Raw genomic sequence first — 142918 nt, forward strand, 5'->3', positions numbered from 1 at the left:
AAAAAAAAAAAAAACGATATCTCACACCACGTATATGTACACCAAGAAGAAACAAACTTATTCTCGGAAATGATTTAATTACAAAACCAACGATAGAGACTTGACGTTATAACCGTTGAAAAGTGACTAATCTGATCTCGCCACGAGATTTCGACATTAAAACGATTCAAAGTTCCTCGCGCTAACAATGCGTTGCGCGCTGTACTTTCTAATTACTAAATTAATTCGACGAAGAGACTACGGTCGAGCGATTTCTCTCGGTAACCGCGACGTAGAAAAAGAATTACTCTTGCGAATTAGCGAAATTGGAAATTGGACACGAAACCGAAAGACATTGAATTTCCCCCGGAGAGCCACGTAACGTTCGTGCAAACCGCTAGGCGGAAAGCAAATTGTTCGCGCATTTTTCGATGTATAATTACTGACAGATTGCGCACAAAGAAACTTACGATGATCATGCTCAGCGTATTATACTATCTTACCCGTATCATCTGTCATGAGAGTTTATTGTACGGACTATAAATTTGAGATCGGTATCTACTTGACCCGACGACCCGAGAGTAGCGGTTCGTTTAGTCGGATTTAAAGGAAATCACGTCATCGCCGGTCGCGATATGTACGTACATATATATATATATATATATATATATATATGTGTGTGTATACACGCACACATATACGTATGCACATGTATACGCGACCGCGTTCATTAAATTCTAATTCATAACACGATGCAAACAGAAGAGAATGCGGCGCTCCCGGCAGTCGCGATCACCGCGCGGGGAGAGACATCGATCTCCCGCTATTTATATCCTTACCTTTATTGTCAGGTTAATTATGCAGAACGTTTCCGTGCTCGCTCAATCGATTTCGAATAGACGACGTTATGACATATCGAGAGCCATCATCTTATTCTTTTTACAATTAAAATAACAAGCACAGAGAAAAGTTTTTGTTTTTCATGTTAAAAGAGACGTATGTATTTGTGAATGCATGCACCGCGAGAATGTGTGCAGGATTCATTAAAGCGGATTTCGCGCAACGTAGAATCCGAACTACGCTACTGCGTGACCGGCAGGATAATTTCAGGAGTTATCGAACTGTCGATGAACCTGCGTGTGTAGCGGTAAAGCAATATTTTTCGTGCTGATAGAACACGGAGGAATTAACTTACGTAAGAGAGATTGAGTTTTATATAAATTGTCTTATTATAATATCGCTCGCAACCTAATAAATGCGCAACATCATCTTAAATATGTTTATTAATCGCGCGCCGAGAGACCGGGACTCTACTTCTCTTCCGGTTCTCTTCGCGACCTTCGTCGGCGGGGTCATCGATAATCGATATAAGCCACTAACTAGAGACGTGTTCGACAAACACAGGCGTGCGCGCTGAAAAGTCCCGTCCTCGTATAAGCAGAAACACGCGCCGCAACGTGACAGATTGATCGAACGCAATTTAGGAAGGCACGTACTTTATAAGAACCGCGATTAAAATCACACGGCAGCCGATATTTCCGACGTATAATCGATACATAAGTGACAACATAATTTATGCATGTCGAACTCTCTCATCAATAAAGTTCCCGGCTGTCGCTGCCGAAAAATTCAATTTAATCGATAGACACCGAGATTATGTTCGAGAGTTCGAGATTGCATCTAAAAAAAATCAACTCTGAAAAAAAATTCGTTCTAAAATATTTCAAAGATAAAATATCGTATTTTGATAAAAACTGGTTTTCGATTTTCTTTCTGTCAAAAAAAAATTACATCGGCTTAAAACCAACAAAGATGAAGTAATTTTTATTAATTAAATGTACGTAAATAAATACATTTACGTTCCATCTAATGTAAAAATAGTATATACCGCTACACACCGAACGTTCGCCGACACAGTTCGACAACGCCTGAAATTACTCGTACAACTTACAAACGAACGCGATTATTCAAAACGCACGTAATTCGGAGAAGGCGGGAAGATGAAAGAAACGCAAGGCCAGTCCTGGGTCATTGCCGTCGTCCGAGAGCCTCGTCCTCGCTTGCGGTCCCCGTGCACTATCTATACCTATACGCGCGTATATATCTATCGCGGCTATACTTAGAGTACCGCGCCGGCCTATCGCTATCTACCGGGTGTGCTATCGAGACTCGCGGTATCGGAACCGACCATCTTTTTGCGGAACGCGATTTCCTGCTCCCGTCAGGGTCGTGTTAATGACTGGTGCGATTAAGCCGCCGGTTTGCAATAAATGTTTTTAAAAAAATGTTACTTCCACACGGTCGTTCGACCTTAATAGGTCGTTCTATTCATTGATTCCCGTCAGGAGGATCTCAATTAAACAGGACTGAGGAAAGAACGATTACGCGGCGAACAAGAAACCCATCCGTAGTTGAGGATCTCGCGAAGAATGTTCTCGCGAAAAAGAAAATCTCAATGGTTCGTCGTCAATTATACTCGAATCTCGGTAATGCCGACAGAAAATATCGCGAGATAACGTAAGAGAAAAACGGAAGCGACAAGAAAATCTTGCGGCAATGTCGTCGTTAATGCGGAATTAATGCGTCACTCGACCGATAAACAAAAACGAATTTCTCTTTCGCACACGTGAGAGATAACGAACCTTTAAAGTTCTCTGTATACACAAAGGTTCCGGGTGACCGCGAGAAAAGACAGATGAAGAAACAGAGAAACAGAGAGAGAGAGAGAGAAAGATAGAAAGAAAGAGAAAGAGCGTACGCGCGAGGATAATGTTACTGCATAAGGCTCGGCGACTGCGCCGAGTGACGCGTAGGTGTTAGGCGTTCCTCGTACCCGGTTCTCTGAGTGCACCGCGCGAGTATATTCGTACGTGAAATAGCGCCTTATACTAGCTCGTCGCGGTGGGTGCAACATACACCGCGTGGACCCGGGCTTGGTCCTTGGTCGCGTAGGAGTATCGTTCTCGGTAGGGTGCATTCTCCTATATATATCTTTTCTTTCTTAATTTTTCTCCTCTCCCACTATGTGGCGGCCCTTCACGCGGATATAAATGGTGACCTCGTATTTTAAGAGAACATTCATACTTTCACCTTATTTAACATTGGCCACAATGCAGATATGCACCAAACAATTACAATAAAACAGAGAAAAGTCTCTACTGTGCGATAACTCAATAAAAACACTTAATTAAAAAATACATTAAAAAAGTATAAGAAATAAATTTTAGAATCACGTGAGATTTGAAACATTTGTATTTTTATATGTGAAGTATTTTTCTTTTTTTTTCATCAAGAAAACAATTTTATATTTCTGACGAAGACGCGACGACACATTACGATAGTCCGTCGCGTGATCTTTCCGTATCCGCGGAATTTTGATGTCGACGCCAAGATGCCGGGAATAACGCGCGGTCTATACTTTGCGCCAATTTGCGGACAACCGCGTACCGAAGAAGGAGGGAAACAGGCATCCGGGGATAGCCCAGAAATAAAGGGCGGAAACTGATTTCGCGAGTACTCGAGCGCGCGGCGTAATTTAATCGCGCGTACGCGCGCCTAACCCGCGGGGCTATATAGGGGGTTTAGCCATGCTCGTCGATCAGAACTTCTTTTACAGATAGCCCCTGATGATACGTCCCGGGGGCTACACCTGCTCGTGACACGCCACTTTGGCGTAACCTGCCCTGCGCGAGCGAGCGAAGCGCGCGTCTATGTGTTATATAATGTGAGATATCGCACGACGGACATATGTATGTACGTCGGTTATATATCGGTGGTCATGGTGGTTATGCTGGTTACAAGGGTTACGTCTGGGCATCTCCAAGAGTGCTGGGTTGTAATACGGGTACAGTCTGGCTAAACATTCGCAACCCGTCGTTGATACCGCTAACTTCTAGACGTAATATCGACATTGTCAATCGGAAAGTTGATTACAAAAATATAAAAACAAAATGTATTTTTAAAATATTTACGTAACGTTTTGTACATTAATCAACTATCAAGTTAAGCGACATTGCAATAAATTGCTATCTCAAACTTCGTAAAAAAAAATCGAATAAATTTTCACAAATCCTCAATAATGATCACGAATAACGCGAAAGGCAAGAAAAAAAAAAACGTTCGGGATAAAAGACTCCGCACGGATACAAATGAATGGTGATTTATTATATCGTGATGCCGTTCTCTCGCGCTCTTTCTCTCTTTCGATCGAAGATGCGGTGAGATACCGTAGTATCTACATCGCGCGGCGCATAGAGGTGTACAGTTAAAATTCACTTGTCCGCTTCGTGAGCTTTTACGTATCGAATTACGCGTGATTACGGCGTACGCGCACTAAAACGACGAACGATCAATTTAGTTCTCTCGCACACACGCGGCGGAATCGGTACGACGACGCCTCGAACGCGCGACGACGCTAATATTTCTCGTAATAACCGTTCAGCGCGGAGAACCATTAGACCGCGCGAAAAATGCGTTTTCCATTATTGCAGGAACACGCTCCGCGGCGAATCTCGCCGACACGAGCACGGCGCGCGGAATCGTGCACGACCGTGACACGCGGGTTACGGCGAGTGCGTACGGCCGCGACGTTAAGACTCTCGTTGCGCGTCGACCTCGCTCGAACGAGAGTCAACTGAATCTCTTATACCCATCGCCTATACAACGACAATAAATAGAAATGCATAAATATGTAAACACACGTGCAAAAACAAATTGACAATATTTATAGAGTGAACTATGGAGGAGAATAAAAGGAAGAGAATCTCTCTAGGTCCGTATCTATAAATAGCACAAACTCACACACACAAATGGAAAAAAATTCAACAAACAAAAAGAAAATTCAAACCGGTTGTTGTGAATAGAGGCGCAAAAAATAATATCTCGCTTGTGGGATTTTATTTCGAGCCATTTTCAGCCGGTACATATATATGTGCATAAAATGGAAATGATGGAAAAAAAATTATTACAGCAATAAAAGAAAATGGGGTTCGCGTGTATATTGCTCGGTCAAAAAAAACAAGTCGATCAATGAAAAGAAAAATAATAATCTTAAAAGAGAACACATAAACAAAAAAAGAACAGATTTGCAGTATGTAACACTAGGAGATTACATGGAAAATAATTTAAATTTATGTATTTATCACATATTTCTATATTATTGCACGGAGTTATGATATCAAAAAGGAAAACTCTCTTGAAGGCTTTTTACAAGTTTTATACACGAGACCGCAGAGGAGAACTGCGCGCGGTCCTATTCGGCTTTTACTCGGAGAAATCGCTCGAAGAGCGTCGACGTCTAGCACCATGTCGGTATATACGCGCGCGCGCGCGTCGAAGCAAAATCACGAGGAGGAGACACGCACGTTGCGTATGCCGCATCTAATGAGGGTCTTAAATGCGAATCTAATATCAAATCTTTCCCCATCGTCGCCGCGAACGCCACCGCTGTCTTTTCCGACTTTTCCGTGCGGCTTCTCGCAAATTACGTGAGTCGAGACGAAATAAATTTGCGATTCACCGACAGTGAATCCGTTTACGATAAGCATTAGCACGTCCGACGAGTTAGGTACGGAGATACGTATTAAAATACTCATTCTGGCATGTAACGATTCCAATTTTACGAGTATTTTGCAACAGATTGTATCGTTATTGATACCCACAAGACGTAAACGAAGGATGCGAGAGAGAGAAAGAGATAGAGAAAGAGAGAGAGAAAGAAAGAGAAAGAGTGTGCGCAATTGTACGTGTGCGAATCAGAAAGAGAAGAATACGACAGCAAGATGAGACGTTAAAAACGATTAAGTGAAATACAAACACGGATATATGGAAAGATGATAGTAAGATGATCTCACACGAGACGAGAGAGACCGAGTCACAATAAAACCACAAAAAAGATTACACACCTGCCTGCGTGTATACATATATCGGACAGACAGACATCGCGTTCGAGAATCGTTTCCTTACGACAAGTCGTAACTTTTCAAGTATTTTTTTTTTTTTTAATACCGGCTCACGCGCTTTAATCGTTTTCGGTGTTGTGCCAAGGAATTCGCATAAAAAAAATACATACAATATATATTGCATACTTACAAAAAGATGCAGAAATCATGGAAAATAAAGCGGTCACGCCGGACAAGCGTTTCTCGCGCGTCCTTTTTGATGTTATTTCCACTCTTTCGAGACGAGAAAAATTATCAACACAAATAATTCGAGTATCCGCGCCGCGTACACTTGCGTCATTTTCAATGGGTTACAAAAAATACGTACACCACGTGTAACAATCCTCAAACGTAAGCAAACATAATTGCGAGTTCAACGACCGTAAACAAGATTCTCAACCGATGGGCACTTCCTATAGGAATTCGCGGTGTCTATTCGCCGCGAGTCTATTTCTGCTCGCGCGACCTTGTGAAAAACGAGAGCGCGGCGGGACGACTGATATTGACTCGTTATCGTTACGCTAGCTGCAGTGCTCGCCCCTCCGATAACTGCTTCGTAATTACGGTGCACGAGGACCGTGCGTCTCGAGCGAACGAAAAGTGACTATTACGTGTGTGTATGTGTGTGTGTAATATATACACACACATAAATATATCGCAAACACGCGTAATTTCAAACTAGTTTAAACTATACAACACACAGACAGAGGCGGTGCGATTTCAAGGACGCGCCGCGCCGGTGAAAGAACGCGCGCGACCGGCGGAAAACGCCAGCCGACGCTTTCGATCGCCGATCTGTCTCGAGAAAGAAATGAAAGCGGAGACGTAATGATCTTTTAGCGCGTAAAGATCCTTTGCATTTTCAAGAACGGCGGCGCAGCCGATCGATCGGGATCCTAACAGCGCGAAATATCGCGTGCTACCGGCGATTCATCTACACGCGAACGATGTATACGCGTTTTCACTGTGATTACAGTTTATAATTGACTCTAAGTGCACGGTGCGAGCGATCGCAGGCGGCTACTGGTCTATATGAGGGAAACGAAAAAAAAAAAAAATTCATTTCTGCAACGCGCCAATTACTTCCTAGCGGGATGTAAAGACAGAGATGCACTTTGCGAAATGCGATATCTGTATTACTCGATATCATCTCGATAAAAAAAAATAAAAATAAAAAACTGGCGTACACTGGCGCAAAATATGTATACGCAGCGCATATAAAAATCTCGCGAAATATACAGCGTAAGTAACGTATCTTGGAATAATTCCGCGAACTTCCACAAACAAAGGAAATAAACAAAGGAGATAAACAAAGGAAACATCGAGGAAAAGGAAAATTCTGTGTGTTGTTAAGAATTCAACGCCGCAATTTTTGTAAACCGAAGTGCGGACGCCGAAATTCGTAGTAGCGGATGATTCACAAAGCTGCCTTCGGCGTGTTCTCTCACAAAGAAGTCGAAAATGGAAACTCGTCCGGACACGCGCGGCGGACGTGTACGCGCGAGCGAATTTCTCATTAAAAAAATTCGCGGTCGGACTCGCGAGAGCGTCTCGCAAAAGACTTTTGTGGAAATTTTTCATAATAGATATGAATTCTACTTCCTTCGTACAAAAAAAAAAGAAAAAAATTCTACAATTCTCTTTCACGTTTTACCGACTTCCTGCTCTTTCTATCCCGCGTAAAACCGCGCGAGAGCTTCTTTCGAGAGAAGAGACTCACGTTCCGTACACACCGGCTTCGTTCGGGATTCGTGACTGGGAAGTGAGATGCACTGACCCATGACTGGCCAACGAGCGGATAGGATAGTCGTAGAGACCCCGGTTGCACGAGGAGACGACGCCCGTTCTCTCTACGGCCAACTCCCACGTCCTATAGAGCAGAGCGCGGCGGCGTCTCGGGCAAGCGAACAGGCCAGGAGGAATTACTATATCAACCGGGAGCGCTGCCGTGAGAGAAAGAAAGGCGGCATACGTACCGAGGGGGGACGTTAATGAAACAACGTTGGTCACGTCCGCGCGTTTCATACTCGGTATCACTCGAAACTCCGTATGTGTGTATATATATATATATATATATATGTGTGTGTGTGTGTGTGTGTTACGAAACGCTATTACGGTATCGCCGCCGCGAGGAGCGCCTCTCGAAGCGAGTTAAGAGAGAGAGTCGTATAATGCCGAAAGTCATCTCGTGAGTCGTATTACGAGATACTTACGCGCGGTTCGTGCATGAAAACAGTCAGACTCGTGAAAACAAAGCGAAGGAGATAAAACGGTTACAGCTGCGCCGAGAAGAATCGGCACGAATCTCTCGATGGAGATTTAAAAAGCGGACTGGATAATAGAACACGCGGGTCCTCTCTTCGAATGGTTCTCGACGTGGTTTTTGTTTTCTCCGCTTTGGGGATTTGAACGATCTTTTTTCTCGTGCATTTTGATCGGATACACCGGACGGTATCCGGATATATATACCGCCGGTGTGTTTGCATACTCCGGATTATCGAACACGAATTTTCCATCGCGCGAGATGAACCGATAAGAGCGATCCGAATGAATAGTCTCTTTGATCCGAGAGACACCAAGGCTCGCCGGGGCTTTGGGAGCGTTTCCACGATGAATTCCAGATAAGGCACGCAAGTTTCACTCGAGGGGTTTATGTCGTTAATTAAGCGCGGCGGTAAACAAACCTGAAATACAACCACGCCAACACGTGTAACAATAAATAAACAAATACATTAGAAAAATTAAAATTACACGGCGCGAGACAATTTATCGGACGAGAGAAGATACGTAACAACGCCGCCCCAATCCAAACGGGACACACCGTCGAATTAATATCCGGCTGATTATAAAGCGAAAATAAATTCACCGTCTCGACGGAATTTACACACGTCGCATTAAGCATTTCTACTTTACGACGCGTTTAGCGGGTTTAGAGACGCGTTTCGAATGAGAGGAGCAAAGGGCTTCGGTGTTTGAAGTTTCAATTTTTTTTCTTCTTTCTATTCCAAACGCTAATGGGATTCGCCGCCGAACCCCGTTCTCCGTTTTCGGTCGTTACTCCCATTACCGGATCCCATTGTGACGTACGACACTGAGTGACCCGGCTATAAATAACGAAATTTTGTAAAAGCGCATCTCCACATTCCTCGTACGGCGATGCGTCAAAAAGATCGGAGAAAACGAGAGAGAGAGAGAGAGAGAGAGAGAAGCGCGCTGCTCGGCGCGGTACGTGAGGAACGTGCCACTTCTCATCTTTCCCGGCTCTACATCACTGTCGCGTTGCGTTAAACGCGACGCTGTCCCATTTGCCCGCGCGTCATCGCTCATGAGGCCCTGATTAGTCCTGCGCACCGATACTCACTTATGCACCTTACATATACTAACGGCAGCAGCCGTGCACGCCTCCTCTTCTTTCTCTTGCCGCCCCGTGACGCGCACGAATCAGCTCGTTATTGTGTCAAAGAAAGAACCGGGTCTGCGTGACTGCGCGTGCGCGAATGAATGTTTAAATGAGCTCGTGAAAAAAACGGAGATATGTGTCACGAGGATCATTTCACAAAAAAATCGAAATTCCCTCCCCTCGCTTACAAGAAATTTTTACACGTAAGTACGTACAGCAGCGGCACGCACAAAATGTACAGAGAATACAAAAGCAGCGGCAGTGCAAAACGCATCTGTGACACACGTCAAAGTGGAATTTCACTTCGTAACAAACGTTAATAAAAACGCACAGTCGATATACCGCAATTATGCACAACAAAGTCTTAAACAATATAAACTAAACTACTCCAAGCAACTCGACGTGCTAAAATAGTCACTCTGACGTCGCCGTAATAGAATGCGCGAGAATTTCTCGCGGAACAAAACGTTAAAAATAATTTCCCTTAACCGCGTCTACCGTGTGTTATCCGTGCGAGTAATGGAAACTGTCCTTTCGCGAGATAACGCGACGCGTAAATAAACGGGTCGCGCGTTAAGAAAAGGGAGTTTACGAGAAAGAGAGACGCGCGTTCCTCAGCAAATGGACCAGCGCGAATATATCGCCGTTATAATCCACCGTCGTCGTCGTCGCCGTCGCCGTCGCCGTCGTCGTCGTCGTCGTCGTCGTCGTCGTCGCTGTCTCGTCCCGCAGGAATTTCACCGCGAGATCACGCGCGCAGTGCAGTCATTACTTTCACTCGAGGATTTGAAAAATCGTTCTTTCGGAAAAAGTGACCGGTTGGAGCAAAAGAAAATCCACCTCATACGTATGCATGAGTACGCCGCGCGCACGTATTTATATACACGAGACGTTGCGCGCACCTAATACCACCACGCCGATGAATGATTTATGGAACGATATCCGCTTTTTAAAAAAATCGGTAGGCTCCTCCGATTCAGGTTGTCGTGCTCCGGGCGCACCGGTCGTGCCGCCGAGATTGCTCTCTCGCCGGAGGATGCGAGAAGACCTGCCCGAGCTGTAATTGCGCTCCGCGATGGGAGAGCGGAGTCGAAGATTGGGGAGGAGGGAATCGGGAAGAGTGAAGGAGAAGATCGGTTTAACGAAATCTGTTGTTAGGCGCGATCGAGGGAGAACTTTGCCGTTTATCACTCGGGGATTTAATCCCCGTGACTCGCGCGTGAGGAATTACGCGCGCAAAGTGGTACGGGCGATCATCGCGTTCTCTCCGCCACGAGAGAGGATTTATTCCCACCTTCTCCTCATCTTCCTCCTCTCCTCTTCGCGTCTCTCTCTCTCTCTCTCTCTCTCTTCGAGAGTTCTGAAAGCTTGTCGTGGCTTACTATTTTCGATTAATCATCGCGAGGAAAACTATTAGCGCAAGATTATAAATTATATCGATACAAACAAATCGCGCGCGCTATAGGTAACTAAAACACGTTTAAAGCGTGTGCGGTCGATGCGCGCCTCATTGCCTAAATTTTGCATCGCGTGCCAGTGATCCCGTAATCTCGTTTACACAAGAGCCAAAAAGCCCGTCCAAAATCGGATCGCGGGCGCTTAGATGTGTCGGATTGTTGACGAATTTAGAATATGTGTGCGTGTGTGTACAAACATATAACACGTAACCAACTTGCTCAATATGTAACATGACATGGGCGCGCGCTCTCTTCGCTTTAAATAAAGATCGATTGCGAAAGTTTTTCGCCGCAAAAGCATCACACCTGTTTATCTATTTCAACGTGCTATTATTGAACTCTGTACTAATTCAAACGCGCGATTAAAAGATCGTTCCACCGACATCGTTCCTGTGAACGGAACTCGGTCGATGACCGCGTTTAGGTATAACGCGTGGATGTAGATAGCGACTACTACTAATAGCCCGGTGTTGGGGTCCCTTGTGCAATGCGCTGATCGATTATATCGCTTAGACGTGGCGTTTCACTCGCCGAGTAATAACAATGCTAATCGAACGTCATTACAGCTTCGCGTTGTCCGTATTTACAATCCATCACGACAAATCCGCCTGCAACAACCTTTATCTACGCGCGCAACGTATAATTAATTTTACACACTAATCGAACGTGTGAGCGCGCGCGCGCGCGAAGAAAAGAGAAAATATCCCGCGCTCATCGCGTGTCATTTACTTCCCGTTTATTATCTCTCCGACACAACGGCGATAAACACGAAGATATATATTCTCCGCCTTCGATTTTAATCCGATAAAAACTCGAATGATCGTTAAGAGAAGAAAAGTACAGATATAATCATTGCATATCTACGTAAAACGGTGGATTAAAAAAATAAAAAAAAATAAAAAAAAACAGAAAGATTTGTGATTCTCGCGAGATTTACTTTGAGAAGTTTTTACTGTGCGCAAATGGCGTTTCGATAGGCAACAATGCTTAGGCAAAACGAACACGAGGTCCGGTTAAGTACGGTCATTAAATTTATCACGAACGGGCAGTTAATCTTCCGACGCCGGGTTACCAGCACTTTTCACAGCGAAACTTGACAGCCGACTCCAGTGATTTTAACCTGCATTTCGCCGCGCGCGCAGTGTGCAGTATGCGAAATATATACGCATAATGCGGCGATATTTCTCCTCGTCGCCGCGCCGACAGTGTAGGAAGCTCGAAACGCATTCCATTAGCATAGCTTAACATTAAGCGCTCACACGTCCCGGCTCCGTGAATTACAGGCATTGAATCTTGAATGATTGCACGATTCAAAGGGCGTACATCACAATGTCAGAGCCCGGAACGCGGGCTCACCTGTTTCCGACTACCGCGCGAAATTTAACGAAAGCGACGTTTATTAATTCCGCCGAAAAACGTTGCCCCGCAGACTCCTGTGAACTCTCGCGTTGCGTTTCACATTCGTGCGAAAGAATGTATTTTACACAAATTTCCTGTTTCCTCATTTTCTCTTTCAACTATCTCTCACTTATCGATCTCCGTTGTTTTCTCCGTTCACGCGCCTTCAGAGACTTTTTCCCATTAATATAAATAATAACATTACGAGATCCATCACATCTACCGAAGCAAGATTCGTGAAGATTTCATGAACTGGTGGAGGATATGACGTGGCCTATGGCGCGCTCAAGGCGCCGCGACGCGAAGCGTTATTCGTTCAGAATTAACGAAGTGTTCGCGCGGATTCCCCCAGAGAGATCGACGAACTCCAGCTGTTTTCTCACACTTCGTCAGCCGACCAAGGCTGGCCGTTCGTCGCGTTCACGGATTCGTCACACTTCAATGTCAGTGACCTTCGCCACGGTTTTATTTTTAAACAACCGGTCGTTAAGAGAAGCTACAGAGAGACGTATCTCGGCTTTCTTTGCTTAACACAAAGGCGTAATGGCAATTACAGCCTTGATGCAACAGTATCGAAATCACCAGAAGTAACGAACTCCCCGCGGGGTGATAATGCGCGGATAATAACTGCTGGATACATAAAAAAAGGGAGAGCAACTCTTTCCACATACACTTAACTGTCAGAAAGACTACATAAAAACACTCTAGAAAAAAGGACCTTGTTTTTTTTTTTTTTTTAATTCATTACAGCTTCAACATTTTTTTTACAATCGCGCTGTCGCGTTTCTCCTATATAATTATAATATAAAATCGATTTTTGACTCGCTTTTGTACTTATGACATTCAACTAGAAAGCGAGCGCGAAACGAAATATTATCGTAACCGATCGAATTGTTAAGTGCGTTCCCTCAATTACTCGTGTCCATTCCACTCACGCGGAACGGACAAGCACCACTCGTACGTAAATAATATTTGCTCAAGAAGCGCGCGCGGTCAGTCGTCACCCGTGCGAGTGTGTCAATGACTGGTGAAAGGTGTATCAATGACTTTTCTTTCACTGACCCACGACAAGGAAACTTTCGATCTCTAATATCAACGCGTCTATTTATGTAATCGCGGTTCCGTGCGCGGAATCGTCGATGCGCGTCGACCAATTTCACACGACTCTCAGCTCAGCCGCATCTCGTTTACCCATCATTTTCCTCTCTGACACGTATTTGCATTAACTTTTTTGTAAACGCAAGATTTGTTCTTTTGAAAAAAAAATTAAACAAAATACAACGCGTTGAAAACAGCGAAAAAATTTCAAACGTTCTTCGTTTTTTTACTCGAGAGTTCCAGAAAAACACCGTAATTTTTCTTTTACGATTGCACGCACACACGTGGAAGTACGTAATCATCGTCGTTCCGAAAGACACACCGACATACGCGCGAATACACGCGCGTAACGATCATCAATCAATGGCGATCACGCAAGACGTATTAGCGCCGGCTTACACGCCGAACGAGACGGAGAAGCGCGCGTATTTGGCGCGTACACGATCGACCGGTTAATACATTTAATTATTTAATACTCCTGCGTGACAAGTTTGCGCTACATCGGCGGCGACAACGCCGTTTGAGTCGCGCGAGTCGATGATGCAGCGCGAACGAGCGTTGCAATAACAACACGTCGATTTATTTCAAAGAGAAAGATATTTTTTTTTATTTTTTTTTTTTTTAACCCGGAGGTGTATGTCGAATACGCACCGATTTGCGACATCCGGCACATGAGGCGGCACGGCGATTAAAATAACGTATTCTCGAAAACGTAAAAGCGGGTAATTGTTCGGAGTCACGCAGAAGACGAATCGTTGTTTCTCTTTGAGAACGCGGGATGAAAATTACGACGACGACGACGACGGTAACGGCGGCGTATCTTCTGGTGTGCGCGCCTCGCGTTTTGTATACGCTTAATAACGTTCGATACGTCCGAACACATGACCGCAAGCACCGGTGGATACCGGTGCGTACGAGCGGTCTGTAACGTGAGGTTACACCCGTCCACAACGGGAGGACGACCTTCGCTCGCGGTGTAGCGTATACTTATTCTCTTCGTGTATACTCATCTTTCGTGTTCCCAAGCCACGCGGTTGCCCGTCATCACCGTCGACGACAGACAATGACTCGCACTTAATAATTCAACAAGCGACCGATTCGGACCTTAATTGGAACCGAGACGGACGCTCACGCGTGTTCGACGATCTAAAATCCTTCCGAAAAGATGATAACAATCAGTCTTACCTCACGGAAAATTCGCGTCGTCACGTTCTCTCGCTTCTTCCTGATAGCTCGCGTAATTATTGAAACTCTGACCGAGAGCCCTAAAATAGAAGAGACCTTACGACCTCTCGCGAAGGAGGATAAGCCGCTCAAAAAGAAGGAGCTCGTACGAAATATTTACATAAGTATGCATGAGCAATTAGTTCGCGTAAGGATGCGCAATTACGCGCTCGGAGTGTCCTCCCCACGATTTATGGCCGGATAATTAACCCCGTCAATTACGAGACCCTCGATGCTGCCTTCGGGAAAACGCGCGCCAAGTTCTTCTCAAGTGTTTTATAGCGAATTAAACCGAGACGAATACTGTCTCGTGTACATGGACAATTAAAAAAATCACATCAATGTATACTTATTAATGTATACTTATTAATGTGTATACAAAAACAATGATGTTTTCAAAAAAACAAGAAGTGCGTGATTCATCATGTTTATCGCGCGCGTTAATTTCTAATTAATATTAATTCGCTTCTTTCACAATTAAAACTTGTCTTTATGATCGCCGCGCTTATTTACCACCTGATCTAAACCACAAAGGCCACGACGTTTCTCACGCATGTGAGACGGCCTTTAAAACGACGATCGGTTTCTCTCGGCGAAATAAACCACGGCCAGATCCAGCCGGAGAAGCCTTTGTGTAGATCGTTCGTGGCCGAGTGGTCGCCGTGCTCCGGAGGTAGAGAAGAAGAAGCCGGGTTCGCTTACCGAGTTCAAAACGTTTTAACCACCTGCTTCCGAAATTTGAGCGCCGCTCTCGCGCGCGCGTCCCGTGTACACACTTTCGTCTTAGGACAGCCGCAGGACCGAGATGAGATGCTGTGTAATCAGAGACGACGATGACGACGATGACGACGACGACGACGAGCTGCCCGTTTGTCGTGAGCTAACATTTGTCCAAGATGAAAATTGTTTAACGCTTGCTTTAAAAACCAAACTTGCCTCGTAGCGCCTCAGGTGCTATTTAGAATCTCGACATTCTGCGAACATCGGACTTTTGAGGATGTATATTTTTGTAACTTTATATTTCTCTCATCGTGAGAGATGAGATATTTTAAAAAATAACATCTGGAAGACGTTAATCTGAAAATTTAAATATAGATGAGACGTTTAGAGAGTTTATTTTTTACGTGCCGAAGAAATATACTTTCATATATATTCAATACTCTCTCGTCGCCCACGTACGGATATAATTAATACCAAAATCGATACGGCAGTACACGGTCGAGTTTGTGTAAACGCGGCCTACGTGCCTGTACAATGAACCGAACTGTTTCGCCTACCAACGAGAGTCTTTGTGCTACCTTGCAATCGATCGGCCGGCGACGGAATAGCGAACGCGGTAAAACGCGGAAAAAAATATCGTCATCGCGGTCGTACATATTGGTCGTATCACGTTCGACTTCCAAATCGTTGTGTTCTCTTTAAGTATGATATCAATCAATATTACACCAAAAGCCTTTACGACTGACCCCACGTGCGCGAACACTGTACATCATAAATAACCCATAACACTCTGCGCGTCATCGTAAAAACGTGCTCTTAAAAAGTACGAATTCTCTTCCCAAACTGCCTTTTTATCCAGCAGGAAACGTAAACATTACTTATACTATAAAATATATAATTAAATATACATATATATTTAAAAAAATATATATAAATTAAATATGTATATTTAACTTACATTTTAGTTTTTTTAATTTATATGTATTAAATATACATAATTTAAAAACTTAAAATGTAATTACAGGATAAAATATCACATCATATGCAATATTATATCTTAATATTATACATTTTATGTATAAGAACACACGGATATAACACGTATATAAAAACACAATTCAAGAGATAGTTTAGGAAGTGTCGCAGTCTTCTTACGCGACAAAGAAGAGCTTCGTTTTTTTATTCTCGAAAATAACCACCCAAGGTGAGCGGAAAATCAGTTTTCCGTTCTCACGTAATCTCCCAGAGCAAAATGGCGCGTCCGGTTTTCCCGTGGGAAATAAATCGCCGCTGCGATGTTTTCCATAAAACATTGAAACACCCAATGATTCCGTTCTAGTATTTCTACGTACAGCTCTTCGTTCGTAGGTACACAGCCACTCGTTTACCGAGGCATCACGACCGTGAAGAGTCGACGGGGCGGGTTGCATAAACGGACACGAGCGCTCGTGAAAAGTCTCCTCAACGTGAAAGTAATGCGCTGGAAATAGCAAAAAAAAAAAAAAAAGACGCGGTCGCAAGTCAGACAAGTTTTTGCCCGGCTTCGCCGGAGTTATTAGTGGTGAATTAAACGGACAAATCGTGTGTCACGGAAAGCGGTTAGAGAAACTCCCGCAAATCGACGAAATCGTAATAACTTCGTCAAAATTTCATTAAGAGAATCTGTACCGCTGACAGCAACATTCGCAAGTTGGTCTAATTGCATTTAATTACATGCTCTCCGCAGTGTTTTCTAAATAAAATAAAGTACCACAAAGTGTCTTATAAAAGTATGTTTAATTTAAAATATCTTTTGTAAAAGAAATGTTTTTTGCAGATTATTTGTTAAATATTTATTTTAAAAAAATTCAATTATTATTACATACCGCGCGAACTCGGTTTCATTGTTTTCTCCGTCACAAAACTCTTTGAATTTTTTATTGAAAGCTCTGTGTGAGAGAGAATAATTTTGCTTTGTGTCGGGGTTTTTCAATGTCTTCTTTCTTTTATTTGAAATGGTCACGTGACAGAGAATATTTATGAGTTTGTACACATAAACGAGGAGAAAAATAGAAAAGTTGCATTAAAATAATAAATTTAAAATAAAAATAATAAATAATAAATTATAATAATTTGTATATGCTAAATAATTCAATAAATTATCAGCAATTTGTTTAAGTATTAACAGTTATATTAAGTATTAAAAAAATTTTTTAGTAATATATTCTGGTATTCTAAAATTATTTAATCGCACTCTCTTCTCCACGAACAGATGTGGAGACGTATGCAAGTATCACATTCTTATCCCACGCACCACGCGTTTCTTCACCACGAGCGCGCGCGAATGCAATCTTTATTTCACGCCAATAATCCACCAACAGGAAGTCAAGAAGCAACGCACGCACACACATTGATACGGGCATGAGAACTACTTTGAATCCTCGCAGCGAGGTCCGTCTCGAGCTTCTCTCTTTCGACGAGTTTCTCTCTACCCTAAACGCAACACGCCTTTCTTTGCAAATGTCATAGCGAATCAGAATTTTAGATTTTGAAGGATTTTCTCAGTAGATTAGAAACGCGCGAGCGTGCATTCCGCCTATTTTTCTCCCCGTTCATGTATACAAACTCATAAATATTCACTGTCACGTGACCATTTCAAATAAAAGGAAGAAGACATTGAAACTATGACACAAAACAAAATTATTCTCTCTCACACAGAGCATTCAAAGAGTTTTGTGACGAAGAAAACAATGAAACCGAGTTCGCGCGTTACGAGAAAATACAACAAAATGTGCTGAAAACTGAATAAATAATTCACAAAGAATAATTCACGGAGAAACTTTACAGAAAAAAAATCACGCAGAAGGAAAATAATTCGCCAAGAAGAGAATATATATTTATAAAGAGAGAAGATGGGGACGCGATATACGAACGACCATTTATGTACACGACCGCGCGCGTGCATGTGCGAGCCTGCTCGTGCGTGTCGGCACACGCACTTCTGTAGACGCGAATATAGAAGACTCGAATAAAGCAAAAAAAGACATGGGACAGCGCCTCCGACGGCGAAGGGATACGTCTGGCAAGTGTTCAGACTGGACCAGCTGATTGCGGTTTCAGGGCCGTCTTTATATTCCTTCTAAAAATGAAGATTGTATTTTCAAGAAAGCAAGCTGCATTTAATTCTGAAATTATTAATCAACTCTTGCGGCGATGTCACATCACTTCGTGCAAACAATTTTCGCGCATTCTAGGAGACAAAGAATCTCTTTTTGAGTAAAACTACTGATTAATTAAATTTTAAAAACGTACGCTCGTTAAATAAACATGTCGATAACTTATATCAAGTTCGAAAGGACAACTTCGTTTTGCTAAAGTCACTCGGTGACCGTATTGGCGACGATACACAAAGCGCAGTCGGTTTCTCGAATTCATCATTCGTTGCCAACTATGATCTGTCGCACGAGCAACAAACGCACTCATCTGGGACAAAGAGCTGCCATCGGTCCGGTTAACAATACGCTCACCAGTACATTCAACGATTCAATAACTCTCCTTCGAGCGGGCGAGAAAAGGGCGCCAAACCGGTTTCGTAATTTCCAAATGAACGACCGTCTCGTTCCGCGCTGCGAAAGACCCTTCCGCGGAAGCTTTGTTCTGCCCCTTTGCCTCTCTCTTTCGTACGAATCTCAGTCGGACTTCAAGTGCACATTCTTGAATTAAAAACTAAAAACCTCGACGTAGATTTTAATCGCACAGTAGATTGTGCGCAATAACGAGACAAAAAATTTTTTTTGTCATCATGCATTTCTTGCGAAATATAAAAATACTTTTTGCTGCGATAAAATTAAATACGGTGGCTGATCTTGCTGCGAGAACCGAAGAAAATGTACGAGGGGGATTTATTTATAACGCGACGTGCAGAAAGACCGAGCAAAGTGCAAATTGCTCGATACGGTTCGCGAGGGGGACACCTCGTCGATGGTAAGAGTCGCTGGAATCCGGAATGTACTGATCGCGAGATTAAAGTCGCGGTCGATCGCGACGCTGCAGTGAGCTGCTGCCTCTCCTCGAAGAATCTTCCTCTCTCTCCTCTCCCCCGATGGACCAGTTCCGGCAGGGCTGCCGCGCGGCGTTATCGCGCTCGACGAATGGGAATAGACTCCGAAGGGAGAAGCGGGGAGCGGCGTATGGAAGAAACGAAACAGGAGCAAGGTTGGAAAGAAGAGGAAGGATGGAAAATAAGAATAATAGAAACGCGGCAGCTCGGCGGAGATGCGAAGTCGGGAGCGCGAGGCGAGAGGAGAAAGAAAGCGGACCGAAGAAGGCGCACGGGACTGGCAGGAGGTGACTAGACGTGACTAACTCCGACTTGAGAAAAAGGGAGAGATGAAGGGAAAGAGAGAGAAGGAAAGAGAAGGAAAGAAAAAGAGAGACTGGAAGAAGAGTTGAAAAATGACCGTCTGTAAATCTCTCGAAAAGCTCGTCCAAGCACGTCGCGAAGAGAAGTGCGCGGAATCCCAAAACCGAAATGAACCGCCGAAAAGAGGAGGAGAAGCTTAAGGATGTTGAATTTGGTCCACGCTTGACACGTGACTCACGTCGCGGAGTCATTGACACAATACGTATTCCTTATCGCGTTCATTGCGTATTCAAAACTCGAACTTCTTCGATCGGATTATTTTTTAATAATTTATACAATACCTGTATTTATCTTTCAAAAACTGTTTCTAGAAAAAGAGAATTTTCAAAATTATAATCTACTTTCGCTTGCGTTCAAGCTTCTCTCTCTCTCTCCCCCTCTTTTTCTCTTTCTCTCTCACTGTCTTTCTTCGGGTGATCGCTCGGTATGAATCATCCAAAGTTATCCCCCCTCCCCTCCGTCTTCTCCCATTATCTCTCGTCTCTTACTGCGCGCCTCCGAAATTACATTCGCGGCGCGCGTTCCCATAATTTCCATACTAAACAAAATTATCATCCCGCTTGCCGGCATACTTCCAACTGCGCGTCCTCGGTATTCGCCTCAGCTCTTCTCATCACGTCCCTGCTGCCTCGGTACATTTCGGCGCCTCCGCTCATTCGCTTTCGTCGCCATTGCGGGCAACTGAATTTCGCATTTAACGATCTTCTGTTACGAAAACGTCGCGGGGAACGTTATGCGAACGGCTTTGGCGCGGCTAACAGGAACAATAAACTGCATTCGCGAGTTCGTTTTAAATGGCGGTCCCCGATAACACAAACTTTTGCGCGCGCTTCTTCGAAAGAACTCAAATATATATATACACGTGAGGTGAAATCTCAATTTAAACTTTTCGGTGTGCTCCGTTTTCGCCAAACATAAATGTTTTGCCGCGCTATCAATTCGGACGGAATTTCTCATTCGCTTGAGCACGACGCGGGCGAGTCGCGAAAAGTACGAACTACACCCGGATACGGTTACATAAATCATCTCTATCTCGCCTGGAAGGGAGCTCGTGTCACCCACACTCGTGCACGAGATCCCTTTCGGGGGAGAGTTCGGCGAGAGAGTAAAGCGCATAAAAAATTCCTCTCAAGAGTATAAAATTGATAAAGCAAAGAGACACAGAGGGGAGATAAAGAGATAAAGAACGATGAACAACGGGTTCTTTTCTCTAAATGTGGCTTAAATTCTACAAGACATGTGCAAGACACTTAAGAGAATATCCGAGAACATTAATTTTTCATATCTTTGTAAAAAGTGTATGACAAAAAAGAAATAGCTGTGTAACAATATAACCAAAGAGAAAGAGAGAAAGCGCGAGAGAGGATTCTTAAAGACAGTCTGAAATGACATTGCGAAGGAAGAAGTTTGAGAGAACGAGAGAAGAAAAATGGTGGGAGGATCCTCGTGCGCGTTCGCTCGCTCGCTCGCGATCGCGAACAGCGAACATCAGCCAGCCGGTTAGCGTGCCGGGGCTATAATCGTCCTCGCGTGTAATGTACGATCGGTAGGAGGACAAGACCCGGGTGGTGGTGGGTTGGTTGGCAGGCTAGCTGGCTGACTGGTTGGCTGGTTGGCTTGGCTGGTTGGCTTGGCTGGTTGGCTGGCTGCGTGAGTGAGTGAGCGCGCGCGCACAGTGGAAACTGGTGTGCGCCAGCCGCGATGTCAATGACACTGCGGCGCTGCAGCTGCTGCACACATAAGTCAAGCTCGACCGACACCGGCGCACAACACGTGCGACCCGGGCGCGCAGGTACATACGCGAACGTGCGTGAGAGAGTCCCCCCTCCCCCGGTTTCTTTCTCTTCCTTTCTCTATGCGTGTGTGTACCTGCGAGGGCAAGAGTCAAATATTTCCATCCCGTTCAGGCGGGAACCTCCAGGCTAAGGCGAGGAGGTGTCCACTCTCTCTTCTGAGAGAGTTTTATCATCGAGTTGCCGCGCTGAGCAAAGTCTTCTCTCTCCCGGCTCTTCGTTCTGGAAGGTCTATTGAGGGACACACGCTCCGTGTGTTTACCCCGGGCGGAATTTTATTATCGAAGAGAGCCGCTTCACCCGAAGACGAGGTAAAACTCATAAACGAACACTAGCGCACTTATCATTTTTTTTCAAATTGTATTTTCTTCCCTCACGGATTGCAATATTTATCGCCGCTCTCGAGTCTCTTGAAGATTCTCGAGTGGTAGGCATCAGGTGAACGTTTTATGTATTCGAATTAGCTGAGAATTTGTCAATATTATGAGAGGATTCTATCTTAAGAGAAGTAAACGTCATTAAAGTTTTTACCCAAGAACACGCATTTGCGAAAGTGACCGGACGTGTGTTCCTCCGCGGCGCGTCTGCTTCCCCGCGTATCCCATTTCGGTGTTGCACGTGCTGGCGCCCGTCCGACCGACGCACGTGCCACAACACACCGCGCCGCGATGCACGCACGCATGCGCGATCCGTAATTGCTACCTGATGCGGGCTTTTGACGATGAATTAAAGATGATGATTTGCGAGCACAAAACCGAGGGGATTTCGGGGGTGGGTCGTATACACCATCTGATACGCGACGCGATACATTGAATATCTGTGGCGATCTTCCAAAAGTTATTGTTCTGGGAAGCGAACACGCGCGCGAGATTTAATTGGCGAGAAACATAAAATTTGCTTATGCAAATGCAAAACGCACGAGGCGTGACAGTTTAGTCGTATCGCCGTATTTTTTAATATTCGCGATGCATCTACAACAAAAATAGCATTGAATGTCTTTGCGCAAACCAAAATAGAGATATTTTTTCATCGCGTTAAATTGGATGCATCGCTTTAAATAACTGAAGTGACACATCGGAACGATTAGGTAAAAACATCATGAGCGAAAAGAGAAAGAAAGAAACAGCGAGAGAGAAAGAGAGGAGAAAAAGAGAGAGCAGAGTACAGATGCACAAAATTCGTTTTATGAGAACTTTTTCCGCGGTGATAAAAGACGTCGTAACGACTTAAACTGGAGCGAATTAACGTTGATGCCGAGGAGGAGTCAACTGATCTCTTCTGAAATAACAGAGGTCCTAATTTCATGCCTCCGAGCATTAACGGATCTTGAAGCATGTGTTTTTCCTCCCGCGCGCGACGTTATATGTACACAAACGTATATTAAAAAAAAAAAAAAAAAAAAAAAAAAAACGATAAAAAAAGGACATGTGTCTACACAAGAAACGCGGTAATATCTCGTACGTTGTCGTGAAAAAAAAAAAAAAAAAAAAAATACAACGATCTTTCGCTTATAAATTATCATCAAAAAAATACATATATTCCTTGTAGAAATTATTGCTTTTTAAACGTTTCGTACTTTAGTTATTTGTGCTCGTGGTAACTTTCGCTCCGCTCGTTACTTCCTTTCGCGCTCATGTTAAACGCGCGCCGGGGTCGATCGCGCGTAAAAAAGAGACGAGGAGGTGTACACGGCAAAAGTTTGTAATGAATGGCAGAGCATTAATCTCTCCCTCGGCGTCTCGCGTTACGTTGGTCCTTCTGCGCGTGATGCCGAACGACCGTTTTCGCGTGTCCCCCGTCCGCTTGCATGCGCAGCAGGACCGGCCAAACTCTTTCATTTTTTTTTCTCGCGTGTTTGTAATTATTATAAATCCACGTGCGACGACTGCTTATAAATCCCGGAAGGGACTCCGAAAAGAGGTGCGGTCGATTCCGGCAAGAAACCGGGCGCAAAAATTGTTTTCCCCGCGGCTGCCCTTAAGGGTTCGCGTATTTTATGACGACGGCAAAAGCATAAGTTCGAACGAGGGAAGGATCGCGCCGGCTCATCGCAGCCAAAACAACCGAAACTTATGACGAGATCATGAAAGAACATGTACACACACACACATCATGTACAGTGTGATAACAAATTTTGTTTCAAAACAGAAGTCGTGTTGCGTTCGCAAGATCTGTTCTCGCAGATGTATAGAAACAAAAACAAAAACAAAAAAAAACAAATTTCATTCAGTTTCTACATACGTACATACTTATACATTCCTTTGTCTAACTCGTTGGAATCCGCTGAAAACTTTTCCCAGAGCGCATGTCATTGCGTGTAATCGTCTCACCGGCAAGTCAAACAGCTGCGCGCGTTCAACTCGGTTTCTGCATTTACATATTACACACGTTACGTTTCTTCTTTCCTCCTTTGTCCCGTGTACACGCGATGTCTACCTACGTGGTGCGAATGATCTTCTCGCGAGCGTTCTTCGGTTTTAAACTTCAAAGCGATATTACGCACGGGAAGCCGAACGGCGAAACTTTACGCGACAACTGTCGAGTAATTTAGTACTAGGGATGGGTCGCGCAACGCCGCTATGGCGTTTATGAAGATACGAAACCGACAGGGCCGCGTCTTGCACACTTCTCCGAGCGAAAAGAATTCAAGGGAATGAACGCATCGTTAAAAATTCTTCACTGCGATAAAGAAGAAACACGTGATCTAAGTTATCTGTTATATTAAGTATTTTATACTCCTTTACAAAGTTTCCGCAGTTTCTTTGTTTTTCGATCGAAGAAAAGTAAAGAAAGTTACTTAGTTATTTAATTCCGTTGTCTCACACAACAACCGACCCTGAGAAGAAAACTTTCCGGACGTAATCTATACTTTTGTTCGCGCGCCGGTCGTCAGCTTGGGATCTTTCGCCTCGTAAGAGAGCGAATTTGTAGCGTAATTTCCTCTCGTTCGCGCGCGGACGTCAGGCCTGGTGATGCGCGACGACGTCGTCGTCGGGTAATGTCCTCTCGTCAAACGCGCTCGCGCGCCCAAGCGAGCGAGAGCGCAATAATTTTTATTATACGTAAGAACGGCTGATTCCCGCCGATCCTTATAATAGCTCATCAGCGCGAAGCGACACACGCTCAATTACCTCTATAAGCATCACGTCCCACACGATTTATTCCTCTCCGCGGTACGTGTATATACGCTCGGCCACCACCCGACGACGAAGAAAGATTGCGCGAGCACACAATGCGCGTGCACACGGCAGAGAATGCGTGTCTTAACCCTGTCGCAATTCCGAATGGACATTCCGGAACCTGTCGGAGCGTTACAATGTAACCGAACAAGGAAGTTCGATTCTGCAATTAATTGCTCAATATATGGTCGTTTTTACTTCTTAATGTGAAACGTGTAAGAGAGATGTCAAGATGTACGACAAAAAAAAAAAAAAATCAATGAACGTAGATTGTCTCGCTCGATGCCAGAAAAATACGTAGTCATATCCCCGAAGGTCAACGCAATAAATAAAAAATAAATTTCCTCGTGGTATCCTCAAAAAATGTTTTTTTTTCGCACACTTGATGTTGGAAGTATATTTTTAGACAACATTTTGCGATCAATTTTAAATCAGAATCCGTCTTGTGTCATCAGTAAGTTACGGCTAAGAGAGAAAGACCTTGGCCTTTTCTCTTTTTAACACTCTCGTTTAAAAAGCGCAATAAAAGACCTGTACAAGATCTTTTTGATGGGCTCCAAACCACTTGAAGCGCGCATAAACGTTTCTATTTTAAAGAAATCTTATCGAAGAGGGAGCGACCTATAAAAAATCCGATTTGGCGTTTTAGATGATTCAAACCGAGGATCTTTTCGTTATTAATCCAGGACGTGGTAGTAACTCAAGATCCGCAAGTCGAAAAATAAGAGAAAGTACGTATTTTTAGCGATTGATCAAGACTTCTATCTACCTGTCGACTTGTGGCGTCGTTGCATTACGTCAGTAATTGCGGCACATTCCAGCCTCGTTTGTCAGTTGGAGGCTCCAACAAAGCGACTTAATACAACGTAAGGAGAGGGTTTTAAACTGACCTCGGATTTCGCGCGAGACAAGAGAAGCCAATTTTGCTAGACGCGTCTGAACGTCTCTTGAATAGAGCGAGCTCAGTAATTGAGAAGATATTTTATAATGCGCTCTCGCGTTTCATAACTTGTTACGACACCGCGAGCGAGACATTTGACTGATGTTTAGGGGCGCGCGAAATGTTTTTTACGACGAGCAAGCGCATTACAAATGAAATAAATTTTCGTTACATATACTTTGTAATATCTCAAGATCGAAAAGCACGGAGAAAATGCAACGAGCTATGATAAATTACCCAACCCCGATGTGTTATTTTCTGTCGTACTTTTCGTACTGCCAGAAACAATAACATCATTTGAATGCGCCCGCTCGGATGCCCTTCGTGCTTTCCTTGAAGTCGCTCGAAAAAGGCGTTGTAAACAAACAAACAAACATCGCCGAGTATACGCTGACGGAAATAACGAGCGCGCGGTAAAAAGGCGGTATTCTCACGTGTTCGCGGATTCAACGTCGTCGTGCTAAGAGTTAACGGTAACTCACCGCGCGCGCGCGCGCGGCAAAAGCGCCGCGATGACTCACGCCTGACAATGTCGCCAGAAATGCAACCTTCTCTCTGCAACATGAGTATTCTTTTCATGCTACATGTTCGCCAAAAAAAAACCCCGGAGAGAATTAAAACTTTCAGCATTTGTTTTACATCTACTTGACATCATTAATTTCCAGTTGGCAACAATTTCTTGTTTAGAAAAAATTATGGCAATCAACAGACAAGTAACAATGTTGCGTAAATAAAACGTTATATGATGATCTCTATGGTGACATTGCGCGTTTTATGAATTAACGAAAAAAAAATACAGGAAACATTTGAGAATGTTTTTCAACAAAGTGCAAGCAGATTTTCAACACCGTTGAGAAACTTTTCGCGACGCGACGCGACGCGCGGAATATCACAGTCAATGGACTTCCGTCTTTGACGAGAACAAACAGCCGAGTTGAACCTGACGGAATTGAGTTCAACACTTGAGTTGCTTCGGCCTCACGCCCGTGAGGGAGGAAGACGGGCCCCGACACTTATCCGGCCTCGTGGCAACGCCTCCGCCTTTTCAGCCGGGCGTGTTTAGAGACACCGCCGGCCGTTAGGATCGGATTGGTCGTGGGAAGCAACCGATAGCCGTCGAAGAATCGAACCGATCTCAAGATCGCGATCCTTAATCCAGTGAACGGCAATCGATGAAATTCTCGGAGATGAAGAAGGGGAAGATCGTTCTCTCTACAAAGACGAGGCGGCGAATGTATTTTTATATTCCCCGTATTTCTCTCGTTACGTAATAGGTACCCTCCTTTTTTTTTGTTCTCGATTATTGTATCCGACTTAATTCGAGGAGAGATCTATTCTCGTTTGCATAATTCTCCGTTTCGCATTTCGCGATAATAATGTACACCAAGGCGATCGCTATAATTATATAGCGCGACGACCGTACAAAATCCTCGAGAAAATAGAAGACTTTGTGCAACAATGCGCTCGTGTAATAGTCGCGGTAGCGCGATATCGCGCGTTGATCACGTGTGCGAATTGCAATTTCGGAAGGTTACGCGAGGTAGGTATCCTGTTTTTTCTTTTTCTTCGAGTTCTGTGTATAATCAAGGGGGATGATTGGCGTCGCGCGCAAACGTGTAATTTCCAATATCTGCGTTTTCGCATTGGCACGGATTAATGACGGACTAATAACGCGGTGTGATATAACGGACACGAAAACTCGATAAATAATGGCTGCTGTTGGAAAGGTATCGGCCGCGCGCGCGCGCGCGCGCGCGAAAAGATGACTCTGCACTGCCGTGTCATCGCGCAACCATATCTAGGTTTCTTTTTTTTTGTTTTTTTTTTTTTTTTAATAATCCTAAACCATCTGGTTGTCAGTTATAATAATCGATTCGCTCAATTTTCTAGCGCCGCGCCGGACAAGTAGATCACCGAGTGGTACCGTAACGATCCCGTTATCCTTAAATATTTTTAAATATCCTTTTGTGTACTCTCTCTTTCTCTCTCACCTTTTGCAACATCCCGCAGAGAGAGAGAAAGAGAGAAATTCGTATCTCGAAATTCGATTTAAAATTTAGTGCCGCGTTTAAAAGAAATCGCAATAAAACATCTTTATAAGATACAAAAATATATACGTGCATAATCTCACTATAACTTTATTGCCTCTTTTATGCGTGGCGTCGACAAAATTTCTACTCGACTCTTGTCATCGAGGCCGTAACTTTCTCGCGGCGAACCTTGGCTCATATTGCCGACCTATCTGAGCGGACAATCCCGGTAAAGCGATACCCGCGATAAACAGAAGCCTTACAGTAACGTCGGCGCGCTATCGTCGATGCGGAGGTCGATCGGGAAGTCACCTTCCATCAGTCGTGAGAAATCTCCTACATACACACGTTTTATCCCTCGTTCTTCGTTTGCGAAAGCGTATTGTCATTGTCAACAAATGTAAAAAAAATTTGTTTGATTTCTTAATATTTCACGTGTATTTTTAGGCACTATTTGAAAAGCAAACACGAATTTTTGACTTTTCGTCGTAATTATTCTCAACTCGGTTTTCTTCGCACGAAATATCCAGCGATATACATTTGTCGAAAAGATCTCAAAAATATCTCTATAAATTGTTGAATATTATTATATATTAAAAAGTGTATAATAATATTTCCTAAATGTATAATTACATTCTTAACAAACTCGTAAAAATATCGCAAAGATAGAATTCAGTTGTGAACATATCGTAATAATCGACGAAGGCTGAATTGAAAGATGCACACGCTGCGTTATTATAAAACTGACGACGACGGTGTGAGCGCCGCCGTAAGTAACTCACGCGTTACGCAAACGACTTGCACTTTCGTACTCCTTTTTTTTTTCTTCCCACATCGAACAAGCACCTACGGGCGAACACACACCGCACACTTCCCACTTACACGCACCGCGGCACTTACTGTATTTTTTCGCGGACGCATCGGCGCTTTTACACTCGCTGCAAATTGCGGTCGTATTTTTTGTTTTTGTTGTTTTTTTTTGTTTTGTTTTTTTTAAGAGAGCGCAAAGTGAAAAATGTTTACTTATATTGCGCGCGGTGCACAATTTTATATGTAATTATATTATATCGTTATATTATACACACAAATATATATAACCGCGTACGATTTCTAGCGTATAATTTTGACATAATTCAATTTAAAATGTTTTCCACTCGGCTCGCACATAAAAAGCTAATGGTGTTTCTATAGAAGCAAACGTCCCGAAAAATTTCATTCCGAACTATTGAAGCAGATTTATTTTCAAAGTCAGCGGGCTTTTGTGATTCAGCGCACGCCCGACCCGGTAATTGAAATCGAGCGGAGTGGGAGGAGAGGAAAGAGGGAGAAATAAATCGGGATTACACGAGGATATAGTATCATGCGTCGACGAACGAAAGCTGCGCTCGTCAGCTCCAATTTAACGATCATTATTCGTTTGGCGCTATCCGTTATCCGCCGCGAACGTAGTTCAGTTTATTATTGGAGTGCGAAAATATCGCGCATAATTTCCGGTCCAAATATTTTCATTCAACGGCTCTTTGCGCCTCTCTGCGCACTAAAAGTTATATTATAGCGCTCCGCGACTATATATCCTCATTTGCATTAATTACGAAAATGTTTTAATAAATATTTTGAATATTCAGTTCTCTCGTCGTTAAGTTTTCCGCCCGTGATTGTGTGACGCAAAACAGTGTGCGGGGTGTTTTAATTATATTAATTAATCAAATATATTCAATTATTAATTACAGTATATTAAATAACAGAATTAAACTACATTAAATTGTAAATACATATTATGCGTCACAAATCCTGCAATTATTTGTTATGCAACCCGAAAAAGTTAATTGTGAGAGATATTAAAACTCAATTCATATAATCAGGAGTTTCTGTCGTTGTTCATCGAGATGATGATAGTAATGAGAAAAATTCTCGTCCAATCTAATCCGCGAGTCAGAAAACGATATGAAGCTTCAATGTGCGTTCGCTTCCCGTAACTAATCTTGGTAGCTTTTCTGTTCCAATGACCATTTGTCATCGGGGCAACTCCTCGCACGATTCTCGCGCGGAGTGCTGCACTCGAATCTGACTTAGCAAAGACCGGTCGTTCGAAAGGAATGGGAATAGGAGGAGGAGGAGGAGGAAGAACGGTTAGGCCAGGCCAGATATATTTAACCTCTTCGCTGCGCACTCGGCGCGCAAAGAGCAACACTTGCCTCTTCTTGCGATTTAAATAAATGCACGCTCCGAATACCGGTCATTGTTTCAACGCGGCATTCGTCGCTATTTTACGCTGTTGCGCGACTTTTTTGCAATAATAAAAATGAAAATAAAATCGTCTTCTCGAGCTCTTGTTTCACGTATCACAATTTACTACGAAAGAGTCGACATATACATCACTTCCTGCTCTCTTATATCGAAATTATTACGCATCGAAATTCGAGACCGCAATAATTTCAGGCCGTGTAACAAGAAGAGTCAGATTGTTTGCTTTTCGGGGAATGGGTCGTAAATTTTTTTCGGCCGTTCGAGACGAATTACAACAGAGAGAGAATTGAAAGTGAACGTGACAAAGACGATCTCTCGAATCACATTAACGGCGGAGATTGACAACAACTACACACGCGTAAGCGGAGCCAAGTGAACGAATAGATAACTCGCCTTGAAAGTTCCAAAAAAAAAAAAAAGGTCAGTCGTAAAACTGTCAACTTTTATGGCTGATCTGTTTTTTTCAGTAACGATGAGGATAAAAAAGCCTTCTTATTGAGAAAAATAATCGAAGCCTTATTATCCGAGAAGTACCGTACAAACTTGACTATTGAGAAGATTAAGTTTGATTGACGCGTAAACTTTTTTGTATGAGACAAATCAATCATCAAAAAGTAGATAAGAAGAACTTCGAATTTTTCAGAGAATTTGTGATAGGATTCGATGACGTTTCCGATATTTCGGATCTCTGATATTTCGAAGTTTATCGATATATTACGCGTGAGCCGCATGTGGACCGCTCCACGAGATAAAAAAAAAAAAAAAAAACCCAGTACGAAGGTCGGATTTGCAATATTTACACCTACGATCTGTATTTGCTGTGGTAAATAGCTCTTTCGGCGTTTTTGTAACAAGCTTTGTGACCGCGGGGCTGTGTGTATTGACTTACGATAGCACTCTCGAATATCTCGAACGAGGTCTTTCTTTGTGTCAACCTACACAAAGTAGTCTAATTTGACGCTGCGGGAAAGTACGTATACATGTTTAGTTTATCCCCGTCATTGACATAGAAATCGAAATGTACAGGCAACTCCTCGAACGTGAATCATAAAGACGTCTCCCCGTATATACATATATATTCTGATTCAGCAATTAACATCGGTGTTGCAATTCCCGTGAACGGTGTAGTGGGATGCACTTCCGTCGCTCGGTCTTTCGAAATGCGACAACACGAAGGCACTTGTTGCGCAGTTGCGTCTCGAAATTCTTCGTGCGCAATTCAGAAATGCGTATGTATTTTCGATTTCAAACACACGGAGGAGATCGTATTTCCTTTCCGTGTTTTCTCTACAAACGCGGAGCTTTGAGTACTTGAAAGTCTGGAATTTTCTGATTCACAAAGCGCAAATTCACACAACCGGCAACCTTAACATTTGGCGAACGACAAGCAAGCGCGCACACGTACCGAAAATACGGAAATAGCGAGTACAAATGAGAACCGTCGAATGCAAGAAGAGTACACCGCACCCCGGTGATAAAAATAGCCGCTGAAATGTGGCGAGGACCCTTTCACCACGACTAAAGCCGCATTAAGTGGCGTGGAGTGGTTGACCGAGTAGACTCGATCGGAAGTGCGTGCACGCATACACACTTGCGCGCGTTGAGAGCGTCGAAGCGAAACAGAAGCGAAGACAAGCGCGTGCCAGAACAAGCGACCGTGGCGAGAAAACGTTTCCTGGAGAGAAAAGTGATAAAAAAAAAAAAAAAAAAAAAGAGAGAGAGAAGATAACGAGTCAATAAGCTCTCGTAACGTAATTGCGTAAGCATCGCCAGCCGCGTCGACGAGCGCGCAAATGCGCTCACGACTATTTCGGATCCGTTCGCAGTCCGAACATCGGCGGCGCGGACTCCTCTTCGACGAGAAACAGGCTCGCGCGAACGGCACGAGTTCGTGTGTCCCGGACTTTCACTCTGATCTGTTACGCCTCGACGCGATATATACAGCCTCGTCGCGCAAAGTTGTTCCGCAACGCGATCTTTGGTCCAATTTCTGCGTATTGCGAGAATTGAAAATAAAACGCGGAAATGCACGAGACAGAGAAAAAAAGTTTTGCGTGAATTGCCGATCGTTCGCAATGGTTGCGCAGAAAATGCGCAATAAGACGATATATGACCAAATACGATAACTCATCAACAAATTACATATGTCGTTTTAATATAAAATTCGAGATTTTTCGTTTATCAAAATTATATTAAATTTGTATATAGTTTTTAGCTTTTTTAAAAAAAAAGAAACGCAAAAAAAAATCATCATCAGATTAAACGATTGCACAGTTATTATACAGTGCACTATCCTGGCTTATTATATTCATGTTAATTAGAACACGAGACGTGCATTAACAGTGCCGTTAATTAATAAGAAAACCGTCGAACCATATTATTCATTAAGATTTTACTACCGCAAATGTCTTCATTTTCTCGTTGCGAGTTGTGACGCAGCTAAAGGGTTTTAATGCATCGCGGTGCGCGCTGTATCTGCTATTTCGCCGTAGCCGCGTCATCGATCCATTAGGCATATTAATTATCTAGCAGAGCGAACCGATCGCGGCCGATATTTTATTGCACGCCTTCATACTCGAGCGGTAATTGGTTTTTTGCGTCGACTCTCTTCTGCTCCCTTCGTGAGAAAAAAGAGAGGAAGAGAAAGAATGAGAAAAAGAGAGAGAGAGAGTTACTTCCCTGCCTCCGCTTTCGGTTTATAAGTAACCGAGGTCCTTCGAATTGGATCCGGTGGAGGACGGGGAAAGGGAGTACACGTTACTTGCGCGCACGTTCTCAGGTGTAGGATCCAGGTATAAGATTCACGATATCGACGAGAGGGGGAGAAGAACAAAGGGGAGAGCAAGCTACGGCGATCATGCCGAAGTCAGGGAGCGGAGAAATTTATCGCCGCGAGCGAGCCAGACACACCGAGACTAAAAATTATGAGCAATTAAAGACCAGCGAGCGAGTTTATGTTCGTTCAATATAGCAAAACTTTTAGATTTCAAAAAAAACAGGCACACACATAGACATGTATAAGAGACAACATGACAAATTTGAAAAAAAAAAAAAAATGTGTCCACTCCGAAGACTTCTTCTGGTTTCGTTCTTCTGAATAAGTAGTTAGGTAGGTAGGTGGGTAGTGTCCTTCGGACATGCCGATAAGTTGACGTTTTAAAAGGTTTATCCGACTATATCTACGACGACCGAAGTGCTTTCGAAAGAGAAGACGAGGAAGCGGGAATTCTTAATCGTTTGGAAGACGATCACCGTATCGATGTTAATGCCGGTGTTAACTAACGGAGAGGTTCTACTGTGTGCAAGATAAGCAAGATATCGAATTAACGTATCACTAATAATGTCAACCGATGTGAATTAGGATGTTTCGTGGCCATAGTTGTTGTCGCCATTGAACGCACTTCGAGAATAATGCACGCGATATCGGGAGACAACGCATCTATGAATAGTTCCGTCTTTGCTCGTTGTAAAAGTAATAAATACGATTTTCTCTTAATACGGATTTTTAGTAAAAGTAAAAAAAAAAAAAAAAAAACACGACATCGAGAATAAAAACATGACAAATTAACCGAATAAAGATCAAATATCGCAATAAATTCAGGTATGCGATAAACAAATATGTCGTAATGTGAAAGTTATTTATATACAGACTTGTCGAAAGGCATAATGTGAATTGCCCACTGAGATTTCTATGTAATGTAGAAAAAGAAAGAACCGTGCGAAAACGTGGTGTGACTTTTACGACGCAAAGTTGATGCGCGGTCTTGGAACCAAGTCGGTTTCAGAAGCAATAATGGTGCTGTGAGGGGTGATTTACGAGAAAAGTGCGGTCGAAGTCAAAAAGAGCTCGAAATTTTTTTGCGCGCCGCGACAAAAGGAAAAAAAAAGAGAAAATTACTTCCTGGCCGCGATTGCACGCACGCGTTTTGTCGCAACCAGTCGGTCGCAACTACCTACCCGGTCGACATAAAAAATATCGCTTGCAACTTTGAAGTTCACAATAAACCGTACAAATATTGAGAAAAGTCTTTATCGTCTATATAGTTTCCGAATTAAGACATGGATGATTTGCCCGAAAATCGATTCCAATACGAATACAAACAACAACATATCGTCAAGTTCCGCATCAAACATTGGGGTGCGAGCAATTATCTTTTATCGATGTCTCATCATCGTCTCAATATCGCTGGTATGAATAATCGCGAGATCGTGCGTAAATGAAAGTTGTCCGGATAAAGTGAGATATAAATATAGATACGTTTTCGTTCGATAATCTTAAATAACACCATTCTTTATCTCGTCGGATGCTTTACGTGCGCATTGCACGTGTGCGTTTACGCACAGTCAAGCCTACTGTTTTATTTCATTGCGCAGCGATATCGTGGAGATAAGTAATTAATTTCTCATTAATCATAATTACGATTAGGTTGTAATTTATTCTAAGATTCGCGCGCGCGTGAGTAAAAGTAGTAATTTTGAAATATCAAGTATACAAAAAAACATAAAATCACATCGTCAGTTATATTTACGCTTTAGGAATATCTATTACTTATTTTTATCAAAATATATTTACTCATATGTTTATTATTTAAAGTATTTGTATGATAAAAATAACTGAAAGTAACCCGGATATCTATTATCCTAGTTTTGACGTGAAACACTATATGTTTTATGAATCACCTCGATTAGAAAGACTCTCTTCTTTTAGAAGACTCTAAAAAGTATTGTTTAGTGCAGCATTGTGTACCTAACGTAGTTTTTAGTGAAATAAATTTTTCTTTTGTTTTGGAGAGAAATTGTCTTCGTCGCGCGCATCTTACAATATACACAGCTACATTTTTAAAACTTACATCCAACAAGATGTAGGTTTTACAAATGGAGACCACCTACGTCAGCATTTTTCCTGTTTTATGTGACGGAGATTTGTTTGGCATATACCGGGGATTACGCGAATGCGAAGTAGGATTTTCATAACGGAAACTCGCGGCATTCGAGCACGCGTCTGCGGGTTGGCCGGAAAGATCGATTGTCGTACTGCGACACTCGGTGTTGAAGTTGGCATAACTTGGCAGTTCGCGCTTTCAAGCGACCCTGAAGTCAAACTCCGCGAGAAAGTTATTCCAGATGTTCTCCAACACCCCACTGTCGTTACGAACAACGTACAACTCCGTTCCTTTAAATTCTACGTACATGGTACGTATTACAGACGTTCAATTACAGACGAAACGTCAGTCCGAACGGGGGATGTTATTAGAGTTATAATTGCAAGTCGCGGTTATCAATATAATTGACGTTGTTAACACTTAAGAGCGTGGAAACACAGCTCGCATTTAATTAGGGATCAAAGCGTACACGGCAGACCCGTAACGTTCCCCGCGATGGGAATGCGTACTTGCAATTACCGGTAATTATGCTAAATTGCCGACGGGTATTGATGGTTTACATTATTGAATTGCGTAAACGGGAGAAAATAGAAACGCCGCAACTTTTAATTACAGAAACATTAAATTTTGAATTTAGTGTCATTAATTATTTTGACTATTCGTAATTGCAAGTGGCGGAGAGAAAGAAAAATATGTAAAAAAAAAAAAAACGATACATGTCTATACATAATAAAACCGAATTACTTCTACACAATTTAAAGAAGACACATTTTGTGAACCCGCATACGTGTCAGGTGAACCCTAACTTCCTGAAGATGCTTGAAGAACTCTCGATGTGCGAAGACTTCGTACATGAAGACGTAACTTCGAGCGGCCTATAATTTTCTCCTTTTTTTCACTATATCTCATCCGCAGGAAGTAACGAGATCTACACGGGAGAGGAGGAGAGAAGAAAGCCTCGTCACATGGCAGAAACACACCGTGTTGCATATATATATATATATATATACATGTATACCCACGCGTGACATACGACTATAGCATTAGAGCTCCAGTTCTTACAATGCTAATTCCATTCTTAGTGCCACTTATGATTATATCATGCGAGACACGAACAATTTTGTGCTCCCGAGAACGAGCCGGCTCGAGGAAGCGGGTGTTGTTATTCAACACGTGCGACCATGCCGCTTCTACGTTTACATGGATATACATGATACGCATCTGGCCGCACGAAAAATTCCCCTCGGTTACAAACCGCGAGCGAAGGAAAACTGGTCATCACCAAGGGAAGCGGAAAACCTGAAAATGTCGCGTTACGTCACGAGCCGTCACCGCTGCGCAGACCGCTCGCTTGCTCGCTCGCACGCGGATTCATCGAGACACGGATGACTTTCTCGGCATAGAAATTGATATGCGGAAACGAGCTTATCTAAGCGTACGATCGACGAGATGACGACAGTAATGACGATGATCGCCAGATAATTACAGGTCATCACAACCGCTATTTGCAGTCATTAATCCGTTTCGTATCATATTTGTCCATATCTAAAAAGTTTTCTTAAGATTTCCTCCCTCGAATTTAAAATTATAGGCCCAAGTATTCACTACTGTCATATAGTGAATTTTGATACCGAGAAAAAAAAGCCTCACCGAGGCGAATTATTTACTTAGATATTATTTATTTAGGAATAACTCAGTTTTTGTATACGCAAACATTCGATACGGCACAGATGCGTTAATAACTCTGTTTATTTCACAGACAAATAAGTATCTGCAAATAACCATATAAACCTACGTAAATAAATGTGACGAATCGTAAAGTCCATCTTTGCTAAAAACAAAAATATCTACAATATACAGATATTGGACTACATCCGTCAAACACATCCACAAAATACTACAGAGAACAGAGTTTCATTCGGAACTAAACTAAGTGCGATTTGAAATTACACAACCGCAGTTTTGCCGGAATAAGAACGGCCCAGCCTCGCTCTCCGACGAGCATCTTTTCTTTGTTGCGTCACTTTTGCTCGCGTTGGCGCGCACGTGTGAAAACCCGGCGAGTACGCGAGACCCGTTCCCTTTCTTCGCAAGCGCGCTCATTAGCGAACACCACTCCGCGAGTGCTTTTATCGCCAGCACGTATATAATACGGTATCCCAAAAACTATCCGGATGTCCCTTTCATTACGGGGCTTTTGGAATTTTTCGTGTAATTAACTAGAATATGGGATTTCTTTTTTCACGAACTAATTCTCAGAAGATACGCAGGGAACGACACTTTTTATTCGGAATTTTATACCGAGATTTTAATCGCAAAGATACAATACGTCGAAAATTGGAAAGTTTTTTTATATACCATGATTTTCTTTAAAAGTTCGGGAAAAGTCAATCTGCAACGAAAAAAGACCCATCCGAGTGGTTTATACGAGCGAGCATTGATGAAGATTTTTTACAAAACGAACTAAAAGAGGCGCGGTTCGATTGAGAATATGTCAATAGTAAATTGAAGGTGATTGTGCTGACTCTATAAATTTAAATGTTGAAAGTACCGGCTATTATTCTTTGACTTATTACTCCGAAAAATAAATACGAACTGACTGAATTATTTCGAAAAATCAAAAACAGTAATTTTTTTTAATTTGGATATTTTATTTAGGATCTATGCCTTGCAGCGCAATAAAATAATTGACTATAGAAAAAGCACGGGTATTTTTGACAGTTGTATGTCGAACACACATAACCTATTTCTCTTTTCTCCGTGTGTCAAGTAATGTTTTATTTATTCGACTGTCAATTTATTCAGACAACTGCGTTATTTCAATTAAAAAACAAAGACTGTTTTTCAGAAGTGATAATTCACGTATATGTAAAAAAATAACAATAACAAAGAATTGTTATCTCGAACAACAGACAAAGAAAACACAAATTTGTCTACTCCGCTTATTTTCAGAGGATTATTTGAGTATTGCAATGTATAGTAGCAACTTCGTATATTGTGAATCGTGCCGTGGCCTAATAGACCGCAGGGTAATCGGTGCAAATGCGCGAACTCATTCGATACACCGCGCATTTGAACCTGTTTCAAAAGTAGACAACACGGTCTTTCGCAATGACGACAAGAAATCTATGGGCACACCGTGTGTTGGAAAATCTCGCCTCGTCGATATATCTCGATCGTTAAAACGCCACACTTTCGATAATCGAAGGGACACAATATGATATTCGAAAAATCTGAAGGTGCAAGGTCATGATTGATGTTTACTTTGTATTGCCGAACTAAACGATTTCTCGAAAGCAATCGTCTTTTGAAATTTAATTTCGCGTCTCTCTCTTAATTTTCAATAACACAACATCTTTATACTATCAATCAAATTTGACTGTGAGAAACACACGTTCCTCCATTCATTCAGCCCTTCAGTTTTTCCAATGTCAAAATTGTCCAACCGGCGAACGGCGCCGGTCTCAATGCAACAAAAATTTTATGTAGATTCGACTCACCATGCAGAAGAGATTCGCGTCGGCGTTGCTGCCTGCGTGCGAGGACGAAGAACTGCGGCGGAAGAGAAACCGGCGAAAATCCAGAGGATGATATCCCTCGCGGAGTCTCGCTGCAGCGGTAGTCTCCACGCTTGTGTCTGTCCCTCGGATGGAACACCTCCCTCGGAGACGAAGGACGAACGAACGGTTTGGTCGGTTGTCGGGAAGAAAACGTGCGGAATCTCACTTGTCGCGTCGGCCCGGCCGCAGATAACACGAAAGGACGCGGAGAGAGGGGGGGGAGGGATAAAAATTGCAGGGTGAGCGAGACTCGCGGCAGTGAGACAGCGCGGACGATCCGGCGCGACGATGACAAAACGGTACGCGAAAAACAACTAACGAACGGATAGACGAACGGACGGATGGCGATCGAGCGCGGTGTATACACACATACCAACCGTACAGCGCGCGGGTTCAGCGGCCGACTGAGAGGATGCAGTTCGCCGCTGTTCCGCCATAGCCGCTCACGAACCCCTGTGGCCCCTCGTGGTTCACCAAGCGACTCCCCACCGTCGCCGCTAGCGTCGCTGCTCGACGAGTGAGACAAAGCGGGTGCGCGCGCAGCCTCGCATTTTTTGACCCTCCGACGCGGACCTCCATCTCTGTCTCTCTTTTTCTCTCTCCTCTCTCTCTCTCTTAGCCACCGGTACGGCCGACACCCCACTTCTCGCCGCCCTTAGGTCGATTCACTGCGCGAGAGGGCACACACTTGCACTGCAAACGGCGACACACGCGTGTATGCACAATCGGCGAATGTTTACGTGCGCTGCGCGCCCGCGCGCGCGCGCGATCGCGCAGAATCCTTTGGTCGCGTCTTCGGTTCGAAGAAAAAGTACTGTTTACATTCCGCGAAAAAAAGCGACCGCGACGAATTCGGTAGAACACGTACGATTGCCGACTTGTTACAACGACTATAAACAAATGATTAGACGAACGGTAGCGGGAAGTACGACGCGTTTTGACTCGCGAAATAGACTAGACTAGAAAACCGAAATTCGCGGATCACGTGACATCGACGGACCGACTGGCGCTCGGGGCGGTGTTCGAAAACTACTCGTCGAGTAACGTAACGTTTATTAACCAATCAGAATACAAAAAATCTTCGCTTCTTTTCGTTCTACAAGTTCAATGTATTTATTGCTGACTCTATTCGACAAAGGTAGAAGTATAGATTTTCGAACGCAGGATGAAAAGAAAATAAAATGAGATAGAAAGAAAGAAAGAGAGAGAGAGAGAGAGAGAGATTAATACATAAACATGAACGTTCAACAAACGCGTGCATCTCTCTTAAAAAAAAAATTACATATTAAAACTCGCTCAAGTCTTCGCGATATCTTAAAATACTTTCCGCACATTTCTCCATTAATAGGAGAGAAAGTTTCGCATTAATGAGAGAATGTATACTGCGAGAGATGGACTTCTGGATATCGTCTTGTTTACGCACGATATCATTCGTTGTTACGATGCATCTTTCGTGTTTCCCTCATCAGCGATACATGTAGCGATTGTAACGAAAGCAGTTTTCTAGCAGGAAGAAAAACATTTCGCGGTGTGGCAAACAGGTATTCGTCTTTTGTTAGCACGGAGCTCATCGTTGCGAGTTAACGACCGCGCTTACCGATACCCCGCGCGTTAAGCGTAGCACGGGGAGGACAGGTGGTTTATCGTACGCATCCGACAAGAAGGAAAAAGAATACGCAAAAGCCGAAGAAAATAAAACGCGTTTTCTACGCCGTGTTTTTTTTTTTTTTTCTTAATTGGATATTATCAAGTCTCTCCCTCTCTCGATGCAATTATATCCCGGGCCCTTTCGCGCGCTGTTCCATAATGCGCGAGTAATTACTGTACCTCGTTTATACTAATAGTCGAGCCGCCGGATATCGTAGTTGATCGTGGTTACGCGTCAGGGGCATCGCATGGGGTCCGAAGAGTTCTGCTCGTCGAGCTGCACATTGCGCATTGTCGTAGGCCAATGCGTAAAGGCGCGCATTACGCGTGCAAATTTACATAAATACGAGGGTCTTGACTTAGTGTATGTACGTTTAATATGGAATCTACCGGATGAGATATAAATAGCAGCCACTGACGGACGTTTTATTGTCTGACACGCTTTCGCGCCACTTTTACATTTTGCGCGTAGAGCGAAACTTTTATTTGACGCACAATTTTTCGATAATTATTTTTTTTTTCTCTCTTTATAACGCAATTTATAATCATTAGAGTTGCCTCATTTGTGTTATACTCGAACGGCGCCTAACCATCTGCTTCTACAATCACGCAATAGTTCCGCTACGCTTATGAATCTAATCGGATTACAATTTTCAAACGATTTCATTAGCCTCGTTTATTCTCTCCGAAAAAAAAAAATGACATACGATACTTTTCATAACTCATTCGCGAAAAGAACGTAAATTATTGTTATGAATTTTGATTAATTATAATTGTTTGCATGTTACTTGTAAAAATCCACTTTGTATTTTTCTAATATGAAGCCCTCAATTGTGCGGTGAGACGAGCAAACGGAGTCAATTGGAAAGATTGGAGAAGAGCGCGGGGACAGGGAAATGGCCGCTCGGTTGATACAATAGATATAGATGGCGTAAATACGATGCGAGTATGTACTACTAGAGATGGAGCTTGATCGCGATTGGCGGATTGGCCATCGAATCAAAACGAAGCAGCTCGCCGACTGATTGGTTAAGAGTGACTCTTACTGCGCATGCCTGACCGTAGGAAAGCCAATCAAGAGCGTTGTTTACGTAGTTGCTCTGCGGCGTCGAGGATTATATCACGTTAATGTTGATTTTAATTCTCGAAACAGTCAAGTCAAAGTCAACATTTGTAAATATACATTCCGACATCGTAGAAGAAAAACAAAAACATCGGTAAGTTTACAAAAGTTTATCATTGCTAGTATTTTCTGTAGTATAAATCTTAGTTTTAAAATATTTGCTTTTTGTTTCGAACGTTTCATAGAAACCGCATCTACATTCACTTTCTATATAAAATATAAATATTCTTTTGTTATAATTGTTTGTAAATCAATAATTATCACAGAGATAATTATTTAATCGCGTACTGATATGCAAAAATATGTGTCAATTATTTCACAAATGCGATCGGCAATCGATCGTGGTCGACGTTCCGATATGGTTACGTTCACTTGAATTGTGCGGCACCGTGGCAGCAACGCTTCCGGCGGAACATTATTGTCGCAGATGATCACGTGATCGGAGATCGACTTCTTCGTTTGTGGCCACGAGGTTTTGTGGTGAAAATTAAGTTTATCGGGTGGAAAAGGCCCACTATTTTTGTAGTTATACAAAAATGCCCTCATCGAACCCTCTGCCCCCGAAAGAAAATGCCTTGTTTAAGCGAATTCTGGTGAGTAATAGCCGATCAAAATACTCTGTTTTGGATACCCCACTCTCCGGCAAATACTGGAATGCGCTCATCATGCTCTCATGATAAAGCATTCTTCGCGGAAAAACGGAGAAAAGTCACTGGCGACCGCGGCACGCGGCTCCCGCGCTTAACTTAATGAATGAAAAGCCGTCTTGCCCGGCGGTATCCCACGACAATCGGTATCGTCGATCTCGCGCGAAAAACGCAGAAATAGAATTCGCCAAACCTCTCTCATTTAACCCTGTTACACACATTTTCACGATATGATGCTATGTTCTTTCTTGCAGAGATGTTACGAACACAAACAATACAAAAATGGGCTGAAGTTTGCGAAACAAATCCTATCAAACCCAAAGTTCAGTGAACATGGAGAGACCTTGGCGATGAAAGGTCTCACACTGAACTGCCTAGGCCGCAAAGAAGAAGCTTACGATCATGTCCGACGTGGCCTCAGAAATGACCTACAATCGCATGTGTGCTGGCACGTTTATGGTCTCCTGCAGCGCTCTGACAAAAAGTATGACGAAGCCATTAAGTGTTACAGAAATGCGCTCAGGTGGGATAAAGACAATATACAAATTCTTAGGGATTTGTCATTGCTACAAATACAAATGCGGGATCTGGAGGGTTATAAGGTAAATTTATTTTCTAGAATTGATACAAATATTTTGTCTTATAATCTTATATGTTTTTGTGTATTATATTCTACTATTGTAACATGTGCGAGATGTGTACATTATATATGTTTATCAATTATTTCTTTTAGGATACTAGATACCAATTGTTTATGTTACGTCCTACCCAACGAGCTTCATGGATTGGATTTGCCATTTCATATCATTTGTTACAAGACTACGAAATGGCTCTGAAAATTTTAGATACTTTTCGAAATTCTCCAATGGTACGTCACTTATAAGCAATATTTTACTTGATAGAAGATGTGTAATGATATTACATTTACATTAATTTGTACAGATATGTTACGATTATGAGCATAGCGAGTTACTGTTATATCAGAATATGGTCATTCAAGAATCGGGGGAATGTGAACAAGCATTAAAGCATTTAGACAAATACAGTGATCAAATTTGTGACAAGGTTACTGTAAAGGAGACTTATGGTAAATATGGACAATTAAAATAATACTGTTTATACAATATTAAAATTTCATATTAAAATTTCTTTTTAATCTATTTTTCTTTCAGGTAAACTAAGACTTCAATTAAAGCAATATGCGGAAGCTGAACAAGTTTACAAGGAGCTGTTAGATATTAATCCTGAAAATATAACGTATTACACTAGGCTAGCGGAAGCTGAAAGACACACCTCGCCGAGTGAAACACTGAGGATGCTTCAGAGATACGAGGAACTTTTTCCACGGGCGTCTGCGCCACGCCGTTTACAACTTAATTACGCAACAGGAGATGAATTTAAAGTCTTGGTCGATCGATATTTACGAAGAGGTAATCTTTTTCTATATATAACTACTTATCTTTAATAAATACTTGACACGATGTACCATGTATATTTAATAACTACATTATATGTATTTATTTTAGGACTTCATAAAGGCATACCACCGTTATTCGTGAATCTTCGTTCATTGTATACCGACAAAGAAAAAGTTGAAGTTATATCGTCTCTGCTTCTGCAGTACAAGGAGGCGTTAAAACTTCACGATCATTTCAGCGATCAGGAAAAGGATAATCCGCGAGAGCCGGCATCAGCTTTGCTGTGGACGTATTACTATTTGGCCCAACACTACGATTATCTCGGCGAAACAGAAAAGGCGTTGATGGAGATTGACGCTGCCATAGATCACACTCCTACGCTTATAGAACTTTTTGTTACCAAAGGACGAATTTACAAGGTAGAATTTTATGTAATGATTGTTATCGCACATTATCGTCGAACGCAAAATTTTATTACAAAAAACAATGTAAGAGATATATGTGGCCTAAAAAAGCTCTCGTACGTTTGTCGATACAGCACGCGGGAAACGTTCAAGAAGCTTACAAGTGGTTGGATGAGGCGCAGGGATTGGACACGGCTGACCGATATATCAATTCTAAATGTGCCAAGTACATGCTCCGTGCGAATCTTATCAAGGAGGCGGAGGAAACCTGTGGGAAATTTACGAGGGAAGGAGTTCTGGCGATGGAGAACTTGAACGAGATGCAGTGTATGTGGATTCAAACGGAAGCTGCCAACGCGTACAAACGTCTTGGGAAATACGGCGAGGCGTTAAAAAAGTGCCACGAAGTTGACAGGGTAAGTTGTATGTGTGTTCACGCTGTGTGTTCGCAACATATACGCGCGAATCATGTGATTCGTTGTATTAATGCCGCTATTTTGGCATTACAGCATTTTTCGGAAATCATTGAGGACCAATTCGATTTTCATACGTACTGCATGAGGAAAATGACGTTACGATCTTATGTCGGTCTACTGAGGCTAGAAGACGTTCTACGAGCTCATCCGTTTTACTTCAAAGCTGCGAAATGTGCAATAGAAGTCTATCTGCGACTGCATGATTATCCATTGCCTGATCCAGCACAAACGCAAGAAATCGACACTGGTGAGTGATTTATTATTTATTTTTGTTTTTCTCTAACACACGTTTTACACACACTCTATACACTTTTATAATGTATTTATTTATTTTTGTCTACACTACTATAATTTATAAATTAAAATATAAACGTAATAAATAATGTCGAAAGAAATAAAATTAGGAAAAGGATTGTTTCGCAAAACGTGTGTAGATTAAAACAATTTACAAAACATTCGCTTCGCATTTACATGCGTACTTGATTTTATTGGTATATTTGTACATATACATTATTATTTGAAAAATATCTCGTATGACACTAAGAATTATTACAAATAATATCGTTAATGTAGTAGAATATACAAGAGTACATAAATAAGTTTAGGAAGGGAGAAACATGTACATTCTAATTCATATAAAAGATTCTTCTAACCTCGGCTCGTATAATGAATAGAGATACGCGGCGAAATTACTCTTTCTGATTTTATTCGGCACGTAGAGAAAACTTTGTAAAAAGAAAACGTAAAACGTTGCGAAAGAGCAGTCTGTTGAAGCGCATCAAAGCATATCATTCGCAACTGCATGTTATATATGTCTAACTTTCATCGGTAATCACAGACAATGCGCAAGTACACGGTCGCGTCTGTAAGATACACAGTATGCGACATCGCGCACCCAAGTCGTTCTAAAGCGGGAAGGTCGGGTTGCGTAATAAATTAAGCAGTTCTCTCGTGTAACACAACGTTATAATTATCTAACTTAATCGATTCGTATTTACAAGTACAATAAATTATATAAAAACATGCGGCGCCTTGCTGAAGAAAACCGCGACGCGGGCGCAGGTTTTGATCTGCGCGAGATTTATGGCATTATTATGGGGCTGCCGTTGAAAGCGCTACGGGAAAACGCGCGTTCAGACGCTACCCTGGCGATGCCGTCTGCGTCTAAGTAATCTCGGCACCCGCGGCTTCGGATACACATATCCGTCGTTCTGATCCTGTCGTTGCGTAATCGCTTGCGGCGTCAGGAAATAAAAGTGGCTGACATCGCCGGGCAGACGGTATGCAAAATACGCGTTGGGATTGTCCGAGTGATTGATGTCTTGAGCTGGGACAGGATCGATGAATTCAGCGTCAGGATTAATCGGAGGACGTGGGTTTCTGTAGTTGACGTCGATGTCGTCCAACAGCGACACGGGTTCTTGGATCTCTTCCAATTCTTCCCGCGACTCAGCGAGAGGCACGAAATTGTTGGTACGTTGTTCGTTCGCCGGCTGCACCGTGTTCTGGATCCTGTAACGAGGAGTTGGTCGCTGGTGTTGGTGAACTTCCTGACTTTGCAGTCGGTAGTTCTCGTAGCTGGGCAACGGCGACGGCCGGTGCGATCGAGGTTTCGGCTCGATCACCTCGATAAACTCGCTGTCCGGGTTGATCGGCGGCAGAGGTTGTTGATAGTTCACCAAAGTGTCGTCTTTGAGCGAATACGGTTTGTGCGACTGATCGCCGTACTGCACTTTCACGTTGGGCGTCTTATAAGTGGTCGCCGGTCGACCGGTCTTGTACGCGTTTGGCACGTAGGTGTTCACGTCGTGGGTGGGTTTCTCCGTAACGCTGCTCGATTTCCCGTAAATCGGCGTCGTGCTCGATATTCCCGTGTCCGTCAGTTTCTTGCCAAAGATCGTGAAGTATTCTTTCGTGACATCGTCCAGCAATTTCTCGTCTTGCTGCGTGAAATAAGCGTGATGCGGATTGGCTGTTGTTTCTACAATAGTCGGATTCGCGGGATAAACCGGATACTGTGTCTTGTACGGTACGCGTTTCCGCGGGGTGTCGATGTCCTCGTACTCGTACTGCCGGATGCCGGAATTGACGTTCTGATACTCGCTATACGATGCGTCCTGTTGCTGTTCTCTGTGATACGACGATCTCTGGCCGCCGCGTTTCGAGTAATCCGCTACCTGGAAGCTGTACTGATAGATCGGCTTCGGTTTCGTGGTCTGTCGATAGTACGTTTGCGATTTCGGAGTCGTGTAGTACGTTTGCGGCGGATGATTCGGATGCGATGGCTGATAATAAATCGGCGCTTGATCGGCCAGCATACGTTGACTTTGATCTCGAGGCGTCGAGTTAGCGCCGAACTTTGAAGAGGTGAACTCCGAGTCGTCGGTGTAGTGGAACGTTTGCGAATTCTTCACGATGTTGTCGATTACCTTCGTCTTGTAATCCTTGGGCGTCTCGACCGGTTCGATCGTCTCGACAGCGTAATAATGTTTCTTGTGCTCGACTTGCTGAGGTCGTGACGTGTCGATGTTGTAGTACGGCGACTTTGTGGTAGTTTCGTAGTAAATAGGCGGTTTCGATGTGACGCCAGCGTTCTCGTCGGTCGATTCTTCGTAGAAGTAATAGGACGCGTGGTTGGGAGATCGGCCCGGGTGGCTGGTGGTAATAATGCTCTTTATAGAAGCCGGAGTTACCTCTACCGGTCTCTCCAACGATGATTGCGTGGTGGACGGATAATACGCCAAAACCGGAATCGCTTTGCTCGTCACCGGAGTGGACCAGTCTTTCTGTTGAGTCGTCGCCTCGGACACCTGATTCCCAATCACGGGACTGATGGTGTCATCGTTTGTATTTTCGAGAGTTTGCGGTTTCCGGGATGTTTCCGTTGTGACTTTCACGACATTAATTCTCTGCTTAGGCGCAAAGGTGTTCTTCGTCGCGTTCTTGGTCGTACGACCGAGAGACACCTTCGTGACGGTTACTGAAACACTGCTCGAAGGTGGACCTGTCTTGGTTACTAAGCTTGGTAGGACGGTCGAGCTCTTGTGATGTTTGGTCGTGAACTTTCTCGGTGGCAGATAAGTCGGTCGTGATCTCGTAGACGGTGAAGGCGTAGTTGTCGGCCGCTTCGTGTATTTCTTTGTGGTGGTCTTCTTGTCGTCTAGTGAGAAGAAATCTGGTGGCGGTGGCAGTATAATGCCGGGCACGAGCGGTCCTGGTGGCACGGCGGTCGTATTGTCTTGCGGATAGTGGAAGCTGTACGGTGGCGGATAGTAAATTGACTGATCCTCTTCGTCGTAATCCGACTGATTGCTCGGCGGTGGCACGAAGACCGCGCCGGGCGGTATGGCGTGGTAGAACGGCGGAAAACTTCCCGGTGGTTGAGGCTCAGACTTTATTCCAATTTGTTCATTGTTACTTTTGGACGACTTCTCCTCGACAGAAAAATTCTGCGATGGACCGGTCAGATCTGGAGCGAATATCGTGCCGTTGGGAGCGATAGAAAAGTACGGGCTTTCTCCCGGTAAAAGTCCCTTCGTGTAGAGAGGATCCGTGCTATAGTCGAGGGTGCTGTTGCCGATCTCCTCTCTGGTGCCGTTCGGACCGATGATCTGTATCGGTCCCCCCTCCGTGAGCTGTACCGGAAAGGGCGGCGGTATCTTCGGCCGCGCCGGTATCTTGACTTGTCGTCTGGGCGCCTTGTAATCATCAATGGGCGGCCATTTCGGCTGCTCGTTGTCGCTACCGTCCTTCTGCTGCCCGTCCTCGTGTTCAGGAAATTTCCCGCCTCTCAATACCAAGACGTGGTTCTCGGCTAACCAGATTTCTTCTTCGTCAAGACCTCCCAGATTGTCAATCGTGTCCTTCGGCACCTCGGGATTACCGAGATAGCTAATGATGCCCGGTCGTTTCGGCTGCTTGCCGTAAATCTCGTTCTGTATGAGCCCGTACTTGCCCTCCTTGACCTGCTGAGAGAGCGTTTTCTTTTCGTCATCGTCGTCATTGCTGCCGCCGCCGCCGCGAGTGCTTTTTCCTCCCTCCTTCCCGTTGCCGGCCGCGGACATGAGAATTCCATCGTCCCACAGCGACTCGCCGTCGTCACGACGTCTCGAATCGAATCTCACGTGACCCCCGATCAGTCGGTGAGACACTTTCCTTCCGGGTTCCGCGGTGATCTTGTTGTTCGACGTGCTGCTGCTCGCGTCCCGGTTTCCCGACGCATATTCCTTGCCCTCTCGTTGACTAGATTCCTCGATATCGACGTGCCTCCTCTCCCCGACGGACGATTCCGCTGTCGCGACGCATGTCGCTATCAGCATTAAAGCTAGTGACAGCCTCCGCGAAAATAATAATGTGTGATGCGTCATCTGAAAACACAAAACAACCTCGTATCATTCATCTTGCCTCGTTTACATACGCGTTGTATTTTCTTAACGCGATCAGAAAATTTTTGTATTTTTATCCGGCGTTCACGGTTTATATTTATCTTATGCGTAGCGTTCGTCGGGAGTAGGTGTATAACGGGAAAAGTGCGGCCTCGCGTTTATAAAACACCTTGAATCACGCGCTTTATTATTATGCGGCGCGCGTTAATTAGATAACGCGCGTTTTTATTCTTCACGCAGCGTGAAATGATTTCTATATGTTTAATGGGTCAATATATGGAGAATCTCGGCGTCGGGGGGAAATAACACAGTTTTGTTTTGTTACACAATGACCGGAATTACATTCATGAGAGACGCAGCACGCGGTTTTCCAGCGTATGTCAAGGATCGAATTGCGCAACGCGGTGCCAATTAAAGTACTAAGTCACGAACGAAAGCCGTGTGTTTATTCGCCAGCCGGATTATTGCCGCTCTGCAATTTAATCTTGCGGGAAACAGAAATTCGCTACTAATGGCTCTCACTATTATCCGTCGCTATTATCCGTTTTGACAAACCGTGCCGCAAACACACAGAGCAGACGCAAAAAAGTGTGTTATAGCGTTTTAAGCAGTTTTTTTAGAGACAGACATTGAAAACGGACACAAAAACGTATCTTGACATTTAAATATACAAACATTAGATTCCTAAATAATTTGATATGTCTAACGTATTGTCTTGTAAAAACCATTGGGGAATGTGTGATTAAAATTTCAAATATCCGCGTGAGAACGAATGTTGCGAATTGCAAATGTTGCGCGTTTCGACGGTTAATCTTCCGAGACTTTGTTCGTGCATTCGGAGAATTCGTTAAATCCTGCGGATACTTCGTGTACCGTGCGGTGATACGAGAATGCGATATTGAGGGGGGTTGCCACGCCTTTCGCCGGCGAACAGATCGGTGAACGGTCGACAAACATTCACGGGTCACTGGAGTATACTACCAGCCGACTCTCGTAATGATTTGCGACTGAGTAACAAACCGGGCGCGAGCAAAGCGTAAGGGATTTCTAGCGAGACGTGCACGTCGTGTAGGTATCGTGTTCGGCCGAATGCATTAGCGTCGGACACGGGCGCGTTGCCGCAACGCGTAAGTTTGCGGAAGTAACGCCACCGCGAGCAACGTACACGATAGCGCGCTTCCGACAGACAAAATGCGCGGACGTCGCACTTTGCCTATCTCGCGGCACTTTTCTCGGGGGAAAAAAAAACGAATAAAAACTCGTAGCTTCCTTCGATTCGCTTATCCGCGACGCAAGAATGCGTTTCCTGCGCTATTTTGATACATTTCGCTCATATGTATTTCAGTTTAAGCTACAAAAATAGAGAAAGCGGTTACATAAATAACATTATGCAAGCGTAACGTATGAATTGAATTATCATAATGTAAGAAATTATACGAATTATCGCACAATTATAATTGAAGCTGCGGAATTGAAATGTATTGTTGTGACCGATATATATAACGTTTTGTTTCGTGGATTTTCATCCGTGCGATTATGTCTAAAAAATTCTATTTTATAAATTTTCCATAAACTTATCTGAATTGTGCGCTCGATAATTTAATCAAATAGCGGGATCGAAAACCTACTTTTCTCTCTCCGTACATGCGAAACGGTACGACAAACGTTTACCAGGGACGCCCAGGTATGTCGCTGAATTGCTGTAATATCGCCACATGCAATAATGCGCTTCTTCCAAGAACTTGCGAAGTTGATCAGTTCAATGATAGAGACGTAAAGCGGTCTTACGTGAGAGTGCGCTCGATTTCTCCGCGTAAAATAACCGTTTAATCCGCGCGAGCTCTACGTGACGACGCGTTTATCCGCGCAAGAAGAATCAATTAAACTCATAACATTTTTTAATCACCACCGCATACAGTCAATTATCATCGTACATGCTCTCGTGCAATTCGCAACGTTTGAGAAAAAAAAAACCAAAATTGCTTTCGCTCCCAATATTTTCAACCAACACGCACGTGAGTTGCTCGGAATTCTCGAATTAATTAAGGAAAGCGATTTCAAAACCACCACGAACGTGTACGTAAAAATTGGTAGTTGTTACGAAACATCATCAGTGAAATAAAAATTGGTTTACGAAATTGTCTTCGCACTCGAATAAGTCAGACACGGCGCGGCTAACTCCATTGTGCGCTCCTATACACGATTTTAACATATTCACTGTCCGACATTTAGCCGACACTGCCCACACCGCGATTGAACAATCAATAGTTCAATCGTGTCAAAAATCCAGTTCCGGCGTGTGTCGTGAACAAGACCGGTTCTCAATTGTTCCCGAGCGACGCTCGATCCACATAGCGCTGAATCAAGTCGCGCGTAAGGTGATTTCCCCACGTGTGTGCGCGCAATGTGTGTGTCCTCCGAATTTGAACGTTTCTCCGTAAACGGAGAACGCGCGCGACCGTTATTGCGCGCACCGATAAGCGATCGCGCGTTTTCGGTGCTTCGATTGTACGAATAATAACGCGCTGTCGAGAAAACGTGCTCGCGGTACGACCGTTCGAACCGGCATGGTACACGTGACTGGCGAGTTTCCATCACCCTCTTCGCTATAGGTGTGTACCACCGCGGACCCCCCAAGGACGTTCGTCGGGGAAGGTGGAGCGCGATATACGGAGCACGCGGCCCCCGAAGCTCTCAAAGTGGAAAGGAGGAAGTCGCGGCCGATTCGTGCGATTAACGATCGGGTAATTAGATCGCTGACTTCGTGTCTGGCATTATTTTAGCTTCGCTGCTTCGACCGAGAGGATATTTCACGCGCGACTGTTCTCGAGACACGTAACTCGGAAGAAACGTACGCATGTGCGCACATGAACGCGCGACAACGTCCGTCCCGGGTCCTTTCACTTCTCGTCGACAATCGGTATTACATCCGATTTGCTTGGGTTTTTTTTTTTTTTTTTTTTTTTTTTACGCAGCGCAAAATAGCTATAGACGTGTATGTATTATTTATGGGCACTACTCGCGCGATTATCGCTTCGCGCGAGCGGATTTTTTTTTTTTAATTTTTTTTTTTTTTTTTTTTTTTTTTTCAGAGCGATGCTCACGTGACAGACGGCGAAAGAAATCGCGTGCGCTCGCCCGGAGTTATCCCCGCGAGAGAGAACCGGAGTTGCCCAACCATCCGGTAACACAAACCTTTTTGTACCGGCAATAGTGCTGCTCGCGCGATACTCATAAATCACGACGATAGTTGGGTACATACATTCCGGCATTGCCGTAAACTTTTGCCGTGCAAATGCGCAACACGCTATTCTCACAGGTCGCGCGCAGATAGGCTCGAATAGACGACGCACTGTCATTTGCCGAAATTGCTAACTCGAATTGACTCGAACGTTTTTAACGCGCCCGGATCCAATGGCCATTAATTTCGTCGGCTTTGTCGGCCGTTCGAATTGCGCGTCGAGGGGACTCGAATAATAACTCTCGCCCCCCCTCTCTTCTGCGTATTTTGCTCGCGTGAGATGTAGAATTGCTTTGTAGGAGAGACGTTGCAAAATTGCGACCAATCGAATGCGTCACCAAAGCAGAGGTGGCGGGTTCTCTCCGCAAGACGAAAGTCAAAGGATTTTGAGAGGCGTGATGCAAGCGCGGAGAACCGCGCTTGGCAGGTGCCGTTACGTTGCCCCTAGACCGAGACTTAGAATGGTCTTGTGCTCCAGTTCTTCGGGACTTGAGACACCGCGACCGTGGGGCGCGATTCGCGTAGCGGAGAATCGCCTCGATCTCGCTTTGCCAAATTGGAAAATGTCGGAAACTAGTTTTGAAAGAGAGATAGATACGTGTAGATTAATAATTACGGTTCTCACGCGAAAGCTTCGCTCTCGGAATGTATAAAAGAGAAAATTTTCTTCCTGATTATTAGAAGCGCCTTTCCCGAGATACGATATATATTGCCGTAAAACTTATCGCAACTTTAAATTGGCGCAGCACACGAGTGGTATATAATCGTTTTTTTTTCATCACTATTTTATTCTCGTCAAGAATTTCGTATCTTTGACCATAATTTTTTTCTGCAATTGTGTTCTAATATCGGTTCTAATATTATAACGGAAATTGACCTTGGATGCGTCAAAGACGTCCCACGGTTACGAGACGAAACGGCATTGAGCCATCGCGCTGGTTCCGCGAGAGAGTGAAAGGCCCGGGGTGGCAGAACGAGATCGTTGCAGAACACGTTGATTCATCGGGCAAATGTTATTCGTTAGGTCGACGATAGATCGTGTTATATCGATCGTAACCTGATTCGCGCAGCTGCGCCGAACCGCGGTTTTCCATTTCGCATGAAAAACTCTTATTTCCGTTATTTACATCGGAAATACGATCCGCGCAACTTTTTTGTATTCCGAAGATATCACATTTGGCTGCAAAATATATATATATATATATATCGATTTCTCTCCCAACTTGTTCATTTTCCGCGAAAATACAGCGCGATATTGCAAAATACATGTACGACGAGGGACGCGACACGTAAGAACCCGTGGATCTACCGTTATTCAATTGAATTTACGCTTTCAACTACTTTCCTTTTTGTTTCGCGTTGTGCTTGCTGAGCAGCATTAATTCCTCGACGGCGGCGGCGTCGAGTAACTTTCGGCGCGCGTCGCTCGCATAACGATTTTATACAAACACGTGTGTAGAAAATTCTCTTTGGGGTGTGTTCGGCTCGAAACCGGTCATGGAAACACACAGGAAATCGATAATCGGAGGTGTAAAGCGCGGTATCCTGTACGGCGACACGCCTCTCGTTCTCCGACGCTTCTTTCGATTAAAAATAGTTCCTCGTTATACAGCGATTTTTTTTATGATCGCGCTTAAGTTTTAATTCCGACAAAAGATCGCGTGTGTTACACGCGGTGAATTAAACGTGCGTTAATTTGTCGCGTTTTCTTCGCGAACTGTGTTTGCGTAAGAACGATAAAACAGGAGAAAGCTGACACGTGAATGCACGAAGTGTCTCGCAGCGAAATTATCGCTTTCAGATGCAAAAGAGATTAAAGTCTTAGTCCTTTACCTAGACAGACACGCTGCACTTGATGCCCGTGCATTGACGGTATTACGCTCCGAGCGCGGTGCGAGTTCTCGCGAATTGAATTAGCACGCTGCGAACGTGCTACACTCCACATTTTATGCCGCACGTATACGAAAATACGTACAGATCGGGCTTCGCGTCTCCGCTTTCTTCCATTTATCCAAAGCAATTCGATCGTACGTACGAGTTCGATATCTCTCTTTGCTGAGTACAAGCACGTATCGCGCGGAAGTGGAAAAAGAAAAAAAAATGAAATTGAACTATCACGTTATTGACGTGCTAATTTACAAGTCGCGGTTGATTTTTCTTTTACTGAAACTCAAGGATCGATCAAATAAGAAAAAAAAAGGAAGGATTTTCTCTCGAATTTTTCGATGCCACAACTGAAAGTCAATCTGATTGCCGAGTCGAAGCAACCATCGGTCATAATTCGAATCCATCGCGTCACGTTTGTCACAGCGTCGTTTGTGCCGAATGACGATTTATCGCGCGCGCGCGTAAATATAACCGCTCGAGGTGAATCTCCTGAACGAGACGACGCGAGAAATCGCCGACGGGATCGGCGTCGCGTCGGAAACGACAGGGAAGAGAGCAGCAGCTACTCGAGGAGTGGAACACCTTGGCATTGACCGGCTTGCTGCTCCGCAACCTGCGCGCTCTTGCATAATCCGCTCGTCTCGTTCATCCCGGGTGCCTTCTCTTCGCGTCGGATTACGACATCAAACCGCATCTCCGCGGCGTGTTTCGCTCCCGAGAGACACGGTGTTCTCGTTCGCGGTGATCGTTCGCGTGCCGAGATATATAACGCGAACACCGAGAATGGTGTTACTAGACGAACGGATGAGAGAGTCGCGGATAAATCCCGTTTCCGTTTTTTTAACGAAAGATAAGATTTATTTAACGATAGAAAGTGCAAACGGAAAGACAAATACTTGTTCCGTTGTCATTCCAAAAAGTCAAATATAAACGTGGAACGTGTTATGTAAGTTGATTGTATAGTACAGTATTGGCAACTAGCTAGTTTCATATTTTTGTTCTAGTTTTTTACTCGTGATAAATTAATTTCTTTTATCAAAGACGACAATCGAGAAAGGTCGGGAAAAATTTCCACGAAGAAATTGTTCTGTTGTAACGGTTCTTGCGGCGATTGTAGATGTGTATATATATATATATATATAGTTACCGCGGTGCGCAAAATAAAATTGGAACGAATGCGCGCGCGTTTGATTGACATCGATGATTCATAAAATTGCTGATTATTTGCATTTTTTTTAATGGCCTCTGATTACTACTCGCGCTTGCATTTTTATACATGCAAGACAAAATACCATTGTGTATCTTTCGTTTATGTTTCACCACGTGAATTTGCACGTAGCGTCGGTAGTCTCTCGACGATAAATGTAATTTTATAGCGAGTCTTATATTTATTGCGCAAGAGTGGCGGGAACACGCAAGGTGGTTTAGGTGGTGAGTACGGGTAATACCGGTTTGTGTGTGCGTTTTGTACGTTTAACGGTCGCGTAAAATCCGCGCCGGTCAGACAAGGTTAACAATCTTATTTCGAGCCACGCTTGCACAAACGCATATTATTTGATTACTCCATCCAATAAATTGGAGGCGACGAACAGTTTGGATAAAAACAAAAAAATTCTAAAAAGTTTTCGAGAGAAATAATGTAAGTTGCGCAGTCGATTTTTAAGATCATTCGACATTTGTTTTATAAAAAGTTTTTGTCCGTAATATTCTTGAAAAAAAATATCCTCTCGACCAATCAATGACCTTCGTTGGCTCGAAGTAAAAATCGATCAGCGAAAAATTCAACGAAAGAGGCCAAACCGCAATTTGTCGCGCGGTAAAACTCAGAAAACGGCCGCAAGACCTTCGTGGCGCAATGATTTGTTCAATAAATACATCTGTGCTAATCTCATCAGCATGTTTTCAACTCGTGTTGGTTCGTTGAACGTTCACCTTCACGTTAGATAAGAACCACAAACAATCTTGCAACACTCTCACCCCGAGTATACTTGTTGGTATAATAAGATGCTACTCGCGCTACTCTGTCGCAATCAAGTGCTTAAAAACACTTAATTTGCACTTCAGACAAAAAAATAATACATTGACAGTTTCTATCTTAGAATCGAATTTAAGTTCCACAGACTCGAAATCTTTTTTAACCATCAGGTTTCGTTTATCTTCACAAAAATAGACATGTCACGAGACTCCCATATCTGTCATATTGTAGAAAGAATTATAATTACGGTAAGTATCTCTCTGGTAAGATACAAATGTCTTCCGATTTAATCTCTCTCGCTCGATTCTTTGCCGCTCTCATAATTTCGCGCGAACGCGCGAGTTTTTAACGAGCGCCGCATTTTAATTAACGCACGAAGAACACATCGCGTTTGTAAAATAAACGAGACGAGAGTCTTCATCATTCGGGATTCCTTGTCGATTGTTTTCCCTCATTGCTAATCAGCTCGTCTTCTTCTGACGTTAATCGCACGCGCGCGTCCAACGGACTTCAAATCAAAAACAGGTTTATCCCACGCCGATGAATCACAGTTCGGGCATCCAGACGAGTACGATCGCGTTCGTGTTCCATCTCTTCATCGTTTACCGCGACTTACCATTTTTATCCGCGTTCCTGCATACCATATTTGTACATTCTCACGCTTATAGTATTTTCTCGCGTCACAGTCTTTTCTCAAATCTTTATCTCGTCCGATGCAAGCTAGAGAAGTCGCAGTCTGCAGCTGCAATTAAGGACGATCACTTTCCGGCGAGAGGGGAATCCGACCGGTGCAAGGTCGGGCTCCCCTCAAGGTTTCATTGACGATCTTGTTCGCCGTGTGTTGTCGCCCGGTGTCCTCACCGAAGGTGAGGATCGAAGCGCATTCGCGAAAGGGACTTGCATCTATGGAAGACACACTTCGCGCTCAAGTACGCCCTTCAATGCTCATATTCTTGTGCGCGAGGTTCCGCGAGAGGCGTTATTTTTGCGCAAATATACACGGCGATACCGATCAGCGACGTTGTGTTGTTTTAGAAAAGAAGCGCCGTTCGCGAAATATCTCTGGCCATAATTTCCCTTCGCCGACCGGTCGCTTTCATATTATTCCGTAACAAATGCTCGGTTACTTTGCCCCGCACAAGTAATGCGATACACTTGCGTGTTTGCGCACGTTTTCGAGCGAAGGAATCGAAGAGTTTGCCATTACCGATCTCGCTAAACACGCGACACGCGCGACTTTCTCTGTGCGAATGCCGCTATTTTGTTTTTTTTTGTTTTTTTGTTTTTTTGTTTCGTTCAACGGGTTCATTGCGTAAACTTATTAATAAGCAAACTCGTCGCTGGAAATGCCGCGCGACCGGAGCGATGCACTATCGATCCGTAATTATATATTCGCGATCACACGAGCTTGTACGAAGAAGAAAATAAAGGATTAAAGTTTAACGTGACGAGACTATTTTTATGTTTACATCGCGCCGTTTGATTCGCCGCGCGGAATTATGTAACGTCGTAAAACTGTTGAAACTGATGATACTCTGACCGCGGTCTTAACACTGCATCATAAGGCAATCATGACGGTCAGTGGATCGTTTGTGCCGATTTATTATCTCCTTTCCTGTCCCGGGGGAATTACATATCGTGCGCCAGATTCACGTAACAAGATCGATGCATTGAAAAAGGCGCGGAGAACAGAGCTGGACTTTACTGTCGATGAACTTCCTATAACGTGACTTTCGTCGCGCCATGCACGCCATAGACGAGAGAGAAAAACAAATCGAGCGCTGACACGCTCTGAATTTCATTCGGTTCGCTTTGGCTTCCAAACGTTTTTTCGAAACATACAGTTGCATCGGAGTGAAAGTAATCGGCCGCGCCAATCAGTCGACAGCTCGTTCGATCGCAGGTTGTAATTGACAAAGGGAGATGAAAGTAATTAAACATACGTACATATCGCGTATTAAAGTCGTTGTCGTCGCCGCGCCACGCCGCGCCGACGGAAGTTCCAACTTTCTCAAGCGCGCGATTGACCGGATACTCTCCGAGTGCTGCTCCGAGCAGCAAACACACGCGAATACCGCGGGAATCATTCAAACCACCTTGTATTTCATTCTGTGTGTGTAAGAAGCTCGTTTAATATAAAAAAACCTACAAAATTTATATAAAAATTATATCATATATGTATTATATATATATAGAAATAATATCCTTAAATGAACGGGATTGTTTTGAAAAAAAAGAGAGAGAAAATGTTTCTCTCTCTTTTCCTCAAGAGACGAAATCTTCCGCCTCTATATATATATATAAATAATTTCCACGTAAGGTAAAGTTGTTTACGTTCTTCGAGATTCTAAGATTCTAAGACGCGCGATTGAAAAACAATTAGATATACCTTACATTCTTCGTGTACAAGTCACGCAGAAGTCACGCTTCCCACACGAGCATCGGAGAATCGTGCTCCCTACTGTTACGGTCCGCGATGGATATACAATAATGACCGACATCCTGGGACATGATGACCGTGCGCATTATAATTGATGTTTCTCGGAAGACCTCCTAAACATTTGCTCGGATAAATGGCACAGATACGCGCATTAAGACGAATGTATAGACGCGGGAGACATGATTTGTGCGCGGAGTCAATCGCGCATTATATTGAGAGCACCGCGTAATCATGAGATCAGATCTGTAATCTCTCCATCTCCGCGAGAGAATATCATTAGCCGCACACGTTGCAAACAATTATTCTCTCTTCCAATCTTGATTCTCACGGAGACGTATACATTTTACGCGCGATTTCGACACATCAAATACAAAACTTCTCTTTCTTCAATGGATATATTGATATTTTACTGTCAAAACTATATAGTAAATAAGAAAAAGCAAATTTAATTATTTTAATTTCAGAACATGGACAATCGTCCGATAATTTCGTCTGTCACGTGTGTAACCGCGGAAACAAGTTAATTATACCGCGATGACGGACTTCTACGTCTTATACACTTAACACACATACGTTGCTCCACCGAATATAACTTAATTAATCTCATCGCACATCAAAAGAGAGAGAGAGAGAGAAAGAGAGAGATCTCTCATTACGTGAAATACACTCACGATATAAAAGAACACCTTGTGCCTTCGGTCAGAATTCTCCCTCGATGCGCTTCGAAACGAACTATATAAGCGGCTGCTTTCAGACGCGTACGTCGCGCTCCGACAACGGGTTGCTCATGAAGTACCCGGTGTACAAGCGAGTGCGAGAAGGATCTCGACGAGGACGCGCGTCGTCCTCCCCCTCTTTTTAACTCCCGATAAACACACGCACTGGTTATCCGCGATCAACCGCGTACGTGATCGTCACGGGATGCACCCACTGCACTCCGGACGACGATACAAGAGCGAGTAACCTCCTGCGCGACGTGACCGCTGATCTTTATATATCGATAGGAGGATCCTACTGGCCCTGCGCCAGTGTGTGTCGTCCCACTACTCTTCGTGGTCCCGCGACGCGACGTGACGCGACGCGAGACTTTTGCGACGGTGCGCGAACTCGAACGCGGGCCGCGCGCAATATTTGCGCACCTAAGGCACTTGACCAAGGTGTAATATTCTCGGTGCGCCACTGTGCCTGAGCCTCGTCGGAGAAAGAAGGAAACCGTACCCGCGTACGTATATGTGTTTGTGTGTGTACACATGTATACGTGCGCAATGTCGTTCCTACGATTGGCGCGGCGCGGCGTCGTCCTGTTTCCGCCAGCTCGCACGCGCCCTGCCTCTCCTTCACGACGAATTCGCGGTGTTTGTCCTTTGACCGCCTTCCCCCTTTCTTCTTCTCCCGCTCGATCTCACCTGAGTCGAATCTATGGGCATTATATATCGGTAAATGTTCCTTCCGTCGCCCACGCGGATCTCTCTTTTGAATCGCGTGGTAATTACTTGGGGAGAGGCGTTCGATGATTGGAGAGGGTCAATTTCGTTAGAGCGATACGCGTTCCGATAACCTGACATCACGCTGTTAATAGACAACGTTACATCGCCTCGACATCGTCTCGACCTATTCCTTCCAATAAAAGATGACGCCATCCACGTCGAAGTGAATCGATCTGTTTATTTTCTTTTATGTGAGTATATAATACTTGTTCTCTTTTGCGCTCTTATATCATAGAATTTGTTCGTAGCGCGTTAAGTATGCAAGAAAAAAAAAAGACGAACCGGTATTGAGTAATAAACTTGTAGACATTATGCGCTATCAGAAAAAAAATCTTTTTCGAGATGTGCGTTTAGTTGTTTATTCTTCTGCACTTGAATATTTATAACAATTATTGGTGTGGTGTGAGCTGTAAACGTGTACACGCGCTCGATTTATATTGCACGCGTAAACTACGCTTATAAAAGTTTTTTGCTCTCAAGTAGTTTTTAAGAGCTTTATGTTATTTTGATGAGGAATTGGTACAAGTTTCGCTTGTTTTTTTATCGCGATACGATCCGACTGATCTCCGCGAGATGGAAATGGAAGTGGGAAAACCTGCTTTTTTTCTACCGGATGACGTTTGCGCTTGCGCGCAAAAATCCGCTCCGCTCGAGAAGGATGCTTTGTTGTGATAATGAGAGATTCCATTTTTCGATCTCTTGATTCTTTAATCTGTTACTTCTCACTATCGAAAACATCGCGTTAAATATTGTTTGGTGTTTGTAAGATAATGGAAAAATTATTGCGCGCGCGTACGAGATAGACGGTAAACAGCAACACGTTGCATCATTTTATTCATCCAATTATATACTTATGTCTCACGTTTTCTAAATTTACATTCTGTTATATTGTATTGCATAACGATCACACTCGTTGTGATAAGACACAGATTCGAGTAAGTACTTTCACGCAGCTTTCACCGAGAAGTCACGGTCCATTAGTGGAAAATAATTTCACAGATCTATCGGATCTATCTCGCTCGTTGAACGCCATGTAAAATGATAGCGCATGTACATACAACGCGCAGATTTATAACTGCGCGCGTGTACGCATGTATCGCGAGTTCATCCGTGTCTAATTCGGTTTAGTATCCAGCGCGGGTATCGTGTCTACATCTTGTCCAGAAGCGGATAATGGGTATCGGGACAGATACCGGCGAACCCGTGAGTAATGGTGTCACCGCTCATGAGCAATCACCTTGCGTGAACGGTTGAGTTGCGCCGATCGCATATCAATCGGTCGCAGAAAGAGAGACGCGAGTCCGCACGCACAACAGCACCGCATATCGAACTTATAATTATAAATGTCGATTGTCACACTGACACCCATTATTCCAACCGTTGCCTGTCGGCAACATAGTTGCGATTGAATGAGAATTAAAGCACCGCGGTATGTATGTTGATTTATATTCGCTCTGAACTTTCATAAAAATTTTCTGTTTTATGAAAGCGCGGAGTGTATTTTTATTTATTTTTTTTTTTTTTTATCGATTCAATGTCCGCGCTTGTGTTTCAAAAAAACTCGACGCGAGAGATACATTTAGTATTATTTATCGCTTGCATAAAAATATGGCTCGCTTCCGGAATCGGCGCACGGTGAATCCTCTCTGCCTGTACATTTAACGGAATCGAGATATTGTATGGTAAAAATACGAGGCTGTTTGCATATAAAGAGCGGTGAAGTGACACTTTGTCATGCTGGTCACGCGCGCCAGATGTACGGACGTGTGCACGAAAGTACGGACGGTTCCGTGCCTCGTCACGAAAATTTCCGACCGAACTGGATGCAAAATTGACTTTTGTGTCGTTTCAAAAAAAAAAAAACAAAAAAACATTTTGCACAACGTTATCTGTGAGAAGCATTTATTTCTATATTCTCGATATTACGAAGGAGAAAAGTGATTGTCCGTTGTGCGAATTTTTGCGTTCCCCGATGTAACGCGCCGTATTTTCCGCATTTGGCAAACCATAACGAATCGATTTGTTTCGCCCGACCGCCAATAATCTATTTAGCTGTCAATGCTGCGTCAATTATGATTAATTCCTTTCACGTGCGACGTAAAAGCGGAGGAACACACGCGGCGAATCGTACACAACTTCTCCCGATGCGACTTGTGACGTCGTCGTTGTATTCTCGGATTGTGACGGGATCGTTCATGTGCTCGAGCTGTGACGTTTTTCTCGTGACGCATCCGTCGGATGTGACGAGATCTTGTGTTGTGGAGATATTTTTAAGACGATGTTCGCTTACACGACGCACAATTTTCTCGCGAACTCTTTGAGTCAGCGCGAGCGAAGTCGATCTCGAGTTCGTCCGCGTTTCAAAGAAAGATTAATTGCCATCTTAACTGATAGATCCTCGCGCACGTAAACGGACGACAACGGACGCACGCTTATTTCGGACCGTCTGTGACCGCACGTGAATCATCCGTGGCATTACCAAGGTTGCATATGTTCGTCCTTCACGTTGCCGATTTTTGATCGTATAATTTTATTGCAACAATCAACGCAGTTGCTCTTTTGTGCATGCGCCTATTCGCTAGGATCGAGAAAAATAATATATTTGGTCGAGAGAAAAAGAGAGAGAGATTAATCGCGCGAGTGTCCCGTCCCGGACGTACAAAGGATGTCCCTGACGAGAATCGCGTGCGAAACAACGATTATCTCGCCGCGACGAGATCGCGCGATAGTTCGCTAAAAATGTTTTATTAATATTCCGGTTTCCCATATTTCGGTCTGTTTTCGTTGCTGGCGGACTCTGTGTTTTGACATATTTTGGCAATTAATTATCGAGGTAACAATTGCTATGAATAAAAAAAAATGAACCTTAGAGGTTTTTATTCAACATATTATAATAGGATATTCAGTATAGATTTATCGTTTTCAAGTCAATAGTCGTTATTCACACAAAATCGCAACAGAGTTTTCTACAACGATATGCAGCGTCGATATTTTAAACGGGGACGATTCAAATCCAAACACGTTAGATGAAAAAGAAGAACGGTTTTTTGCCGCTCAGTCGTGAGGTCAAAGCGGTTGTTATTCGCTTTTATTTGATCAATACGGTTCGCTGAACATGATTGAACATTGCCCGGTGATATTTCGCGGTCGCGTTGCGCTGCAGTAAATTTGCGCGCATATGAACGAGTGGATATAACGAACAGCTTTATTATTGTAAGGTCGCGGGGATTATTGACCTTTATTAAAAATCTACAGAGAGGAGAAAGACAAAGAGAAAGAGAGAGAGAGAGAGAGAGAGACACGAGTGTACAAACTTTGGAGAAGCAGAGAGAGATACGATCTTTCTATTGTTCGGTCTTAGTTCGTGCTTATTTAGCGCGCGCGCGCGAGATTGACGGGAACAGTTTCGCCGGTGCACAATCCCGTTGAATTAACTCCACCTTGTGTATCGCGCGCGGCTATGTATTTATTGTTTGTGAGATTAATATCGGGAGAGACCTTTCTCGATCTTGAATTTTAGACTGGGAGCGAGAGCGCGAGCATCGATGGAAAGTGCGAGATGGAAATCGCGAGGGAAAATCGCTCGAAAAATTTTCCCTCCCAACTACTTCACACTTCCTGGGAAACCGGGTTGGCGCATGTGACACACAACCTCGTCCAAGATCATAGTGAAATCGCGCCTTTCAATGTCTTCGCTTTCCAACGTCGTCGCTTTTACGTAGCTGCAATTATATCGCTCCTCTAATAAGCGTTGCAAACACGCGTCAGAGTTTTTAATTTGTATATTATTCGCAACTTGTGAAATCGATGGCGTAAATAAATTTCTTGCGCGGAAAAACGCGCGGGAATACCAACGTGCGTATACGTATACATATGTATATATATATATATATATATGTATTTTCGCATAGTTCATTTAAATCAATCTTCGAAGCATACGCACACGTGGCGTATAAATAAAGCGAATTATACGCAAGCGTTATACAACTAAACGTTGCATAACTAAAATTACACACTATAATAATATCATAATGCTTCGCGTTTTTTTTTTACTTCCGTGTTGTTCCTCGTAACTGTGCACGAAACTCTGTAATTAAATTCTTTAAGAAGCTTTTATTTAAACCGCGTTTGTTGTTATTAATAAAAATGTTTCTTTCGCATGTTTGTCAAATAATTAAGTTCGCGGGATCTTACGATTGCGTGAACTTTCTATTTTTCAAACCCGACGAGAGAGATTGTCATCGTGTCGCATTTGTCGCGAGTTTTTGTATCTTTTCTCCGTTTTGAATGGCGCGCGCAGTTTCGTTTTATACGCGCTCGAAAACGAGAGCGTTTTCTCGCCGCGAACACGTATACCGTCTGTTGCGACCTATTGTTCGTCATCGCTAACGCGCCTTCATTTTCTCGCGATTTTACACGAAAGCGAGAAGTTTCTCGCGCGCCTTAACGAGCGCCGCTGGGAAGTGGGTCGAATTGGTTAATTTCAAGATCACGGCGAAAAGGTTGCTCCCTGTGACCGTGCGTTGTGTTTACGGCCTTTAACCGGAGACTTTTATCCCCGCGTTGTTGCTTATCTGGGACGTAGAAACTGTGGAGCGAGCGCGCAACTCCCGTGCGTTCGCTCTTATCCGCAAAGATATCGCGCAGTGAAACAGGAACGGGGGATATGTGTTTTCACCTTTATCTGACGTCAAATTTAATCGCGGCAATTTCGCTTTACGTCAGTTTCGTACGAGATTATGTGGTTTTTTTTTCCTCTTTTGTAACTGCACTTTGCAGTTACTCTCTGACATTTTATCGGGAAGACGACCCGAAAGTGTGTCGAAGCGTATTCGAGTATTCTTCTGTAATAACCGGGTAGATCTTAAATGTCCCTGACTTATTTGACGTGGACACAGTGAAATGAGCGGTTAATTCGTCTCGTGTGCAATTAGTCTCAGCGCCGAGTTCGCGGTTCGTTAGTTAGCGATTAAAATTGATTCACCGACTTCGTTCGTACTCTTTTAATTCCGTTAGTGTATCGCGATTGGGACATATAACAGACGTCATATTCCCCGCCGCATTTGCATCACAAGCAAATTCTTTACCGCAACGGGGAGTTATGACGTCTATATATATATATTATACGTATCATACTTGCGGTGAGGCTGTGCGTGAAATCATCATGCTTCATGCATCTCTCTCGCGTGTTTTTCTCTCGTCATTTTATCTCCTTTGTGTGCGACACGGAAACTGTTTAAAAAAAAAATTTAGAATTCTTCGTGATTATGGCAGAAAGAGAGAAGTGCGATGCAACGTCATCTAATTCATAAAAACGTCTTACATGACGTGTTCCTGCGATCGCAACTATATCCTGACGCAGCAGTGCATCGGTCGTCTGCATGTCCGTGCGTGAGCCCGCAACAATCGCGAAACCTTGCACTTGCTACGCGACACTTGCATCTCGACTGATGACTCGAAGTCAGCGAGTGTTATCGAACGCCGCGTTTTTTCGCAATTTCGGCGAAAATACAAACTATGAGCTCCGATTTATCGAACGGTATGAAATTTAACTCCGGCTCGCGTGCTATTGTTGCATCGAAAAAAAATGCAACTAGCGTACAGATCAGTTTTGTTTTTTCATTTCTTATAACTTTTTATAAATCTGATTGATCGGTTTTACGCTTGTAATGGTGCAACGCTTGATATTTCGAAAATGTTACGTAAGATTCCGGCGAAACCTCGCGCATTCACAGCTTCGAATCGGCTATAGAAAATATTCGGACTGCTTTTGTTGCTTCTCGTATATATATATATATAACAAGAGAGAAGCAATTTCGAAATCCCACACGGAAATTTCGAAACTGCAAATTTGGCGCAGAAATTCTGAAATTCGCTCGTTTTATCGTCGTTGTTGTACCCGTTGTAACTTTCCTGCGGTCGATTTTCCCTTTCGCTCGCTGGAATTAGAAATTCGAGTTAAACCGTTGGCCCGTTTTCCGTCCCGCTCCTTCATTAGGAATTCCAGCGGCGCGTTGTCAGTATTTTTGCACGTGCAACGACCTTCTGCAGGGGGAGAAGAGCGAAAGTGTCATTGCCGTCGACGCGCGATATACACGTCGCTGGCAACGAAACGCGTTCGTCGCTTTCCCCATGATTTCCTGCGGAATCGGTCCCATTCATTTGACTCTCGTATTTTTCTCATAAAAGTCGGAAATTTGCGCGCTGATGTATCTCGCCGGGCAAGAGAATCATCTTCCCATTCGTTGCGCTTTTTAGAGAAACCGCGATTCTTCATGCTTCTTCTTGCTCCGCGCGGCGCGGATGTCCTTAATCGTTGCGGAAGTCGTTGAATTTTACTTTGCAAATTAGGTATATATCAATCGCATTTTTCCAACTGAGCTGATTGAAGACACTTTTTTAAATTATTCTCGAATAAACTCGAATTTGTCAAAAGTTTATATTTTTGCAAATGCCGATTGACAATTAAACGCCATTACGTTATAAACGGGATTTCACGGGGGATTTTATTTCGCGTAAGAGAAAAAAAACGCTGGTGTGACCGCAATGAGAGAAAAAAAAACTAAATTCCCGGTTACCGCGCGGTGGAAATTGATTCATCATCGATGTTCCGCATCGGGACTCCGCGGAGAGTAACGGTCAAACGAGTTATTGTTATCTGCGAAGGCGATAAATGATGTTTGTGCGCTGTACAAGAATAAGCATGCGCCATTGTGTGAGAGATTCGCCGGTGGGTCGAAGAGTGACAGAGTGTGTCTCATAAATTTTCATTAGGTCGCCTTATATTTTCGAGCGAACGTCACTCATGACTTTTTATCGACGTACTAATCACCATAATAACACAACCGCATACCGGGAGCCGCCCTTGTGAACCTAAGATCAAAGAGGGAGGAGAAAAAACTAACTAAGGTGTTGCTTTCCCATATCTATTTTGCCTTCGATATAAGGTGCGTCTTCGCTATGTATTACATTTTTCGGAATTTATGAATACATGTAACCATTTTTTTTTGTACATCGATGATTTATCATTCGAGATAATGGGGAATTCATTATTCGAACGTTACTGCGCTACACGTTCTTTCTTCTTTGTTTAATTCCCGAGTTCCGATTACCTCTTCTAAGTCACTTCGGATTTTCCCACGCGGCGAAATAGAATCTGATTTTTTTTTTTTTTTTTTTTCGTCGCCTCGTCTGACGGATGACTCGCCGCGCGCCGCGGCGGGGTAGCTACCTCATGTCGCTGTTTCGTAATACTCATCCATTCGGTCGGCGTTTTTGTTGCTGACAAACAGGAAACAGTGCGCGCGCGCAATGCCGAGAGAGGTAACACTTCTCGTAGGAAATGCACATCGCGTTCGCATTTATAAAGCCCGATATTTCGTATCGCGTATTCAGAATACGTACGCTCCGTGCGCTCTTTCATCTCTTTTCGCGAATGCCTCCCGGCGAAATATATTTTTGAGAAAACTGCATTACGTAAATCCTTCCCCTCCTTTCTTCTCTCGTATACAACGAAGCATGGAACATTAAGAACGGAAATATACGTTACCGGACTTATTCGTCCAATTTGCACATTAAATAGCGTGAAAGGCTATCTTAGATTGCAATTACATTCTTTTGCGTCGAAGCCGACTCTGGAATCTTTTAACATGCTCGAGAGAACATGCGGAGAGACGTTCGATTATATTACCCGGATATCTATATAAAAGAGGAAATTAATTTTATATATACACGTTAAAGCAACAAGCGAACGAACGAACGAACGAACGAAATAAATAAAATATTCGGCGGATGAATATTTAAATAGGCGAGGTTCGTCTACACTCTGTCGGTGTCCTTTGCCGAGCGAGAATCCGGATTCGAGCGCCGGCGTCTCTTCGACATTGCAACAAGCGGCGAAATCGCGCGCACGTTCGCTTTTTATTTTGCTTCTCGCGAGTTCCTCGCCATGGGAAGTTGGCGTTCCGGCGTGTAAGCGCCGGCGATGTACAAGACTCCTTTCCAAGTTGTCGATATTATACACGGGTGTGTGTAACGAGCGCGCCGCAACAGAGTCGGTCTAAGTGTATGAGGCACACGGGGATACCCTTTCCTATTTCTCCCGCGTGCCACGCCTTAGCCCACTTGCTCCGTGTGGAACATTTGCGCGCACCCTTCACCGCGCGTTACGAGAACCGAATCAACAACCGTCACATACAAGCGGAAAAACGTGGGCGAGAGAGAGAGAGAGAGAGAAAGAGACTTCGGGGTATCGATATGTTCCCGGGATCGGCGTTGCCGATGGTATCGCTTCGTTCGGGCGCAAAAGGAGCGCGATTTTAAGCCGTTCTCGTTTCAAAGCCCGTGTGTCGGCGCGAAAGCAACAATTTCAGCTCCGCGTAGATCGCGCGCCGCTGATAATACATGCGCGGGAAATGCAATGAAAGAGCTATCGTGTGCGCGCGCGCTCGCGCGAAGTGTTTTTCGTTAATATAAGCGCGCATTCGACGAGAAGGGCATGTGAATAGCAATTAGCATTCGGGCGATTTCGCTCGCGCAAAACTTTACGTAACGTTTCGAGTAGGCACGGCACTCGACGATGTTTCGGTGGTCAGAATTGGAAATTATTTCGCGCGGCGAAATGATACGGCGAACGTGCATCGTGTAAAAAGTAAAAATACGACGCGATTCATGTAACTTATTCTACTGGACGCACTGTGAACAGGATTTTTCAGGTGAATAAATAACATGATTATCCGTGTTCGATTTTGTTCAATGGCTGTATGGTTTTGTATTCAATTTGTTTTATCAATATATTTCTTTTTGGGTTTCTTTGTAAATAGATTTTTTTTTTCACGGAACGAATGTTTTAATATTAAGTGGTATATTTCAGACAGATATTTGCAAGAGAATCGAAGAATCTTATGACACGTGTGCGAAAAAAATCGCTATTATTACTCTGGTCACTACAAAAACTTTTTGTTTGCAAAATCAAATGGAACCACGAACATCAATGCGAAGTAATATAAACATAAACATGCCAGTGGTGTCTTTTATTTTTTTTTAAGATAATGTCATAAAAATCATCTTTTTTATTCTTGTTTGTGTCATTAATATGCGCATTTTAGCAAGATTCTTCTAATTGAACGCAATCCGGAATCCCACGCATTTTTTTTTTTTTTCACATTCCGTTCAAAACGACGTCTTAAATAACATTCGAAATATTTTGAGGATGGAAGTCGCGTCTGCCGAAAATTTGCATAGGAGGCAAAAGGCGCTTAGTGCGACAGCCACGGAATGAGTCACTGACTCTTATTTGAGCGAAGCGCCTTCGTGGAAATAACCGCGCGACAGTGTTATAAATAAATTAGCATTTGTTTTCACAAAAATCGCCGATGTATCGTCCCGTCATAAATAACACTTTTTTTTTAATGCTATTTTTAGATCGATGAAGAGAAGCATCGAACAAAAAGAGATTTATTTAGATTTTTTGTATCTCTCGTATTTTTTCGGGACCAAAGCTGCTGTACGATAGTCGACTCGCATTCCGATTGCGTTATTTTTTATACACACATACACACACACACACATATAGCCAGCCGTGTGATCTATATTTATTCTACTGATCTCAGCGCAGGATATTGCGACAATGATCTCTATTTATCATGCGCAGGAAATATGGCGACTATATATATACATGTATACAAACACAACATGACGTTCTCCGCGAGCGTGTGTGATTTCCGAAAGTATCGGACAAGTTCTTCCAAAAAATCTATTCTCGGTCGTTCTCGGATTGGGAGAACGAATTCGCGCCGAAATTGAAAACGATCGTGTGGATTTGTGAGTCACGTTTCTGAACGTTCTCTGAAAATAATCGGGTGTTTGCGGCTCGACAACGGTGAACAGAGAAAAAGAGAGACTCCCGTAAAGGTCGATAAACCATAAGTACAAGCCCGATGCTCGCGGCTGCTCGCGTGTGTCGTGTAGGCGTGTGTGTAAAGAAATTGTTCCCAGTACCGCGCCTTTATCAATTAACGCCACATCCGTCTTAGAAGCGATTTAATTGCGGCACCCTTGAATATACCGTATAACGGAGCACCAATGCACGCGTGCGCGCGCGCAGTACTTCGTTGTGTCGGAATTTACAGTTCAATTTCTCCAACGCGAGTTTTATTGCAGAAACCAGATATCGCTATTTTACTTTCCACTTTGTTTCTCGCGCGAATAATTAGAGGCGCGTCTTACTGAAACAAAAACTTGAGCGCGTGCTTAATAAAAAAGTATATACTTTACTTGAAATATGTAATTATACTATCTATAATCTTACAAATTTATACCGACAATACGAAGTAGTTCAAAGTATTTTGTGCTTTTTTATAAGTTCTTTTATAGAGAAAAAAAATGTAAATTTCTGGTTTCTCAGAAAGTTAATGGGAAACGAAACAAGTTCGATTCCCAAAGAGACCACTGATTTCGTTACACTGCATCTTACGCAATCTGTGTATTGCAAACGTGACTCGGTACTATACATGCTGGTGGTTTTATCGGGTTCTTGTTTTAAAAAGTCAACGCGCGATTTTTAAGTAGCAGTCTTAAAACGCGCGTGTGACGTAGATATTACACAATGAAAAAAATCTTCGTTACAAAACAAGCCCCGGGGAACGTCTTTGTTTATTGAAAAAAAAAAAAAAAAAACCATCATCGCAACGCATTTTCTTGTCCTCGATGGCTTGATTGAATCGTAGCAACATATTATTATCGGCGTGAGTATATAGCCGTGTCATTCTTGCACGCTTATATTGGAGTGACGTAAGAAGCGTTAATGACTCCGCGACCGACGCGATTATCGGAAGAATCGAAGTGTCTCATCTGATCGCGCGCGCATCGCAGATCTAATATAGACGTTCCTTTGTGCTGAAAAAGCGGATTTTGTAACGGACAGCTATTTAATACGACAAGAAGGAAGAAGGAGGAGAACGATGACGACGACTAATCGCCGAGAGAGGCTGAAACGGTTACAATAATGACCTCTTCTTTGTGCAATTGCCGCTATTACTAGATATAGGCAGCTACTTTAATATTATCGATTTAGCGTAAAATATCCGCATAACTGTATAAGCGAATTGCTCGCGCTCAGTTGTCGTACGGTACAAAAAATTATTATGCACTTCGCCAATTAGGTGATCTAAAAGCAACCTGAGTGATCGGAGATCTAGTTCGAATGATTGTTATGATTTATCGCGTATTGCACACGCGCCGTCATTCACTCGGTTTAAAGGAACTGGATTTCGCTCTCGGATACAAAGTAATCCAGTGCATACATATTCGCGCAGCGTAATTAATCGATCGTTAATTAGTTTTGTTTCTTTCGTGCGCATATACTCGATACGTACGGTGGAATGTGTAATGCGCGCGCAAACGGATGGTAACGGAATTTTTTTTTTTTACAAGCGGTCTCACCGCAATATCACGCGATGAAACTACAAACGCGGAACTGCGGACTGCGTATACATATTTCTTTCTTTTTTTTTTTTTACGACGATATATAAATTGGCACGATTCGCACATGTCACGACTCGGCGAAAACGGTTTCTCGGATGCACTCGTTGAATTTCTGTTCGCGAGCTTCAACTTCCTTAAAGAACGCTGCTGCGTATCTATCAAGGCGTAGCATAACATACAATACCATCTGCTCGTTGACCATGCGTGAAGCGTATTCCCGATCTCTTCCGCTTGTGAACAATTTATGAAACTTCGTACGAATGTACCGAGAATTAATTTAAAAAACTAGATGCTTCTCTGAAGCATTTGATTTATGTGTGTCCGTATCCGTATTTTCACGATATATTTTTTTTTTTGCATTGTAATTTTGATATTAATTATCGATTTGTATTCGTCTATACACGGCACACTCGGCTCTTCTATTTTCTGCCGTTTTCACAGCGTTGCACAACAAAAATCAATATAAGATTAACGATATGGCAATTATCTCGATGGCAATTTCTTTTGTCAGGTTGCATCGCCGCGTTTATCGAGCGAAATCATTATCGCCTTCCGTTAGAGGTGAATCATTCGAATCCAATGACGATTCTAAAGACGAAGGTCTTCTCCGCGAGATTTAGCGCGGGAGAAGATACTCGTTTCGCAAAATTGCGATTGTGCCTCTGCGAAGTTGCTGCGTGCTCAATTAGAAGACCCGGCAGCGTCTCGCAAGCAGATGTCATTTGCGCGCTTTTTCTCTGTTCTGAGTTCTAATGACGGAGTTTCGAGCGTTGGCATCCTTTTTCCAACGCTGCGCTGTCCTTGCCGCCCCCGGTTATTTCTCGCCCACCGTTGCGTAATCGTACAATTATTTTACGCGGCAAAAAGTCCGACTGTGAATTCGTTGCGCGGAGCCGGTGCATATCTCTTACGCGCACGCGCGACCTCGGCTCGGAAATCGTTCTTTTGTTAGGAAAAAAAAAAAAAAAAAAAACGCCGCCGACTCGTTTCAGCACCCACACTGAGATGATACCGATTGCGGATCGGAAAAACACTGCAATTGGAAAAACAGACTCGCACGGAGAAATAGAGTCCACGCGTTACTTGAACGCGCGACGTGAAAACGTACAAGTTCGCACGCATCGCGCGTATACCGAATGGATATAAATTCAACAGGATCCATTCGTTCATGGCGTGACGTTATATAGGCTAACATGCAGTTACGTACAGGGAGGATTGCGATTACATCAAAAATCATTTTGAAGATATCACACCGGAGAAATATACTCGATACTCGCGGTGCGTGTTACCATGATGCAAATGAGCTTGACTTCTCAAAAGATGCGTAATTAATTTTCGAATTTCAAGACATGATTGTCGTCCGCGCGACAAAAAAAAGTCAATTATTTTTTTAAGCGTGAAAAAATATCAATCTAAATGTTAGAATTAAAAAAAAAAAAAAAAAACATTTCGAAACTAAAATTCTTTAAATAAGATTATTTCTTCTCGTCAGAATATAAGTGTTAAAAACTGTGCAATTTTTAAAATTGTCAATTTTCATTTCTTTTCAAAAAAAGAATTTCGCATTCACGTCAAAATTAATCGACAGCGAGAAATGCGGTTAAATCGCCGCTATCTTTCTAAATCAAACAAATAAATTTCCAATGGCAAATGCAGTCGTCGGAATGTCCACGTAGAGCGTCTAAACGATTGCGTGTGGGAGTAAAAATTACTTGCGAGACGCATAACGGTGCGTTTAAAAGGCGCGGCCGGGGGCACACAGTTGTGAAGGCGAAACAATTTAATTTCGCGCAACGCGCGGAACGCACGTACGTGTATTATACAAAAGACAACAAGTCGAAGCGTTACACCGCGAATAAATCACAGCGGCATAGCGGTAATTCGGTCGCTGAATCGAAGCGCATCGCATCGCATCGCGCTTTCTAGCGTGACTGGAATTACGTGAAATTCGTTGCGCGTAAGTTACCGAACGAGGTAACATCCGAGAGAGACAACACCGTGCACATTTGCATAGGAATGCGACGATTCCGAGATCGAGTCGAGTTTTGCGGGAAAATTGCGGACGGATTCGGTCGAGTATCTGATTGATCGCGGCACGACGCGATCGAGGATTTTAGCATCGCCCTTCAGGCGATTCTAACGGTCTGCAATCCGACGCGGACCAACGCACATAGTCGCGCGCACGTATGTTACGTATGTACACACGCGAGATCGCAGAGGGATGCAATTTGCATAAAACGTTCGCTCGTGCTGCATGCCGCTTTGTTGCGCTCCACATTCCTGAGCGCGTTTATGTATCAACATTCACAAGTTCCTCTTTCATTTCATCAAGGATGAAAAATTCTCGTCGTTAACTTTTACGTTACCGATTGTCAATTAAGAGTTTTCGCGATTGCGCACTCATCGTCGCGCGTTTGATAGAAAAATCTGTTTCCTCGAATCCTCTGTTATCGGCACGATATCGATGAGTTTATCTCTGTGTTATAGAAAGGGAAACACGCGTGTGTTATATCCGAGAAAACAAAAACAACACAACAGCGTATTGATAATGAACGGTGTCTATATATCAGTTGTATATAATTTTTACGTTTGTACATTTTCTGTTCGAATGATGAACGGGTGAGGAATATTGTGCGATGATACAATGATTTAGAATCGCACACGGGCACCGACGAATAAACGCGTAAATAATTCTTGTGTAAGAACCGCCTTTCAAGGAATCGAGTGAATCCTCTTTGAGGTAACGCCTACGCCATTCGCGAATTTACGGAGCATAGCATAAGCAGCAGTTCTCTACCGCGTTCTAATATAACGCATTGACTGGGTGCTTATGTAACTGGAAAGCGCTCCGCGATTTTCGTGCTATGATGCCGAATTAATACGCGCGGTAATTAAAACGTTGATGCCCACTGAGCAAATTAAATGCTCAAGGATTAACGCAACAATCGAAACTCCTTGCCCTAGTTTTTCGTTTTTTTCGCATAGCGATCATTGATCGAGTTAGTCTATTAAGGCGCGCAACAGTATACGAAAAATATTTGAATTACTGTGGTTCAAAGAAAAACCTGACAAAGCCTGTTTTTTTTCTTTTTTGAAAAACAGGCTTTTTGTTTAAAAATCCATAACTTTTTGTTTAATTAACAGTTTTACAAAATTCTAACGCAGTTTTGTACAGACTCGTTCGTACTTTCACAGGGACAAAAGTGTCTTCTAAAAATTATAAAATTAAAAACAATTTCACAATGAATCTTTTGGAACGTTTTTCTGGCACTGAAGGGTTAAAAACGTGACTACAAAGTAAAGTCACGTGACAGGGAGGAGAGGAAAAACACAACACGTGACTAAAGTATCTGGCACTGAAGGGTCAATGACTACAATAATATTGATTCTTAAAAAGCTGAACATAAAAATATTTTAAATATTGCGTTTAATTTCGAGATAGTTTTCTTTCTGTTTTTCAATATATATTTACTTTTTTAATATTTTTTAAATATATATTTTTTATATTTTTCCAATTTAATATGTTTACATATTTATTGTATCGCGTAGAAAACAACTTGAGATAGTTTTTTTTTTGTAAAACATTGAGTTTTCAATTGTTTGAAATTTGTTGTAATCAAAATTCACAGAATTTTGCGTTGTGTCTCGCGGTTCAACATAAGTGATTCACGCTTCTTCGTGTCTTGTCATTACGTTATACCGCCGCTTTGCTCAATTGCTGGCACAAAGCCGGGCGTATTACGATTTCCCTCGGTAATCAGTTTTCGCGGAACGTTTTACAGATGTATTTACGGTTTTCGGCGAGCGATTACGCAGAGCTTGGCGCGCACGTTCCTTTCTATCTGCTTGTGCCACCGTTGTCCCACGGTACCCGCCAGGCATACACGTGACCAGCGAGCACGCGAGGCACGTGCACGCATGCCAGACCTACTAAACGCGACTGTCAGTAGGTCTGGCCGCGACCGAACGCGAGGAAAAGTGGGGAAAAGGACTGCGAAACCGGCCGGGGACCGTATAATTTTATTACCACCCTTGTCGCGAAATATACGGTGCAACCTTGGCGAGTGCGTCAGCAAAAGTCTTGCCGCCGCGAAGAGATCATAGTGATATTTGCAAAAGCGACGAAAGCCATGTCGAAACTGGTCTCACTCACTTCGAGAAAAAAAAAGAAAAAACAGAAAGAGGAAAATACTTGCGTAATAATGGAAAAAAATTAAGAAGGATATGACGTTTTGCATTTACGTATCCACTACTGAGCAATCGTGTGAACAAGAGGAAAATTCATTTTACGTGCATAGATTTTTTTCTTAATCGTAAATTAAAAATTAACTGTAAGCGCACACACAAGACTTTGTAGTGTCTGTTTCTTCGCTTTATTTGATGATAATTATTGCTATGTAGTGCGCGTGAAATTGACGCGCAAAATTTTTCACACATATTGTTAAACAATTACAGAAAATCTGGCTCCCGCTGAGTTGAAAAAATTGAGGAACAAACAGAGGAAACAGCGTAGAAAGGCCGAACTGGAACGACAGCAAGCGGCTCAAGCTCAAGAAAAGAGGGAGCAGCATAATAAATCCCGACAGCAGAACGACCCTGATCTTGAACAGCCTACGCTGGATGAATTGATTCCGGAAAAGCTGGAAAGGGTTAGTACGAATATACGTGAGAGAGAGCGATACAATATCTTCCACTAAATCTTAGAATTGATTTGCGGTTTAAAATTTGGCAATTATTTATATATATAATTAAGTTAATAAAACGCGTTAAAATATATGCGGAAAAACTGTATTTTTTACAGGTTGAAGATCCGCTGGAACAGGCAATCAAGTTTTTGCAACCCCTGCAGGAGTTGGCGTCGAACAGAATAGAAACGCATCTAATGGCTTTCGAGATATATATTCGTAAAGGTATATATTTTAGAATTTTGTTATTTAGCAAGGATTGATTGATATATTAAACGTGAAATGGTAAATGTCTTACTTTCTTTACAGGTCGCACTCTTCTCATGCTACGCTCGATAAAACGCGCTCATAGACTAGACGCGAACAATCCGGATCTGCATACGTGTTTAGTGCGATTTTTGCTGCACATCAATAAGTCGCCGCTGGAAGGAGCGGTGGGCGAGGTTGTTAAACGACAGACCGCTGACATCTTCTCCAGTACGAAGGCGGCTCAACTAAACTCGGAGTACTTGAAGAAAAACAGAAACTCGTTGCCGCACTTGCTGCAGAGCGCCAGGATGTTGTACATTCTGGATCCATCCGCGCAAACGAAAGCGCTGTCTCTCGTGACGAACATCGGCGAGCTCGAAGGTGTGACGTTACAAAACTGCACGAAGGTGCTCGAGGCGTTGCACAACGGCGATTTCGGACACTGTGACGACACGATAGCCGATTACATGGCGAAGTGTCACATGCGTTTTCCATTTGCCACCGCGTTTCGGCCGCCCGAGACGAAGGCCAACAATCATCAGGAGAAGGAGAATTCAATCAAGAACTGATCCAGGCACGCGCTGTTGCAGCGTCGCCGAGTCACTTGTCGTAGTTAGGCGAGTCAATGGATGTAGCCGTGGTGGCGCGGAAAGATCTGATCCGCGCCGAAAGGACGTTAAATCAAGTCACGCTTTAGATAAAAGAAACGAGAAAATGAAATTGGCAAGATAACTAATCTCGAGCGAGAAGCATGTGTTATATACGCGAACTGTTCCTTGAGAGATTTCATATAGTGTGCGAACACAGTGTTGGGACAGTGCTCTGAACAAAGAATCCTAATAAATTAAAATAATGCAAAAAAAAAAAAAAAAAAAACGCGGACCGCCTACGATTTCGACACGGTCCGGTATTTTACGGAAATAAGGAGAGAGAAAAAAACAAATAAGATGACGTAGCTAAAATATTAGTTAACAATCGAGAGCGATCACTTTGTCTACTTACCGTGGGCGGCGACGCTTAAACGCGCGGAGAGGGACGAGATAGGATAGTTCGGGGTGAGAGGGAAATAGTCGACGAGTGTGCGGACTGTTTTTGTGTACGGGACGTGCAGTGTATAAAAATAAGACGTGCGAGATTAACACATTGGTACAAAAAAAAAAAAAGACAAGACTTGTATACATACGTGCGCTTTATGCGAATATTTCTACTCGACGTTAAGGTGTATAATTTCCAGCGATGCCTACATAATACTCTACTATGTAGAGGCCGCAAAATGCTAGACGATCATCGAGCACCGAATACTGTACCGTGCATGTCCGTCGCCGCATTTGGATGGACTCCGTTCCCCACATCGCGTACTAATTTCCAGTTCGTCTCACCCGTGAACTGTTAATTCGAGTGAACAAAAAAAAAAAAAAAAAATGATCTAATGCTTTTTCTTCCTAAATATATATTTTATTCCTATGTATTTTTGTGGTTTTTTTTTTGCCCAGGGTAATGATCTACGTTTGGATTGGAGCCCTGATATTCCATCGAGAGCAAGTCAGTAAGGGAGTAAGTGTCCGTTTACGAAAGTCTCTGTGAAAGTTACTATAGGAATGATATAAGCTGCGTATTGTATACGCCACCTACCAAAGTAATATCATAAATCGAAAAGCCGTTAGCGTGTGATAGCGAATATCATCGTACATGTATACACATCGACGGGTTGCGGAATTTTAATAAAGCATTAAAGGTTTCAAGCCCTGCCGCTACGAGAGTCAACGGATATTATATGATTACCTCGTTTAATTTCGAAAATATAAACGCTACATATTTATATAAGTTCTCAGAGTTTACTCTTCTCTTCTCTCTCAGTAAAAGAAAATTTTTCAAAATGTCATAGATATTACCGAACTACTAATAATGTTTGTACATATTTCGAATTACTATATCAAATAAGTGTATATGTCTTACCACTTTCTTTGAGTAAGCGACACACGAGTTTGCCGCCGATCGATATTGTCTGAATGTTATAATCACGTACTCAAACAACACACATACACAAAACACTCACATACATACATACATACACATACACACACACACAACAGTCATAACAGTAATCATAATATAGTAGATACCTACTACGTTTGATTGTATTGTAATATGTATTTACCTCCTTAAAAAAATTTCACGCTCACAAAGTAACACCGGTTACTAACGCAAAAAGTGTCGAATCGATGGAATAATCTAACAAAATACGAATTGAAATAAAAAAAAAAACAAATTATTTAATACGATCGCTTTTGTTGCTAGGGAATGAAATTGATTATAGAATTTGATGGAAAGGGAACGCGCGTAAAACTGACAAATTCGTTCGAGTTCTAGAGGGCGTAAAATACGAAGTACATAATACGTACAACTCTATCGCTCTTATCGAAAGCAATTGGAATCCATGACCGTTCGTCTGTCGATTATATGAACTTGTTTTACACTTAGATTATATTTTCTACGAGAGAGTTGTACTGAACTCTTAACCACATGCGCTCGCACGTGTATAAATATAAGGAATAAAGAAGTTCATATATTAGTTGCTCCAATCTTTACCGGAGATTATTACCTCGATATACGAAAACTTCTGACCGCGCATAGACACAAATTTGTCGGAAAAAAATAGAAAAAAAAAAAATAAAGTATGCTAATTACAAATCGCAATTGAAATTTTGTCGAGATTTGAATTTAGATTTGCCTTTTAATTCCTAATATAATATATTGTACGAGAAACTAGCTTGAGTTATTCTCTAGAGACCGTCTTCTTCTATTTTTCTGGATATAAATTGGATTCATCACACAGAATTAAAGAGAATAATTGTTCAAAATTTATGTGATCTGTCTGTCCCTCGAATTTCAATCAACAAGTAGCGTGGTTAAAATATTTTTATGTTTCTTATTAAATTATATATTTCGCGGTGTGTTTGTGTGCGCAGATATCCGAACATTGTTGGATCAAATGTTACTTTGTATGTATATTACTTTACAAGTTACAACACGGTCAACATATCATCGGAATCTATCTTGAAATAATTTGTCTCGCAAGGCAAGATGATGTAGTATAATATAATCATAGGTGATAAATCTACCTTTCAATCGTAGCAAACCGAATATGTAATATCAAAAGTGGAAAAATATTGACACAAAATATACAAAATGTCAACATTCCACTTCAATTAACAATGTTCTAAACACTCACATACGCCGGTCTGACTAAATACATCGATATACAAACGTGCAGCATTCTGTGCCGATGTGTAATCTCAATGTTCTGTAACATAGAAAACTTCTATGTGATGAATTCAGATTCCGTAAATGTAATCACGTTATCATTGTCTCTAACTTTCCTCGCATTGTACTCACTGACAGAGGAAGTAAAATAACGTTTTAATTGAAACCGAGAATTCGAATGTATAGTATGTACATAAAAAAAAATACATTACACTCGCATATATATACATTAAACATCTTTATGTTTAATATCATTTTGTTTTATTAGACATTACCATGGAAATATGATATCGTGTAAAACTGATCTACCCTCTACTCTGCTTAACACAAAGATAAATCAAATAAACATTGTTACATATTTCTATCATGCCATAAGAATATTATGTTTACATTTGTATAGCAGGTAAAAACGCATAAAAAACAATTGTGTTATATACTTAATTCTATCCTTACTCTTATTGCAGTTGTTTCACTCTCTGTGTATATTGTTTTATTTATTTTCTGCATCTCTCCACATATAAAAAACCTTTTATCAGATTTGTAAAGACTTGAAGGAATAGCAGGTCTGCTTTACCTGCACATTCGTATTCTTTTAATTGAAGTTTGTATGTAAATATTAGTGTTTGGATCTCTCAAGAAAATCAATATTCAGCAATATGAGCATAAGTTGTATTCACACATGTTGTGATCTGATGATGATTAATATTACTTGGAAAGTTTCAATCTATAAAATTTATCAAATAAGAAAATAAATACATGATGAACACGACTAGTAACTAAATCGTTTTATTGTGTATAATACCATGATATAGTTGTAATAAAACATAAATAATTTTGAGTTTTTATCAAATTATTTATGCTTTTAATCAAAAAGAGGATGAATGTTTTAATGATTTTCTTATATAGAGAATTATAAATTTAAATTTAAATTTTTATTACATATATATAAAATTTATACTTACATATTTGACTCTGTAATTACTCCTTGACTTTGTATCATCTTCATTAATTGTTCTCTCATAGCTTGATTCATCATTAAATGCTCAATTTTTACTACTTGATTATTTGCTGTTGATGCTTGATTTGTTGCGGTCGCTATATCTTTCGTAGTTTCTGAAGTTTGGGAGGCCTCTTCATAAATTTCCATTTCTTTCGATAGATTGTATTTACTGAAAAATTATAATAAAACAGTTACAAAAAACAATTTACAAATAAAATTTTCTTGCTATTTTATATCATTAAAGATTAATGTAAAAACAACAATACCGGATAGATATAGCTGCAGTCTCAAGTAGTTCTTTTGCAACTTGTGTATCAATATTTTGTTTAATTGGCATATGTACTAGTCTTGTTATGCCAAATTGTAGTATTATTTTCGCACATTCAATGCAAGGATAAGTAGTAACATAAAGTGTAGAATCTTTAATATTGTTTGTATTTCTGTTCAGAACTGCATTTATTACTGCGTGGCATACTGCAAAGATATTAAATGTTTTTAATAATGCATTAATTATTCTTGTTATATATACAATCATTAAAATAATTACATAAATTGCAATTAGTTTTGTAGCATCAGTCACTGTTTACTGCAAAGTATACCGAATTTTACATACCTTTAAAAAATCCAGACAACTTTGAAGTACATTGACTCGATTGACCTGTTTTCAACTTTGGTATCTCATCCATTCCTCTAGGCATTCCATTATATCCAGTGCCTACAACGACTCCATCTTTATTAACAATACATGCGCCAATGTCAAACATTGCCTCTTTACTGCGTCTTGAAGAAAGATACGCTATTCCCATAAAATATTCCTCTGAATTAATTTGCTTCTTTTTGGTGTGATCAATAGGCTTTTTATAACAATTTGTGTTATATGGTCTAAAAAAAATACACGAAGATTAGATACAATAAATATGTATACAGATGTTCTCTAGCTCACGATAAATAAATTATAGAATAACAAAATAATTATAAATAACTACTTACACGTAAGTTACGCCAGTAGATTCAAACATATGTTTTGCAGCTATTGCCTTGTGTCCAGAGTTATCGTCTAGATATATTATTTTTTTTATGCCAGACTGAATTATCACATTTGCACAATTGTTGCAAGGAAATGATGTAACATACATTGTACATCCTTTAACATTGCGTAAATCCGTATTTTTAATAGCATTAACTTCTGCATGACATGCTATAATAAAAAAAAATTGTATTATATAAAATAGTTTTTAAATTATATACAAACATCTTATTTAACATATGTACAGTGGTGTGTGTATATGTACACACTATACATACACACAATTATTTTTTCATATATTATACTTTATATATAATCTCATTTTTGTACCTATTCCCTTTTTGGATTTCATATTTTCGCATCCCTCGGGTAATGTATTATATCCAATTCCAACAATTATATTATCATTATTAACAATACATGCACCGTTCATGTCTTGATCTTCACATCGTTTTGCAGAAAGAAACGCTATTCCCATAAAATATTCACTCCATGTAATACGTGTCAATCTTTTGCTACAGAAAACATTTGCTCATTTATCAAACATATATATTTTTAACAGTGTAAAAACAGATCATGCAAATATTAACTAATACTATGTTACTTACAATCCAAGGCTTGTTTCTGACATTGTGAATTAAATGCTTCAAAGATCACAATTGGAGGATATAATGTTTTGAATAAGTCGTTAAATTTCGTAACAACCGTTGATTTGTGACGATAAAATACACAGCGTCCGCAGCAAGAAGTGAACACTTCCTGTCGTATCGCGAATACTATCTCTTTGTACAAACGTGTTGTGAATACGTGTCACTGTATGACGTGTATTTACGTCTATGCCGGGGAATTCCTAAAAGATTTGCCAACCGTTTATTCACTCATCCGTTTTCAACAGTACTTTTTGAAGTATTTCAAACTGTCTCCATCTCTTTTTTTACAGCTTATTAGAAAAATACAGATTAAATATGGTAACACATGCTCATTGTGTATGTTAACTGTTAACAAAAGGTCTCCGAATATTGTTATCATACGAGACTTAAATTGCAATATTATTAGTTCAGATTCAGAATGATTATGTTACTACATGATGTACAATATTATATGGAATTGAGAGAATATCTTACGTAACAAATATTTTCACATCTTGATGGTAGCACTGAGACTTTACTCAGTGTGCACAGCACAGGTGCATTTATCACGTCTATGTATCCATGCATCAATGACTATTGTTTAAGAGCATAAAAATAAAATTATAAAAATATAAAAAGTATAAAGATAATGTTGTAAACTGATAATTTGTAGGAACTGAAAGCAACAAAGAAGAAAGAAAAAGTGATTTTTTTTCTCAGAAAAGAAGAATGAGATAAGCAGGTATAGGAGATAAGGTAAACTTCAAAATAAATTAAACAAATACTTTTTATATATTATTATTAAAGTATATTAATTTTATACTTGTACCCAAAAACCAACAATTAATACATTTAAAGTTTTGTTTTTAAGTAGTTATATTATTACACAACACATGCGTTCAAAAACAGAATAATATGTTCTTATAAATAACAAATTGTTTAAATAAAATATATATAAAAACACAATCATTAAGACACGATTTTGATTCTAATCTGAATTCTCTCATTTATTGTTTTTGTGTTGTTTTTTATACTAATTAATTTCTATTTTTTTCTTTCTTTGGAATATATATTGTCCGAAATAAAGTGGAATTGTTTTACAATTGATTAGTTTTACAATTAATTTTTATTACCAGTTTTTTATCTTAAAATCTGAAACGCAATGTAAATTGAACTTACTTTTTCAGTTTTTAATAAATATTTTTATTGTTAAAATAAGTGTTTAACATTTTTATTTTTCATGAAAAATCATTAAGAAAAAGATAAAAAGTTAAATAGCTAAAAGACTTATACTATTACAAAATACATTCTTTCTTAATTTTACATTATATATTTTTATTTCATTTTCTCAGATTCTCTGTGTCGACAGAAGTGTATTTTTTGTGTATCTTTTATTAAATACATAAGCTAAAACTAGAATAACCTTTTATATATTCTCCATTATATAAATTGAAAACAGAACTTAAAGTTTATTGTTTGCTTGCTTATAGTTTTTGTTTTGGTTTTTTTCTTTTCTTTTTCTTGATATTCTTTTTTTGTTTGACTTTTTGATGATATTATCTATTGCTGTATTAACTGTTTCGGCGGAACTGGTCGTCAAAATATATCAATACTAAATAAAATCTCACATCATAAGCACATATTTACCAAACGGATATGATTATCATTAAGTTAGTAATAAAAACAAAAACTTAATCAAATGATATGGACAAAACACATATGCATTTGAATTCATTGATAAATCATCAAATGCGTATCTGTTATAATCGCTTATAGCATGTGAAGATCGTTTCATGGCGAGCGACTATATTACCCGTAGTATATGAACAACGTTTCTTGAGTGATTGTAGTTGCCCGTAGTATATGAACAGAGGTTTGTGACGAGCGATTATGTTCACTCGTAGTAGCTGAAAGATTAAAACCTGTAGGAATGCCACTTTTAATGTTGTTTGTAGATTTTGTTTGACTTTTACTCCTGTTTTTCTTTCCTTTCTTTTCTCCTCTTTTTTCTTGATGTTTTGTTCCTGTTTGAACTTTTTTACTGACTTCCGTTGTTGCATGCAAATCTTTACTTCCACTTTCAATTTTGTTTGTAGATTTTGTTTGGTTTGTTTGTTTTTTTTTCTTTATCTTCTTTCCATCTTCTTTTACTTGATTTTCTTTTTGTATTTGTAATTTTTTCATCAATTCTATTACTGTATTCAAATCTGTGGTACTTTCACTTCGAAAAATTTCTATGTTTGAAATCTTAACACCAAATTGTCTGGAACACAATATATCATAACAAATTAAAATTATCGTATTTCCTTGCAGTCCAAAAATGAATATATATATATATATAACAGTAGAATTTCTATAAATAACAATACCTATGTTTTACTTTATCAGCGTCAAACATTTTCTTCGCGGCTTTTGTTTTATCATCAGTAGTTTTACGCAAGTATATTACTGTTTTTATGCCAGACTGTACTATTACTTTCGCACTTTCATTGCAAGGAAAAGAAGTGACATACATCGTACAGTTTTTAACATCACATGAAGTGCTTAGGATTAAATTAATTATAAAATCTGCGTAACATACTGCAATAACAAAAATATTTATAATACGTTAAGTAAAAAATCATTTTGTTCATATACATACATATATTAAACGTTATTGTACTAAAAATTAACTTGCATTGTACTCGTACAAAGTTTTCAATTGTTATAACGTTATTGTTTATCATAAATTATACCATTAAAGTATGAAGCAGGAATGTTTTTTTGTAGGGAGCTTAATGATATTTGATCCATTTTTCTAGAGAGGCTGTTATATTCAACGCCGACAATAACGTTATGATTATTAACAATGCATGCACCAATTTTTTCCTCATTTCCACTTTGTTTTGAAGAAAGATGCGCTATTCCCATAAAACATTCCTCGTTTGTCAATCGTGAAAATCTACAATAAGCTTCAGGAACAAGCTTGTCATAAATTGTTGTACATTCTCTGAAAAAAATCAAGAGTTATTTTATATAGGATGTTAGGTACAATTAAAAAATAGTAATAAAATTATACTTACGTGTAAGTTACGCCATTAGCATCAAATATTTCTTTTGCGGCTTGTATTCTTGGTGTAGTATACTCGTGGTCACGCTTCATATGACAATATATTATTTTTTTTAAGCCGGATGATATTATTCTATTCGCACAGTTATTACAAGGGAACCGTGTAACATACATTGTACAGTTTTTGAAATCCGTTGAAGTTTTATTTAAAATAGCTGCCACTTCTGCATGGTACACTATAATTCAGTTAAAAGAATATTATTACTACATACTATTTCTACATAATATAGAGCATTGTTTTATATATTTTGTTATTACAAAAAAGTGGTCTGATGTCTTTTTCTTTATCCCATCCTTTTTGTACTGTGTTATATCCAGTACCGACAATTCTTTGATCACTATTAACTATACACGCACCCACAGGATAGCAACCTTTTTCGGATAGTTTCTCAAGAAGAATTGCTATTCCCATAAAGTATTCATCTGAATTATTGTATGGCGAGTTGTCTCTAAAAAAACATTACAGTTACCGAGTATACGTATCTTTAGTTTAAACACACATTGTTCAAATGTTATATTATAAAATTTTACTTACATTTCGTAACTTGTTCCTTTTGGTTGTAACTCCATTCTGGATTAAGAAATTCGAATGTCACAACTGGAGAGTGTAATAGTTTAACGAAAAATAAATCGCTAAGTATACACAAATTTCACATCAACTGTAACAAATATGATAACAGTAAATGTACAACGTCGATAAGAAAGAAAGTAATGATTAATATAAAATATTCTCATCACTTATAAACGGTATAATCATATAGTCAACAATAGTTTTGTATAAATATGTCCAAATAACAGTTTCTACGCACACTTGTATCTGTCGCACTGAGAGCTCTTTCCACAACTGCTTTGTGAATATATTCTTGTCGACACGCATTTATACGTCGACGTCAGGGAATCCCCAAAAGACTTGCCAACCATTTAATCACAGTCATCCGGGTTTTTGAAGTAACTTTTGAGATATCTCTAATTATCTTTACCTTCTTTTTACCTTTTTTCTTTAGTTTATCTTATACAGACTAATAGACGTCCATAACTCCATGAACTTCTTTAATTAAAAAAAGAGGTCTCCGAACATCATTGTCGTACAAGACTTACACGGTCAGAATGATTATATTGCTGTATGATATGGAAGGTGGGGAGTGTATTACATTTCTACGACCTTGACAGTAAAAATATACTCAGTGTATACAACACAGATGCATTTATCACGTCTATGTATTTACGTATCATATTTATCGCTTGAAAGTGAAGGTGGCATAGTGGTTTCGCGGCTTAAGTGCAAGAGCTGCGAGCATGATAGATCTTAGAGTTCTAGAGTTCAAATCCGCTCAAAACTTCAAGGATTTTTTTAAGGCCGGTCTCTTTTAATCGAGTTGATTGATTGAAAGATTAACCGAATCGGGTCTCCAATAATTAATTCAAGTGTAATTTTATATTAATCTCGCTCTCAAAAAGCGGTCTTACAGTTAGTCATGTTACTTGAGCACGTGCCTGATACGCCACTGTGAAAGACTGCGTTTTACCGAATGGTTAGTATAGTTACTAGCACTCAATTGTCAAAGAAAACGGTGGTATTCACAATCAGCCTGTTATATAAATTTAGATAAATTTTATAAGTCTAAGAAAAGCCATAAGTGTGCACTAAACGAAACTACAGCATAAAGATAAAACTATAAAAATGATAATGTTGCAAACTAATAACTTTTAGACCAAAAGCGACAAACAGGAGAAAGAAAATAATTGTAATACTCAGAGGAAAAGAATAAGCAGGGATAAGTTAAATAAATAAATTTCTATATGACCGAGAAAAACAAACATATTTTATATTGTTTAAAGTATATTACTTATAGTATTATTATATATTGTTTAAAATATATTACTTATAGTATTAACTTATTATTTGCATTTAAAACAAAAATTAATACATTTATACTTTCTAAGTATGATATTAACTTGTTAAGTATACAATTATTATATTAACATACACTTAAAAAAAACATTTTCATAAGTTTCAATAAAAAAAAGATTGAGATAAAATTATATATTGTATACATATAAAAAACAAATGACATATATCACTATATATCACCATATATCACGAAAAGAAAAAATGCGACAATACAAATTATTTGCTGCCATATATCGAAAATATGTGTAATCTTTTTTTCTCTTTTTACTTGTTTTTGTTTTATGACTTCTTTTCCTGCTTTCACGTTTGTAATATTTTTACTTTTAAAAATTTCTATGTTTGAAATCTCCACATTAGATTGTCTGAAAAAAACAAAATCCATTATAAGAAATTAAAGTTATTTTCTTGCAGTTAACAAATGAGTAACAGTAGAATTTCTATAAATAACAATACCTGTATTTTATATTATCAGCATCAAACATTTTTTTTGCAGCTTCTGTTTTATCACTAGTGTTTTTACGCAGGTACATTACTGCTTTTATGCCAGACTGCACTATTACTTTCGCACTTTCATTGCAAGGAAAAGAAGTAACATACATCGTGCAGTCTTTAACATCACATGAAGTACTTAGAATTGAATTAATTATAAAATCTGCGTAACATACTGCAATTATAAGAAAGTATATTTATAATAATACGTTAAGTAAAAAAACATTTTGTTCATGTATATACATACATATTAAATGATATTATACTAAAACTTAACTTGCATTGTACACGTACAAAGTCTTAAATTGTTATAACGTTATTGTTTATCATAAAGTATACCTTTAAAGTATGAAGCAGGAATGTTTTTTTGTAGAGAGTTTAATGATATTTGACCCATTTTCCTAGAGAGGTTGTTATATCCAACGCCGACGACGTTATTATTATTAACAATGCATGCACCGATTTTTTCCATATTTTTACTTTGTTTTGAAGAAAGATACGCTATTCCCATGAAGCATTCCTCGTTTGTCAATCGTGAATATCTACTATAAGCTTTAGGAACAAGCTTGTTATAAATTGTTGTACATTCTCTGAAAAAAATCAAGAGTTATTTTATATAAGATGTTAGGTACAATTAAAAAATAGTAATAAAATTATACTTACGTGTAAGTTACGCCATTAGCAGCAAATATTTCTTTTGCGGCTTGTATTCTTGTTGTAGTATGCGCGTGGTCACGCTTCATATCACAATATATAATTTTTTTTATGCCGGATGATATTATTCTATTCGCACAGTTATTACAAGGGAATTGTGTGACATACATTGTACAGCCTTTGACATCCGTTGAAGTTTTATTTAAAATAGCTGCCACTTCTGCATGGTACACTATAATTCAGTTAAAAGAATATTATTATTACATACAATTTCTACATAATAAAGAGCATTGTGTTATATATTTTGTTATTACAAAAAAGTGGTCTGATGTCTTTTTCTTTATCCCATCCTTTTTGTAATGTGTTATATCCAGTTCCGACAATTGTTTGATCACTATTAACTATACACGCACCCACAGGATAACAGCCTTTTTCGGACTGTTTCTCAATAAGAATAGCTATTCCCATGAAATATTCATTCGAATTAAAATGTAGCGGTTTTTCTCTAAAAAAACATTACAATTACCGAGTATAATTTTTCTTTAGCATAAACACACGTTATGTAATAATATATAAAAGTATAAAATTTTACTTACATTCCGGAACTCGTTTTTGACTGTAACTTCATTCTGGATTAAGAACTTCGGATGTTATATTTGGAAAATTGTTTTTGACTAAAAATAAATCGCTAAGTATATAAATTTTGTAACACCGTTGATTTGTGGTAACAAGATAAACGTCTACAACAAAGAAAGTAACGATTAATGATATAAAACTCACATCAGTTATAAACTTTAAAATCATGTAGTTAAAATAGTTTGTATAAATGTGAATAAATAACAGTTAATACGCACTGTTTCCTACTGAGCTCTTCCCACAAGTGCTTCGTGAATACGAGTGCTTTCCAACTACGTCCACAGGTGACACTGTATAAAACAGTGTCCACTAGTGTAAGTGAGACACACTGATATGCTCTTTCTCACACTAATGGACACAGTATTACTCAGTGTCCGTTATATGTTCGTATCGCCACGCCTTTGTAAGTATAATATTGGGGAATCCCCGAAAGACTTGCCAACCGCTTAATCACATTTACCCGAGTTTTTGAAGAAACTTTTGAGATATCTCTAATTATCTTTATCTTCTTTTCACTTTTTTTTTTAGTTCATCCTATACAGACTACTGGACGTCCATAACTTCATGAACTTCTTCAATTAAAGAAAGATGATGTTCTCCGAACATCATTGATATTGGTGGTATTGGTGCTATTATAGCTTTTGACTCGTAAAAGCTAGGCCATACGCCAGTCTATTTTTTCACACTATTTGGCGGAAAACCAGTGGTGTAAAACACCATGAAATCAAAAATTATCTTCTACGCAATAACGACTGTTACGGCCGCCATGACGAACTTTTTGTCTTGTTTTCTTGTCTGAACATCATTGTCATACAAGACTATGTTACTAGTATATGGTTAAAATGCTCATGTTACTGCATGATATGGTGGGGAGTATATTCTATTTTTACGACCTTGACAGTAGTACTAAAAATATACTCAGTGTGTACAACACAGATGTATTTATCACGTCTATATATCCGATGGCATAGTAGTTTCACGGCTTGAGTGCAAGAGCTGCGAGCATGGAGGGTCTAGAGTTCAAATCCGCTCAAAACTTCAGGGATTTTTTTAAGGCCGGTCTCTTTTGATCGAATTGATTGATTGAAAGATGAATCAAATCGAGCCTCCAATAATTAAATTTGAGTGTAATTTTGTATTAATCTCGCTCTCAAAAGCGGTCTTACAATTAGTCACGCACTAATAATTGTTTTTGACGGAAATTATTTTATATAAGTATTTTTAGACCGAAAGCGACAAGCAGGTGAAAGGAAATATTCGTGATGCTTACTCACAGGAAAAGAATAAGCAGAAATAAATAAATAAATTTTTATATGAATGAGAACCAAACAACATATTTTATATATTGTTTAAAGTATATTATATGTAGTATTAACTTATTATTTGCATTTAGAAACCAACAATTAATACATTTATAATTTTTTAAAATATGTATTAATTTCAGTATTATATTAACATATTGTTGAGACACAGAAGATTGTTATATAAATAACGATAAAAGATAATTTAAACTTAAAAATTGTATATATATATATATATATATATTTTAAGTAAAGAAAATGATAGTAATATAGATTATTTGTTGACATATGTCGACAAAAACACGTATAATCTTTACATATCCTGTATTATAATATATATATAAGCTAAAAAAATGACTTTTTGTTACATAAATTAAAAACAAAATAAATTCAATGTTCTTTTTTTTTTTTTAGTTTTTGTTTCAATTTTTTCATGTTCTTTTTTCTCTTCTTTTTTTTTGTTCTTTTTTCTCTTCATTTTCTTGTTTTTTTTTTCTCTTCTTTTTCTTGATGTCCTTTTTTGTTTGATTTTGTTCGATGATTTTTTTTATTGCCGTTTTCTATTCAAGCTTGTAGTACTTTCATTTTTACTGTTATTTGCAATTTATGTTTGTTGATTTTTCTTTCTCCTTCTTCTCTTCTTTTTACCTGCCTTCTTTTGGGGTTTTTCTTTTACTTGTTTTTTGTTCTGATAACTTCTATTGCTATAATCAAGTCTGTAATAACTTTTAAAAATTTCTATTTTTGAAATCTTCACATTAAATTGTCTGAAAAAAATAAAAGTTATTATAAAAAAAGTTATCGTATTTTTTTGTCATTAATAAATAAGTAACAGTAGAATTTTTATAAATAACAATACATGTATTTTACACTATAAGCGTCAAATATCTCTTTTGCAGCTTCTGTTTCATCATCAATAGTTTCACACAAGTATTTAACTGTTTTTATGCCAGACTGTACTATTACTTCCGCATTTTCATAGCACGGGAAAAAAGTGATATACATCGTGCAGTCTTTAACATCACATGAAGTGTTTAGAAGTGAATTAATTATAAAATCTGCGTTACCTATTGCAATCACAAATAAGCATCTTTATAATAATACATTGAAACACCTTGTTTATATATGTACACAAACACACACACACTCATATATATAGATCGATATTGTACTAAAAAGTAATAGGCATTACACATATGAAATCTTAAATTGTTATAGTACCATTAGTTATCACAAATTATAAACAATAAAGCAAGAATATTTTTTTATTAAAAGGTAAATGATATTTAACCCATTGTTTCAGAAAGCTCATTATATCCAACGCTAACAATATTGTTGTCATTAGTAACAACGCATGCACCGTTTTTTTCCACATTATTACTTCGTTTTGAAGAAAGATATGCTATTCCCATAAAACATTCCTCGTTTTTCAATCGTGAAAATTTACAATAAGCTTTAGGAGCAAGCTTGTCATAAATTGTTGTACATTCCCTGAAAAAAATCAAGAGCTATTTTATATAGAACTCTGATGTAATTAAAATTAATAATGAAATAATATTTACCCGTAAAATACGTCATAAGCAGCAAATAGTTTCTTTGCGGTTTTTACGCTTTTTGTAATATGAGAGCGGTTATCACAATACATTACTTTTTTTAGGTCGGATAATATTATTTCTATCGCACAGCATTTGCAAGGGAACCGTGTAACATACATTGTACAGCCTTTCAAATCCGTTGAGGTTTTATTTTGAATAGCAGCAACTTCTGCATGGCACACTATAATTTAGTTAAAAGAACATCATTAATACTTACAATTTCTACATAATATAAAGCATTGTTTTATATATTTTGTAATTACAAAAAAGAGGTCTGAAAAATCTGTCTTTTTTTTTATTCCATCCGTTGTATATTGTGTTATATCCAGTTCCGACAATTCTTTGATCACTATTAACTATACACGCACCCACAGGATAGCAACCTTTTTCGGATCGTTTCTCAAGAAGCATTGCTATTCCCATAAAGTATTCATCTGAAGTAATGCATGGCGAGTTTTCTCTAAAAAAACATTACAGTTACCTAGCGTACGTATCTTTAGCATAAACACACATTGTGCAAATGTTATATTATATTATAAAATTTTACTTACATTCCGTAACTTGTTACTTTTGGTTGTAACTCCATTCTGGATTAAGAAATATTATTTTGAATATTACAATTAAAACGTGTAATTTTTTTTGTGTAAAAATAAATTGCTAAGTATACACAAGTATACAAATTTTATAACAATTAAACAACTTGTAATAAAGTGAGTGTACAACAGTATATATGATAACAAAGTACAACGTCCGCAGCAAAGAATGATATAAAACTCACATCTTATAGTTAGAAACTATAAAATCATAAAGTCAAAACAGTTGTATAAATGTGAATATAACATTTTATACACACTTGTCTCTATCCTACTGTGTTCTTTTCACAGATGCTTTGTAAACGTATTTTTATCGCCACGCACTTATAAGTCGACGTTGGGGATTCCCCGTAAGCTTGCCAACCATTAGCTGTGCTCAGCAGAACAAGCTGCTTTGCAACTGTTGTAAGATTTTCTGCTCACTGCCATTTAGCGGTTTACGCTTTTGCAACATGTTTGCTAAGCGGTCGCTATGTTTTGTAGCAAACTCAAAATATGCTTAATAAGCGCAACGGAACATGATTGCGCAGCAAACTTTGACACCTCACACACAAACATTATTTACTTGTATCCAATTAAACAAAAATAATATAAATGTATATGACTGAAATGTATATTACTTCAAAACAGATCCGTGACATTCTAAAATGTTCTACAACTTGAATATTTGTGTATCGAGGAATGACTAACTCAAAATAATTTTCATTCCTTGATTTATCATTTTTTTAAATTCCTAAATGATTTTCATACTTTCCGTTATTGTCTAGATCTTCTAGTAAATTAAATATATTATTTATAATACCGTTCTCTATGGCAATGTGTATTATTTCCTCCATTTTTTTTAGTTTTACTAAGTAAAAATAACATAATAAGAGCATTACAAAAATATGATTGTAAAAAAAGTAAAATATACTTATAAAATATTTTAGTTTTATATTTTTGTAGTGTATATACCTAATCTACCTGCATGTATGTAAAATGTCATACACACGCACAAGAGCGTTCAGCAGAACATTAATGCTGCTGGCTGCTAAGCGCTGAGTTCTGCTGAACGCAGCCATTTATTCACATTCACCTGAGTTTTCGAAGTAACTTTTAAGATATCTTAAACTGTTTTCATCTTCTTTGTACCTTTTTTCTTTAGTTCATTTTATACTAATTAACGTTTATAACTCCATGAACTACTTCAATTAAAGAAAGAGTTCTCCAAACATCATTATCACACGAGACTTATATGATATGATATTACTAGTAAATGTTTAGAATTATGTTACCTCAGCACTACGTGATATGCGGAAGATATAGAAAATATCTTACATTTCCACAACCTTGGCAACAGTACTGAAACTCAGTGTGTACAGCACGGATGCATTTATCGCATCTATATATCCACGCATCAATGACTATCGTATAAAAATACAAAGATAAAGTATAAAAATATGAAAAGTTCAAAGATAATGTTACAAACTGATAATTTAGACTGAGAGTAAACTGAAAGTGACAAGCATATGGGAAGGATTTTTATTCAGAAGATAAAAATAAAATAATTAGAGATAAGTATGAAGAAATAATATGAGTAACAATTAATCTGAGAAAAACAAGTTGTGTATATGGACAATAATTTCGATATTTGGTTATAAATAATTATATATAATTATATTTGAGAATGAAGCAATCTCATATATAAGTGTATATAAGTTATATATATATAAGAATGCATACAAGTGGCATGTGAACTTAATATCTTTTTATCTTTTTTTTAAATAAGATTTTGAGAAATATTTACATTAATATTAACACATTTATGGCCAGTAACATAATCTTATGTTACTTCAAAATTTATAGCTGATTGTGAGATCCAGCTGACGTAGTCCTTATTATACGTTATTTTATAATTTATGTTCATTTGTTTAAGAAACATAAGTGTAATATAATAAAGCAATATTTTGTATAATTTCACCTTTGTAAAATAGCAGAACACTGCGGATTTTAGCTATAGACGTTTGAAAATTATACGCGGACTTCGGATAGAGGTCTCGCTTTAAAATCGTTGGTCGCGAATGTGTTAATTAATAACAACGTATATATGTAGCTACAGGTTTTGAAAAATTTAGTGAATTGTTCTTATACAAAAAAAATATACGCTATGTAATTAATAATGTGTAGTTTATTATTGTATGTATATACATATATATTATTACACAACACATGCGTTCAAAAACAGAATAATATATTCTTATAAATAACAAATTGGTTAGATAAAATATATACAATCATTAAGACACGATTCTGATTCTAATCTGAATTCTCTCATTTATTGTGTTTTTGTGTTGTTTTTTATACCGATTAATTTCTATTTTTTCTTTCTTTGGAATATATATTGTCCGAAATAAAGTGGAATTGTTTTACAATTAATTTTTATTACTAGTTTTTTATCTTAAAATCTGAAACGCAATGTAAATTAAACTTACTTTTTCAGTTTTTAATAAAAATTTTTATTGTTAAAATAAGTGTTTTACATTTTTATTTTTCATGAAAAATCATTAAGAAAAAGGTAGTTAAATAGCTAAAAGACTTATAATATTACAAAATACATTCGTAATTTTACATTATATCTTTTTATTTCATTTTCTCAGATTCTCTTAGCGACAAGAGTGTATTTTTCGTGTATCTTTTATTAAATACATAAGGTAAAAATAGAATAACCTTTTATATATTCTTCATTATATAAATTGAAAACAGAACTTAAAGTTTATTGTTTTCTTGCTTATAAATTTTTGTTTTGGTTTTTTTCTTTCTTCTCTTTTTCTTGATATTCTTTTTTTGTTTGACTTTTTGATGATATTATCTATTGCTGTATTAACTTTTTCGGCGGAACTGGTCGTCAAAATATGTCAATACTAAATAAAATTTCACATCATAAGCACATATTTACCAAACGGATACGATTATCATTAAGTTAGTAATAAAAACAAAAGACTAATCAAATGATATGGACAAAACACTTATGCATTTGAATTCATTGATAAATCATCAAATGCGTATCTGTTATAATCGCTTATAGCATGTGAAGATCGTTTCATGGCGAGCGACTATATTACCCGTAGTATGTGAACAACGTTTCTTGGGTGATTGTAGTTGCCCGTAGTATACGAACAGAGGTTTGTGACGAGCGATTATGTTTACCCGTAATAGCTGAAAGATTAAAACCTGTAGAAATGCCACTTTTAATGTTGTTTGTAGATGTTGTTTGACTTTTTCTCCTGTTTTTTTTTCCTTTCTTTTCTCCTCCTTTTTCTTGATGTTTTGTTCCTGTTTGAATTCTTTTAATGACTTCCGTTGTTGCATGCAAATCTTTACTTCCACTTTCAATTTTGTTTGTAGATTTTGTTTGGTTTGTTTTCTTTCTCTTCTTTCCGTCTTTCTTTACTTGATTAAAAATTATTTGAATATAGAGAGAAAAGAAAAGGAAGAGAGAAGAAGGAGGAATGTTATAATAAAAGGAGTTCCAAGGGAAAAAGGTGACTGGAGATGGGGAGTGGAAAAGCTTTTGAAAGAGATAGGAGCGGAAGTGAAGATAAGTGAAATGAGGAGGATAACCACAGGAAGGGAGGATAAAGGAGAAATGGTGTGGTTAAGGCTGGAGAAGGAGGAGTGGAAAGCAAGTAAACACGAAAACAACTTACAAGAAGCAAGTGTGGGATAAAAAGAAGAGATTAAAGGGGAGGAAAGTTTGGATCGAGGAGGATCTATCGTGGAAAGAGAGGGAGGTAAGAAGGAAATTAGAGGTAATTGCGGCGGGGGAAAGGAGGAAAGGGAAAAATGTCTGGGTGGAGGATGATAAGATAAAGATGGAGGGGGTTTTGTGGAGATGGGACGAGGAGAAAAGTAGATTGGTTACAATTGTAAGAAAGGAACAGGGAGAGAAGGGTAAGGAAGCGGGGGAAGGAAACAGGGGAAAAATCGGGTGGGGAGAGAGAAAGATATGGGTAGAAAAGGTATGGGGAGAGAAGGGAGAAAAAAATGATGAAAGTGAGAAGGAGGAAAGGGAAGATTTTCTTTTTGTTGTTGTAATATTTCCATCAATTCTATTACTGTATTCAAATCTATGGTACTTTCCCTTCGAAAAATTTCTATGTTTGAAATCTTAACGCCAAATTGTCTGGAACACAATATATCATAACAAATTAAAATTATCGCGTATTTCCTTGCAGTTCAGAAATGAATATATATATATATATATTTATAACAGTAGAATTTCTATAAATAATAATACCTATGTTTTACTTTATCAGCGTCAAACATTTTCTTCGCAGCTTTTGTTTTATCATCAGTAGTTTTACGCAAGTATATTACTGTTTTTATGCCAGACTGTACTATTACTTTCGCACTTTCATTGCAAGGAAAAGAAGTGACATACATCGTACAGTTGTTAACATCACATGAAGTGCTTAGGATTAAATTAATTATAAAATCTGCGTAAAATACTGCAAAAACAAGAATATTTATAATACGTTAAGTAAAAAATTATTTTGTTCATATACATACATATATTAAACGATATTGTACTAAAAATTAACTTGCATTGTATTCGTACAAAGTTTTCAATTGTTATAACGTTATTGTTTATTATAAATTATACCATTAAAGTATGAAGCAGGAATGGTTTTTTGTAGAGAGCTTAATGATATTTGATCCATTTTTCTAGACAGGCTGTTATATCCAACGCCGACAATAACGTTATGATTATTAACGATGCATGCACCAATTTTTTCCACATTTTCACTTTGTTTTGAAGAAAGATGCGCTATTCCCATAAAACATTCTTTGTTTGTCAATCGTGAAAATCTACAATAAGCTTCAGGAACAAGCTTGTCATAAATTGTTGTACATTCTCTGAAAAAAATCAAGAGTTATTTTATATAGGATGTTAGTATAATTAAAAAATAGTAATAAAATTATACTTACGTGTAAGTTACGCCATTAGCAGCAAATATTTCTTTTGCGGCTTGTATCTTTTTTGTGGTATACATGTAGTTGCACTTCATATCACAATATATTATTTTTTTTATGTCGGATGATATTATTCTTTTTGCACAGTCATTACAAGGAAACTTTGTAACATACATTGTACATCCTTTGACATCCGTTGAAGTTTTACTTAAAATAGCTGCCGCTTCTGCATGGTACACTATAATTTAGTTAAAAGAACATTATTAATACATACAATTTCTACATAACATAGAGCATTTTGTTATATATTTTGTTATTACAAAAAAGAGATCTCATGTCTTCTTCATTATTCCATCCTTTGTGTATAGTGTTATATCCAGTTCCGACAATCCTTTGATTACTATTAACTATACACGCACCCACAGGATAGCAACCTTTTTCAGATAGTTTCTCAAGAAGAATTGCTATTCCCATAAAGTATTCATCTGAATTATTGCATGGCGAGGTTTCTCTAAAAAAAACATTACAGTTACCGAGTATACGTATCTTTAGTTTAAACACACATTGTTTAAATGTTATATTATAAAATTTTACTTACAAGTTGTAACATGTTACTTTTGGTTGTAACTCCATTCTGGATTAAGAGTTTCGAATGTCACAACTGGAGAGTGTAATAGTTTAACGAAAAATAAATCGCTAAGTATACACAAATTTCACATCAACTGTAACAAATATAACAACAGTAAATGTACAACGTCCATAAGAAAGAAAGTAATGATTAATATAAAATTCTCATCAATTATAAACAGTAAAATCATATAATCAACAACAGTTTTGTATAAATATGACCAAGTAACAGTTTCTACGCGCACTTGTATCTATCGCACTGAGAGCTCTTTCCACAACTGCTTTGTGAATATATTCTTGTTGACACGCATATATACGTCGACGTCAGGGAATCCCCGAAAGACTTGCCAACCATTTAGGCCCGGTTTCACAATTGACGGTTAACTCGAATTAACAGAAGCCCAACTTAGGTCTGGTTTATGCGGGCAAATAAGGCCTTGTTTTGGCCTTGTTTATGCGGGTAATAACTGTTAATTTATGCCGGAATTGGTACAGTTTAACTATAGGATTTCAATGCTTTTGTTATATTCTGTTATGCTTCTGTTAATAAACAGAAATATTAAAATCTTAGGCTCGCATAAACCAGGTCTTACTGAACTCGGCGTAACGCATTTTTTCTTCCTAAACATGAACTGTGATTGGTTAGCGAAGATTTGACAAAGAAGATTGAACGCGTTAAACCGAGCTCAGCAAGTCGAACTTCAGTTAATTCGAGTTAACCGCGAATTGTGAAACTGGGTCTTAATCACATTCATCCGAGTTTTCAAAGTAACTTTTGAGATATTTCAAATTATCTTCATCTTCTTTTTATTTTTTTTCTTTAGTTCATCCTATGCAGACTAATAGACGTCCATAACTCCAACTGAACTTCTTTAATTAAAGAAAGAGTTTTCCGAACATCATTATTATACAAGATTTATATTACTAATATATGGTTAGGCTGGATCCTCATACAGACACCGGCGCTTTGAAATCAAGCGTTGATTGGTGAAAAGCGGGTAGTGGGAGTAAACGGCGCTAAAGCACCGGAGCTGTCATGAGGATTGACAGCTCTCATTGGTCGCGTTCAGCAGATTCCAGCAGTTGCAAAGCGGTTGAGCAAATGATCAGTGAACGCTTAGTGATATAGATCATGCTTGCTGAACGGTCTTGAGCTTCAGATCTGTATAACATGTCACGTGACCCTACACTGTTTTTTAATAAAGCCTAAACATAACCTCTCAGTGTGTTTATTCATAATAAACTAAACAATAGAAAACAAAATATTACCAAATTATTAAAAAATTAAGTGTTATAATTTACAATTTGCAATGGACAATTTAAATGTGATTGTTTTATTTGCTATGAATAATGGCAAAAACGACACTATACATTTTGAGGTTTTCAGAACTCATTTTCTCTTACATACAAATCAAAATTATCCGTGTTTACATTTCTCATATGTGTGTTGCCATATTCTTTTACATGTTACGCTTAGGTAGCAGAGAAAAACTTCGATGGAAAAAATGGCGTCCGCTCCCTAAACATGTTGAGTAGCGGTGACTGAGCAGAGTGCGTTCAGCAGACACTCACCCAAGGCTGTGTTCAGTTAAGCAAGATGGAACGAACTAATGCAGGAAATGCAGGAAATACAGGAATTCATTAGTTCCAATTCCTGTATTTCCTGCATTTCCTGCATTAGTTCGTTCCATCTTGCTTAACTGAACACAGCCCAACAGTTGTACAACAGTTGTATCTGCTGAACGCGACCATTAGCTTTGCTCAACAGTTGAAACAGCACTTGAGCGCTGGTGCTAAAGCGCCAGTGTCTGCATGAGGATCCAGGCTTAGAATGATTGTTACTGCATGATATATAAAGGTAGGAAGTATATTACATTGTTATGACCTTGTGACACTAGTACTAAAAATATACTCATATCAGTGTGTACAACACAGATGCATTTTTTACGTCTATATCCCTATGTATCACATTTATCGTTTAAAAGTGGAGAGGACATAGTGGTTTCGCGGCTTGAGTGCAAGAGTTGCGAACACGCGCATCGAGGACCTAGAATTTTTAAGTATCTATGGTTCAAAACCTCAGGAATTTTTTTAGGGCTAGTCTATTTTAATCGAGTTGATTGATTGAAAAATGAACCAAATCGGACCTCCAATAATTAATTCGAGTGTAATTTCGTATTAATCTCGCTCTCAAAAGCGGTCTTACAAATAGTCACGTCACTTGAGCACGTGTCTGAGATACGCATATATGTAATACTCCTATATTGCTAGTACGGTGCCGACCTGAAGCTCACCGTTACGGTGCAGACAATATAGTAGCCTCTCTCTCCAGCTGCTTTGTGCGCATGTAGCGCATAATGACGCTCGACCATCTATGCCCATATTTGGACTTCGTGCGTCTCCCTTTCTCGGGCCTCGTGCCTCTCATTGCGAAGATACGCGACTAGCAATATAGGAGTATTACATATATGGAGATACGCCACAGATACGCCACTGTGAAAGACTACCGTTTATCGAATGGTTAGTATGATACTTGCACTTGTAATGATCAAAGAAACGCGGTATTCACAATCAGCCTGACATATAGATAAATTCTATAGGTCTAAGAGAGGCCATAAGTGCACTAAACAAAACTAAAGCATAAAGATAAAACTATAAAAATATAAAAATTACAAAGATTGTAATGAGCAAACCAATAATTTTTAAACCGAAAGCGACAAGCAGATGAAAAGAAATAATTTTTGTGATACTTACTCAGAAGAAAAGAATAAGCAGACATAAAGAGATAAATTTTTATATAAATGAAAATCAAACAACATATTTTATATATTGTTTAAAGTATATTACGTATAGTATTAACTTATTATTTGCATTTAAAACTCAATAATTAATACATTTATAATTTTTTTCAAAAGTATGTATTAATTTATTAAGTATTACATTAACACACATATGTTCAGACAGAGAATATTTTTATAGTAATAATAGAAGATAGATTTACAAATTGTGTATATATATATATATATATTAAGAAAAGAAAATGATGGTAATAGATTATTTGTTGACATATGTCGACAAAAATACGTGTAATCTTTACACACTCTTTATTATAATATACATATAAACTAAAAAAATGACTTTATGTTACATAAATTAAAAACAAAACAAAAACCATGTTCTTTTTTTCTTTTTAGTTTTTGTTTGTGTCTTTTCATGTTCTTTTTTCTTTTCTCCTTTATCTTGTTCTTTTTTCTCTTCTTCTTTATCTTGTCCTTTTTTCTCTTCTCCTTTATTTTGTTCTTTTTTCTCTTCTCTTTTATATTGTTCTTTTTTTTCTTCTTCCTTTTCTTGATGTTCCTTTTTTGTTTGATTTTGTTCAATGGTTTTTTCTATTGCCGTATTCAATTTTGTAGAACTTTCATTTTTAATGTGTGTGTGTGTGTGTGTGTGTTATTTGCAATTTGTATTTGTCGATTTTTCTTTCTTGTTCTTCTTTTCTTTTCATCTGCCGTTTTTTTATGTTCTTCTTTTACTTTTTGAGTAAAAAACGATTGTTTTTTGTTCTGATAACTTCTAATGCTACATTCAAGTCTGTAATAACTTTTAAAAATTTCTATGTTTGAAATCTTTCCATTAAATTGTCTGAAAACATTAAAATATATCATAAGAAATTAAAATTATCGTATTTCCTTGCAGTTAAGAAAAGAATAACAGTACAATTTCTATAAATAACAATACCTGTATTTTATACTATAAGCGTCAAATATCTCTTTTGCAGCTTTTGTTTCATCATCAATATTTTCACACAAGTATTTAACTGTTTTTATGCCAGACTGTACTATTACTTCCGCAATTTCATTGCAAGGAAAAGTAGTGACATATATTGTGCAGTCTTCAACATCACATGAAATACTTAGAATTGAATTAATTATAAAGTCTGCGTAACATACTGCAATCACAAGAAAGTATATTTATAATCAATTATGACTTAAGACTCGTGAAATTACCAACAAGATATGTATAAGGCCTTACGAGCTATTCTCAAGATGTTTTGAGTAGAAACTTGTACGTGTATATATATACATACACATGTAACAAATTCAACTTGTAAATTTTTACAAGTGAGTGTTTTTTGAGTTGAAAACTCAATTCTTAAAATCATACGGGATGCCGAATTTGCATCTCACATATGACAGACCCCGGATACCCCCCTAACTAATTTTAAAATTTTGCGAAAAAAAACTCCTCGGCCAGGAGTCGAACCTGGAATCTCCGGCTTTCCGTGCCATCGCCTTCCCTGTTAGGAGGCCTAAAAAAACTCAAAAAAAACTCACTTGTAAAAATTTACAAGTTGAATTTGTTACATGTGTATGTATATATATACACGTACAAGTTTCTACTCAAAACATCTTGAGAATAGCTCGTAAGGCCTTATACATATATTTATAATAATACGTTAAGTAAAAAAACATTTTGTTTATATATATACATACATATTAAGCAATATTGTACTAAAAATTAACTTGCATTGTACTCGTACAAATTGTTATATCGTTATCGGTAATCATGAATTATACCATTGAAGTATGAAGCAGGAATGTTTTGTTGTAGAGAGTTTTCTATTTGATTCATTTTTCTAGAGAGGCTGTTATATTCAACGCCGACAATAACGTTATTCTTATTAATAATGCATGCACCAATTCTTTCCACATTTTCACATTGTTTTGAAATAAGAAGCGCTATTCCCATAAAACATTCCTCGTTTGTCAATCGTGAAAATCTATAATAAACTTTAGGAACAAGCTTGTTATAAATTGTTGTACATTCCCTGGAAAAAATCAAGAGCTATTTTATATAGGACGTTGGTACAATTAAAAGTAGTAATTAAAATAATACTCACTCGTAAGTTACGCCATTAGCAGCAAATATTTTTTTTGCGGCTTGTATTCTTTTTGTAGTATACATGTAGTTGCGCTTCATATCACAATATATTATTTTTTTTATGTCGGATGATATTATTCTTTTTGCACAGTCATTACAAGGAAACTTTGTAACATACATTGTACATCCTTTGACATCCGTTGAAGTTTTATTTAAAATAGCTGCCGCTTCTGCATGGCACACTATAATTTAGTTAAAAGAACATTATTAATACATACAATTTCTACATAACATAGAGCATTGTGTTATATATTTTGTTATTACAAAAAAGAGATCTCATGTCTTCGTCATTATTCCATCCTTTGTGTATAGTGTTATATCCAGTTCCGACAATCCTTTGATTACTATTAACTATACACGCACCCACAGGATAACAATTTCTTTCGGATAGTTTCTCAAGAAGAATTGCTATTCCCATAAAGTATTCATCTGAAGTAATGCATGGCGAGTTTTCTCTAAAAAGCAACATTACAGTTACCGAGCATAATTTATCTTTATTATAAACAAACATTGTGTAATATTATATTAAATTATATATAAAATTTTACTTACATTTCGAAACTTGTTTTTGGCTGTAACTCCATTCTGGATTATGAATTTCTAATGTTATATTTGTAGAGTGTAATTGTTTTTGACTAAAAATAAATCGCTAAATATGTAAGTTTTATAACATCGTTGATATGTAGTGACAAGATAAACGTTTATAACAAAGAAAGTAACGATTAATGATATAAAACATTCACATCAGCTGTAAACTATAAAATCATGTAGTCAAAACAGTTTGTATAAATGTGAATAAATGACAGTTTCTAAGCACACTTGTATCTATCGCACTAAGAGCTCTTTCCACAACTGCTTTGTAAGTATACATGTTTTTATTACCACGCCTTTATAAGTCAACGTTGGGGAATCCCTGAAAGGCTTGCCAACCATTTATTCACGACTCAAGGTTTTCGTAATTTTCGAGATATGATCAAATATTCATTTCATTTCTTTCTTTAGGTTGTCCTTTACAGACTATATATATAATGATCATCCATAATTCCATGAACTTTTCCAATTAAAATAAAGAGTTCTCTGGACATCATTATCATACGACTCTTACTAAATGCTCAGAATGATTGATTGAAACTATACTCAGTGTGCACAGATGCACTTATCGTGTCTGTATATATATGCATCTATATATCCATGCATCAATGACTATCATATAAAAACATAAAGATAAAGTATAAAAGTATAAGAAGATACAAAGATAATGTCGTAAAGTGATAATTTGTAGACTGAAAGTGAGATATAGACGTTTGAAAATTGTACGTGGACTTCGGATAGCGGTCTCGTTTTAAAAGTGCCGGCCTCGAACGTGTTAATAATATACGGGTACATATAGCTACAGGTTTATAGAATTTAGTGAATTGTTCTTATACAAAAAAGCATACGTTATATAATTAATAATGTGTATTTCATTATTGTATGTAGATATATACATATAAATTATACGTAAGTACAAATACATAAGTATTGAAAGTTTTAATTCTTAAATAATAAGTAAAACACCAATACAATCCAATATTCAACATACAAGTCAAGTTGTTAACAAAGTATAAAAATATAGTTTTATTAAAACAGAGGAAAATCATATTTATAGTTTCTTATATATTTTTAGTCTTTTTTTTAACTTGTTTACTTTTTCCGCGCTTTTCTTTTCTATTCTTGTAATTTTCTTTCATTATTTTTTTCATTATTTCTGTTCTACTTAAATATTTCTATTCTTGCAATATTTACATCACATTGTCTGAAAAAAATTATTACATTTCTTTGCAGTTATATTACTAAATTAATAATTATTTTTAAATTAACAGTTCTTTCTAAATACCTGTATTTTATACCAACAGCATCAAACATGTTCTTTGCGATTTCTGTTTTGTCATTAGCATCTTCATGCATATATATTACTGTTGTTATTTTAAACTGTAGTATTACTTTTGCACATTCATTACAAGGAAAAGAAGTAACATACATCGTGCAGTCTTTCTCAACATCGCATAAATTGTTTAAAATCGCATTAATTTCTGCATGACACACTATAGTAAAAGATATATAAGTGTTTTCATAATAATTCATTATTTTTTATTTTATTTAGAAATGTATTTAAAAATTAACAAGTATAAAATGAAAAGAGAGCCTTTTTTAGAAATTTTATTGTTTGTACCTTCAAAGTAGGAAGCAGGAACTTCTTCATTTACACAATTTGTTGGTATGGTATCTAATCCTCTGGTTAATCCATTATAACCAATTCCGACGATAACTTTATTCTTATTAACAAGGCATGCCCCTATTTTTTTAACTACACTTTTACTTCGTTTTGAAGATATATATGCTATTCCCATGAAATATTCGTCGTAGTTTATACGCGTATATTTGTCTTTAGGAATCCGCTTGTTATAAATTGAGTTATAACTCCTGAAAAATAACCAAAATTTTTTTATATGTAGAATCATCTTATTTTTAATATAGTGATATAGATATGTAGTAATAAATATATAGATACTGATAAACTACGCCAGCGGCATCAAACATTTTCTTTGCGGCTTTCACTCTTTTCGTATCATTAAATTCCCTATTACAATATATCACTGTTTTTATACCAGATTGTATTATAATATTTGCACAGTGATTGCAAGGGAACAGTGTAACATACATTGTACAGTCTTTAACATCTCTTGAATTTTTATTTCGTAGAGCAACAAGTTCTGCATGAAATACTATATAATTCAATTTAAAAAATTATTAATACATACATATACATTATTTGTAATAGTAAGATATCTGTAAGCACTATATTATATTTATTATATATATCTATGTATTATAATTTTTTATATATTCTGTCATACCATAAAGAGATCTGTCTTTTTTATTCTTACATCCATTAGTTAATCCATTGTATCCTGTTCCGACAATTATTTTATTATCATTCACAATACAGGCACCTACAGGGTAGCAATGTTCTTCGGTTCGTTGTTCAGAAAGAATCGCAATTCCCATAAAATAGTCATACCAATCAATGCGAGTTCTTTTTCAAAACAAAGTAACAATATTCAATATAAGTTTTTTATAAAGCAACCTATTTTTTAATACATCCAACTAAAAACTTTTCTCACCCATTGTATAATTCTGTCATTGTCACAATTAAATATTCTTGAAAATGTAATCAAGACGTAATATATTATATATATATATTCTGTAAATAATATATTTTTTATCAGTATCAATATTCTTCGAAATATATACATATATTGATATGTATCGATTCTTTCGCTGCAAACAGACTTTGTCGATTCTTGTATCTTCGACAAATAGTTTTTCTCTACATATTATTAGAATTATATACTAATATACGAATATACGAATTACGAATAGCAAACTGACCAATAAACACACAGTAGCGTCAGCTTAAATATAACGTCCGCAGCAAAACAGTTAATATAAAATTTGTTATTCTTAAATGATAAAATTATATGATCAAAACAATTTCTGCGTGTAATGATAATATTTTACTTACTTCGCTATCGAATTTTGCAGACGTGTCTCGTGGTGTGTCTCTAAGTGTTGTAAATTACTGTTGATTCACGTACTTTATATCAGTTCCCCATACTGGGAAATCCCCGAAATATATATTATTTATTAACTATGAAAAATATATCTTTTTATACACTTACTAATAAATGTAAATCCATTGTATTCTAAAGCGCACACGAGCTTTGATAAGATATAGTTTTATAAAAGTCTGCGAAGAACAATTAAATTTTTATATTTCTTAAATCATGCGTACATATATAAATTATTATCTTTTATGTAGATAGTGAACATATAATACAATAACTTTACTTCCGTAATATATTCATCTTTTTAGTATCTAAAGGCTTTGTTCCTTTATACTGTTACTCTTTGATATCTATCAGAGCTATCTTTTCAGAATATGATGTCATTAGCGATAATGATTCACATATGTGTATACTGGATTCAAAGCAAAAAGAGAATCCTACTGAGAAAGAAAAGCGTGCAAAGTAGAGATAGCGTTGCGTACAGGATTGGCGGAATATTTGCTTTGTCCGATTTCTCTTCTCGATTTGAACCTAGTATATATGACACAGTAAAAGAATTTTATTATATTATACAAAATATTAAAATTGTTTAAAAAAAATAATGTCCTATATTATTATTATATAACTGCTATTATATAACTATTATTATATAACTGTTCAGTAGAAATTAGCGTTTAGTAAGTTTAGTAAGAGTAAACTTCAATAAAGCTGGGTACTTCAATAATGCAACACGAATATATTGCACGGAAAGATTAAAAAACTACTGATTATCTATCGGGTAGAATTATCTAGAAATGTTAGTCACGCGTTAGCCAATCGCTAAAGTTAGATTCTACTCTTCTCTTAATTTTTGTTAGGCGCAGGAAGTTAAAAACGCACAAGATGTTATATGCTAGCACGTAACTCACGCGTTTTATTTGTTGATATCGTAAAAGCTTGTATTTAAATCTCGGGGCCCAGTCTCACCAAAAGTTAGTTAAGTTAATCGATGTGACCGTCAATATTAATCATTTATAAATATTTATATATGTGGTCACCTCTGATTCAATTCAACTTAACTAAAGCGATTAATCAAATAATAACGAAATAATCATATAATCAATTAAATTTGTTGGAGACAATAACATTTGTTCTAAGTATATTTGTAATATTTTTCGTATATTATGCTACATTATTTAGACAAAATCAAATATCAATTTAACTGGTAAAAATAATAAGTAAACTTAAAAACTAGTTTTAATTTTTATTAAAATCATTATTTTTAGTTATAATAATTAACACAATTATACATGTTTTTAAAAATAAGTGTTTGTTATGCGAGGAGGCTTGAACTTGTCATTTTATCAACTTATTGTTCTTTCATTGAAATGATCTCTAGATGTATTCACTCTGTATTTCACTGCAGATTAAGTTTCATAAATTTCTATTCTTTCTTTTGGTGGATTGTATTCGCTAAAAAATAAACACATTCATAAATTTTTCTTACAGAAATAAATTGATAATAATAGTTTAAATATAATAATACCTGACAGATACACCAGCTGCTTCCAATAATTCTTTTGCAACTGTCATATCAACGTTGTTTTGTTTATTTGACATGTATACCAGTTTTGTTATATTATAGTCTATAATTTTTTTTGCACATTCAGTGCAAGGATAAGAAGTGACGTACATTGTACAATCTTGAAGATTGTCTGCATCTACATTTTTGTTTAAAATTGCATTAAGCTCTGCGTGACATTCTACAACCAATTAATAACTTATTAACAATGTTATTCTAATATATTTCATTAAAATATTGCCATATGTTACAAACAAAGTATTATTGTCAATCATATTTATATGTACATATGTGATATACCTTTAAAATATCCATCCTTGGATTGATTATATTGATTATATTGATTGTATAAAAATATTTTTGGTATGTCATCCATTCCTCTAGGCAATCCATTATATCCAATGCCAACAATAACATTATCTTTATTAACAATGCATGCACCAATATTGCATACTACATCTTTACTCCGTCTTGCAGACAGATATGCTATTCCCATACAATATTCTGCTACATCAATTTGCAAATATCCATATCGATGAAGAGGCACTCTATACATTATACTTTCATATGGCCTGAGACACATCAGAAATGAAGTTTATTATGTGCATTACACAAATGTTCTTGTGATTATACAAAATTTAGAAATTAAGAAATTTATATTATATTTATAAACAAACAATAAGATAATAAAATAATAAAATTAAAAAAAAAACAAATAATAAAATTAAAAAATTAATTACAACGTTATTTTAAGTACAAGCATTTATAAATAATCCCATATAGAACAAAACCTCTATTAGATGTCCATTAGACATCAACAGTTCTATGTGATATTTAATCGTATAGACGTCTAATGTGAAGATTTTGTCCTGTGTGGGATAATACGTACATGTAAGTAACGCCACTGGTAGTAAACATATGTTTGGCAGCTATTACCCTGTCTACATAATTATCACATAGATATATTACTTTTTTTATACCAGCCTGTATTATAGCTACCGCACACCTATTACAAGGGAATAAAGTAACATACATGGTACAACCTTCAGTACTGCGTGAGTTTGTGTTTCGAATAGCAATATGTTCCGCATGAGATGCTATAATCAAATAAGAAAACAATTATTAATTTTATTATTATTATTATTATTATAAATGATACCAAATGTCATTAACAATGTCTATATATATGAATATTTTCTACATATATGAAGTAATATATTTTATATGATTATACATATGTATGCATATATGCTCATATATATCATAAAATGTTACACACACATCAACACAGATATATAATATCTCTTTTTATACTTTTTCCTTTCTCGGACTTCGTAGATCCTTTAGGCAACTTATTATATCCAGTTCCAATAATTATATTCTTATTATTAACAATACATGCGCCAACCATGTAATGTTGGTCTTTACATCGTTTTCCAGATAGAAAAGCGATTCCCATAAAATACTCTTGCCAAGAAATACGTGGCAATCTACTTCTGAACAAAAAATTGTTAATATTATCACACAAACACGTATCTTTTTTATAAACATATATTTTAAATATTATCACAAAAATTTTACTTACCTCTTAGAAACTGCTGTTGACATTGTAGATCAAGTTAAATTAAATTAAAAAGTAACACAAACAGTATGTACTGTGTTTAGTGTGATATTTTAAAAATTTTATGTCAAAGAGAATTTTTTAGACTTTAATTGTCTTCATCATGAGACTTACACTCAAAATGCTTATGCTGCTACTTAATACAATGGAGACAGGGGAATACCCTATGTCACAAATATCTTTAAAACCATGACACTAGTGTAGTAAGACTGTGTGCAGTGTGCTACAGACCTATTTATCACATCTATATATTCATGTATCAATGACTATCAAAAGTAAGATATACACAGCTTCATCCAATCAGCTGAGTCAATGTCGCACCAAGCTAAACTATACAGATAAAAGCATAGAAAGTTTTATATAGATAAATTTTTTTTAGATTAAAAGTAATAGAAAGGAATGAATCACTTTACATTATCAGAAGAATAAGATAAAGCATGTATACGTAATGAATAAACAATAATACAAGAACAAAAAATCATAAGTAAAATATATTTTGTTTGTTTTATTTACACAAACACACATGTATTTACACATGAAATGTATAAAAAAATATCTAAAGTATAAAAGGCACAGTTTTTTTATATAAGTAACAACTTCAGATGTAATGTGTCTACATTCTACACAAACAATTAAGAGATGATTTTAATGTTCTGAGTCTTCCTGTTTTGTTGGTGTACATGGCAACTGGTTCATTACTGTCCAGTTAACATTACTGAAATCAATTTCTATTTTTTTATTCTTTGGAATATATTGCCTGAAACACAGATAGGAATTATTCTAAACTCTTGTAATTTTAAATACGCTAAACATTTAATACACTTCTAAATGACAATACCTATACTCAATACCAGCAGCATCAAACATTCTCCTTGCTGCTATTGTTTGAATCTTATTAGCGTTTTTATCTGACATATATATTACTCTCTTTATCTTAGACTGTATTATTACTTTTGCACAATCGTTGCAGGGGAACAAAGCAACATATATTGTGCAATTTTTTACATCACTTGCATTTTTGTTTAGAACAGCATTAAGTTCAGCGTGGCATACTGCAAATTATTAAAATAACGCTCTCTTTACGCATCTCTCACTCTTATATTTGTACGTTGTGAAAGAATTGCATTTGTTTATTTTACCGTAAAGATATTTTGTGTCTAAACTAGTACGAGGACCACTGTTCCATGGAAATTCATCATCGTCGCATCCCATGGGCATGCCATTGTAACCGATACCGACGATTCTCTTATCATCATTGACAATACACGCACCGACTTGGGTAACGGGATCCTTACTTCGTTTCGCCGAAAGGAATGCTATTGCCATGAAATACTCGTCCCAATCGATGTACGATGTTCTTTTAGAAGTAACGTTTCTGTTTGTCAGTTATTAAATTATGATTACCAATTTATCAAGAGCTTGCACATATCTCAGTATTACACAAAAACATTTTTCTATACAATAAAAAACTCATTATATACCGTTTGCACAAATTTTCCGCCATTATTAATTAAATCTCTATTACACTTCACTAGACACACAATTCAAGATATCAATTGCAACTAATCCACTCTCATAAATATATATATATATTTTTTTTATATAACCTTATGTTCAAATACTCTTCCTATATATACAATTATGTGATCTTTCAATGAATTCTAACCTAAACGTATAAGCTAAAGATATGAATAAAAATCCTGATTTCCCGCCAAACTTGCTTTGTTATCTGTTCTTGGTTTGGTTGGGTGCATTTAGGGTTTGTTCTACAGTACAGTCGTAAGCTGTAAGGCTGGATCCTCATGCAGACACTGGCGCTTTGACACTGAGCGTTGATTGGTGTTAAAGCGCCGGTGTCTGCATGAGGATCCAGCCTAAGTCGTAAGAAATTGACCAATCACAATTGATTATTCTTCTGTGATTTGTCTGTGATTGAAGCTTGCGACCATTGTAAATCCGGCTAAGTGTTGTTCAGTCAAGTCATTATCGTTGCAACTTCACGCAAGTACGTACAGACAGTACGAAAAGTTATTGTAGGTTTGTTCATCAATTTGTTCCACGTATTTTTTAACATCTGAGCAAAATTCTTTTTTAAAGACACGCGACTAAAGTAAAGTCACATAACTTTAGTCACGTATTGTTTCTTCTCTCTTCCGTGTCACGTGATCTTACTTTAGTCACGTTTTTAAAGACACGTGAAAAGGTTCATTGACCTTTTGTTAAAGGTCGTCGACCTTTCGTTAAAGGTCACTGATCTTTTATATGGTTTGTGAAACGTATATACTAGCTGTCATCGCGGTGACAGGTTGTGTTCACTGACACAACACGTTAAAATAAAAATGATAATAGCGTGCGCGTAGCGCGCCTGTGTTGTGCTAGTAACTTTAAAGATAACTTGCACATAAACATATCTCTCCACTAATCATATATAAACAATTATGAGAGATATTTCTGATGACAAGCAACTATCGCGCACAGATTGAAATATTTTGATTAATCCATCGAGCTTTTAGGTACAAGATGTCAAAAATAGGTGGAATCAATAAAAGCTGTAATAATCTGTGCATGGCGGAGCTTAGGACCGAATCTCTCAGGCACGCTAACCGGCAGCTCCTGGTACCAGTTCCTTATTCATCTTCGATGAGGAATTTTATTACATAAATTTGCATTTCTTAAAACCCCAGAAAAGAAACACACAATATTCGTTCGAAATGAAATGTACTAATAATATGTTTTTTATGTCTACAAATTCACAAGTAAATGTTGCATGTTGTCAGAACAAAATCTCTATATCAAGCTATTTCGTATTTTTTTTATAGTTCAATTGTGAATATCGAGAGAAAGAGAGAGAGAAAAAAAAGAGAGAGAGAAAATACATAGGTATGTTTCATATACACATGTATGCTATTACGTGTGATTACAGAGGAAACGTTTTGTTTCAGCGGAAAAAGGCGTTTATGTTGCACAGAATGTAGTAACTGTACATTCCGTATTTAATGTTCATGTATTTGTATCTCAGTGTACCTTTTTTCGTTGTGTAGTCTTTTCGCGGAGACAGTTGCATTTTTTTTATATTCCAAGTTCGTTTCAGCAATTTTATAATTTACTTAGACGTTAGTCTAAAAGATATTAAAATGCGTAATGTATAGCATATGTAGCATATATAGATATAATCTCGTAGAGCGGAGAAAAAATGTATGTGCGAGTATTATAACTGTGATCTACTTTCAGTTTCACGAACGACGCTCTAACGACCGCGTATGAGACAATTGAAAAGTGGAAACTCATCTTTGTGTGTACGTGTGTGTGTGTGTAAACGGAAAAATCTATAAAACGGGCGAATCTGCAGCAATTGCTTTCCAAGTTATCACGTCATATTTGCAGAAAAAAAGAAGAGAGCAATGTTTTTGCGTCACCGTAAGAGTTTAATATTGCATTTATGATAAGCAAAGTCATCTTTCGAACAAAAAGAGGAAAGGTTTAGGGAGGAAACGGGAAACGCCGGGGGAGCGTTTCGTTTCTCATTTTAACCTATATAGGCAAGGTATTATTTATAAAATATAAGCTTCAATATTTTCTTGCATAAAACTTAATAAAATAATAGTGAAATAATATAAGTAAATAAATAATAATAAAATTCAATTTCACTGAATATATATATATATATATATATATATACGCGGGCCTAAATATATTTAATATACATATATATATTTTGTATTATTTACAATTTCTCTCTTTTTCTATCTCTGTGTCATATTAAATAATTTTGACGTGAGAAAGATACATATTCAAATCGCGTGTCCGAAATCGCACAATACGTATTTCATAAAATTATTTTTCAAACAACTTTTTCTCCACGGCATATGATTATCTTTATTGTGACAATTGTCTGGTTGATTGAAAGACTCGAAACAATCGCGATGTAATTTCTTACAATGTTCATATATATAATTGCGTGTATTGTGCAAGAATCTCTACCACTCTATTGGCATACGTGCAAAAGACAAGCTACGTCTAATAAGATATTTAATCTTAGAGACCCTTCACCCGCGTGATCTTTCGTCCATTGACGTTTCTGTGTGCAGCAGCTTTCTTTAGCGCTCATAAACGAGCACGTGTGGGCGCGGCGCACTGTGGGCACGTTTTACAACTCTCGGGGTATATGTTCATAGACATCGGAATAGGATTCGATATAAAACGAAGTGGTAGTGTCGGTAATGGAGCTAGCACGCAATCAGCAGGCATTAGCCTGTGGTGACTATCGATTTTAGATTATACTCCGGTCAATCGTGGGAAACGTTTCGCCGTCGAAATTGTCCTGACGCAATACTTGCATCGGTATTATCGCGTATCGCGGTTCCGAATATTTCAACGAGTTTTTTTTTCATATTGCGCGCTCGCAGCTTGCTACTTAGAGCTGCAAGATGAGAGAACTGTCAGAAAAATATCTGATGAGTATCATCTTCCTTCCTTCCTTCTTTTCTTTCTTCCTTTCTCGGCATATGCAATTTCGTAATTGAATTACATTTTCTTAATTATTTTGCTACATTCGTCAAAACTTTAAATTAATTAACGTTTCTGAGACAAGATAACGCGACTAGTCGTGTGTTCCTTGGGGAATCGATACAGTTGTTGATTTTGCTTGACACGTAATGTGCCGGCATTTAATTGAGGTTGCGCCGTCATCTACCGTTTGAGAAATCGACGCTCCCTGCGCAAACATTTTTCTTTCGCCGGCGCAGTACTACTCTCTCGTAATAGAAAAGGGTTCGATTCACACACACATACAGAGATACGTAATCCCAACAATTTCCTTTTAGCCGAAAGAACCACTTTTCAGCGCAAAGGTAGATATAAAGTGTATTTTTTCCAACATTGTATGCGTGGAAATGAAATTGTCTTTCACATCTACCATTGTCTTTAACTTCTACCGTGGAATTTGTTCCTTTATTCTCTCTCTTTATACATTTGCAGTAATTTTTTTTTGTTTAGAAATATTTTTTTTCACAATAAGAAAGAAATTGCATTTTTTTTTTACAATTGGCTCTTCTCTTGCATAATTTTGTTCAATCGACCGATTTGAAAATAGAAAGCCGATATCGTGCGTTGCTTTTTCGCGACGCGCTCTTGTTACATAAAAGAGTCCCCTAGTGCTACTGAAGTTGTCTTTTATTCAGTTTTCACCCACGCTACGTACCGCACACATGCATCGTCTTTCGCGCTGCATCGACAGTTCCCTATTATGCGCATACATGCTGTTTTATTCAACCGCAATTCTGTTTGCCAAAAGTCGCGGTCCAGAGAGGAGGATCGGGAGGAGAATATTCGAGGTCGCGCGGCGCGCGCGGAGGACGTCGAGTATTGATTAAGGGGGTTCGAGCGCCGAACGGGGAGGGGCTCTCTCCTCGCGAGTGTTGGGACGATCCGCGGGGCGTCGATCCACGCCGTGAATGCATGGGGATGAATGGGCACGGTGGGGGTCACCGTTGCGCGCCGGAAACTCGCGGGAGGAAAGAGGGGCGAGAGAGGGAATGTGCACGCGCACCGGGTGCGTCTGCGCTCTCTGTGTGTGTGCGCACGCAGTGCTTCGATGCGCTTCGCACGAAGCGCACACCGAGCGTTCAACGGTATATGCGATTTGTCGGGCCGCGTTGGATGTCGCGAGCTAGTGACGCGCGACACGCACGTGGTGTCCTGTCGATCAAGGGGTGGGTGGCCGGCTTAGGATAGCAGCGACGACGAGTGAGAGATTGGGAGAGAGAGATCGAGTCGACGAGGGAAAATTGGGCAATCCCGGAGGATTCGCGATGCTGACTGATACTGTCGACGCGTCGTTAGTCTGGGCCATCTCACCCCTCAAGAGGAATTCGTTGTAGCGTGAGTAATCGAGTATTTTACATCTTTTCCGAGGTTTTATAGGGTTTGTGCGAAGTGGATGCGAACATCCGCAATTCGATTTTGTGTTATATAAAATATTATACTTTATATTGCTCGTCACATATGTTACTTTATATGCATTTATATATATCATCTTGCGTAAGTGCTACTTATGAGGAAGGATCTGGTGATCGTAGCGACATCGAATATTAAATTGCAAGCGCCGCTACGAGTTAATTTAATTTTTATCATATCTCATCGCAAAAATATTTTTTTTGTCATACAATTTTAAAATCGAACAGTAGAGATTGATAAATTATAAATTTCAAGTAAAGAAAGATTTTCTTTTAGAGAATTAGAGATGTATTTATTATTATTCAGAGATTGTGATCTTTCCATTTAAGGGTTAAAACAACCCTATCTCGTTTCTCGTTTCCATACGAGCGTCGTGCGTACAATAGCGACTGTCAGAGCGGCTCCGTTTGCCGACGTGGTAGGGGGGCCAGAGATTCCGCCGATGATATCTCCCTTCTCCGTGTCTGGCTGTCTTGAAAACGCCGGCATCGAAGGGCTGCAGTCGTGATCGGATGATCGGTGTGTACGGTTCGTTGTCGATCGTTGTGTCCGATTGTCGAGTGAGAGAAATCGAAATTTCGAATCGGTAATTGCGCGGCGAAAAGAAATCCACGCAGACAGAGAAAGACGACGACGACGACGACGACGACGACGAGATATGTTCATCAAGTAAGCGCAATTTCACGGCCGCGATATTCGCTGATAGCGTTTTGTTTACGACGTTGACAGTCGTTATATTGACATTCAGGCGCTAAATTTACACACATGATAAGCAAAAGTCGTTAGGATAACGATAACGTTTTCGAAAAAAAAAAAAAATAACGTCTCGAATAAATTGTGTCGCATAACGAGAAAACACGTTGCGAGGCTGCGGGAGATTTTTTATCAGAGTCCTGATTCTATGGACAAAAGTGCGATTTTAGCTCCGTAGGCTTTTGATTTCGGAGAATTGAGGTATTTAAATCTTACAATATATTCAACGATATTTTCAACGTTCACGTATCTTAATGTAAATTGTTGGAATGATACGGTTGTGTCGGTTGTATTTGAAGAAATATAAATACCGAAGAGAAGAGAAACGGAGAATATATAGACTGTACAGAATCATGAATGAAAACATTGTTGTTTGTTGATACAGGTGCACTTTTTTTCTCTAATCTTGTTATTTTCTTACACACACACACTTTGAACTTCTCTACACAAAATCCTTCAAATTTATTATACTACGTTATTAAGAAATAGATGTACTTATATATTCTGAAGTTTTTTCAAGTCTGAATTGTGCTATAATTGAGTTTATCTCTTATAAATAATATGCGTGTATATATTAGTTAATTTATTATCGCTTATATATTTTGTAATTAATTATAATATAAAAATATAAATTGTATTATAATTAATTATAATAAATATATATAGGATTATACTATAATTAATTAATCTGTCTGTATATTGCGGCGACGATATGAAGTTATTTGCAACGTGAGTCATCAGAAGAATTATATTGATAAAAGTATAACTTTGTGAATTGATATGCAACGTATATACATTTCATCAGATGATGTTTGTCCAATACGTTTTTAACACATTTATAACGTGTACCGCATAATCTTCGTTCTTTTATCACACTATTTTTACCTCTTAAAAATATAGTTACAAAATAAGCGATAACTGTAATCTATTCGTTCGTGTTTTTATCAACACTGTTTAAGAAAGCGAGGCGTGTTATGCTTTATTAACGCTTAACAAGTCCGCGTATATTATTTCACGCTAACACGTATGCTTCTTTAGAGAGCTAATTACTTCGGGTTTATACGTACGTTCATTATTCTTCGCAGTCAGTTTATCACTCCAATAATAGAAGTGGAAATAAACGTTCTGTGACATGTGTATTATGACTATTTGAAACGTTGAAAAACGCTCACAATGTCGTCAAATACGCTTTCTCTCAACTACGTACGAATAAAATTCTGTGTCCCGATGTTTCGCTTCAGGATATATAATGAGTCATAATTGTTTGCACATCTTAATTTTCATTATCAAATATTTCATTAATATTAATTACCATGAGTTAAATTTCTATAAAAAGAAAGACACTTGATCGATGAACAAGAGTGTTTATTTTTAATTTGTTAAATCTTTTTTTTTTACCTTGCAATAATAAATCATTTCGCACATATGTGACTTCGATATTAAAACTTTCATCATAGAATTGATTATCATAAAAAATGCAGGATTTCTGAATACTATAAAACTTCTTAAAATTCTCATTAATTAGTTCTTGCGATCGTTCGCAAGAATTTCCCCAAAGAGTACCCTTTTTAATTGTCCTATTCTACTGTCCTATTCTACTGTTCTCTTTTATACGACTCTCTTTCTCTCTTTCTCTCTTTCTCTCTCTCCTTCCCACGACACTTTGACGAACGACTGGCGGGCTCTGTCGCAGAACGAAGCTTAAATGACAGATCTTGGTGTGCGCGCACTGCGACATGAAGTCATTAAAGAATTTCTAAGGCGTCGGGCAACGGCCCTGCCTTTATGAAGCTCATTATCCCCTTCGGGCAAGATGTATATTTGTTATGTTACTTGATACATATGTTGCGATTCTTTTTTGTTCTTCTCGTCGCTTTATTAAACTTGTTCGCAAGGCTCGTTTCTGATAATATTTATCCAAAAACTAGCTCTGCGAACAAATACTTTTATAATCTTGACCTACTCAAAGTTAAATGCCTAAAAACTTTGAAAGTTCGATTAATCTCGACATTTAGATTAAATTAATCTCGACATTTGTAAAACTGAATTTTCATTACACGCTTGACTCTTGGAAAACAGCTAGGTGAGAAGAGAGGAATACTTTATCGCGTTTGCGAGCTAAAGAAAACGAGAAGTTCAAGTCGCGTTTTCTTTATTTGCCGACCGCGACTCGTTTCGCCGCGAGTCCGTTAAAACGCATTAAGCACGGTCATTATCTTCCGCAGCTGTTAATAATATTGCGGAGTGCAAGACTTTTTGATGATATCAACGACGGCGATAATACCAAAGACGCGAATGACAGTGCCAGACGCGCGCGTTTATTCGCGCGAACTTTAGAATCGCTTCCTGACATCTTAACGCGTTCATCAGCGACTGTTTCATCAACTTCGTACGTATATCGCGCACGTAGCGCTTAATGAATCGCAATTATATACCGCTATGGAGATCGCGCGGTGCAATTTATCTCTAAATAACAAAAAATAAACCTGTCTGTTCTTCTGATAAAAGTGTTAACGAGTCCGTTTTTCCGCGACGCTTGGATTTTCATCGCACGCGTCGGGAATGCCGCTTACTAGCGGCGAGTTATATTCCCGCAACACCGCGCGGTGCTTCTTCAGATTACGGCTTTTACGGCTTCGCAGAGCCCGCACGCGTTTACGACACCTCAACAGAGCGCGTAAGTACTGAGATATCTTCCTTTCGAGATAGACCGAATGTAAACTCTTTACTTGATATTGCGATATTGCGAATTTATTGACGCATTAGTCATCGAGCGATTTATACGCCCGGAATTATATCATAACAAATGACGTTAGCGGAATATCTACCGAAAAATTGCGAAATTGAAAACCCCAGGTCAAGGTATCGAAGCGATAAGAGTGCAAACGAAATTTTGAGAAGAAAATTGTCGCTCGTCGCAATCACATCGACGTTATGTTGTTACATCGTAGCCGCGCGAGGAGAACTCGACGCACACGAAAACAAGAACGCGCCCCGGCCGTCTTCTCCGTCTGCTTTCTCTCGCCGGAAATCTACAGCGCCGATGACTTCCCGCTTTATCGTCGACGACTTATGATAATCCGTACTTTCGCGCCGACGGCGGAACACGTTGAATTTCGCGTTTCCCGGCGCCGCATCTCGCGCTCCCCGTCGATCGCGCTTGTGACGCGCGATTTCATTTGCCTGGAACGTGTAATGCATTGCGACGTTGTTGTACGTATGTACAAACACTCCTACGCGCGATGGTCACGCTCCAAAACGATCGCTTATTACCTCAATCCTATTACCGCTAACGGCGCATTACCGCGCCTCGGGAGAGAACGGGAAGAGGCGAATCTCGTTTCTTTCAATCTCCGCTCTTGGAAAACGTCGTTCGAAAGGACCGCGAGCGCGCCGCGACCGCGACCTCCGTGTGTTTCCTAAAAATACGCACCGCTTCCGAGAGTTTTAACCTTCCGTCTTGCAGAGATTCGCGCAAAAGCGCGATACAAGCGCACTTTGTTAGCGCAATAATCGGAGCGTAAAAATATCTTGTCGCTGCTCGCACGCCACGCTCGATGACATTCAATTTGCTCCGGTGTGTACATTGTAACCGAGCAAATAAGTAAATTGCAGGATAAACATACGTTGACGAGTTGTCGTTGAAAAATTTCACAAAACGATGCGCGATCGCGTATCGTCGTTTTTTTTAATCGAACAAGATATCATTACGCACCGGATGTGCCTGAAGCTTTTTGATATCCATCTTAAATGAAAATCGACGAATTCATTTCACACGTGTTGTACGTACGAGCGTAGCCTTAAACGAGATCGTCACTTTGGAAAGAGACGCGCGCAAATAAAGAAACGATAGAGAGAATAAGAGACGCGTCGTTAATCTTACTTCAGAAACGTGAAATCTCCGTTCTACGCCGCGATCGTCGAGCGATGACACATTCATCATCCGTTAAGTGCCATGTGCGTGAGGATACGCTAACGTAATTACGATTCAAGTCAGGGAAAGTCAGTCTTATACACACACGAACGCGTGCTCTCTTATCGATCGGTTTCCCTCATCTTTGTCATTTCAAAGACGCGTATCAGCTGTGGACACGCGTCGGAAATTTCGTCATGCGAAATCTGCATAAGGAAAATCTGCCAGCATTCTTTAATTGACTTTGTAGGGCGAAACGGATGAAACTCAACTCGCGCGACAGAGCGCTTTTAATACGTTGGACAAACCGGCCGTCGTATAGATGTATGTGCTCTTCGAGAACGGTAATTGGGCGGGCACGCTCTGTTTGTGCGCTTTAATTAGCTCGCTGCTGCACCGTGTGCCGACTGCGTGGTTTTTGCACATTCTTTTGATCTCTTTTCCGATTGCTGTTGAAACGAAAAGTTCGTTGTGCATGGTAAACATTTTTTTTTTTTTTTTTTTCAAACGAACAGGAAAAATTTTACTGGATTTTTCGTCTCATGTGATAGAGCAATAGAGAGTGTTAATTGTTAAAATATAATAATATACTCGTAATGTGAAAAGGCTGGGTAATTTAAAATTGTTTTCACATTACTTTGTAGAAATTTCTGTCAAAAATGTTAATGACAGTTATATTATAAATGTAAGTCAATAATAAGTAAATGATAAGACAATAAAAATAAATTCTTGTTTTATTACTTTAAATGCGTTTGCAACACCACATTGGATTGGACGTCTTTAGGTATATTTTTATCAAACGTATTAACGAGACGCAGTTAGACGTGTTACAAATGTGAGAACATTAGCTACATTCCTATCTTTTTTTTATCGCGTAGAACCAGAAGTTCCCGATATTAGTGACTGAACAGTACAGACGTGCATACAGACGCGCAGTGTCATTCCAAACATTCATCATCACACAAAATCACGAAACTGGCATTCGAAATTCGAAAAAAAGAAAATGCCGAAGCGTTGACGCCAGGTCCAGTTCGTCCGTTCGCCGCCGCGCACGTCGATGACGTTCACGCTAATTTCAGAAACATCCACTCGACCAACCCCTCGCAGCAACGAACCCTTAATTAGAATCAGTTCCGTAGTGAAGTTGCGCTTTCTATCTGACAAGAACAACGGCAGTTAAGCGCGGTATAATCGTGCGGTAAGTGGTTCTTGGTGTCTCGTTTACGTTGCGCGTGTACGTATCCTGTGCGTTAGGGATATAAATCGAACGTTATCGCGTTGTTTTAGAGTTCGACGCTCTTAACGGAAATAGTTAGGAAAAATGATCGGGAAGAGCGAGAATTAAATATCGGATATCGATTTTCATTACGTACGTGCCAAAAAAAAAAAAAAAGAACACTGTTGTTGATCTCGATACATGGAGTTATTACTCTTCCGTTATTCGCACCGACAGAAACGAGTTATTATTTCGTATGTCACGCGTGACGAAAAGACATGTTTACTATACTATGTATTATATATGTTTTATGTGCTCGTACATTTCAACTTCTTTATTCAGAGATGGGAAGCCCATGCGAATAACGGAATAGTGGTAATTCGTGCATAAAGTGCCCGTTTTCTTTTCGGCCGTACGGCGATGTATATATACAGTCGTACGAAATTTTTGTAACCCGATGATATCGCTACTTTTTTTTCTTTTCCGTCGGTGATGCGGGTGACCGCGACTTTATCGGCTCCTTTTAAGGAACATTTTATTGCAGTACGTTCTCGCGTAACGACCACCTACGTGCAAACTTGCCGCGTGTACAAAAAGTAAAACGACTAGAGAAACGTGCCGGAGCTGACCCGGCAAATCTCTTTCTCTTTCCGTGTAAACTCTTCGTACGTATGCAAGTTGTGCGCGTAAATCATGTCGGAACTGTAGCTCGAGATGAACGCGATCAAGCAAACAACCCCGTTTCAAACAATTACAGCAATGTTGCATACGTGCGTTGTGCTGTTGTGATAATTTTTTTTACAAAGTGTTAATATCGTCACTTTATCGCTACAAAGACAAAATGACAAGAATCAATCATTAAATGCAAATTAAGGAATGTATTAATTATTTTATTTAATTGCCTTTGCTTAACATTCTCTGATCGAAAACATTCCTGTCAAATGACTTTTGATAAATGACTGTATTGACAAATATCTAGATTAACGGATCATTAGTCCCACGTTCTCATATAAATAATTTATTAGAAAAATGATAATACGGTATCGCGGCGTGTCGAGAACAGAACTCGACGGACGCGCGTTGCAAAACTTACCGAGGCGAAATAACTGTTCGCATTATGTGGATCCACACCGTAGTAAGTACGTTCTCGGGTGTTCGCGAGATCTCGAGGACCATCGTCGCGTCGAGCGTTTGTCACGCGACGTCAGTGTATTACACGTGTCTCGCGTCGTAATGAGCGGACGCCCACGCGCTCGCGTTTACGAGCCGGACGCGCGTTATGATGGGACGCTCCGAGCTTTTGCCACGCGGTCAATGCGCGCGCTTTGCATTATGCGATCTAATGGCGATCCAATTCGCCGCTCATCCTCCGATTAAGCCCGATTGTCGGACTAGGTCGTTGACTTCGGACACGGACTCTGGCGCATAATGCGCTTCGATTTTTCCGACTCGGGTAATGGCCCGTGCCGAGCGCTTATCATTTTATTAGCCTCCTTCCATTTGACTAAGTCGTCCCATTGCTTTGTTCTTGCGCTGTATCGATGGCATAACTATCAGAAGATTGTATCTATATAATGACGTATTATAGAAATTTATTATGAAAGCCGAGATGGAAAACGTGCGTGGAGAACACACACACACACACACACTCGGCTACTTTGCGCTACTTCGGCGTGAAGGATAAACAAAGTTTTCGCGTGAGGACGGTATTATATCACCGCGCGTTGCAACGAGGCAACGTCTGGCGCGTAACCGCGATGAAACTTCAATTTCGATGCGATATCAGCAAATGTTTCTCACGGTTCGCGCGTGCGCATCAATTAAAATGCAATCTCTCGTCGAGCATCGCATCGCAAAAACTCGAGCGATTTCGTTATCAGAATAAACTTATACAAAGCGCATTGCGCGTATTAAATTTCCGTAGTCGCAATTATTGCGACTTGAACGAGAAGCGGTATCGGTACAGCTGTGCCGCTCTCGTCGAGATGGTAATTTTTGTCTGTAGGCGTGAAGTGTAAGCGTGTGCTCGCGCGCGTTTACGCTTGTAATAACTACGTAATTACTTCTCAGCCACTGGATATATATATATATATATATATATTGAGAGAGCAGCGCAACACCGTGTCTACACAAATTAATGCAGAGGTCAAAAACGTATATAAAATGATGAAGTTATGTCATCCCGTGGGCGAACCGTTACGTATACAGCGAAAAATAAAAGATTGACTAATGACGCTCGCGTATGGGTCGTCATCTGTATTTTTTTCTTTTTTTTTTGCGCGCGCGCGCGAGCAAGAGAAGAGAAGTATCTTAATTATACAACCTAATCGATTCATCTTTTTAACGCGTCGCGCGATTGTTGTAACGCATATTGTAATGCCATACGTCTTCCATTGTTCACCTAATGACAAACAAAACACTTAATCACATTGTTAGAGTTAATTTATTTTGTATATATATTAACACCACACACGTCGTCGGAGTGTCCCGCGAGAGTGTCAACTCGTAAGTCATTCGGCGCGGCCGCGTTTACTCACACGTCAACGTTTACAATACCGCCTGCGTGAACGACGGGTTTGTGAGGCGCCGAAAGAAGCCGAGATGGTTGCGCACCGTTTGACGTGACAACTCGAAATTAGCGCGTGTATCGCGCTCAAAAGAGAGAAGAAACGTCCTATCCAGGAAGATAAACTCGTTCGTGTTTGACAGCGAGTCTCTTTCTCTATATGGACGCGCGTGGAGATCCTTAGTCAAGGATAACAATCGTGTGTGTGCGTGTTATTTCCTCGCCGGCCGCCGACGCCTCATCGTAAAGCAGACGCGCGCGTTCGACTTTAAGGAACTCGAGATGCTCAGCGTCTGTAACGCAGACCGCTATACGCGGTCTCTCTCTTTCTCTTTCTTTCTTGTTTGAGCACCTCGCATTGTTATGTACGTCGTTGAAGAAAAATCGCGCCTTCGTTTATTTGTGCACGATTAATAAATCTGACACTCAGAGTGGAATCGAACCGTTCGACAGACGCTAATAAAGACTTTGAAGTGCGGAAGACGCTGCGGGGATATGGGAATGTGATCGCGTAACGCTAAAACTATTCCTTCAGAGAACAGTAATATTAGTAACAGTATTATTTAATAAAAAAAATTACTGAGCAAATTAATCGACCCAGCAATGATACATATGTGTCTATATATGATACATATATTTGGCACAGAAATTGAACGATGGCGATGTTTGTCTCACAATTGGAAATAGAAGTTTGAAATCTTGTCTTGTTGAGCGCAAAGCAACAACAACAACAACAACAACAACGATACTATTAACCGTGAGAAATTGATTCGTCGATCGATCAGCAAGTCCGCGTAGATTTATGAGGATGTCCGTTGTAACTTATGTGAGAGGATATTTCGCGCCCACGTGCACACGTACTGACCGCGAACTGCATCGCGATGACAGTTTCATCTGTCGATCGAACGTGTCGTCGAGTTTCACCGGTTTCGCAAACTAGACGCGCTCGTGCCGGCCATTCGTTTCGCTGTTGGAAATTTCAGTAAGAAAGTCATCCGTCTCTCTCTCTCTCTCTCTTCTCTGCTCGAGTTGTTGTCTTAATACGCACATAAATTTGATTAAAAAAAAAAAAAAAAAAAAATTCAACCGCGCGCACGCACATCGACGCGGTGTAATATATTATGTTACGGTAATAGACACGGTTGCGCGTGAAGAAACATCGACGTATCAATGTCGAAGGACGCTCGTAGGTTTGTCCGTGAGCATAGCGTTGGATGGTGATTTGTTTTCTCGATCCAGAGCTGCAAAGATGCGTAGTTCTTCTTACATCAGCGTTTTGACATTGGTGGCGTGATAAATATAATTATGATCCTCGGGTTCCCCCCCCCTCCTCTGTTATGCGAAAGACATATACGTGATATGAAACATGTATATGTATATGTGACTTGAGAAGTTTGTGTGAATTGTAGCTCTCTCCCAAGCTCTCTTCTAAGTTCGTGACACGTGTCGACGAAACTTGAATATCAACTTGATTTCGTTGGAAACCGCGGCTTCGAGAAGACGTATACGTGTAATTGGAGGCATTACCGTATCGCAACAAGAAATGTTTTCTTGCCCGCCGCGAAGAAAACGGAGAAGCACCTAATTAATTATTGGTGCGTGAGTGTTAATTGTTTCCCGTCCCGAAGCGATATTATTACGTTCGCTCGTGGGCAAGAAAACTTATACGTTAACCCCGTTTGAGTAGACGTCACACGTGCTCCACGAAGTCTGGAGTGATATTCACGTCGTATCGTGTGCGACGTCTCTCTTACTAGCCGCGGTAGACATAAGTGCTCGTGATTCGATACTCGCTCTTCATACTGACTTTGTTCTTCTTTAATTATCCGACCTCTTGTATCCCATTATGCGATCCCCTTCGCACAGAATGGAAGCGCACGATAATAACAGCAGACGCGTGTACCTAGACACTACCGAGAAAATCTCTTGTTCGTATTCGCACAGACAGACGCGTGAAAAAAAAAAAAAAAACTATATATAAATTTTTCAACTATATGCGCGTTTTCGTCTTCTTCTGATTTATTTCCGACGATTTTTCTTACGACGACAAATATATTTCTGCGGTTTTACGATCCGTAGCCATGTGCGATCCTGATTCCTAAGTCTGAGTCTTGACAGCTTGACGATAAACAACAGCCAGAGACTCTTGAGAAACGGACTCCTTGAAAGAGGACACTTCCTCGGTTTCGTTACGGCTTTCCTGCAGAGTATTTATAACAAAAGTTTCGTGTAAATACGCATTTCTGTTCTCCGTCTCTTCTCGGTGTCTTGTTTTCTTCGATCTTTTAAAAAGAATTTTATGTCTTATCAAAGCTGAGTCTTTAATCGGCTTTTATGGTACTTGCATATATATATATATATATATATATATATATCATACATGTATACAGGCGCGTTCAGTTTTCGAAAGCGACTTCGCAACTTCATTTCTTTTTTCCGCTTTCCAGGCGCCACTTGATCGCGACGCCGCACGTGTCTCTACACGACGCCGCACTCGAATAGCTTGGGAACTGCCGAAGAAAGTGACGTGGGTCCTGGAAGAGGACCCGGTGCGAGCAAGGAGGAGAGAAGCGTCGTCGTCGTCGAGTGAACAACGCACGTGCGGTGCCAGAACCGCCGGCTCCAGAATGTCGTACGCCAATCGATTCCCGTCCTCCCAGCACACCCGTTATCGCAGTAGCTGGGGACCGTCCTCGGTCTCCGTCTTCAATCGCACCGACGTGCCGCGACCGTCACCGGAAGAGGAAGAATTCGAGTTTTATCACGAGCGACTGCACTCGGCGCAGAGCCGCCAGCTGATACCGCTTCAAGAGGACTTGGCGGATTGGATCAACAAGACGTTAAGTAAGTGTATTATACGTATGTATATAATAAAACGGATTTTTTCTTTATAGATAGATACGTACGTTTACGCAAGATGAGCTTTATACATCGACGAAAAACAAACTTTTGATGAACCAATTTATCGTCAATGTCGGCGAATATATGTATTGTATGTTTTTTCCGTGAGAAATTTCTATAACACAGCCGTTGGCTATATTTTCAGTCCGGCTGATTTATGACGAAAGTCGATAAAAGGTTCGCGAGCGCGCAGCTCGCGACGTGATAAGCCAGACGATGTTCCGAGCTTTTCGGTGGAATGCGAAATAAAAGCTCTTTCTCGAATTGCTTCCGTCCGAAGTAATGGGTTTCGCGTTTGCGACTTTGTCATCTCGAAGCTGGTATTATAGCCTCACGCGAGCCGCGCATGGTGCATCGCGTGTTTTCTTCGAGACTTTTATATTCGCCACGCGAAATTGTCAAGAGAACTCGACGTTTTGCAGTAATCACCGACGAAACTGTGACAATCATAAAGCTAGATATTCATTAACGTCGCGCTCATCATCAAAATGCATTACTTCGACGTCGCGTGGTTTAAGAAAAACAGAACAAATAATAACTTTGAAAGTAAATGTGTTTCGTCATTTGCTTTGCCGTATTTTCGAACTTTATTTTTCACGTAAACTTTTGAGAAATTTAAATTACGGACACTTGCGTTACGTAAGACACATTAGAGTTTCCACCAGTTTTTCCGTTTGACTCGAGCGCTGCGCGATGCGAAAAGAAATCGACGTGGCGTAATGTCGTGGTAACGACCGGACTTTCGCGCCGTTCTCGATCAATGCCTTTTTTCGCATTTTTTTTCTACACGATGTCGCCTTAAAGAGAGTCGGCGTAATATCGTGCCACGAGATGTGGCGTGCGCGTACAGACCTTACGCAGCTTTGGACACATAAAGAGAACCGCACAAAGGCTCTCTCTGGCATCTGGCGCGCGACGTGGGAAAGGATATTCATAATATTTCGCCTTTACGCTCGTCGCGTTTTCGTCGGGAGACAAGCGTTGTGCAAACAAAAAAACAACTTTAGCGCCATATGCGTAAAGTTGGGCGAATATGAGCGCGTACATTTGACGAACCAAAAAAACAATGCAATATCGAGAATAACGCGCGCCAATTGATAAAAAAAACTTTTATGGCTCCGCAAATCCGCTTGACAAGAGTTCGCGCAAGTGAAGGATGACTGGCGCGTCAAAAAAAAAAAAAAAACAGATGTAAGTCAGAAACGACGTCAAAACAGCTGTACCGACAGATGGAATCAATAATTGCCACAGTCCGTTACTGTGCATGTTTGTTGATAACGAAATATCCGCGTACAAATATTGGAGGCAGAACATATCTCATTGGTATTAAACTTCGGAAGTGTTTGGAATAAGTGAAAGTTTTCCGCGACTTATTAGATCGACACGAGAGGACTGCGAAACTGTGGCTTCGCCGAACGTGTGTCCAACAAATAACCTCGTAAAAGTTTTCTCCCGAATCGATTCGATCGAAGAATAAGAAGTTGGTCTTTTGTACGATTTGTCTGAAACGCAAACGTTTATTTGTTTCAAAAGTTACTTGTGTTTCTCTGACTTGATATAAAACAATATTTTATACAAGATCGATACATCTTGTGAATTTTTTACGAATAATCGGATTGGAAATTCGAGACTAGCTTACATTTGGTAGTATTAGAAAAATTGTTTTATTTAATATATAAATGAGAGAAGGAGCAAAATGACGAAAGGAGCAACGCGGCGATCCGCGATTCTCCTACGGTAGGACTTGGAAATCGACCGATCGCTATCTAATTCTAAACGCGTGTGTATGTGACCGCCTTTCTGAACTGCTAGTTTCCTAATACGGTACGAATACGAGTTGATGCGTAAAATAGAACCGCCACGGTGTACCGAGCGTCGCAGAAAGTAGCAATTTCGTTGACGCTACCGCGCGGCGTTTCACGTAACGAACACTGGCGAGACGCTGAAAAAGCGTTTCACTGAAACTACCGTCGATTCTTCGCTCTGACGTCGCACTTTTCGTGATTAATCGTACGAATTGCAGCGCGTGTGTATATCTCTCTTTAATAAACATCCATTCGCAATCTCCGGATATAATATACATATATATATATATATATATATATATATTATCGGCAATCGCGAGAAGAGACGGCGATCATTAATTCTTAGTTACATCGTAATTGGAACGCACGTACCTACATACGTGCTGTGAAACCGAAAGACTCTGCGCGCCAAATGAAAACACTGTCAAATATGATTCCACGTAATTTAATTCACTTGCGATTGTCGCTTTTGCCGTGCTTTCACCGTGTGATTGAACGTTTGCTCGGCGTGTACATGATTAAACGCTTATGTACATATGTATGTACACGATATTTCAAACGATCAAGGAAAGCGCGCGCATGAGATATATGTATATATGCGCGCGGATGCAAGTGAGTTTCGGAGCGAGGCGGAATGTGCGAAAACGAGTGTGGTCTCGCGACGTCGCGACCTCGAAGGATCCGAAGATGTGGACCACCCTGAGAGATTGCGACACGACCGGACTCCCGAGAAAAACGAGCGATACGTAAACGAGCTTCGGGCGTGTACACGTATATTTAGCCACAAAAGGACAAGGCGCGATGCACACGTACGTGTGATTTACGTGCGACTTGCTTGAATTATGTTGTCGATTAAAATACGTCGATTTCTTTCTTTTTTTTTTTTATTTTTTTTTTAACTGTCGGGAGACATTCCGGTAGTGGTAAATTAACACCAAATAAATCCACACGCGACGTGTCTCGACACAACGATTTCGGTTCACTGAACGTACGTCCTATATATCTTAGGCGTTCTCTGTGCATGCAAAATCGCGATATTATATCGCGCGCCTTCGGCACAGATATAAGCAATGAATGACAATGAAAGGGCTTGTGTTTCATTCGCTTGCTCCAATCGCGAATATGTATGTTAGTGATGCTCGAGGGATAGAGGAAACACGTGTTGTGCGTGTTCCCGTAGGTGCGCGCGCGCGCGCGCGCGAGAAATCATTCATCCGCCCGCTTATTGTACGCACGTAATTTATACGCGCCACAATTTTGCAAAATTGTTTTCCTTTTCTTTGGCCGCCGTGTAATTTTGACGTTACACTCGAACTTTCTCTCCACCGGAATGCGAATTTACAGATTCGTTCGTGTGAAACATAATCTGTCACATTATCGATTATTCGCGTGTCTCAAACACAGTTCAAACGTAACGCGTTTTGTTTGTCGCTCGTGTAAGTGGCGTTGTATTTCAACAAAATCTAATCGTGGTCTTTGAAACCGTGGTCTTTGAAACGGACGTTCTTTCGCCGTGAGGCGTGAGGTCGTAAAAGAAAAAAAAACGTTTAATAAGCCTCTAAAGACGACGTTGAAATTCGTTCGGCCGTTTCTCTTCAAGACGCGTCGTAAAAATGTTTGCTCGTTCGAGTTGTTTGACGAGCAGATTTACACGACGTGTTTTTTCCCCACAAAAAGATTTAGGGTAGGATTAGAATCTAGAAATTTTATCCACTCGACAAAGTATTCGAAAATTATTTATTTTAAAGAGATATTAAAATTCTTGATTTATTATGTAAAAATTAACACACTGACGAGAAAAAAAAAACAAACACCTTACGTACGGTTCCTCAGTGTATTTATTTTTTTTTTCTCTTCCAACGTATTCGTATGCCCAAGTACGTATAACGCGTACAAGTGTCCCGAAAGGGGACTTACACAAAATGAAGATGTAGAGACGACGAGCATCTCATTGAAATTCAAAGGTTGCCAAAGCGTCACACATCGCGGCGACGTGAAAAAAATAACCGCGTGTGCGCCTTTCGTTACCCACGCGCGCCCTGCGTCTCCTGCAGTTGCAAAGCCTCTGTGACTCAACCGGAAGTCGACCGGGCACCCCTCTTCCTTCGTGCCACTTCTTCTCGTCTCCCTCTCGTCACGGAGCACCCAAAGCCGCATTACGCATAATGGGCGTACGTATATGTATGGTACGCCTTCCTAATACGCTTGCGCATCCGCGGATGACAGCATCGACTTGGGCGACGATCGGAAGGAGATCCGCGCAAACACGGAGAAAAGAAAGAGACTATCGATTCTCGCGGCACGCGCTCGAAACCGAGCCGTAAATCAGAAAGCGAAACCTTTAGATCGCCGCGCTAATTTATCGTTGCCGATTATCCCGCCGATACAGGCGCCTCGACACAAGCGACCGCGTTCACGGTTGTGGACTCGGCTCGGATTTATCGTGGGATCCGGGTTGCGAGTTACGATATGCGCCGTTTATAGAGTGCATGCTTCCGAGCAAATCGTGATCGGACCTATCTCGCGAGAGGCCTCTTTGCCTTTGCCGCCGCTGCGTGACGAGTGCGGCTCGGGGAAAAAATTATGCCGCGACTGTCTGCAAAATATTCACTGTAACGACGCGAATGAAAACGAATAAGGAAACACAGATATGATATATATATCTCTCTCTTACTCTCGGCGTAACAAACGACGAATATAATCGGCGAATACTGTATCTCGAAAATATCGTAGAAGAATCCCTTAAGACAAGTCAGTTGCGACATTAATAATGGAACAGCGGCATCAAGGATATCGCGAAAATACGGGTCATGGTGCACAGTAGCCGCGCGACGTGCTTCGCCTCGAGCGTTTTAAGTAATCGCAGGTGAGGATGAAGGGCGGGATGATAGCAGCAATGAAAGTCGGAGGAAGTCCTTCCTCTCGCGTCGCCTCAACTGAAACCCGTCGTGAAATTTATGCGTAGCCCGATCGAGCGGAGGTTGGACCCGCATATCTTTATTCGTGCCGAAGATATAAGCGTATTTCAGTCGCTCCGGAACCCGATGATCGATAACCACGTCGATCAGTGCCATGTAACCGTCATCGCAAACGAGCGTCGTGTCGTGCTGGAAAATCGCGGTCAGCATAATCCGCGAAGATTAAAGCTGCGCGAAGCTTTAAGAAATAAAAGAGACAAGAGAGAACATTCTATTTATAATTATAAAATAAACAAAATTAATAAAATAATTTAAATAAATTAACTGTTGAAAAAAATAGAGTTCAGTGAAATCTGTCTGTCGATTATTAACCTTCAGCTCTTCGGTTTCTCTGGTTCCCAACACTTTCAACATTGAACTTCTAATCTTGATTCTGCTTCTGATTCCCAACTCGCATTCCTCGTCGTTGCGCGCTTGAATGGAGGTAACAACAATAGGGGAATGTAAATTGATGAAGAGATTGACGCATTTTGTTCGCGGGCTCTTGTTAGAGTCGCGATACTCGTACAAAGTATATATACTGGCATAGTATATATACCGATGGAAACACTGCGATCTGCCGATATTAACTATTGTATGCGCGAAGCTTTTGCTATTCGCGGTAACGCGAAACAAACGAGAAGTTTCGCGCGAATGTGTCGGCACGCGCGAGATATCGCCGACGATTCTTGACCGTAATAGTCTCCGCATTCAGATATTGAAAGGAAGCTCGGGCTGACAACGGGACAATACCAACGAAGCAAGAAATCTGCTGTGCATTCGCTTCCGCGATTCTATACGCGGATTTGCGACTGAGATTCTCACGGATATCGACCCCCGAGTGGATCTCGTCGTCCGGATGCCGACGCCTTGCGGACGACGGCGCTCTAAAGTCGTGTCAGAACCGGGGGAACGACATAATACCGCGAACATGTATCTCGGCTCGGTGACGGGGAACACGGTCGCTTTTACGTAGTTCCGGGTGACCGAGTTCCCGTCGTGCGGGGAACTCGTCGCGCACGTGCTCAGGAGACTCTAAAGTCTTCTTCCCGAACCGATCAATTTTATTTGAATAAAAATTCCCAATCTTATCCAACAAAATCTCGTCCACGGATTCGTCATTGAAAAACAGTAATATGTAAATTCGCACACGATCATTTCGCAAAGATTGATTTGCTTGTTTAATACATAAAAATTATGTAAAACAATTATATAACACAAAACTTGCTTAAAAATTTCGTTTTCATGTTCAAAATACATATTGCGAAGTATGTTCTTTTGTCAACTTAATTTTTCTCGTACGCGGTTCCGACGCACGTGACCGGCAGCAAACGCGGCGTCCGGTGTGCGCCACGTGATGGACTCTGCGCGGCGCGCCGTTGAAAAATCCCGTCCTTTTCGTCGTGCCCTCGGTGCCAACCCTATTGTTGTTACCGGGTCGAGTCACGAGCCCGCGAGAGCGCGGGTTCTCATTACCATCCGTATCTGCGAGGCACTATCGCTGCGCGCCGAGGCCCAACCTAGTTCCTATTTCCCATCGTGTCCGTTCTATATCTATATAGAGGTGTCTGTGCGCGATCGTGTCGCGACCCTGCGAGAGTTTTCCTTAGATAGGTACGTTCGCTTCGATCGCTCGTTCGCTCCACCCTATATATAGGAAGAGAGAGAAACAACGCGTGTATATATCGAAGGAGATATTGACATTCGGATTATTCGGAGTGTGTCCGCAAGTGGGACACTGATTGGACGTTTTGTGCCTTTCGGCGTTTGTTTTTTCTTTATATAAAAAATATGGTCATATATCGCGCGCACGTCGTGTTGGAAATAAATATTTCTTCAGCGATGTAAAATCGAAGCGTTTCTCTCCGATTAGTCTTGCATGCGCTCCACTTCGATAATATTCCGATGGATCTTATAAAACTGACGTGTTTTACGTTTTACAACGCTCAATGAAATTAAATCGCGTATGCAGAAGAGCACGTGGCGCGAAGCGCGGAGCAAGTGAAAATAATCGCGCGGAGGAGTTAATCGAAAGAAAAAGAGAGAGAGAGAAAGAGAGAGAAAAAGGGAAGACACGTTTATTTGAATCTTACCTACATATCCGGTGAAATTCAACTGCTTCGGTATCTAATATAATCAATATCTCCGGCGCGATAAATGTAATCGGACAACGCGATCGTAAAGCGCCACCGCGTTCGTCCGTATTATCCCAAGACGGGAGTAGAGATAACGGATCGAAACAGGAGGCAGTAATAGATAACGGCTCCAATGGCTCGAGCGCCGCGCGCGAAACCGGCGCGCAGATGCGCTCACTCTATCATCCACCGTGTGACTGCGCTCGCGCACGAGCTGTTTAAGAGATAATGAATGCGAAGAAGCGATGGCAATAGATAATGCGGGACGGTAATAGATAGTGGCTAATGGTGAGCATAGACTCGGATTAAACGTGCTTGATTAACGAACGTGTTCGGGGAACCTGGACGAGAAGAGAATGGGACTGGAATCGGCCTCATCGAGGAAAATTAGACGATTTGTCAGGCCGTGATAAAGGTTTCTTGTTAGAATCCGCATCGGGAAGACGCATAATGCGCGCGAGAGGAAGAGACGGCGCAGTAATTAATAAGAAGCTATATATACTAATAAACCACGGGCCGGAGATTCGAATCAAACGTGATTAATGCACACATTGCAGTTAAATGAAGAAAAGGGGGAGAAGGAAGAGAATGGAAAACAAGGAGTTCCGCGGAGAAAATCAGAACTATACCTTGTCGAGAAAAGTGAGAGAGATTACATCGGAATATCTCGAATGGGCGTACGATGAAACACCTCGCAATTGTAATATTCGTTCGAAATCGAAAAACATCCCGCTTGGTTAATCTTATTTTTTTCGGGGAAAGTCACAAGTGTCATTATTTATGCATCAGATCTTGTTTTCTACGGGTAGAGTGTGTGGAAAGTTTTGTTATTCGGAAAAGTGGAACGTGTGTCCTTGATCTGGCGGTATATACCTACAGCGGTGAACGAAACCAAAGCGATTTTATAGTCACGCATAAATCGGTCTATCGTGAGAGTATCGCGACCTGACTGTTTCTCGCTTGACCCGCCGTGTCACCGTGGATCAACGTCGACGGCTGACATGCAGTTTCCAGAGTGTCACCTTTTTTTTTTTTTTTTTTTAAGAGGGGAAGGGGAATCGTGAGACGTGACGAAAGTCGAGATCGCAGAATTTTGCAGACGATGAATCAGCCGGTTCGACTTCTAAGCCGATTTCATTGTTTCTTCAGTCGCCGATCCCCGCGATCGTCATTAAACGCGTCGTCCTTGAGCATCGCGTGCTACTGATAAATAACTTACTGCACGATCACTCGAGGTAAATCTGTTTCATCGGAGACGGGGCTTCTTCGACCGACCAAACCGGCTCGCGCTGATCGACATTCGATACATGAACGAGTCACCGTTGCGTCTGGTACACTTTAACGCGCGTTGCCTCGCGATCGTGTTGTCGATCGATTATATCGAACATTTGTTTTTTTTGTTAACGTGATTTAGCAAGATTCTCAACAATTTTCAACGATGTAGTTTGAGTTTTTTTTTTTTTTTTTGCTACAAACTTTAGTTAATTGTATATAACATATGATGTTTATTGACGAAATGTCAAAATCAATACGCGGTACTGAGTTTATATATGTATCAAAAAAGTGATAGAGTACGCAATAATCTGAATAAGAGAGCTGCGGGCGACTGTTACTTTTATTATAAAGTGCCGCTTCATCGAGCCACTTGAGTATCGTTGAAAGACGCTTGTAATTTATATCGAAGGGATACTCATATGCGCCTACATGTTATATATATGTAATACTTGCGCATGCAACGATGCAGCTAAATTTTATTTTCCAATTACAGATATAGATCACATAACGGGTGACAATTTCTTCGACGTGCTCGATAATGGCGTGATCGTTTGTAGACTGGCACGAGTTATTCAGGAAAAGGCGAGATCTGCGATAGAAGCTGGACGAGCAAAAGGGGTAAACATACTCATCGATCGTATTCTATCTGTGCAATTCATCTCTGCACTAGCAGAAAAAAATTTCTTCTTTAGAAATTTTATTTGTATACACAAAAGAGATTAGCGTCAGATTATCAAAAATTTGTACAATATTATAGAACAAGTTGCGATTGAGCGATTTTTATAAACAACAATTTATTAAAACAACAATTAAATTTAAGGAAAAAAAATGTGTGTTGTGTTGGCAGACAGTGCCGGTGATACGCGGCCGTTGCTGGGAAAATGCTGCGCGTCGCAGTTTCTTCTCCCGCGACAACATGGAAAACTTCATACAGTTCTGCCGGCGGCTCGGTGTTCACGAGAATCTCCTCTTCGAAAGCGACGATCTTGGTAAGTCTCGGCGCGATTAATTTTAACTCCCCATGCGAATTAAGTAGAAGCGGACTCGCTTGTTACATCGAACGACTTTCAACGAGACGCGATTTGAATGCGTATACTCCGCTCAAGTTGATAGACGGCAATTAGGAGAAACATAGTAATTGACTCGCGCAATCCTCGCGATGGACGCGCGTGTAGAAACGTGTGCCGCATAAATTGCGCGGATCCGCGAGAGGTATGCAAATCCGATGCGGCGCTTGCTAAGCGAGAGTAATTGCTGCGCGGATTATGCGCGGCTCCGAGGAAAGTGGAGCGAATCCGCGTCGGGTTTTCAGAGATCGACGCGCGCTTTCTCACTTGACCGGGCTTAATTGCCGTCGGAAACAATGCTCGCGCAGTTACGTAAATGACGTAATTATGCAATTGAGCGTAACGGCCTTGAAAAGGTAAAATCTTGAAAATCTTAACGCGTTAAAGTCTCACTGTGCTCTCGCAGGAGTGTCAAAAGAAAAAAAAAAAAAGCGTCAAAGATATTATTTTAATGAATAATAAATAATAAAAAATGCTAAATAATATAGTATATGCGCTATTTCGCATAAATAATGATATTTAAATAAATAAAATAATATTAATCAAAGTTACACTCTAAACGCTATTTGAGAAAACGTAAATAAAATAATTTTATTAAATTAAATTCGCAAATATTTCGCTAAATTTCTTTACAGTCTTGCATGGCCAACCACGAAACGTGGTGCTATGTCTACTTGAGGTCGCACGACTGGCGGCTAAATATTCTCTAGAGCCACCCGGACTTGTGCAACTTGAGAGGGAAATCGCAGCGGAACAAGAGAGGGATCTTCACTGTTTGTCTGACAGCGGTATATCTCACAGCAGCCTAATGTCCTGGCAATTCCAGTCGCCGTCGCCGACCGAAACGCCCAGACCGCCGCAGGAGAAGATTAAACACAGCAGGTACATAAGTAAATAAGCTGGCATCAATACTAAGTTTTTATACTTAAAATGACGATCTGTCCTCGGTGAACCGACAAAATGACGGTTTGTCTGGTCGATCCGGCGCCAAATCCATCGATCCCTGCGACCGACCTTAAGTGCTTTTCATCTGCAAAAAATAACGGATCGACGAGCGATGAGATTGCGATAAGAAACCGAAACTCGACCGTTACGGAATGTATAAGTTATTTCGCTTCGCATATTTTTCTGTTTCGCTTGCGCGCTCCGCATTTAAAATAAATTGTGTCCAGAATTCCCTGATATATTCCAGCTTGTGTTTACGACAATAGAATTTCACCGTTGTTAACGACCGTTCAGTCGAATAGACAATTCCGCGTAGTGTTACCAAGAAAGAGACCTCGAGAGTCGCGTTATAACGCAATTCTATAGGAGTGGCTGAATTTTACAGTACGATGCCCAAGGCGGTGGTGATAACCACTGCGCATTGTGTTATTCTGAATAATCGGGGAAATAGCGTTCTCGTTCCTCCCACTGAACTGCTTAGATTTGAGATAAAGCTTATCCATCCCTCCACTGTTTTGACTATATTTCTTATTGTGTTCGTAAAGTCCGTATTATAAATTTCATTATTTTTTATTTTATGTACGTCGTGTTTAAATTAATTAATGTTTTCTTTATTAATTCTACATTCCCGATGATAATATCTTTTGACTGTTTAAAGACACGTGTTTCCGTTGCTAATATTTCGGAAAGAGTCGCGATATTCTGCGCAAGAAGATTCGATGTAGATCGCAAGTTATTATATTCTAGCTCGGCATCGGAAGTTGCGGCGACGGCCGCTCGATGGTTGGATCCGGTGACTGGCGCTACGCACGAACCTGAAATGCGACGATCCGTTAGTGACAACGGCCCGACTGGAAGCGACGGCGTTCCGAGCGATACCACCGAGGACGATTGGTCCCGCGGAAGCGCCGAGGATCCGGACGAAGTACCGTCTCCGTCGAGCTCGCCACCTCCATCACCAGCGGAACCGCCGGAACACACTGGTCCGATAACAGAACTCGATCGCAAGGTAATTGTGGCGTTTCGAATTGTGGAACGTGAATTTTAAGTTTTCTCTTGGGAATCAAATAATTCTCAGCATTATAGAGATTAAAGTGATAACGCACAACGCGGAGACGCAGTTTTCTCGTTTCTTGTCGCTCGTGGAAAAATTGCATATGTATATAACGGAAAAGTGAATAATTTATATCTTCCTTGTTAATGTGTGCTTCACCAACGTGTTTTCCGTCGCACGGTGTTTCAGTCGCGTATCTTCGCGTATCTCGTGCGTGTCGTCGTTGAGAAAACCTTGGTCCTACGGGTCTTTATATGGTCGCGAGAGCTGCATTGTAATCATTATCATGCGAGAGGAAGAAAATGCACGAGGAAGAAAGGGACGCGATGGGAATCGGCGTTTCCTCGTGGCGCGTTTTCCACACACGCATCTATACGTATATACGCGCGCGTGTCGGATTCCTGCATGTCTAGCGCCGGAAGTTACACGCACACCGACGGTTCTTTGTGACGACACGTCGCGACGATTTATCTCGCGTGACACATTCGATCGTTTTTCGTTCGTTCGACAATAAAAGACACACAAAAAATTTGTCCATCTAAATATACATACCTTCGTGTTTCAAGTGCGTTCTCTCGATTTCTTTCGCATCGCGTGCTTCTTTCTGTACACAGGTGCGAAGAGCTACCGAGGCCATTCAGAGACTCTGCCAGTGCCCGTCGGAAAAATGCTCCAAGCTGAAGGTGCGCAAGGTCGGCGAAGGTCGCTATCACATTGCCGGACGTAACGTCTTCATCAGAGTACGTATATTTTACATTACGCAAAAAGAATAAAATTATTACAATTACATCAATAATTTTTAAATAATTTTCAAAAAAATAATATTTCGAAAAACAGCAAAAATATCGAGAAGTAAATAATTACAAGAATTTTATAATACAATATATGAGAAAAAAATAAAATTCTTGTTTCTCAAAATGCTCTCGTTCGATTTCGAGGAACTTCTCGAATACCGCTGAGTTGTGTTCAGTCACTTGAGAGTTTCGATTTAAGAAGGATCTTCCTAAATCTCGAGTGGCCTCTCTTTTTTCCTTTATTCCTAACGTAGGCACCGTGAGCGATGCCAGCCGCTAATGATCGCGCCGCTGACGTTGTTGTTCACAGCTTCTCAAGGGGAGACACATGATGGTGAGAGTGGGCGGCGGGTGGGACACCCTGGAGCATTTCCTGGCGAGGCACGACCCCTGTCAGGTGAGGGTCCTCAACCGCGAGAGCATGCTGCCACCCGCTCGCAGCACTAAGCACGACAGCTTCCTGCACATTCGCGGCAAGTACCGCAGTTCACCGTCGGAGACGAGTCTCTCACGTCGGTCGCTGGCCTAAAGAGCACGTGCCTAATTAATTACGGCCTTCTGCGAAGGCTTCCCGTGTCGCGCGAAACACTCGCGCGGCGCGGCCGTTGTGATGGCGCAAGTGCGAATTGGCATATCATCTGTCGCACCGCTGTTGCAATCTCATCACGTTCCAAAAAAAGAGCACACACCTCGATTACGCCAATTCGTTGAGTACTTTAGTCGCGGGCGATCAGCAGCCGGTTTTTTTGTTGAACGTCGCAACGCGGTGACATTAAGTTACCGCAAGGATGATGGGTAATTCCGCGCGCGTTTCTCTCGCGCGCGCACGATATGTTGTACATTCCTTCTTTTCAACTACCGATTGGTGAGTTGACGATTTTGAGGGAATAAATGCACCGGGTTAAGTTCGAAAAAGTTCGCGATTCATATTCGTGCACATTCCGATCACTCGTATATGTAGTTGTGTTGTACTCAATTTGCGCGAGTTCTCGTCACACCGAGATCACCGGCACACGCACCCGCCCACGCCCAAGTTGTCAAGTGCATAAATGTTCGCTATACGTAATAATAACGCGTAACATGTCGGTTATATGGTAGAGACGCACACGGATCACTATTTTTACTACATCGTGACAGATGGTTGATATGAGGGAGCACGAAGTGTCGAAGTATATCCCCGCGTAAGAAAGCGGCGATAAACGAATGGCCAGGGTACCATATCTGAGATTTGGACTCTGTGCTGTACGAGCCTTGGTTACTTATTATTGTCGGATTGCGGCGGCACTTCCGTACAACGGCGGTACCTCCGATCGACGGCGGTATCTTCGAACTACGGCAAGTGCCTCTAATCGACGGCGACTTCTCCGCATGACGGCATCTCCGCACGGCGGTACCTCCGAAGTCGGACGGTACTTCCTCTGGGAGATTGAAACGATAAGCTTTCTATCTTAGATTATCACTTCAGGCATTGAATAACGTTACCGCGTCTACCCGGAGATCCTTCGGCAACACTCACAAAGTGTGACGTGCACCCCGGTAGTGGTAATGTTAAGATCGCAATGACCAAACGTTATTTTCGAAACTATATATCATATATAACCATTATACTACTATAATAATAATGATAATAATGGTAATTTTTAACATCCATTTGAAATCGAATAATATCCATTTAAGCTCAAACGCGCTCATACGTGCAATAAACAAGATAAAAGTGCAATTAAAATCTCAGGTAGAAAATCGTCCGTGTGAGAACATGTCATGCCTTAAAAAGAATATCAATTAATCTTTTTATTAATAAGATTTTTTTTATTAATTATCTTCGTATCGATGTAGAGAGATATCTTTATTGATTTCCCGTGATCTGATAATCATCTCGCGTAGTATCAGTTTTACGAAGTCTTCGTAGCCGGAACTGGATACGCATAGCGCGATTAATAATTGTTATAATATTTTCATTAATATTTTAAAAACAGAGCTTTTAAACACTCCGGTTTCTAACTTTGTTTTGGTCATTGCTATATTCTACAAACCAATATATTCTTACAGCGCACTATTTTGCGACGAGCACGCGATCAAGCACTTATATACTAATCACGCGGGGTCGGCTTATACATGCATAAATGTTCTAGTTTTTTTTTTTTTATATATATATATAATTACGTTCAATATGTACACATATATCTTCGATTTAAGAATTGTTGTTAGGAAACAATGTATTATTGAACACGCAATATTTTTTTATTAACTTTTGTGTATATATTCGTGAAATTTAAGACATTCGTGAAATTTGGCAATTGTTACGAAAATCATGTAACTATTACCAACAAACTAACATATCTGTGTTTGTACACAAGAATATGTCTTACAAATTTGAGTTATTATTATATACACGTATGTGTTGTTATTTTATTCTGACTGTTATCAAACTAACCAATATTTTAGCTGACCCTGAAATTTATCTCATCGCACTTTTCGTATTCGATTAATATTCAATGCAAATTTAATAATATTCGTATTCGATTAATATTTAATCGGCTAACGTGTTAAGTGCTTCAAAATAATTGCCGCGATACACACATATGATAATATAATAATAATAATAATAATAATATACAAAAACACATTTTGTACTTTTATATAAATTCTAGAGTAAGAAATGTAGGAGGAGTTTGGCGTATATTTGTCGAAGAGAGATCCATTAAACCATTAATAATTATTCCGCTTACAGAAGTGCAAGGGCATAATGAGCAAGGGAATACCAAAGCAAAGAAACACGCGACGAGTAATGTCGGCTCGTTGAAAGCTAATTGAGTTGTCATCCGTGATCCGTTTTGTGTCGTTTGCGTCGAAGGATTGTGATTGTTTCGTAGATCGAATTCTTTTATGTGTTATAAACGATCAGTTTAAATGGCATTCAATTATCAGTTTGCCGAGTAGAGTCAATGCGAAAGCTATGAATAATAATTGCACTTTAATTGCAAGAAACTTAGAGTTTTAGCAAGCTATTATTACTGGATACAGGGCCTTGCGTTTAAATAAACAAATATGATTATTTGCGAAGTTACTTGTACGCGCGTAATTATAAAAACCGCCCTGCCTAATTAAACTAATTTCGCCATATTACGTTATTGTAAATATATATATATATACATATGTATAACGCGCAGTTTTTTTCTACACACATATCGACAAATAATTAAGTTAATTGTACCTGCTTTATACTGCGTTAATGTTTATTAGCGAAGTTTACGTAATATAAGAAAAAGCTACATTTCCCATAAGTAATAATTATACGTTGTGTTTACATATATATTATCGTCATTTTATTAAAAATTACGTTCGAGCATTTTCGATATATATGCTAACATTACAATCATATATACATATATAAAATACTGTATTTTGATGATATTAAAATGTTTTTAATTTAGTTAGATTATTTACATAAGAGATGTCCAATTGATAATATGATCGTGCATTTTAGAAGATCACTTTTGAATACTGTTTTGTTGTAATGATCCAGGCCAATGTATCAGTATTGTAATCACATTACAATGTATATGTTTAGCCTCACTCGTAATAAGAACTAAGAACTTTGTTTTAAGATTTTGTTTAACACAAAAAAAAAAAAATACAAATTATACTGTACACAGCAATATCTTACAACTTGAGTTCGAAACTAATTATGTCAATTGTTATACTTTGTTGAACAATAAAAACATCTGACAATGACGAAGTTTTTTGATTCTCCGATCTCAAGAGAGTGACATTAGCCTTTCTGTCTTTCTGTGTAAAACACATTACACAAATAATAAATAACAAGATCAATAGGTTTTAATGAATAACACCGTTTTAAGAAGAGGTATGATGTTTTATTGCGTACTAAATATATATCTCATATAAAGTCGAATACATTAAAAATCAATGTAGAAATAAATGTTTCGTTAAATATTTTTTTTTTGTTTTTTGTTTTTCTCATTGGAGTCGTATATAAGTTAAATCATATGCTGACTCAAAGCACATGCTTTCATGTGAACATTTTTGGTATATATAAGAATTGAATTGTTATATAATAAAATATAATACTATAATAATACAAAAATCATATAATCAAGATACATGTACAGAATCTTCTTATACTATTCGAATACGTCACAATTGCATTAGAGAATGCAAGTGGAACAAGCGATCATATTCGAATGGTGTAACAAGACGTTTCTTGATCATGAAGTAATCTTTACTTCTTCTTGCTTTTACCTAAC

The 142918-nt window shown here is 39.7% G+C and overlaps 12 protein-coding genes and 1 long non-coding RNA gene across 27 annotated transcripts in view; 2 read left to right on the forward strand and 11 right to left on the reverse strand.

Annotated features, from left to right (window-relative positions):
* LOC109861104 (probable serine/threonine-protein kinase dyrk2) overlaps positions 1–38660 on the reverse strand; it is a 155932-nt gene extending 117272 nt beyond the window's left edge. The window contains exon 1 of the mRNA XM_020440622.1: positions 38190–38660. The gene's annotated coding sequence lies outside the window, so the exon portion shown is untranslated. The remainder of the gene's footprint in view (positions 1–38189) is intronic.
* Positions 38661–41459: 2799 nt separating this feature from the next.
* Positions 41460–76960, forward strand: LOC109861085 (N-alpha-acetyltransferase 15, NatA auxiliary subunit). Its single transcript, XM_020440599.1, has 11 exons — positions 41460–41612; positions 41921–42268; positions 42400–42534; positions 42609–42753; positions 42839–43096; positions 43193–43503; positions 43623–43904; positions 43998–44211; positions 75319–75512; positions 75665–75773; positions 75858–76960. The coding sequence occupies exons 1-11, from the start codon at positions 41556–41558 to the stop codon at positions 76364–76366; spliced, it is 2562 nt and encodes an 853-aa protein (XP_020296188.1). The 5' UTR covers positions 41460–41555; the 3' UTR covers positions 76367–76960.
* Positions 44334–71175, reverse strand: LOC109861066. 5 transcript variants are annotated; one of them, XM_020440570.1, is made up of 2 exons: positions 50484–50908; positions 44334–48331 (listed from the first exon to the last, which is right to left on the reverse strand). In XM_020440570.1, the coding sequence occupies exons 1-2, from the start codon at positions 50559–50561 to the stop codon at positions 45098–45100; spliced, it is 3312 nt and encodes a 1103-aa protein (XP_020296159.1). In that variant the 5' UTR covers positions 50562–50908; the 3' UTR covers positions 44334–45097. The 5 variants fall into 5 exon arrangements, with proteins under 5 accessions (XP_020296159.1, XP_020296176.1, XP_020296165.1 ...); XM_020440587.1 differs by lacking the exon at positions 50484–50908 and adding an exon at positions 71048–71175 and having other exon boundaries at positions 44335–48331; XM_020440576.1 differs by lacking the exon at positions 50484–50908 and adding an exon at positions 64516–64560 and having other exon boundaries at positions 44335–48331.
* A 2339-nt stretch (positions 76961–79299) lies between the features above and the next one.
* Positions 79300–82282, reverse strand: LOC109861093. 2 transcript variants are annotated; one of them, XM_020440617.1, is made up of 8 exons: positions 82213–82282; positions 81697–81938; positions 81419–81603; positions 81052–81259; positions 80675–80943; positions 80328–80535; positions 80024–80230; positions 79300–79635 (listed from the first exon to the last, which is right to left on the reverse strand). In XM_020440617.1, the coding sequence occupies exons 2-8, from the start codon at positions 81717–81719 to the stop codon at positions 79632–79634; spliced, it is 1104 nt and encodes a 367-aa protein (XP_020296206.1). In that variant the 5' UTR covers positions 81720–81938; positions 82213–82282; the 3' UTR covers positions 79300–79631. The 2 variants fall into 2 exon arrangements, with proteins under 2 accessions (XP_020296206.1, XP_020296200.1); XM_020440611.1 differs by having other exon boundaries at positions 79300–79785; positions 82213–82280.
* A 722-nt stretch (positions 82283–83004) lies between these two features.
* LOC109860766 lies at positions 83005–93372 on the reverse strand. 6 transcript variants are annotated; one of them, XM_020440072.1, is made up of 7 exons: positions 93324–93372; positions 91965–92000; positions 91677–91873; positions 87891–88113; positions 84453–84706; positions 84087–84297; positions 83005–83980 (listed from the first exon to the last, which is right to left on the reverse strand). In XM_020440072.1, the coding sequence occupies exons 2-7, from the start codon at positions 91997–91999 to the stop codon at positions 83527–83529; spliced, it is 1374 nt and encodes a 457-aa protein (XP_020295661.1). In that variant the 5' UTR covers position 92000; positions 93324–93372; the 3' UTR covers positions 83005–83526. The 6 variants fall into 6 exon arrangements, with proteins under 6 accessions (XP_020295661.1, XP_020295689.1, XP_020295644.1 ...); XM_020440100.1 differs by having other exon boundaries at positions 84597–84706; positions 93281–93340; XM_020440055.1 differs by having other exon boundaries at positions 93281–93338.
* On the reverse strand, positions 84809–85961 carry LOC109860793. Its single transcript, XR_002250878.1, has 4 exons — positions 85636–85961; positions 85362–85485; positions 85085–85275; positions 84809–85002 (listed from the first exon to the last, which is right to left on the reverse strand). It is a non-coding gene; the product is annotated as an uncharacterized LOC109860793 (long non-coding RNA).
* Positions 93320–97913, reverse strand: LOC109861295. Its single transcript, XM_020440877.1, has 8 exons — positions 97832–97913; positions 97558–97681; positions 97280–97470; positions 96975–97197; positions 96649–96902; positions 96283–96493; positions 96102–96168; positions 93320–93409 (listed from the first exon to the last, which is right to left on the reverse strand). Exons 2-8 carry the CDS (start codon positions 97590–97592, stop codon positions 93320–93322), a joined length of 1071 nt encoding a protein of 356 aa, XP_020296466.1. The 5' UTR covers positions 97593–97681; positions 97832–97913.
* A 2992-nt stretch (positions 97914–100905) lies between these two features.
* On the reverse strand, positions 100906–103657 carry LOC109860693. 2 transcript variants are annotated; one of them, XM_020439973.1, is made up of 7 exons: positions 103410–103657; positions 103080–103162; positions 102792–102982; positions 102487–102709; positions 102164–102414; positions 101325–101535; positions 100906–101228 (listed from the first exon to the last, which is right to left on the reverse strand). In XM_020439973.1, the coding sequence occupies exons 2-7, from the start codon at positions 103109–103111 to the stop codon at positions 100988–100990; spliced, it is 1149 nt and encodes a 382-aa protein (XP_020295562.1). In that variant the 5' UTR covers positions 103112–103162; positions 103410–103657; the 3' UTR covers positions 100906–100987. The 2 variants fall into 2 exon arrangements, with proteins under 2 accessions (XP_020295562.1, XP_020295556.1); XM_020439967.1 differs by lacking the exon at positions 103410–103657 and adding an exon at positions 103271–103400.
* A 566-nt stretch (positions 103658–104223) lies between these two features.
* Positions 104224–106200, reverse strand: LOC109860669 (deoxycytidylate deaminase-like). Of its 2 annotated transcripts, none has more exons than XM_020439946.1 (7): positions 106093–106200; positions 105692–105771; positions 105455–105603; positions 105079–105292; positions 104740–104990; positions 104404–104611; positions 104224–104322 (listed from the first exon to the last, which is right to left on the reverse strand). In XM_020439946.1, exons 2-7 carry the CDS (start codon positions 105709–105711, stop codon positions 104280–104282), a joined length of 885 nt encoding a protein of 294 aa, XP_020295535.1. In that variant the 5' UTR covers positions 105712–105771; positions 106093–106200; the 3' UTR covers positions 104224–104279. The 2 variants fall into 2 exon arrangements, with proteins under 2 accessions (XP_020295535.1, XP_020295527.1); XM_020439938.1 differs by having other exon boundaries at positions 105425–105603.
* Positions 106201–107365: 1165 nt separating this feature from the next.
* LOC109860681 (deoxycytidylate deaminase-like) lies at positions 107366–109623 on the reverse strand. The gene is made up of 6 exons (XM_020439956.1): positions 109282–109623; positions 109011–109192; positions 108586–108793; positions 107997–108268; positions 107661–107877; positions 107366–107587 (listed from the first exon to the last, which is right to left on the reverse strand). The coding sequence occupies exons 1-6, from the start codon at positions 109302–109304 to the stop codon at positions 107542–107544; spliced, it is 948 nt and encodes a 315-aa protein (XP_020295545.1). The 5' UTR covers positions 109305–109623; the 3' UTR covers positions 107366–107541.
* Positions 109624–109851: 228 nt separating this feature from the next.
* On the reverse strand, positions 109852–111032 carry LOC109860636 (deoxycytidylate deaminase-like). Its single transcript, XM_020439871.1, has 4 exons — positions 110799–111032; positions 110457–110692; positions 110156–110369; positions 109852–110074 (listed from the first exon to the last, which is right to left on the reverse strand). The coding sequence occupies exons 1-4, from the start codon at positions 110819–110821 to the stop codon at positions 109963–109965; spliced, it is 585 nt and encodes a 194-aa protein (XP_020295460.1). The 5' UTR covers positions 110822–111032; the 3' UTR covers positions 109852–109962.
* A 3885-nt stretch (positions 111033–114917) lies between these two features.
* On the forward strand, positions 114918–142388 carry LOC109860705 (growth arrest-specific protein 2-like). Of its 3 annotated transcripts, none has more exons than XM_020439984.1 (8): positions 114918–115197; positions 126168–126564; positions 135287–135411; positions 135641–135782; positions 136496–136742; positions 137553–137814; positions 138474–138599; positions 138964–142388. In XM_020439984.1, the coding sequence occupies exons 2-8, from the start codon at positions 126348–126350 to the stop codon at positions 139180–139182; spliced, it is 1338 nt and encodes a 445-aa protein (XP_020295573.1). In that variant the 5' UTR covers positions 114918–115197; positions 126168–126347; the 3' UTR covers positions 139183–142388. The 3 variants fall into 3 exon arrangements, with proteins under 3 accessions (XP_020295573.1, XP_020295567.1, XP_020295580.1); XM_020439978.1 differs by lacking the exon at positions 114918–115197 and adding an exon at positions 115754–115941; XM_020439991.1 differs by lacking the exon at positions 114918–115197 and adding an exon at positions 115987–116226.
* Positions 142389–142550: 162 nt separating this feature from the next.
* The window catches only part of LOC109860591 (septin-2), a 2961-nt gene continuing 2593 nt past the window's right edge, over positions 142551–142918 (reverse strand). The window contains exon 8 of the mRNA XM_020439803.1: positions 142551–142918. This exon is cut by the window's right edge and continues 149 nt beyond it. Coding sequence (XP_020295392.1) covers positions 142894–142918 — 25 coding nt within the window. The 3' untranslated portion in view covers positions 142551–142893.

This window comes from Pseudomyrmex gracilis, unplaced genomic scaffold (assembly GCF_002006095.1).
Source record: "Pseudomyrmex gracilis isolate BER0280 unplaced genomic scaffold, ASM200609v1 scaffold_8, whole genome shotgun sequence".
NCBI classification, from domain to species: Eukaryota; Metazoa; Arthropoda; class Insecta; order Hymenoptera; family Formicidae; genus Pseudomyrmex; species Pseudomyrmex gracilis.

Excerpts from the sequence above, each read along its gene's own strand:
- LOC109860681 (XM_020439956.1), bottom strand. The coding sequence starts at position 109,304 with ATGTCAACAGCAGTTTCTAAGAG. Across the intron at positions 108,794-109,010 it reads GAAGTCCGAGAAAGGAAAAA|CATCTCATGCGGAACATATT; the intron begins GTATAAAAAGAG and ends ATTTGATTATAG. Across the intron at positions 107,878-107,996 it reads CAAGGATGGATATTTTAAAG|AATGTCACGCAGAGCTTAAT; the intron begins GTATATCACATA and ends AATTGGTTGTAG.
- LOC109860705 (XM_020439984.1), top strand. The coding sequence starts at position 126,348 with ATGTCGTACGCCAATCGATTCCCGTCCTCCCAGCACACCCGTTATCGC. Across the intron at positions 135,412-135,640 it reads AAGCTGGACGAGCAAAAGGG|ACAGTGCCGGTGATACGCGG; the intron begins GTAAACATACTC and ends TTGTGTTGGCAG. Across the intron at positions 137,815-138,473 it reads TAACAGAACTCGATCGCAAG|GTGCGAAGAGCTACCGAGGC; the intron begins GTAATTGTGGCG and ends TTCTGTACACAG.
- LOC109861093 (XM_020440611.1), bottom strand. The coding sequence starts at position 81,719 with ATGTCAGAAACAAGCCTTGGATT. Across the intron at positions 81,260-81,418 it reads GAAATCCAAAAAGGGAATAG|CATGTCATGCAGAAGTTAAT; the intron begins GTACAAAAATGA and ends TTTTTATTATAG. Across the intron at positions 80,231-80,327 it reads ACTGCAGCTATATCTATCCG|TAAATACAATCTATCGAAAG; the intron begins GTATTGTTGTTT and ends ATAATTTTTCAG.
- LOC109861295 (XM_020440877.1), bottom strand. The coding sequence starts at position 97,592 with ATGGAGTTACAACCAAAAGTAACATGTTACAACTT. Across the intron at positions 96,494-96,648 it reads TCCTGCTTCATACTTTAATG|TATTTTACGCAGATTTTATA; the intron begins GTATAATTTATA and ends TTGTTTTTGCAG. Across the intron at positions 96,169-96,282 it reads GCTGATAAAGTAAAACATAG|ACAATTTGGCGTTAAGATTT; the intron begins GTATTATTATTT and ends ATTGTGTTCCAG.
- LOC109860766 (XM_020440072.1), bottom strand. The coding sequence starts at position 91,999 with ATGGAGTTACAACCAAAAGTAACAAGTTACGGAAT. Across the intron at positions 91,874-91,964 it reads AAAGTAACAAGTTACGGAAT|AGAAAACTCGCCATGCATTA; the intron begins GTAAGTAAAATT and ends ATGTTTTTTTAG. Across the intron at positions 84,707-87,890 it reads GCTAATGGCGTAACTTACAC|AGAATGTACAACAATTTATG; the intron begins GTAAGTATAATT and ends GATTTTTTTCAG.
- LOC109860669 (XM_020439938.1), bottom strand. The coding sequence starts at position 105,711 with ATGACAGAATTATACAATGG. Across the intron at positions 105,293-105,424 it reads AAAAGACAGATCTCTTTATG|TATTTCATGCAGAACTTGTT; the intron begins GTATGACAGAAT and ends TGAATTATATAG. Across the intron at positions 104,612-104,739 it reads TCCTGCTTCCTACTTTGAAG|TGTGTCATGCAGAAATTAAT; the intron begins GTACAAACAATA and ends CTTTTACTATAG.
- LOC109860693 (XM_020439973.1), bottom strand. The coding sequence starts at position 103,111 with ATGGAGTTACAGCCAAAAACAAGTTTCGAAAT. Across the intron at positions 102,415-102,486 it reads GCTAATGGCGTAACTTACGA|GGAATGTACAACAATTTATA; the intron begins GTGAGTATTATT and ends GATTTTTTCCAG. Across the intron at positions 101,229-101,324 it reads GCTTATAGTATAAAATACAG|ACAATTTAATGGAAAGATTT; the intron begins GTATTGTTATTT and ends TAATGTTTTCAG.
- LOC109861085 (XM_020440599.1), top strand. The coding sequence starts at position 41,556 with ATGCCCTCATCGAACCCTCTGCCCCCGAAAGAAAATGCCTTGTTTAAG. Across the intron at positions 43,097-43,192 it reads CGATCGATATTTACGAAGAG|GACTTCATAAAGGCATACCA; the intron begins GTAATCTTTTTC and ends TATTTATTTTAG. Across the intron at positions 43,504-43,622 it reads CCAAAGGACGAATTTACAAG|CACGCGGGAAACGTTCAAGA; the intron begins GTAGAATTTTAT and ends TTGTCGATACAG.
- LOC109861066 (XM_020440570.1), bottom strand. The coding sequence starts at position 50,561 with ATGTTAAAATCGTGTATAGGAGCGCACAATGGAGTTAGCCGCGCCGTG. Across the intron at positions 48,332-50,483 it reads TCGAGTGCGAAGACAATTTC|ATGACGCATCACACATTATT; the intron begins GTAAACCAATTT and ends TTGTGTTTTCAG.
- LOC109860636 (XM_020439871.1), bottom strand. The coding sequence starts at position 110,821 with ATGGCGGAAAATTTGTGCAAACG. Across the intron at positions 110,370-110,456 it reads AGACACAAAATATCTTTACG|TATGCCACGCTGAACTTAAT; the intron begins GTAAAATAAACA and ends AATAATTTGCAG. Across the intron at positions 110,075-110,155 it reads GCTGCTGGTATTGAGTATAG|GCAATATATTCCAAAGAATA; the intron begins GTATTGTCATTT and ends TCTGTGTTTCAG.